General features: G+C 41.8%; 2 protein-coding genes and 2 long non-coding RNA genes across 9 annotated transcripts in view; 3 read left to right on the forward strand and 1 right to left on the reverse strand.

Moving 5' to 3' along the window:
* Positions 1-7,844: 7,844 nt before the first annotated feature.
* Klhl14 (kelch-like family member 14) lies at positions 7,845-114,353 on the reverse strand. 5 transcript variants are annotated; one of them, XM_087593200.1, is made up of 10 exons: positions 113,018-113,046; positions 111,165-112,160; positions 82,670-82,791; positions 32,650-32,739; positions 24,532-24,610; positions 16,426-16,616; positions 16,187-16,345; positions 12,370-12,527; positions 9,359-10,086; positions 7,848-9,254 (listed from the first exon to the last, which is right to left on the reverse strand). In XM_087593200.1, exons 2-9 carry the CDS (start codon positions 112,115-112,117, stop codon positions 9,946-9,948), a joined length of 1,893 nt encoding a protein of 630 aa, XP_087449326.1. In that variant the 5' UTR covers positions 112,118-112,160; positions 113,018-113,046; the 3' UTR covers positions 7,848-9,254; positions 9,359-9,945.
* Positions 111,197-115,848, forward strand: 4930426D05Rikl (RIKEN cDNA 4930426D05 gene like). Of its 2 annotated transcripts, NM_001409016.1 has the most exons (4): positions 111,197-111,688; positions 112,043-112,609; positions 113,558-113,764; positions 114,774-114,963. In NM_001409016.1, the coding sequence occupies exons 2-4, from the start codon at positions 112,522-112,524 to the stop codon at positions 114,791-114,793; spliced, it is 315 nt and encodes a 104-aa protein (NP_001395945.1). In that variant the 5' UTR covers positions 111,197-111,688; positions 112,043-112,521; the 3' UTR covers positions 114,794-114,963. The 2 variants fall into 2 exon arrangements, with proteins under 2 accessions (NP_001395945.1, XP_087448132.1); XM_087592006.1 differs by lacking the exon at positions 111,197-111,688 and having other exon boundaries at positions 112,261-112,617; positions 114,774-115,848.
* Positions 115,849-124,289: 8,441 nt separating this feature from the next.
* LOC147999682 (uncharacterized) lies at positions 124,290-133,092 on the forward strand. The gene is made up of 3 exons (XR_015642487.1): positions 124,290-125,902; positions 130,905-131,015; positions 132,187-133,092. It is a non-coding gene; the product is annotated as an uncharacterized LOC147999682 (long non-coding RNA).
* A 10,363-nt stretch (positions 133,093-143,455) lies between these two features.
* The window catches only part of LOC147999683 (uncharacterized), a 3,803-nt gene continuing 3,079 nt past the window's right edge, over positions 143,456-144,179 (forward strand). The window contains exon 1 of the long non-coding RNA XR_015642488.1: positions 143,456-143,601. This is a non-coding gene — a long non-coding RNA (uncharacterized LOC147999683). The remainder of the gene's footprint in view (positions 143,602-144,179) is intronic.

Here is a 144,179-nt window from a genome sequence, read left to right on the forward strand (position 1 = left end):
CAAAACCATCCAATGGAAAAAAGATAGCATTTTCAGCAAATGGTGCTGGTTCAACTGGAGGTCAACATGTAGAAGAATGCAGATCGATCCATGCTTATCACCCTGTACAAAGCTTAAGTCCAAGTGGATCAAGGACCTCCACATCAAACCAGACACACTCAAACTAATAGAAGAAAAACTAGGGAAGCATCTGGAACACATGGGCACTGGAAAAAATTTCCTAAACAAAACACCAATGGCTTATGCTCTAAGATCAAGAATCGACAAATGGGATCTCATAAAACTGCAAAGCTTCTGTAAGGCAAAGGACACTGTGGTTAGGACAAAACGGCAACCAACAGATTGGGAAAAGATCTTTACCAATCCTACAACAGATAGAGGCCTTATATCCAAAATATACAAAGAACTCAAGAAGTTAGACCGCAGGGAAACAAATAATCCTTTTAAAAAATGGGGTTCAGAGCTAAACAAAGAATTCACAGCTGAGGAATGCCGAATGGCTGAGAAACACCTAAAGAAATGTTCAACATCTTTAGTCATAAGGGAAATGCAAATCAAAACAACCCTGAGATTTCCCCTCACACCAGTGAGAATGGCTAAGATCAAAAACTCAGGGGACAACAGATGCTGGCGAGGATGTGGAGAAAGAGGAACACTCCTCCATTGTTGGTGGGATTGCATACTGGTACAACCATTCTGGAAATCAGTCTGGAGGATCCTCAGAAAATTGGACATTGAACTGCCTGAGGATCCAGCTATACCTCTCTTGGGCATATACCCAAAAGATGCCCCAACATATAAAAAAGACACGTGCTCCACTAGTTCATAACACCCTTATTTATAATAGCCAGAAGCTGGAAAGAACCCAGATGCCCTTCAACAGAGGAATGGATACAGAAAATGTGGTACATCTACACAATGGAATATTACTCAGCTATCAAAAACAACGACTTTATGAAATTCGTAGGCAAATGGTTGGAACTGGAAAATATCATCCTGAGTGAGCTAACCCAATCACAGAAAGACATACATGGTATGCACTCATTGATAAGTGGCTATTAGCCCAAATGCTTGAATTACCCTAGATGCCTAGAACAAATGAAACTCAAGACGGATGATCAAAATGTGAATGCTTCACTCCTTCTCTAAAAGGGGAACAAGAATACCCTTGGCAGGGAAGAGAGAGGCAAAGATTAAAACAGAGACTGAAGGAACACCCATTCAGAGCCTGCCCCACATGTGGCCCATACATATAGCCACCCAATTAGACAAGATGGATGAAGCAAAGAAGTGCAGGCCGACAGGAGCTGGATGTAGATCGCTCCTGAGAGACACAGCCAGAATACAGCAAATACAGAGGCGAATGCCAGCAGCAAACCACTGAACTGAGAATAGGCCCCCCGTTGAAGGAATCAGAGAAAGAACTGGAAGAGCTTGAAGGGGCTCGAGACCCCATATGTACAACAATGCTAAGCAACCAGAGCTTCCAGGGACTAAGCCACTACCTAAAGACTATACATGGACTGACCCTGGACTCTGACCTCATAGGTAGCAATGAATATCCTAGTAAGAGCACCAGTGGAAGGGGAAGCCCTGGGTCCTGCTAAGACTGAACCCCCAGTGAACTAGACTGGTGGGAGGGAGGGCGGCAATGGGGGGAGGTTTGGGAGGGGAACACCCATAAGGAAGGGGAGGGGGGAGGGGGATGTTTGCCCGGATACCAGGAAAGGGAATAACACTCGAAATGTATATAAGAAATACTCAAGTTAATAAAAAAAATATAAAAAAATAAAAAAATAAAAGTAATGTGAATAGTACAGATAGTAAATATTCTAATTATTTGAGAAGATGACCACCGCAGGGGTGGTCTAGCCAGAGGCCTGGATTCAATCGTGTTTTTGGACTTCATGTAGCTCATTTATCCCCCAGGGAATTTTGACTTTAATGTCTTTTCTTTCTGTCCTGTGTGTTTGATTAATATGGCCATTCATACTGAAAGAGACATGGATTAATTTAATAAGGCATCTCAGTCAGATGGCTTTAATAGTCTGAGTAGCTTTTAAGGAAAACTTGTAAGACAAGTAAAGAATTTCCTGTGAACTGTATGAATGCCATCTGGCTTCAAGTGGGGTCCTGGTCTAATTCCATTCACAAGGAAAGAATAGCTTACCACAGCAATTCTGGAAAGGCCTAGAAGCAGGGGAAGGGTGGGAGCATGTCTCACCAGAAATGTTAAATGAGGAAAAGAGTCAGAGATGAGGTGAATGAACCATGTCGTTGGAGAAATAGAACTTCTTACCCTATTCAAGCATAATGCTGTCCCAGTCCTAGTAACTGGTAGGAGTAAACTTGTGGGAATCACAAAGAACATGCCAGAGTGCTGTGACATGACCATATCCTCAGAATTTGCTAGTGTCCATTCATACAGTATGACAGGGAACTGTTAAAAATCACCACACATTCCACCTCATGACGTGGAGTCAGGTGCCAAAATGCCACAAACTTAGGCTATAAAAGTGCATATTCGTAGCTAGTAGGAGAGCTGTTTGTTTTTCTCCTTTAGAAGTTTGCATGGTATCTTCTGGCACTTTAAAAGCTAGCCCTCAGGGAGGAGGTTTTCAGGTCATATCTGGCTCAAGTCCCTGAGTTGTGGGTTAGAAAGGCCTGGTATCTTCAGCAGTAAGACTTATCTCCCCCCCCTCGGCGGAACAGCAGTGGCCTGCAATGATTTGGGGGGGCTGTCTCTCAGAAAACCCTGGCCAACAACTCAAAACAACTCATTTCTGGTGTTAGGACCTAGGAACAACAATCATGACCAGCATGGCTGGTGACAGTAAGGTTGCAGTAGAAGCAGGGCACACCTTGGTGGCAACTGATACCTCTCTAATTGGATTTAAGGCCCATTCACCATAATGGAACTGTACCTGATCTTGGAAATCTAGCCAACTGCTCAGGGATAGCGAAGTCATAGATTCTAGAAGAGAATCTATAGTGTAATTCTTCACTGAATTATAAATATTTACTCTTAATATCCGCAGATAAATGTAGTTTCACCCCTTACCAAAGAAACTTCTCTTTGCATCAGATGGGAGCCATGTCATAGAACTACAACACTTCAAAAAGCAGATAGCAAGAGATCGTGTAGTCCGAACTGATAGACTTACAGCACAACTCCTACACCTAAGGCTCAGGCATCATTGGAAGATTGTAAGAGCTGTGAGATTGTGTCTCCTAGAAATGTCAGAGATGCTACACCTATGGTCTTAGTTTGGGTTTTATTGCTGTGAAAAGAGACCTTGATCACAGGAACTCATAAAGAAAAACATTTGATTGGGCTGGCTTACAGTTCAGAGGTTTAGTCGTTATCATGGCAGGAAGCTGGTAGAATGCAGGAAGTTATGGTGCTGGCGAGGCATCTGGGAGTTTTACATCTGGATGAGCAGGCAATAGGATGAGACAGTGAGCCACTGGGCCTGGCTTGAGCTTCAGAGACGTCAAAGCTTCCCCACTAGTGACACGTCCTTCAGCAGTGCTGCATATACTTCAAGAGAGCTACATTTCCTAGTAGTGCTGTTCCCTATGGACCTATAGGGCCATTTTTCTTCAAACCATCATACCTATGAAGTCTGGTCAACACATCTGCCTAGGCAAAGCCTGAACAAGGATAGCAGCAATGGACATGCTAACACAGAAGAAGAAGAATCATGAGGTCTTAACTTTAAAAACAGAACTATAAACAACTGGGAAATATTGAAAGTGGGAGAAATTGTCTTCTCCAGTGAAAATCCACCCAACTGGTTGTTCAATACCAATTGTTCAGCCCTGAGATCATCTACATATAAGTAACATTATATGAACTGAGAAGGGTGTATTCATTATTTAGCAATATATATTTATATGCATGTATATATGATGTATATAATTAAAGTAAGAGAGGCCATGATTCAGAGAAAGAGAGCAAAAGAGTTTCATCAGAGGAATTTGAGGGAGGAAAGAAAAGAAAAGGGGGTAATGAGGTAATTATAATTTGAAAAAATAAAATTCTTATTAAAAGTATATATTAAGTTGTTAAAGACTGAATAAACATAAAAATAAAAATGGCTGGAGAGAGCTCAGACTCCAAAAGATAGGAGCTATTTTGGATGGTGCATTAAAGGTAATTACGTTTCTTCTCCCTGTTCTTGTCCACATTTGCACGAATAAAGCATATTAGTAATTACTGAGATTTCATTTTTATTTAGCAAATATCTTGTGGCTCAGCGTTATGCTTCATCACTAAATTCAAAGAACCTCATATCTCATATAAGGGTCAGATTATTAGACTTTGCAAATAGCATAAGTTAGAGAAAGTCAGAGAAGCCCTTGGTTAAAAGAAAGTGGGATGAACAGTATTCACGTAAGTGTTGGGATCACAAATTGAAAACAGTAGAATTTGAACTGGACCTCAAAGGACAGGTTTTTTATATGTATATCATATGTATTGGGCCTGAAATGATGTTCTTTGTGGAGAAAATTCATAAGGGAAAAGATGGAGGACCACAGCTGTATTTGGGGAACAGCTAAAATTCATGGTCAATGAATGAAGAAGGGAACAAGGCACCGTGAAAGTGAAGTTAAGGGGCAGACAGGAAGGTATCTGCCATGTTAGGCTAAAAGGTGTGCTTGGTCACTGCATTGGATAGTTGGTATATGCATTTTACAAGGTATGTACATCTGCTTCTCATCTCTGTGTTCAGGAACAGGCTTTTACTCTTATACAAAGACTGTAATATGAGTGAGAGAACTTAATCTTCCAAGTTCACAAAGCCAGTCTCCTCTCTGCCTTGTTATCCTTCTCAGCTTTTCATTCACACCAATATAGCCTTTGCCAAGTAGATCATAAGTGTCCACTTTATTCAATAGCACATACTATTTATGTGGGGAAAACGACAGTCCCCATTAAATTCCATGATAATGAAGGGACCGGTAGAAAACATTTCTTGTAGGCCCCTTTCTGTCTGCCCCTTAACTTCACTTTCACGGTGCCTTCACGGTCTGGCAGTTAGAGAATGACCTTCACTCCTTGATAGGCTTCGCTCTTATCAGGTACTGAACCTTATCACCATGTGTGGGTTTAAGTGTAAGTGTCCTTACTTTCAGCACATAAGATGACAGGACAAGAAGCCTTTTGCCAAATGTCACCTCTTTGATATTAGACGTCTTAACCTCTGGATCTATGGGCTACTGTATTAATTATTTGTCTCACTGCTGTGACAAACTACCTGATAAGTTGACTTCAGGAAAGAAGGGCAATGTTGGGTCATGGTTTCCGTGCATGTATTCCATCACGATGGGACAGACATTGGGGAGGTCAAACAGAGGGACATCAATGCTGGTGCTTATCTGACCTTCTCCGCTTCTTCATTTCTATTCAGTGTGGCCCCAGTCAATGGGACTGTACCACTTACATGTGAAATAGATCCTCTTTCCTCAGATAAACCTCTCTGAAGGCACATTCACAGACATACCCATAAGTGTGTCTTTTAGATGACGCTAAGTGTCAATTTGACGACAAAACACCACGGCCACTTAGTCTGTCCTCTACACTCCGATGCACCTTGTTATAGCAACACCGAATGGACTAAATAGCCACAGAGACATCCCAGGCACTAATCAGTACCTCTTTGTTTTGCTTCAGATCTGCACTCTGTAGCTATGGCGATACAGAACGTGCTACCGAGTTCAGTTTCTTCCCATGCTCACTGGTAACCTTCCCTCACTTTTTATTTCCCACCAAACTTCCAAGGTATAATACCTGGTGCTGGTATGCCATGCTAGTTGTGTGTGTGTGTGGTGTGTGTGTGTGTGTGTGTGTGTGTGTGTGTGTGTGTGTGTGGTGTGTGTGTGTGTGTGTGTGTGTGTGGTGTGTGTGTGTGTGTGTGTGTGTGTGTGTGTGTGTGGTGTGTGTGTGTGTGTGTGTGTGTGTGTGTGTGTGTGTGGTGTGTGTGTGTGTGTGTGTGTGTGTGTGTTTAGTTTGTAAATACAGATGTCCCTGGCTTTTGGTTTGAGATAGTGTAAAGGCAAGATGTGCTCAGAAACAACAACAACAATGCAACAAGTATACTTCAAAGTTTGAGTTTTGATCATTTTTTTCAGATTGGCGATATACAGTATACTTTTTTTTTAAAATGATGCTGGACATTGGTAATGAAGCATGGGTACCAGGAAGTCCATTGGCATTGGGATGTTTTCCTACAGTATTTTTAACCCATAATCCTCTGCCAGGATATATCCAGGCCATCAGCGGAGAAGCACCTACATTTTGATGTAAAGGATCAAGTTTAATTGGAAGGGGGACATTCCTAACAATGCCCTCTGGGATAACAACTAAATACTTATTACTATGTTGACAAGGGTCAAATGGCTGAGTAAAGATCAGCTTGGAGAGAAAAGATACAGAATTTAAGGTGATAGAGAGCTTACTTAGTGAGAAAGATGTTCCTATGCCTATTCCCATATCATTTATCAGTTATGAGACATATTCCTAGAAAGGGTGTATTTTAATCTCCAGAATATTTCCTTTTCTGACCTTAGATTTGATCAAGTATTAGATATCTGTATGCCAGAGTTACTCAGTGGTTCCTTGAGAGTAGGAAGAAGACAAGCATATCCTCACTTGCTTATGGAAGTTGGTCTCAGGGTATTTGGAAGAAGCCCCAGTTTTCTGCTTGACTTACAAGGTGTAAGTGGAGGCTGAGTTTAGAGGAACTTTTTTTTCTTAAAAACAAAAGGATATTATACAGAAGAGGTGCAGTCAGAAAAAGAAAGAAATCCATTGCTCCCACTTTCAGAAACTAGTAAGGAAGGATACTAGTTTCTGATGCTAGGCTTCGGATACTAGGTCCCGTCTTTGCAGTGTTCTTTGCCAGGAAGGTGGCTGTATTGATTGGTTTTGTCAATTTGACACAAACCCAGACATTTCCAGGAAGAAAGTCTCTAAATTAAGAAACTGCAGGTGTAATATTGACCCATAAGCAAGTTTGTAGGGCATTTTTTGATTAATGATTGTGTGGAAGGGACCAATCCACTCTGGATAGGACCACTCCTGATCAGGTGGTTCTGGGGTGTACAAAAAAGCAAAAGTACTGAAGAAGCCGCGAGGAGCCAGCTAGTAAATAGCACTCTTCCGTGGGCTCTGCCTCAGTTCCTGCCTCTAGGTTCCTAATTTGATTTAATGCCCTGACATTCCTGGGGGACAGAATGTGATATGAAATAGTAAGTCAAATAAACCATATCCCCCCCCAAGTTGGTTTGGGCCAGTGTTTTATCATAACAATAGAAACCACACTAAGACAGTGAACCAGCTGTAGGTTTCCCTGGGTCTCAGCCACACACCCTCTAATTATCATGCTCAACTTCTTTGTCAGACTTTCTTTAAAGGAAGATTAACTTAACCACTTCGCATTTAAAACTTGACTTAATTATGTATGGGCTCCCATTATTCCGTAGAAAGCATGCAGCTGTTTTTAATACACATCTACATGTACCTACATGTAAGGTTGGTTGCTAAGGAGTCAATAAAATGCCCACAAACATTTAGTTATTCAATTTTGAATAAATTCTGTCTTATTGTAATGAACTTGTGATAGAAAACTTAAATTCACTCACACAATTTTCAATTCATAGAAGTGTTCTAGAATCATTTCACAGTGTTTCACGTTGTCTATACTATATGCTTTAACATCCGATGAAGAAGTAGACCTGTAAGGCACATCTGTAGAATGAAAATGTTTAGGCATCTATAATTGTAAACCTTGAGACAAGCCAGTCTATACGTTTTATAAGGAGGTCTATGAGAGACAGTCGAATTTGTACATAAAGTTTTATTTAAACTTTTCCCCTTCCAAGCAAGCTTCATTTACATTCTAGTCCTGTACAAAATTTACATCCTCTGTGACTTTTTATTCACTTTTTACTCTAGAAGTTTGCATCTCTCTGAAATACAGAAAGCTTTAGAGTTCTCATAAATGCTTTTATTTAATTTGGTTAGTGATAAAAAATAAAGCAAGGAACAAGTCTAAGGAAAAGCCGATACCCTTGTATAAACAGCGACTTGTAACAGCTGAGAATACAGTTTTGGAAACAGCTCGCTCTCTCTGGGATGCCGGTGGGCGTTTCTCATGTTCTTATTGTCTTTCTTTCTATATATTCGTGTGTTTTCAAGAAAAAGGAAATGGAAGCTGATTGCACTGGTTATGTATATATATTCACATCTATATTTTTACAACGGATCCTTTGGATCTGAACATACAAATAAATACAAAAACAACAAAGATTGCACTTTTCTGTAGAAACGTTGTTGGATTCTGGTACGCCCAGCCACCTTGAGGTGATTGTGGAAGCTTCCCATGAAAGCATTTGTTCTTATCTGTGGCTACCCCTACTTGGTATTTTTAACATCACATTTGTTGAAGGTGGTCAACATTTCTTTGTGATTTAAAAAAATATTTAGGTGCTTGGAAGTGCCTAACGGTGTTGGTCAAACTCAGATGAGCTTGAAAATCTAATTCATGTTTTTCTTAGTTTTGCTTTTCTGATTGGCCACAAAGAGACCGTGTCATGCTCTCCTGATCCTTTTATGTTTTCAGTTCCTCAAAACAAGAATAAGTTACTCTCTTGACCAAGTCCAGGCATCTCCAGTGATAAAAAACAATGGGGTAAGTGGAAGAAGAATGAGAATCGGGAATCTGGTGCCAGACAGACAGAGGTGAGGAAGTGGGCCATTAGGAACTATGAGTTTGCAAGTTCATTTTTTAAAAAATAATTATTTTAAAAGAGTTATTTATTTTTATTTCACGTGTACAAGTGTTTTGTTTACAAGTTTGTAAGTGCACTGCATATGTACGGGTGCCCTGGATCTGGAGTTACGGATGGTGGTAAGTCGCCACATGGGTGCTGAGAGCCAAACCCAGGTCCTCTGCCTGAGAAGCAAGTGCTTTGAACCACTGAGCCATCTCTTCAGCTGGAAGTCATGTGTTTTAAGAATCAGAAAGATAATTGGGTTGTACTTGAGAGAAAGTTTGCCTTGTGTACCTGAATTTCTGAAAGTGATTTGTCAGTTTTTATTATGGATTAGATTGGGAACAAATTTCTATCTAACAGAGTTTCTGAGATAGTTCATGATGGAGTTGTTGGTCTTCTATCTTGAGGCAAATTGTCCTATGTTCACTACTTAAGATGCCCATAAGAAATGAGGAAGCATGAGTTTCTGGGAGCTGAAAAGCAACAGAGCGCACTTAGTTTTAATTTTCAAGGAGTATCAAAGACACACAATTAATTGTTCTCTAGCAGAGAACAATTACCAAAGACACCAACTCACTTTTTCCCGATCCCATGGTAAGCTGTAAGGGATAGAGAATATGACTGTGTGGAAACAAAGATGCCTGTCTTCCTTCTTCTGTGGTTTTCCTTTGCTACCTATGGAGTTGGTGAAGAAGCCAAGCATTTACCAATACAGAATCAAGTGACGCTTTCTGGAATACAGGGTGACCATTTCCGTGGGTTGGACTTTGAATCATTCATGTACAAAATATTTGCCAAATGTCCGAGTCTATCACATGCAGTTAGGAAACAATGCAACAATATGGATCTTAGGTCTCTGGGGCCAGGCTTCCGTGGCTTATCTTTTCCTTTTTGAAAGTTAAGCTCCACGTGAGTTTGCGTAAAGGTGGAACAAGTTCAAACCGGCCTGATATGGAAGAGTCTGTCACCACAAGTTGAGTGTCATCTGGGTTGCAAACAACAGTCTCTGCTCAAGGCCGGGTCTCTTTCTTCTGCAAGTCACTTTTAAGTCATCAGAAACCAAAGGTTAGGGCAGTTGTACCATTGGAATGCATGGTTCACGCAGGACAGCACACCGCCTGTCCCTGCATTCTAGGTGTGGCACTATGCCAGGCTTTCCTGCTGTCATTTGTTGTAGGGCACACAGGCTGGTAGAATGACTGTCGCACAGGCTGGGCCTGCCAGAGGTTCAGCCACATCGCCTTCGAGTTCTGTCCAGGTTCCTTTTTCTGGACAATAGCAGATTGTAGAGGACTTGTAGGCACCCTGGAACAGCAGAGCAGGGAGAACTTAGGGGAGGGTATTCAGAGCAGAACAGCAATGTTACTCTCCAAAGGTACACCGAGGAGACCTCTGCTCAGCAAAACACTTCAGATCAACTCAGTGGGCTTTCAACTGTTACATTCTATGGAAGTATTTGAAATTGACACTTCAAAATCTTGTAGATGTGTGTGTGTGTGTGTGTGTGTGTGTGTGTGTGTGTGTGTGTGAGTGTGCTTGCATATACATATTTGTGGAGGACAGAAGACAACCTCTAGCGTTGCTCCTAACAAATCTCTACCCATTCTTTCTCAAGACAAGATCTCTTCTGGACTTGGAACTTGCCAAGTGGGCTGGTGTTTACCTCATCTACCTTCCTTATGCTTACACTGAAATCACAGGCCAGCACATCTAGCTGATTCATTTTTACAAGAGTTCTGGAGATTAAATTGAAGTCTTCAGGCAGGCAAAATAGGCCCCTGTGGTATATTTTTGATGCTAATGATCAAACTCAGATAAATACCTAATGCTCAGGGTCACTTACAAATAATTGACCCAAAATGGGAATTTTCCAGTTGGTTTAAATTAAAAAAAATTCACATTTCTATTTTAAAAGCTGAAATAAAGTGGATGCTAGATTGCTACATCATTTCTTTGGTTTTATGACTTTTACTGGGGAGAATGGAGCCAAGATAGCAAGGCATTTTAGTTCTGAAAACATCTCCATATATATTGACTTACTTATTTTCAAGAGGCCACACAGCAAATGAACAATGGTTTGAATTTTGGCATCTTTGTCAACTTTAAGGCTAATGTTTGAGTAATATTTTCCTTTCCAAATTCAATCATAGGAAACAAAATCTTCAAAAATTAAACAAACAAACAAACAAACAAACACCTCATGGTATTTCCTGAATGTATATTCTTGATGTCTGCTTGGACGCATCTCTACTCTTGTAGTGAGTGATCTGCTCCAGTCAACAGGCACATGTCTGAAAACTTAGGTTTATCTGTCAACTTACATTTGCCGTTATAGAACTAACTTTTAAAAGTGTCTCAAAACTTACAGCATAATCTTGCTTGGTACAACTAATGTTAAAACTCCAAATTGATCTTCTAGAACTAACAGCGATAAACAAGGCAATATAAAAAGTCATTACTGAGAGAGTAATCAAACTGACCGCTAGGCTGGAGCTATTTCCTGATATTTAATCTGAACACACAGCCTCCTTTTTTCAGATAGTTTTTTCTTCCCTTCCTTCCTTCCTTCCTTCCTTCCTTTCTTCCTTCCTTCTTTCCTTTCTTTTTACAGAAAAATAGCATAAACACAAAATAAAAATTATAAATAAATAATAGGAAGTTAAGGCCTAGTCAACTCCCGACTAGCATCTAGTCTGCAGAACTATTTTAAAGGACAGTACAAGAAGGTTATTACCATTCACACAGTGTGGGGTACTCTGGGTGACAATGAGACTACTTTGTCAACAAGTCAAGAAACTAAAAGTGGGTCAGAGGTAATGTTCTAGACAGTGGGGATCTATGGAAGATGATAATCAAATATTTGCGAGACTTACCGGGTCTTGATTTGAATGTTTTGATTTCGAAAATACAATTTTTAAGACAATAGGAACAATTTAAGTTTGGATTGGGCATAAAGCGACTGTTGTAACTCTTTGGGTATGATAAGTGATTGTATGTTCATATAAGTGAGTAACTTTTCAAAAGATAAATACTGAGACCTGTAAGGTGAAATAGGACATTGTGGATATGATTCACATGTTTTTCAGTCAAAGTTAAAAGAAAGGGCCTGGTGATGGCTGATGTCACTGGGTGATCAGGAAAGGGGAGTCCACTGTCCTTTCATTTTTTATTTATGTTTGGAAACTTTCAAGATGGGAGTGGTGAGAAGCAAATCTCATGCCCTAAATAGCATTCACAGACATTGAAGAAATAATTTCCATGCTTTCCCTGTTCTAGTCAGAAACTTTTCAGACTTCCCTATTCACTTTCTACAGAATACACGGAAAATCATTTCATTTGACTTTGCGTTGGAAAACCAGAATCAAAAACACATGGATGTAGGGGCAAGCTGGAGATGTGATGCTGTCAGGCAGGTGGGGGGCCAGCAACCATGTCTACTGCATCATGCAGTTCTGTCCCCTGATCACAGTTCTGTGCCACTGCACATAAACCCTACATTCTTAAGGGTACGTCCAGCATGATGGTATACCGGGGGAAACAAACAGAAGCGAGCACACACAGGAGGAGGAGGGAGAGAAACAAACATACCATACTCCAGCTGTAGCCTCCAACTAGATAAATGCTGTCATCGAGCACCGCACAGCCAGGCCCACTTCGACCCTCCAGGATGGGTGTTTGGAGTATATTCCACTGGTCACCTTTTGGGTCATAGCACTCCACAAGCATGACGTCTAGGTGGGAGAAGCCTAGGTGACAGGAGGAGGCGTCATGGAAGAAAGAGTGACTTCCACAGTCCATTTGAGGTTATTTCGTTTTAAAACAGTGATGGAGCTAAGAAGTAACTTGGAAGACAATGCAATTGTGATTTTGATGACATAGATGCATAATTTCTTTAGTGAAATTGGGAGACATCAAAAACTTTTAAAAACAAACAACCCACAGTAGTCTTTGGATATTTTGGATTAACTAAGCCTAAGCAGGTGTCCTAAGGTTGATTACACAGGGTAGACCTTATTATAATGATTTATTATATATTATTTTAAAAGGTTTAAAACAACATAACCAGCATGCTTGTGCTTTATAAAGGTGCCATCTGTATACACATGCATGTGCCTCAGAGCTCAGACTTTCACAGACGAAATCTTATTGCTTTTCCTAAGTATTTAGCTCTCTCAAAATAGTTTAATCAATTAAATTCATTGTTCAGAATCTTAAGCCTTTCCTAGAATCTGCCTATGCATATGAATAACTTCAGTGAGTAGAGGAGAATTTTTCAAGGATCAAGGTTTCGGGCTGGGACTCAGAGCTCTGAGGGTCTTCGTCTCTGCTGCCTCCCTACTTGTGTGTGTGTGTGTGTGTGTGTGTGTGTGTGTGTATGCACAAATGTGTGTCCATGTGACTGTGTTTGAGTCTGTGTATGTGAGTGTTTGTGTTTGTGGGAGTGGGTGGGGGGAGGCTAGAGATGAACCTCAGATTTTCTTCAGGTGTGGCCCACTTCAGTTTTTGAGACAGGCTTGTCCAGGTAGACATGAAGGTTCCACTAGGACCCAGAACCTACATTGTCCTTGGTGACCTTGACACTACCCCAGCTACCTCCTATAAGAGGTAGAAAGAAGAGCACAGGGCTGTAATCTCATCACTCTGGAGACCGAGACAGGGTGATCATGGTTTCAAGGCCAGCCTGGGCTACACAGTAAGAAAGAGGGACAGTAAAGATGAAATTTTGTCTACTTAAATGCATGTTATGGAATTTTAGTTGACAATCTATCTATAGGTGTACATTAATGGATACCATGAGTCTTCAAACATAGTTGAAAAGACAAATTCAAAGATATAATTTTCATTCTTGAGAAAGCAAACATGTTATTTCAGGCCACTAGCTTCGTATACAAAATAAACCACACAAGCGGTGTTACAATAAAACAATATGCCTACTGCAAATTTTATATCTACTAAAAATGAGCATATGGGAAAAATTCTATACCCTGAGACTCTCAGGTGTTGTTCAGGGGCATATGCACCTTCTCTAGGCCTCATTTCATACCGGGGATGTTTGAGTACAAGGCTCAAAAAAGGATAGAGTTATTATCCCTCTTTTACAGACATGCTGAAATAAACGTCTTGAATGAGATGACACAACATTTAATTTATTTCAAACTTAGATTCTTTTCATTATGTCTCTTGAAATTATTCACACACATACACACACACTACATACACATATATGAGAGAGAGAGAGACAGAGAGACAGAGAGACAGAGAGACAGAGAGACAGAGAGGGAGAGACAGAGAGAGAGAGAGAGAGGGAGAGAGAGAGAGAGAGAGAGAGAGAGAGAGAGAGAGAGAGAGAGAGAGAGAGAGAGAGAGACTCTCTCAGGTAGCCCAGGCTGGCGACCAATGTGGTATGTAGCCAGGGATGACCCTTTGATTTGCTTCTACCTCCTCAGTGCTGGGATTATGGGTGTGCGTCATCGTGTCTGCTTTCTTTGCTGCTGGGTTTTTAGTCCCGAGCTTTATGCATCATAGCTAGGCAAGCAGCACTAACGAACTACATCCTCTACCCTCCACACTTTTGATGCATGCATGCCCATGCTCATGTGTGAGCTTTCCCATGTTTCCTGACTCAGCGTGTTAATCTGCAGTCTCTCTGTCCAAGCATAATCTTGAGTATAAAAGGCACTAAGACATAATAATATCTTATGAAAATCAAAGGAGAAAAAAAATCGAACTTTATTTCAAAAGATGGATCTAAAACATTGAGGTAGGGAATAGAGCATGCATTGAAATTGAAGGACCAAACAGAAAAGCTGTGGTAGGTGGAGAGAGTCCTCTCCCACTGTGGGGACACGGAGGTGAATGGCATGTACACAAGCACACATAGGATATCAACTTTTCTGGGTGAACATGAACTCAAATTATAGACTTAACAGTTAGGCTGTCCATAGATATAGAGCCACCAAAACTAGATAATATTGATGAAGCTGCATGCTGACAGGAACCGGATATAGCTGTCTTCTGAGAGGCACAGCCAGAGCATGTCAAATGTAGTGGCGAATGCTAGCAGCAAACCATTGAACTGAGAACAGGACCCCCTTTGGAGGAATTAGAGAGAGGATTGAAGGAGCTGAAGGGGCTTGCAACCCTATAAGAACAACAATGCCAACCAACCAGAGCTCCCAGGGACTAAACCAATACCCAAAGACTAAACATGGACAGATCCATGGCTCCAACTGCATATGTAGCAGAAGATGTGTTTGTTGGGCACCAGTGGAAGGAGAAGCCCTTGGTCCTGTCAAGGCTGGAACCCCCAGTGTAGGGGAATGTCAATATCGGGGGGTGGCTGGGGAGGGGGAACACCGTTATAGAAGAGGAGGCGGATGGGATAGGGGGCTTATGGCCTGGAAACTGGGAAAGGGAATAACATTTGAAATGTAAAAGAAAAATACCCAATAAAAAAAGAAAAAAGAAAAAGAAAAAAAGTTAGGCTGTGCGATTTTTATTAAATTTATGGGTAAATATGAATTAGAAAAGCTTCCCACGTCTAACCTTCCTCTAGACTCCTGCTCTGGTAGGAAAAGTGAACACGTTGGCTTTACCACTGCCAACACAGCTATTTCTGCTGCACTCAGGAGCTGGCAGTGACTTTAGAGGTCAATTAGAGCAGTTTTATAAGTGTTGATTTGAGCAAACTTAGATCCAAGGTAGGTCAGGTAAATTTCAGCATCATGAATCTGTCCCCACCCAATGTGGTGTTATACACACTGCAATTCTATAAAGTGACATAAACTGTGAAACATTGTAGTTACCAACTTATCCAGGGAAGGAACGCAGCCAAGCAATGGCTTTACAAATACTGTGCTTTGAAGTCCAAAAAAGCAATTCAATGTGAGAATCATAGATCATTTGATATTCAATACTTAAATCATTCTAAATTTAGACAGCAAGTTTTCTCTTTGAGAAAAAAATCCATACATTAGTTCTGTAAACCTGTGAGCACAGTTCTTTATGGTTGCAGCAAAAAACAATTTTCTGGAGGACAATTCATTACTACAATTTTGGAGATAAAGAGTAATTTATTTCACCGGCTTCACTGTTCTGACAAATTGTGCTTTTTAGTTATTAATGCTTCTGTTTCTCCCTAGACATTCATTTCTTTAATGTGCACAGTAACTTAAACATAATCCTATCTGCAGAATTAAAACACAGTGAGTGCAGGCTCCATGGAAGTGTTAATTTACACACAGTAGATTATAGTTGGTCAACATGCTTTTTACATACTTAACTGTGACTATCTAATAAGAAAGCTCTACCAAAGAGCATGTGATGCAAATGCTACTTGGACATAGAAACACAAAACAAAATGACAAAAACAAACAAACAAGAAAACAAACAAACAAGAAAACACCTTTCAAATGATTCCCTCCAATTGCATACAAGCGATCGTTCATCACAGCCAGAGTGTGGATGGCACGCTTCGTGTTCATGTCTTGTTTGCGGGCCCAGACATCCATGACCGGGTCATAACAATACAACCACGGGACATACTCTCCGTTGTGCACTCCCCCTGTGAAGGACAGACACATCTGGGTCAAGTAAGTGCCTTGGACGGGGGACTTTGCAAAGAGAGATGGAAGAATGGCTTGCCTGAAATGTATATTTTCCCATTGTGCACTGCTCCTGCGTGGGCTGCCAGCGGCTGAGGCAGAGACGACACATAGCGCCACTCGTTTGTGTCCAGGTTGTAGCACTCCACACTGGACAGGTAGCCAGTTTCGTTCCTCCCGCCGATCACATATAAATGCTTGTCCAAGCGACATGCGTAGAAACTGGCTCTTCTAAAATGAAAACAACAGCTCTCATTATGTCTCCGGAATATCATTTGAAATGCGGTAAGGGTTAATCTGCTGGGGAAAGGGGGTTAAGTCTTCAGAGAGGACTGTGAACCTTTGACCACTACTCATTTGCCTTCTAAATCCACGGCTATGCACAGCAATCCTATGCACCACTCACTCCAGTTAACGATTTTGCTGTTGAAATGCAAAGAAACGAGAAAGTCGGTAACGCTTTGGGTCTGCCCTGGCTTTTTAATGCGCTGCTCAAACGTTCATTAATGTTAGGGATGTTTGGTGCTTTCTTAGGATATCATAGTTCAGTTAGACAAAGTGAAAAATGAGGTAGATAATGTAACAATAATAAATTATCTTGACATTCACTTTCTTTATGGTCCTTCAAGGGTCATTGTTCCCAATTTATTAGAAAACTGCATCATCAAAATTTCTCTTCAATTATCATTTTCCCCTCCTAGTACGACTGCAAATAGCATAACTTTTGTGAACTTTGTATAGTCTTTCTATATATTTGCCTTCTAACATATATATATTTGCCTTCTAATACCAATTATAGGAATTTCATCTACAGAGCTTTGGCTATCCTAACAAGGCTTCCAAGCGATTTTAGTTCTCTGATCAAGAGAGGCTACTGACAGCATGTGTCTGCTTTACTTTCAAAGGCAAAATGTACGAGATTCATTGAAAGAATAGGTGCGCAGTTGAGAGGTAAGCTCTGGCTTAGGAAGGAGATACTGAGCAGCGGATTCAGGCTCTCAGTAGAAGAAATGGAAAGAAGGAATATGAAAACTGTGCTGCGAGTTAGACATGAGGAGCAGGAAAGATGAGAGGCTCCGTGGTCTAAGACATATGGCTATGACACGCAGACCTATGATGACCAGGACGGCAGACCTGTGGTCCAGTACTGAATAAAGATTATTGCTAAGTGCCAAGACCCTGAAGGGCATGATTGACACTGGATTAGTTAATAGACTATAAAAGTTGCTGCTAAGAATCTTGGGCAGCATCACTAGCAATGTGGAGGGAGCTGGGGATTATTTCTATCATGTCATCTATGTTATTTGCAGTTTTCTAAATTGTGCATATGAAATACGGAAACACCTGGGAGCAAGTGCCTGCATCCTGGTGAGCACTGTGTGACTTACAAAACGGGACTGTCTAGTATGTTTTACAACTTGTGGGACTTTGGGTGTAGTACACAACTGCTGTCAGCATCAGATCGCTCTCCAATGCCGTGGGGACAGTCAGGACCCTCCCCCCAGGGTATGCGCAGTTATGCACCCACATTTGTTTCTTTCCAGAAACCGTCAGGTCATCTTTACCTGGATAAGTTTTTAAAAGTTGGTTCTCATGAACTCTTCCTAACAGAGTCCAAGGCTCTTACACTTGTGCTTAGGACCAGAAATGTTCTGTGTTGCAGGAATCTTTATATTTAGAAATATTTGTATAGAGAAGATGGGGAAGGGACCCCAATCTAAACATAAAATACATTTCAGTTTTATTACTCTTCATTCCATCTTTAGACAAGTAGTTCCATGCACAAAATATTCTACTGTATAGTATCCACTGAATCCAATTAGCACTGCCCCTACGTCCTCAAATTCAGGCCACATGCATGAAAAATGTGACAGCTACCAATGGCGCTTTAGCTAGGGATGGGGCTTCCCATCCATGCTTCAATTGTAACTGGCTTGATCTTGTTCAGCTCTCGGGGAGATAACCACAGCTACAGTGAGTGCATGGCCACAGCTCCACCATGTTCAGATGACAGCATTTCCCAGTCTTCCTTCCCGTCCTCAGGTTCCTATAATCTTCTGCCCCACCTCTAGCCCACACCTTTAGTAACATTCCCTCAGCTTCCATGGAAGGGAGGCTGATGTAGATGCCATTCATATGGCTGAGTGCTCACAATTGCTTATTCTCAGTGCTTTTTGCCAGTTCTGAGTGATTTTACACAATAACTTTCAGTGTGCTTGTGTTTTACTGTGTGTATGTGGGCTGAAGTCACATGTAAATCACATTGGCTGAATTTCAGATTACAGATGCTCAGCTTGTGATAATGAAATGGTGGCCAGAATGCCTTGTTCGCACACATGATTAATCACTGTTTAAGTGTAATGCTGTTTGGAGACAATGCTGTGTTCAGCTTTTATCATAGTCTTACATTGTTCTGATAGTCATTATTGATCATCTTAGGCTGATATTTTAAAAAGTTCTCTTTTCTATATTCTATCCATATTTCTTACAGAAATGTCTGATGTGGACTGTTTGGAAGGCCATAGAGAACAGGAACAATGGAAGGAGAAAAGTGAGACAGAAAATAAAAGATTAGACTACGTAAAGTGAAGGCTATCTTTTGGGTCCAGAAACTTCAATACTGGTGTGTATGTGTGTGTGTGTGGGAGAGAGAGAGAGAGAGAGAGAGAGAGAGAGAGAGAGAGAGAGAGAGAGAGAGAGAGAGAGAGAGAGAGAGTTGCAAAATAGGGTTCAAAGAGCTGGTCCACTGAATTCTTTCAGTTGGATAGACAGATTCCAATTGCTTTCTAATGAACATGATCTGTCAAAAATTATTTAATGCTATTTTCTTTTCAAGTTTAAAAGTTTCATTGAAAATAATGGCTCTTTAGAAGACACACATCTCATTACATCATGGAGACAAGGCAGGTCAGTGTACATCTTCCAGATGACTCTGTGATAGGCTTGGGGGTCTCTGAAAGGATACATTTACTGACTGCACTAGACAGTCACCATTGTATAATTGCCCTACTGACTGTAGGTTGGGAATGGTGAGTTCTTTTCAGTACTGATCCAGAAGATGATAGGTAATCCTGATAGATGTTGGGGTTGTGAGGAACAGTGGGGAGATGCCCTATGGCAGTCTGAACTCCCCCTTTCTGCTCTACACTTCAGTTTTCTCATTTTGTTCTGAACTGGTTTCTTGACCTCTGACACCAAACCAGCCTATCAGGACTGGTTTGATAATCCTCCTGTACTCCTGGCCCTGTACACACAGTGGATTTGGGATCCAACATCAGCAGATATCACTTCCTGCACAAAGTGCAGTCTGTGCACTGTAGAAATCCCTATAGTGAGGCTGGTGACTCTCCCAGAATCTCTCTCATAGCTAGCTTGTGCATTCCTGAAATACATTACAGAAACAAGGGCTTGATGGTCTGTTAACACTGAGTTCCAGGCTCAGATATTACCAGACTAGTTTTTCTCTCCTCTCTGTAGAAAAAAAACACACTTGGCTTATGCTTTTTTTGAAGGGTTAGTTAAATATTAAATATTCCTTAATGGAATTACATGGTCACGGCGTCACATTGTTCATTTCTTCTTCTCACGTCTCACTCTCACCTCCAGAAGCAATATATAGCACTTCTGAGATAAGATCATAAAGGCTAACAACTTACAAGTATTCTTTAAACTCTGCTTATTTTAAGATCTTTAAAAGTCCTGCTAGGGGCTGGGGATTTAGCTCAGTGGTAGAGCGCTTACCTAGGAAGCGCAAGGCCCTGGGTTCGGTCCCCAGCTCCGAAAAAAAGAACCAAAAAAAAAAAAAAAAAAAAAAGTCCTGCTAATCCTCATGATGATCTATCAATATGCCACTCCTATTTATCCATCTATCTTCTTTTTTTAAATATATTTTATTCTTTTTATTGACCCACTGTTGGAAAGTTTTCCCCTTACTGTTTTTAAGTATTCTATTCTAATTTTGATGTTTGCTCGTTTTCTATATCCAGGCAAGTTTTCTAGCAGCAATTCAGTCACGAAAGTTTTAATTTACAGTCTGTTCTGCTTCCAATGGTGATGCACAATTTGTGAAAGTGACAAACCAACGAACGACCCAACTTGAGGCTCATGCCCTGAGAGTAAGACTGTGCCTAAAACAGCCTAGATTACCAGGAACCAGAGGCTGGTCAGGGTAGAACTACCCACAGTGCAGTGCCTAACCCAATTTCATCAAAGAAGAGTTATTGAGCAAATGATGGGAGCAGTTGCAGAGTTCCACAGCCAAACACTAAACAGAGCCAGTAGAACTCTGCAGAAGAGGATTGCAGGTGCCAGGGGGTAAAGCACGCCATGAGAACAGAACTCAAGAATCAACTATCCATCTATCTTCTCTCTCTTCTCTCTCTCTCTCTCTCTCTCTCTCTCTCTCTCTCTCTCTCTCTCTTTCTCTCTCTCTCTCTCTCTCATCTATCTATCTATCTCTCTCATCTATCTATCTCTCTATCATCTATCTATCTCTCTATCTCTATCTATCTATCTATCTATCTATCTATCTATCTATCTATCTATCTATCTATCTTCAGCATCATCTATGTATTTGCCATCTATCACTTATATATCCATCTGTCATCCTCAATTTTCTATCATTTATCTGTCCATTTATCATCTATGTATATGTCTATGTAATATCATCTGGCTGTATGAAAGGATAGTTATCCAGTTTGCATTGTTGACTTGCATCATCAAGTTAATAACAAGAGATTTTTGAAGCTGAATATTGTCTCCCATAGTTTCCCCAATAATATTTAAGTTTGGAAGTGTCAAGGGAATGCTAGCTTCTAGTTTTTCACTCAGTGAAATGGAGAGCTGTTGTTGTTCCGAAAGTGCACTTTTTCCCACGTCTTATAAATTAGCTAGGGAGTAAACATTTCTGCTTTATTACTCTAGATATAAAATGTCTATTTTACTTTAAAAAAATAGAAGCTTCCAAGGCATTTCTCTTATTCTAAGTTTTCAAGTTTTTCTCTCTCTTGAGGCAGAATCAAGTCCTAAATCTAAGACCCAGATAGTTCATCAGTCCTCATTTTTTTATTATTATAATTTTATTAAATGTATCCATTGATAATTTCATGCATGTACATAATGCACTGTGGCTACTCTTACCTTCACCTAGTCCATCTTCCCTCCACAACCCCCTCCTTCTTATACATTTCTTTCCCAAGTGCATGTCTTTTTGTTTCATTTTGTGACCCATTGAGTATATCCAGGGCCCTCCGCTGAGTTTGGAACTGCCCATTGGGTCCCGGTGGGTTCACATGTAAGTACGTCACTGGGCCTGTCATCAGCCAATCACAGTCGGGGCTTACGGGGGTATTACCCTTCCTTGCTGAACTATTGGCTATTGGAGGATTCTCGGGGGAAGTAGTCATTGCTTTCCACTGTGTGCATTTAAAATTGTATTTCATTCAATCTTGTTTGTAAATTCATAGCTGGAAAGCATGGAGTTTGTGAGGTCATCCATGGCTGAGTAAGCCAAGTGGGCACATGTCTAACTCCCTGCTGAACAGGAAGGATATTCGGCAGCCTTATTAGACCGCACTGGAAGAGCTGACGAGGTCAAAGGGCCTAGGAGTCAGTTCCTGCTCTGTAAGGGCGATTTACCCGAGATGACTTACAACACACTTCTCTTATTTCTCAACCAATCTGATAACTTCTCAGCCTAAGAATGTCTCAGCCCTTTGGCGGGAGAATAATAGAAACAGGTAGATGAAGAATTTCTGGTTTGATTCATGATCTATGTCCTGTAAAATTAACTTAAATGTTTCAGTAAGTATCTCTGATGTCGGATTGCTCATCTGTCTTGGATTTTTTCCTCCTGTGTTTAACGACCATGTACAGCACCAGTGGCCATTGCTATTTCGAATGGAAGCTTGGCAATGGCAGGAGACACATTTCACTCGAAGTGATGGATTGCTGCGTGGGCCAACCAGCCTACAGGAGAGATGGCACTAGAAGAGGACTGGGCATTTCTGAGCCTACAGGAGAGATGGCACTAGAAAGGACTGGGTATTTCTGAGGTCTGTATTTTCCTATTCAGCTCTGGAAGGAGTTATGCACTCTATCCGGTTGATTGTTCTAAGTCTTAAAACAAACAACGAAAGAAAGAAAGAAGACTTCTTTTACTGAGGACCTGACATGATATACCATAATGACTTCGAGAGAAACGCTAAACAGTCCATCCTGTCAACGGTGGCTGCCGAGCGCTGACAGACCATGGCAGTTCTTTTCGTCAGGTCAATGAGCTGCTAAAAATTGTCTAAGTAGGACCTTGCCATGATAGGCCACCCTGCCTCAGAGGAAGTCATTATAGACCATCAAGTAAACAATACACATTCTAAAAAAAATTACTAATTAGGTTTGTAGCAATACTTTCCATCCTTAGGGGCTCTATAGTGAGATAATTGACCGCGACGTGAGTTATGCCTCCCAAGCTGAAGGCGTGAAGGTTAATTATCATGGCGTACAGCCCCCAGCAAAGGGGATGGTGGTGATGAGACAATGACATTTCAAACATGTGTTGATGCTTCTTTTGCAAATAGAACTTTCTAGAATGGTTTTGATTAAAGGGCAAAGTGAGACAGTTACGATAACAGTTACTAGGAGCTCGAACCCAAAAGGAAGTTCTGGAGTGCACTAGAGAATGACAGCATGAATGGCTCCTGTGGTTTGTCAGGATACTGATTGACTTGGCAGTATTCTTGAGGTACAGTGGAGAGAATGAGAGACGTTTTCTTAAACAAGCTCGCTGGGCTGAACACAGTGTCTGGATCTTTCCAGCATATGCTGTGGAGTCCCTCAAAGAGTCTCACTTTTTATCTTATCATTTCAGAGGATTATTTATACATGTGAAGCAGGGTCTGGCCTCCAAGTCATAATCTCTCTGAATCAGGCTTCTGAGCCTGAGATTGTCCACATGTACTGCTGTGGCCATCTAAGAGGGCTTTAATTCATTCATACCGGGTGGGAGATACTGAGTTTCTTAATACATTTACATAGATTCCCACTGTCCTGCTGCACAGATGCCCATTTTGGAATAAATGCTATAATCATGAAGATTACCTTTAGCATGAAATCTATGCTAAAGATCTACTTTGATCTCAGTGCAATCTACTTGAATGATGAAATGTGAAGGGAGTTCATTCTTTTGAACAAGAAAGAAAACGAACACAGCCTACTGCTTTTTAAATTCCTGATGATGAGGAGAAAAGAAATTGGGGTTTATTGTCATCTTATTGGACGATTTGCTTAAAAGGACGTCAAAAGAATTCAGTGATTAACATCTAACATGCATTTACATTACCATGTGCATACAAAGGCATGGCATCATGATCGAATACAGAAATAAAATATTCATACATACATACATTACCCATGCTGTTCTTTGGTATCTAAGAGACGAGAGATAAATATTCTGTGTTTGAAAATATGGGATGACCGTTTTTTGTTTTGTTTTGGGGAATAGGGTCTCATATACTTCACTGGCCTTGAAATTACTGTGTACTTGAGCCTAGCCTTTTAAGTTTTAGCTCATCTTACCTCTATCTCCCAGGTGCTGGGATTACAGGAGTGTGCCAGCATGTCTGGCTAGGATTAATATTTTAAAGCTAGTAAGTGACCTATGCTTGATTTGCACACATAAATGATCCAAGTTCTTGAAATATTAAACTTAAATACAAATTTAAATGTCAAATCTTCAAGTTTTAATGTTAAATATTAAATCTAATATTGAATTCTTTAATATTTAATATAAAAGCTTTTATGTTGCCATGTAGACTGCTATGAAGATGGCAGACTAAGTTTTGAGGTCCTAGATACATTACCATTGATAAAACCATATAACCATATAACTAGTGGCTACACAGTCATTTCCAACATGTTATTACTATGGTCAATGATACATTGCATACATCTTTATCCTCGTGTTAGGACAAATAATTCATTTATTAGTTTCTTCTGCATGAGCAACGTGACTTGGGTAAGCCGTGGTGAGCACGTTTTCTCCTATGACTTTCATGGACTCTGCTTAGCATTCCTCATCATGCTTCATCCATGTTTCTGTATATGTAGATAGCAGTCCTACATGTCTCAGACAAAAGAAACAAACACTTACCTTTCTTGCATGGGTGGAAGTTGAATCCAACTATTAAATCGGGGATCATATCGGCTGACAAAATTTGTACTATGTTTTCCTGTAAAAATACATTTTGAGATATTTAAAATTTAGATTTCTTTCTTGATTTGCACATTTATCAGTTAAAAAAAACTCTGTTCTCAAGTTTAGGAAGCATGAATTAAATTCAAGGGCCTGGTAGCAAAGTATGAGAGGCAGGAAGTCCTTTCCTCAAATATTTCTTCTTTTCTCATTCTCTTAATTGTTGTAGACTGACTCATCCTGATCAAACACGCCAAAAGCATGTTTGCTTAACTCTCAGCATAGCAGGATAAATTTTTCTATGTTATGATATTTTTATGTTTTAAAAACCAGACGTTACTGTCCCCATTTTAGAGAATTCCTTGTATGATCTCTCTGGCTACAATTTTTGTCCTAAAAATATTAAAATGTATTTTCTAGAGAAATAATAAGAGAAAAGTAAAATATTTTCCATATACTTAAGCCCCCCACTTGCCCAACTCCTCACTATTAGCATTTAATTTTACTGACTCAAAACCTGATTGTGGTCTCCCCACAGAAATAATAGCAGAGGTGATAATGGGCTGCACTTATTGCAGAGGCTCTGTGTGTGCATCTGAGAGAGGCGCCACTGTTGTGACGTAAGCATGAGTGCTGAACCGGGAGGCAAGCCTGAGTCTTTTGAGCTGCTTAGCCAGCTTATCCCCTCTGTTGAGCTTAAAAAGCATATTAGCACTTCCAAGATATTAAAATGAATCTTATTTTGCAAACATATTGCCATCAAAACGAGAAATGCAAGCGAACAAGCACACAATGCTTTGTGTGTAGCACTAGAGGTGGAAACCGACTCACACCCAAGGCCTCAGCACTAAACACTGCCTTTGTTCATGAGTTGTAATTAGGCAATGGTACCAGATTTCTCCCCATGAAGAGATAGAATGCACACACATGTATGTTCAAATGGCGGAGACACGGTCAAGTTTGAAATCTACTGTACAGCATAGCATCTCTTTTTGTACAAGAGAAAGTGCATCATTAAGCATGGCTGTCTGATTTTTAGCCTGAGTGAATGGCTTGAAGGTTGCACACTCTTTGGATTGACAAAGACTAAGGAGGAAGTGAGCAGAAACTAAGGAGTAAGTTATGAACTCAGTTTTGTTCTTTTGCTTTTTTTTTTTTTTTCCAGTGAGACAGAGCAGACAGCTCTATCTTATTGTTTCAAGGGTAGGGTAAATAAAGGGTCATAGGGGCACAGGTGGAATGGGCTGAATGGTCATAACACGGTACTTAATTATCATATGGGCAGGAGAAAGAAAGCAGGACTTAGGTACTGACTTATGCAGTGCTTACAGTGAGCTTCGTGCAGGGTCATTCTCTGAAGAAGGTCAGGCATTTGGGCTCAGATTATAGTAATTTCCCTAATACGATCAGTTTTGTTTTTAACCCAGAGAAACCTACAGGCTGTCAAAAGAGGATAACTGCTGACCTGGTGGCTGGATAATGTTTCCACTGCAAGTTTAGGAGGCCAAGGTGCAGAGTTACTATTTCAGTGTACCAGACTGGAGGAAACCACTTAAGAAAAGAGGTTGGAAAAGTAATGTGAGGTTGGAGAGTTATAATAAATTTCCCATAAAGCAAAAAAAAAATAGAGGTTGGAATTGAAAGATTTAGAAGTGACCTCTGGGATAAGAAAAAATAAAACAACAAAGGAAAGAATGATATTTTGAAAGCCAACCTAAATAGTGCTTGTGAGAGAAGGGAACAATCAGCTGAGACTATGAAGGGTGGCTCTGACAAGTGTTCCTACAGTTGAAATGTTGAAGAAAGCCAAGAGAGACAACTCAGGAGAGACTAAAATATAGACAATGAGGTAAGAGTCTACACAATGCTTCCCAGCACTTCTTAAACCAACAGAAGACTAAACTAGAAGGCACTGATCAAGGAAGTGTCCGGTGGTCATTTTTAACTTTTTAAGCTCAAGAATATGAAAAGTTCTTGGACTTAGGCAATAGGGACCAAGAATCAGATCTTAGATCCATATAGAAAGAGCTACAAGAAGAAAATACGTAGTTTATGCTGGGAAGTCCGAAGTATCCTTAGAAGTCTATGTGTTGAAAGCTTGGTCTCTAGTGTTGTTGGGAGAAGAGTGGACCTTGAGTGTGTTAATGTCATCAATGGACTAATCTATTGACAAGTTTATCATCATGTGGACTAGAAGTACATGGAAGAGAGAAGCCAGGTCCTTGCTGGAAAGGGTGACGGGGAATGATCTTCTCAAAGATATCCTGGTTTTGAGTATATAGAAAATTAATGAAACCAGTCAAAAGAGATGTCAAGGGATTCTAGAGATTGTGTGATTTGAAATCAGAGTTCCTTCCCACATGTAAGTGTTGACAAGTGATGACAAATTAGTTTTATCTGGTGACCCACAGAAAGATAATAATGGTAAATAAGAGTGGCCCAGAAACTTCAAATAGGGAGGTTCCAACTCAAGTAAGGACTATGTTCAGAGCTGGTGCTCAAGTTTCTTGTTAATTTTGACAGCATCTGAAAACTACAAATGTTCACAAGAGTCAGAACCCTTCCCACCATGCATAAGACTGTTTCTCTGTGAAGTTTGGGTCAGAGTTTCTGCTTGGAGGAAGGAATCTGCCATTTCTGGTAATGGGGTGGGGAGGGGCTTTATGGCTGAGTAGCAGTGTTACAAACCAGAAATCTCCATTTCTTGTAGAAAGGAACTGGAACTGATTCAGAAGAAAGGCTCAGTAGAGCCTAGTTTGAGATTAGAGAGTATCTTCAGAAGCAGGGATGGTGGTGTGCAAGAGGGACAGGTTGGGGACTGGAACTATAAAAAGTTCTGAGAGTGGCAGAAGAGAAGCAGAAGAGGAGATAATGAGCCTCATGAGGAATGAAAGTGTGTTAAAGTAGACTTTATTTGCTGTCATGGGGCTTACTGTTGAGACTCTTCTAGAGGCTTCAGAGTGTTGGCTACATATGATGGAATTTCGGAAAATAATTTTTTCTTCCCCGCTTCTCTACCCTCTACCCATCTTTCTCCTCTTTTCTTCTATCGTTTCCTGTAATTATTCTTCTCTCACCCCACTCAATTCTGCCTCCCATCTACTTCCCTCCCCTCCCCTCTTCTCTCCTATCCTTGCTTTCCTTCCTCTATTATTTTTTTCTTCCATTTCCAGTCCCTTTCCTTCCCCACTTCTTTCTATCATCTCTATGTCTTTCCACTCCTTTTTCTTTCCTCACTCTTTTCCATTTTCCTTCCTTTCACTTGTCTCAGATTTTCCTTCACCATCTGTTCCAGTAGTGTTTCAGGAGCTGTCTGGACTGGCTTCAAACCTTGGATCCTTCTATCCCCTATCTCTTAGCACTGAGATTACAGCCCCCCAACTCCCATGTCTGGGTCTTCACTTTGTTTCTGATTTTTCTTTTACTTCTTTTCTTGCGATGATGGCCTACCACCAGACACCATTGATGAGTATTAGTGTATGAAGAGAAAAATGAGTAAATGGGGGCAGTGTCCAGCCAATGGTGGGGACAGAATAGGGAATATAAACCCTCTCTTAGTTGTTTGAGGAGTTAGTTCAAGTGGTAAATGTATACCAAGTTTCTATGTATTATGAAAACATCTATGGATATATTCCTATTACTACGGCATGGGACAAGTTGACAGAAGGTAATATTTACACTATAGCTGAGTAGATATGATGTATATTGGTTATTGGTACAGTAATTAATATTAGTTTTTTGATATCCATTTTTGGTCATGTAATCAAGACCATCAATAAATGAAATGATATTTCTGCTTGATGAAGTGCATCCTTATGTTTTATGAGCATGATCTGAAATTCACAGTTTTGTATTTTGCTCAGGATGTACTTCTCATAAGCTAGTTTCATATGAATTAACATTGAACTTGAGTTCTCATCTTTAGAACAGTTATGTGTGTGCGTAACAATTGAAGCATCTGTTTAATTGTTCTCTTGTATAGCTATTACATAAAAGTATTTTATATTAGTATAATATATTTATCCTTTGTGTCAGTATTATTTGCACAGGGCATGATAATACGAAAACTCCACATTTATGAGTGGTTCTAGTCTTTTTAATGTTTTTACTGGTTGTGGAGTTATTAGAATTCTTTGTGAGCAAGTGGAAGCTACTTCCCATTGAGCAGCACTTTTTAAGACCAAAGGCAAAAGCCACAATTATTTTTTAAACCATGATTGACCAGATCAATGAGAAGTACTTAGGTGAAAGATGATGTAATAGTCGTTTTGAACCAAGACCATAACATCAGACAAACCTATGATGGAATCAGTTCTTTTCCTCTTGTGAACAGTGTATTCCTAACAAGATACTCTTCAGGGCTACTTTCTTTACATAGAAAAACTGGAGCTATCATAGATTATGTCTCACGAGGTGTTCCTGAGGATAAATTGAAATTTCAACAAACATCGTCTGGCTGAAATATTGAGTGCTCACCTATTGTCAATACTATCAGAGCCTACTGTGGTTGACCAGATGGACGGAATTTGTAGCCACATGCAAAGTATTTGTGGAACTGTGATAGTTATGGTATGTAGTCAGTTCTCTCAGAAATAGATGCAGCCCATTTCTTAGCTGTAATGTTGGCTGATCATGGCCACAGATACCTTGCCTTCTGTTTTTAATCTTCCACCTGAAGAAGATGCCAGTCAACAAATTGTTAGATCACTTTTATTTAAAATAAATTTTAATTGACACAAGGAACCAAAGGCTACCTTACTTGCCTCTGATATAACCAGTTCCCCTCTGTTTAAAGAAACCACATTTCCATTTGGAAATTTCCAAGATTCTAAAAAGGAGCTTTATAGAAAGAGAGAGCTTCCAGGCCTGTGACCATGAGTAATGGTAAAGTTAACATACTAAAACTTCACTCTAAGCTTCCTAGCAGCTAAAACAGAGAGGAGACAGTTATTGGCTTGACCAGTGATGCTGATCTTGCACACACAAGCACACCATGACTTGGCGCTCTGGCGTGACAAGAAACTGTCATGTAAGCATCCACATGATGCACCTTGAGTTTCCAGTGAGTGACTCTAGCAGTAAGTATGGTTTGGGGTTGATAGCCTTTTTGCCAGTGTGTTCATGCAGGGCTTTAATCCTGGATGCTGTTTGCTTCAGATGTAAGTAGAGTGAAGTCAGTACAGTCAATTAATTCAAAGAAAAAAGCCTCAATCCTCTTGACTAGAGATTAGAATAGCCTCAAAATTATCCCCAACTTCCCATCTAGTTCTCTGGGATACATTTTTGATTTGATGTTAAAAAGCAAGCAGATAACAGTTATATGTTCTGGCCTATGCTATTGAAGCGTGTGTGTGCATATGCCTATACATGTGTGTGTGTGCGTGTGTGTGTGTGTGTGTGTGTGTGTGTGTGTATGCAGGTGCCTACAAGTGTGCAGGTGTGTGAATGTTTGCAGAATGGAGAATCCAGAGGTCACACTTAGGTGTTGTTCTCCAGGTGCCTTCACCTTGCTGTGACAGGTTTGCTTGCTAACCTGGGCTTGAACAGGCCAGGCTGGCTGCCTAGTGAGGCCCAGAGATCCACCTGTTTTCAAACCAACCCCAGCACTAGAATTAAAAGCTTTTACCGCCAGACCTAGCCTTTTCTATGTGCCCTGAAGGTCAAAGTCAGGTTTCTCCTGCTAGTGCAGCAAGCACATTACCATCTGAGGCCCCGCCTAGGCCCCAGGAGCTGTTTGATCAGTTGTTGATTAGGATTATTCTTGGACTCTGATTTTTAGCACTGTGCTAAAGTAAACAAGTCAGGTATCATGGCCCATACCTGTAATCCTAGCTCTTGAGAAACTGAGGCAGGACAAACCTGAGTTTGGGGATACCCTGGACTGTAAAGTGAGACTGTATTTTTTTCTTTTTTAAAGGGAAGGGACATTTGTTTGCAAAGTTTTCTGTTTTGTTTTGTTTTTGAAAGCTGAGTTGTGGTAGGGAGGATTATTATTTTAACAGAAGCCTGTAGAGGAATGTTGGGAAGTGCTTTGAGGTCTGAAATAGGACTTCCTAAATTCTTTTCATGGTTAGTTTTTTTAAAAAAACTATTTATTTATGTGTCTGTATGTGTGTGCTTGTGCATATATTGTCTAGTGTGTGTGTGTGTGTGTGTGTGTATGTGTGTTAGGAGGTGTTTCGAGCATGCGTGTCATGTTAAATTTGTAGAAGTTAGGACAATCTGTGGGAATCTGTTCTCACATTCTACCATGGTGGGTCTAGGGATTGAACTCAGATCATCATACTTGGCAAAAAGTGCCTTTCCTAGCTAAGCCATCTTACGGGCTCAGTGTTTTAGCTTTAATTGGCCCTCCCAAGAACGTTCTGCAGACTCTGTGCTTAACTAAATCCAGTGGCTGTGCGAGAGTGATTACTTATGGACTTCACAAAGGTCTGATCCCTTCCCTTTTAATGCTGAGGTACAACAAAAATGTAGGGCCGCAAAACATCTCCTTGGTGTGTGTGATCTTGTGCCTGTGTATCAGGGTGGGTGGGGGGCATACATATGTGAGCACTTGTATGTGGATATCAAAGGACAAGCTCAACTGTTATTCCTCTGGAATTGTCCACTGTACCCTTTCAGGTAGAGTCTTTCACTGGTCTAGGACTTACCAAGTAGGCTAGGTTGAGAATCTAGGCATCCCTAGGGATCCCTTTCTCCTTATCCCTGGTGTTTGGGTTGCAGGAATATCCCACCATCCCTACCTTAATTTCTTTTTTAACTCTGGCTTTGCTCTGGGGATTGAATCAAGTTCTTGTGCTTGCAAGGCAAGCAATTTATTGACTGAGCTGTCTCCCCAGCCCTCTCCCCTTCTTGTGAGTGGGCAGCCTGGCTTGTTTTCATTTACAGTTTTCTAGAAGGAGCAGATGCTGCGATTTTTACACAATTTACCTTGGTGCAGATGCCGAAAGAGAGCATTCACAATAAAATATATACAGTATATGTAATTTCAGTGGGATATTCTGGGGTTTTAAAGTAGAGCTGTGTACCTGCAAGCTGTTTTATGGCTCCTCAGTTATAATTATCTCTGTAACACAGAAGGCTACAACTGTGGCTCTGCCCTCACTTGCAAGCTTTCCAGAAAATATTCTGCGAGACACAGTGTTCTTATGGTTTTTTTGAAATGTGTATGAAAATGTCTCATTTCATTAGGAAGGAATCACAGTTACGGGAAAGATGGTGGACAACCTATGGAGGCCATGCTTGTGAAAGCTTCAGTGAGGACAGTGGGTGCTCTGGGTTTGAGGTCCTACCTGCTGCAAAGGAACTTGAATTAGAGTTCCATGTTGCATGAGCAAGAGAGTGGTTGTTGCAACCTTGTTCTTATATAGACAGAATGGGAGGAGAGTGGTGGTTGAAGATCTGAACAGCTGCAGCTGACTCAACCTTCCCCTGGGGAGTCCTTGCTTCTGCTTGTGGCATTCCTCAGGGGATGGATAAGGACAAGGGGTGGGCATCACTGTGAAGCTAAGTCCCCAGAGAATTGGCACTTGAATGCTCTGTTACATATGTCCTCAGCTAGCTCCATGAGTATCCTCCCTCCCTCCAGCAGCTAACCTCATGCCCTCTCCATTTGCCCATGTTACACAGAACTGTATTTTCAATATTAAGTATAAAAGGGATGGATAGTAGTCCTTCTTACAGTGTATGTACTTGTTCAGTATTGCTGTGGTAAATGGGCGAACCACTGTCCACCCAAAGCTCATCGGCATGGTAACGCTTTGGTTCACAAGATGATAGTATTAGCAGATGGGACGTTTAGGAGGTAGACCTAGGGAAGGTCCTAAGTTCATCAGAGCCAGGCCCTCAGAAGGTATTGTGGGAGCCCGGCCATGTTCTCTCTTTTTTTATGGCTCCATTGATGGCATCACTGAATCACTCCTTCTATGTTGGGTCACCAAAACTGAACTACACGTTGTGTACCTCCAAAAACTCTGAGCTGGATGAATCTTTTCCCTTTACAGTTAGTCGCCTCCGACACATCGTTGTCGTTACACAAAGCTGAGCTGTTCAAAGCAACTGTTCAATAGTTACCATTTGGGTTCCACTGGTCCTCTCCACCCAACACGAACAGGAAGTTTTCTACCTCTACAACGCAGTGGTGGGCACTGTTGTAAGGCATAACTGGAATCAAGAGAAAAGGACATATAAAAATTTCCAATACCTCAGCTTACCAGCTCTGCATGTCACCAAACATGAGACTCCATCAACCGGCGGCAACCACGTGGCTACCCACAACTCCTGTGATCCACGCGCCCTGACTCAGTGGTGTGTTGCCAGCAGTTTCAAGCCCAACCCCTTTTGACTAATTTTGCATAATGTTATTCCACGGATTAGTCAAGAACGACCTGCATGCTGCTCGTCCTCCAGCTCGGCCCAATGGTGGGGGATGGAGTTTCTATGGCAATGACTGACACTCCCAAATGGTCAGGGCTGGTAGCTACTTCCTGAGAGAACTAGCTCTGAATAATGTGGAGCAAATGCTGGCAATCTTTCCACGCAGAGCCTGGGCTGCTGTGTGGCTCTCTACTCCACAGCATTGAGCAGGCTGGATTTCCATACAGTTTTAAGTTTTTAAATTAAGGTCCTGCTGATTTAATGCCTCCTCCAAATGTATACGCTTAATTTCCTGTACAATGTCATTAGCAGCACAATCACACATTTTCCCTCTTTGTGCATCGGAGCTCTTCTGTAGCAGAGATGAGAACTGTCAGGAGTGCCATGCGTGGCCATTTTCCCGCACTCTCCTTCTGCATCCAGCCGCAGAGGCTGTGTGGAGGGCGTTATTCATAAACCCACCAACGCCAGGTTTCTCTGACATTTGCATCTCCTTCGGAAAGTCATGACGTACCGAGCAGGGTGCTGCTGTCACCTTTGGTGTTGTGCAGTGTTGGTCCCTGCTGGTATAATCACAGGGTGACTGTGGCTGTGTGCAGCATTAGTTATCATATGACATGCAGTGGTCTGGGCCCAGTGACACCAGTAGGAAAAATGATGCCCTTGTTCAGCTCATCATATGGGCACCTTAAATCTAGGTGAGGACAAATGGGGAGGTGATGTGCCTGTTCAGGCAGGGACCTTATTGCTTGACACGGATCAACAGAGCACTTAAGAAACCAGTGCGGTGGGAAATCAATATGAATCCCAGCCAATTCTTACTCTGCGCTCCTTTGCCAATGCAGAGAGAGAGAGAGAGAGAGAGAGAGAGAGAGAGAGAGAGAGAGAGAGAGAGAGAGAGAGAATGCCTATTGCATACCTGCAGAATAACCTATCTTATATCTGACTTATTTTGAGGGTTTTGGTTTAATTATCTCCTAGCTTTCTCAAGGTATGACTCATACTGGCATATATATATATGGCTTTTAGAAAGAGAACTCAGTAAATAGCTCTATAAGTACATTCTTTAAGCTTCTTACTAAAGTGCCCAAAGGTTGTAAGAATTCTGATCCATTAATTAATATTTATTGTGACTATTCATTTTCTGAAGTTAATAGCTACCAGAAAGCATTCATATGTATATGTTTAATTTAGGGAGTTGAAGAAAGGGGGCCTAAAGTGGCTTGTGCGAGCTACATCGGGGGACTTCTTCATCTTAAGAATGTTCCTAGAGCCCCAATGCTCACTTTAGTCTTCAGAGAATGCCCTCGACAGATAGTTCTTGTTGACTCAGAATTCCTTGCTGTAGGTTGGTTCACTGAGCAATTAAGTTTGACTATCCTTTGAGGCTGTATTTTTAAAATCAAGTCAATTAAGTCACTGCAGTTTAAATGACAATACTTCTTCTAAACCACTAGAAGGAAAACCAGGCTACCCCATCACTTGCTGTGACTGGATGTTTCAGACTCAGCTGACTTAATGACCTCTGACCTGTGAACTTAGGCGGCATTAGCTGCCATTGTATGCATCTCACTGCGTGTGACATTGTGCAGAAATAGAAGCCAGTAGATCAGTTTACTTACGCCATGGCCAGCCATCATGCTACATAAACTTACTTTAAATTTTCGATTTGCTAGGTGTCCAAATCTTTTTTTCAAATGGTATTTTATTCTCTTTAGCCATGAGCCCAACCTCATAATAAAACAAAAATCTCTGAAAATGTATCAACACTTGTGTTTGTTCCCGCTGTGCTTTGTTCCCATTCGGGCAAAAATTAAGTGAAGGAAATAATACCTGATTTATTCCTAAGCCTCTTTCTCATTTGATTACCCCTATTGTTATGCTTGTGCAAACAAAGGAAGCTATTTGCTCTAAGCTAACTACAGAACTCTCCAAAATCAGGGCCAAGACATTCCTTAAAGTCCTGCTGGAATGGGCTCCTGGTGGTAGTCCTACTCCTCTGCATGTTCTCATTTTTGTTTGATGATCCTGTTATACTTCTTGGTTGGGCATGCAGTATTCAGATTTGTGAATGATTATCCTTTGTGGATTCTCATTGTGAGGCGGGAGGCTAGAAACAGACACAAATGACTCTTTGAGATTATGGCTGAATGTAAATCGCTCCCAAATTTACTACAAATAAAACATTTGATCAATGTTTGAATTTTGAAAGAGCTCTAACTCCTTTGACTTCTGATTAAACCTGAAGGAAAGGAAAAGTAAACAGGGCAAGCAACGATGGCCAGCAGTCCACTGAGAAGGTCACTGCATTCTGCACACACCCATTCTCTTTGAAGTCACCCCAAGGCCACCCCTTGTCCTTTCCAGACTTCTCTAGTGCTGGACACCTGTGTGTGTGTGCACAAGCAGGTGGTGGAGGAGGTTGGCCCTTCACGTTCATGCACAGTCCGCTCTGAGTTTTAAGCGTGTCAGTCAGTGAGTTAGAGGGAAAGGGGACAGAGAAGCTAATCAGGATGAAATGAGATTAAAGGCTGTCTAATTTTACAGCAACTGTGATCCATCAGCCACTGTGAAAGTGACAGTGGAAATGAGTGATGGAGACAGACAGGTGGGGCTGTACATTTCACTGATTTATCCTCAAATGCACTGGGCCTTATTTTATTGAGTGAACACGACCGCATTTATCAAGTCTGTCATCTAAAGCCACTTTCCCTCCATTTAAAAAGGTCACTTTACTCTCAGGGAGCAGGAGAGAGGCACTTTCAAATCAGATTTAAAATCGAATAACACATGTTTATAAGGGCCCTTTGTGAAGAGTCTCAACTTTATCTCACACAAACGAGTTATGCTAGAAGGATAAAAAATGGGGCAGAAGCCAGAAGAATCACAGAAGGAAATGCCCTGGTCACCCAAGAGAGCACTTCAATGGGTCTCTAAATCTGATGCGGATTTTTGTTTGTTTGTTTGTTTTCTTTCTTTCCTTTTTTTTTGTTATCATGCTTTTCCCATCCCAATCACTTGAAGTTTTATTCTAATCTGAGCAATTCAATCAAACATTTGATAACGTTTAATATTCTAAATTAAGCCAGTAGAAAGCAGTAGGGAGATGCTATGGATGAGCCAACTTGGAAGACCCAGTCACAGTATTGACCCTGCAGAATGACGAATCGTCACACGTAAAACAGATGTCAGCAATTGCTACAAGCCTGCTCGCTGCTACAGTGAACTCCTATACCTGTTAATTGTTTTCCCACGATTTTAAAGCCATATAAATCTCACACGCACAGTCTTTCACCCCTCCCCGTGTCACTGCAATAAAATGCTTCAGGACGCTGTGCGCAAAACTGTACCTAGTTGAGAAATGAGCATGGAGTCCTCATTGTGCAATGTGTTGCTTTTTGTGATAATAACCACCATTTACCACTGACCATACGCCATATGTTAAATTGAGTACATGATTATGTTTGTATGTTTATGGAAATTACATCTCTGAAAATACACATGTTTAGCCCTAGCTATTAATATGTTCCCATTTAGGAATATATATGTATATGTATATATGTATATATATATGCACACATATATATGTATATATGTATGTATATGTCAGATGAATCGACTCATTTGTGATATTGAAATTACAATGTATGGTAAGAATATATGGTAAAACAGAAAATGTCTCTACACATATTTACTTATATGTTTCAATTTATATATGTAACTGTGGATCAGACATAACTCAACCACTGAATTTCTAGGAGAAATACTGAGGCCCTGGGAGGATAAGTCACTTGTTGAAGGTCATACTCAGCTAATGAATACCCCAGCTTTACTTCAAACATGGGAAGTCTGGACCCCAACCCACGGTCTTATGCATTCCACTCTACTGACTTTCAATAGGTGTGTTCAGCCAACCAGAAAATAATTACTGAGTTCTTGAGTGTTCAATGATAGTGTCCCTGAGATTCATATATAATTTTATACTGCTTCATACTTTAAATGTTCTAACTATTACTTAGATATTTAAAATGCAAGGGCTACTTGAATTTTTTCTGTACATATAAATATTAAAGTGGCTGGTTTTCTTAAAGCAAGATGTGTTTTTGGTAGTATGTGGTAATTGTACAAAGTAAAGGGTTTCGTTTTGGTGTTTCATACATGCACATGGTATGTTTTGATCTGTTCATGCCCTGTGTTGTTTTCATTTCTATGCTCTCTCTGACTCCCATTTCATTTATATCCTAAATAGTCCTTTTGCTTTAATGTCAATTCTTCCCTACCTTCCTGGATTCCATGTCTGACAGAAAACATCTGAGTCTAAACTCTTTCCCTTAATATGGTGATTCCCAATTCTTTGGGTTTTTTTCCTTCAGGTAACAGGATTTCTTCTTTTTGAATGACTTAAACTCCACTATATGCATGTACACTACATTTTCTTTATCTGTTGTCTGCTGTTGGGTGCATGGGACATTCCATGACTTGGCTGTCATTGCTTCAGTGAATATGGCTGTTCCGTATCTCAAGTCCTTGCTGCCTTTGGTTATGTGAGGGTAAATATCTGTAAGTAGCTGGATCTTGCAAACATCTTATTTTGTGGATGGAAACCATCTACACTGAGTTCCATAGAGGCCAGACAAAGTCACATCCTTATCAATGGTGTATACTTTTCCTCCCACATCCCCATCCCTTACCCGTCGCACTCTCCCTGACACTCGTAGCTTCTTGTTTACTTGATGCCAGCCACTTTGAATGGAGGGAGATAGAATCCCAATTTAACTCTGAATTTCATTTCTCTGATGGCCAAAGTTTGAACATTTGTTAATGTGTTTATTTGACACTCTATTTCTTTTTTCAAAAGGAGGCTATTCAATTCATTTGCCTACTAAGATGAGTACACTTGCTTTATGGAGTCACTTCTTCCTACAAAGGCCTTATACTCCCAGAGATGCAAATCAACCTGTCTCCTTCTGTGTTGTGCCTCCAGAAAAATATAACTATCTTCTAGTAGAAAGCATATAAATCTCAGAACTCACAACATTTATGAACTTCATGTGAGACGTTGCTTGCGCCAAGCCCAGAATCTAGGAGGAGTGTCCAATTCAGGAGGAACTGAAGGTTTGTTGTTTAGATACAACAGATATGGGGGCCTTGACATTTTTGTGACTTCAGAAAACTAAGCTTACAAACCCATCCACATTTTAAGTTTTTAGAAAATCAATTATGTTCATAAGTATATACATGGTTATATATTAAATATGTTTATTATGTATAATATATACATATTAAACATATATGTGTTCCTGAACCCTTAGCCAGTCAGTTTTCTGTCTTGGAGAGCATTACCAGAACTGTGTGCTTGGCTTTTCCTTTCAGAAAGATTGCACACATTAAACTTTTCCTCCCTCCCTCCCTCCCTCCCTCCCTCCCTCCCTCCCTCCCCCCTCCCTCCCTCCCTCCCTCCCTCTCTCTCTCTCTTCCTCTCTCTCTCTCTCTTTCTTTCTTTCTTTCTTTCTTTCTTTCTTTCTTTCTTTCTTTCTTTCTTTCTTTCGTGGTATTTATCATTGAACTTAGGACATCTTGCATGCTAAGCAAGTATTCAATCACTAGGCTATGTCCAGGCCATTTTCTAGTTCTTACGTTTTGGTTTTAGGCACGGTCTCACTAAGTTTCCCAAACTGGCCTCAAACTTTTTAACTTCCCACTGCAGTCTTGATAGTAGCTGGGATCACATGTCTTTGTATGGGAGCATTTTCTCTACCACAGACAGAAGCATTATCCTAACCTGTACTCTTTAGCATACTGATGTTCTGTACTAACTAGTGTGTGCATTCAACCCTCATTTGCTGTGTGTCTATTCCACATCAGATAAAGCTGTTCAGAATGCAACTCCCGGGACCAGTGTCTAGAAGATGTCTACTCAAAGAACACACATTACAGGCAACAAAGCAGGCTTTTCGTCTCAAAAGTAATATGCAGTGAAGATATAGAAATCAAGGCTGGTGTGAGGGAACTATGGAGAGTTCTGACAGAGGCTGGGAGATGACCTGAATGGCCAAGTGGATGACCTCCCAGGTGAGCAGGCACCAGGTGCAGTGTGGACACCATGTAGGGAGTAACAGCAGGAATAGCAAGTGCAGAAGTCTCAGAGCGCTGGATGGTGCTGTCTTCAGAACAATAGGATGTCAGGTATAGGAAGGGCAGACCTCTGGATGCTGGAGGAAACTGTCAGGAGATGATACTATGCCTGTCTTCCCTTCAGCACACAGATGCAAGCTCTATTATTGATTTTGCTCATTATTGGTGGCTGTTTGTCAATGTCTTTAACAAGCATTTACTAAATATTCTTTATGTGCAGATACTTTTCTACTGACAATGTGAGAATGAATGAAGCCCCAAATACCCCTGCTCTCAGGGTTCATCCTGCCTTAAAGGGAGAAAAGACACAAACAAATATAGACAATCAAGATGAGTAGGCCAGAGGATGGCTCTAGTGATGGCCTTAATTGGAGTTGTCAGGGATAGTCGTTCTAGGGGAGTGATATTTGAAGTTGAATCTAAAGAGTGGGAAGAAGCTATCTGCTTAAAGGCAAGAGGAGATGACCTACAGAGGTTTGGACACAGGGTGAGATGAGTAGTGTGAGAAGAGAGAGAAATCTGTGTGGGGAGTACCTAGAAGATGGGATGATGTCAGTAGTCAGCTAGAGACTGGCATGGAGGTCACGACGAGTTAGGAAAAACTTTGTGTATCTTGTTCTAAGCTTGACAGAAAGACGTTTGGGGAATGCAGAGAAAGGGTGGCAATCATTTAGCTAATAAAATGTCACTTAGGCTATTTCTGATTGGAAAGACGAGAAGAGGAAAATCGTCCTTGACTCAGCCAAGTGATGATGGAGATGGGTTCATGGATGGAGAGAAGGGATGTGTGTTGATAATTGCTGAACACTGATGAAGGGACAAGAATGACCAGAACCATGACTTTCTAGGGACCTGGGACACAGGCCGAAAGCCAGCACAAAAGTGTTAATCACACTGCAATCATCTGCTAGCATGTTTAATCACTGCAAGCTGCAAGGTCCATGAAGGCACAGACTTCAGTGCTTTCTAAGAAGATAAAGTAGTTGATTCTCAGTGAGAAAATCAGAACAATGCTACTGTGCATGCTTCAGAATGAAAATATGTTCCAGAGTGGCTAAGAAAGGTGCAGGGCCCTTTTCTGGAGGGAAATGGAGAAGTAGATTGGAGGGGTACATAGGGGAGGTGGAGGGAGGAACTGGGAAGAGAGGAGAAAAGGGAAAACTGTGGTTAGCATGTAATATGTCAGAGAATTAAAAAAAAAGGTTCAAGAGACCCCATCTAAGAAAGAGTTAATCTGTGAGCCCCATGCCTTGATCTCTTTTCCTGTTATTACACCATGTTGGCTGGGGGACAGCAGCAATATATATATATATATACATATATATATGTATATATACATCTCATTTATAATATATAAACAGATAATATATAAGTATATAAAGTTTATATTATTTTATATAAATACATAATTTTATATTAATATTACAATTAATGTATCATTAAAATGTTTGCTACTATATCATATTATGAACTGTGTGTATATAGTATTGTGTTGAGGACTTTGCACCACATGTGCATATGGCACACATACACACACACACATACACACACACACACACACACACACACACACACACACAGAGAAAAATTTATGTGTAGGGTTGAACCCCTCTTCATGGATCTGTTGAGTCAAACAATGGGTTTCCTTTCTATGTTGACAAGCCTCTCACACTGCACTACAGTGTACATGGCCAGTTGGATGGTTGTGAGCAGTTGGTATCTAGTTAAAATTCAAATCTACATTCATTTATTAAGGCATAAAAAGAGAATATTGTCACCCATTTAAAATCCATTTGTATTCTATACATTCTTCTGTTGGGTGTAGATTTCCTGATACAATTTGTTTTATATAAAATAGATAATTTTTGTTTCTAAGGTGTTTTTTCCCCTGGGGAGTTATCTAAGCAGGAGAAAAAAATAAATGATATTTTGGAAGCACAGCATTGCCAAAATATGTATTGTAAAATATTTACTCATTGAAGCAAACTCAAATAGCAATTACATGCTGGTGAAAAGAAATGTAACTTGGAAGGGAGGAAGCTCACTTTCCCAATAGCAAGTGAAGAATACTTGTCATCAGCTCTGGATGGCTGTAAAAAAAGAACTCATCTCTTCAACTTTATGGTAAACGTATTTGAAAAGTAAGTGTTTTAAAATTTACTAGTTAGTTTCATAATACTATTTAATCTATCTGAAAAGGTTGAGCAACTTAGCCAGTGTTTCTGGAAGTAGAATGTATATGCAGCAAAGCATGTTGTACTATAGCAGTGTGGATATATTAATTTTTTTTTTTTTTGGTTCTTTTTTTCGGAGCTGGGGACCAAACCCAGGGCCTTGCGCTTCCTAGGCAAGCGCTCTACCACTGAGCTAAATCCCCAACCCCGATATTAATTTTTAAGAGTGTTGTATGTGTCGTGTTTATGTGTGTGTGGGGGGGTCAGAGGTGGAAGTTGGGTGTGTTCCTCGAACATTGTCTGTTCTGTTCTTAGAACCTGGCACTCAATGGCTAGACTGGCTGTCTGGGAAAACCCCTCCATCCTGCAATCCATGCTTCCTAACTCTAGGATTACAGGCACTTACCAATTCCACCATTTCTGCCATGGTTGTTGGGGATGTGAACTTGGGTATGTAAATACTGAACACCCTCTATCCCCGGCCACAATTCTACTTTTTCTTTTTATGTTTAGGTCATATTACATATGGAAACTACCAATAAGTGGAGGAATTTTGTGTACACGGAGGTACTTTTTATTATTATGGACAGTTTGGAAAACCAACTTTCTAGAGGATCCACATGGTCTGAATCTGGTAAGTACTCGGGAGGGTCTTGAATTGGCCCAATATCTTCCCACACCTTCCCTCTCAACCACAATTTGTCTTGCATACATAGTGAGCTAGCATCTTACTTACTATACAGTTTTATTTAAGTGGCTTCAAGATGCATAAATCCAAAAGATCACATTAGATAGGGGGCATGTAAGACTCAAGAGAGCTTTGTTCTCTCTAGCAGTTCAAGGTTATGTCTAAAGGCATCTTCCTGACTACAGAGATTGCTTTATAGCTCCGTCCTCTGCACGTATCAGCATAGATGCATGCCATTACTGTAACATTTTCTATATGATAATATCGTATGTGAAATGTAGCTGTCTTTTGCTTGTCAAAGGATCTCTGAGCTCCTTGAAACCAGACTATGTCGTCTTAGTAACTTCATGATTAACACAGAAGCATAGGACATGGAACTTTAAATCTCTGGAATTCCTCTAGCTGCTACACCTGACAAAATATTCAGAATATTAATGAATCAATAAATATCAGTGGCATGAATGAGTGAATGTTTGTGATAGAGAAACACTATGTGATTTACTTCTTTGGAAATTATAGTAAGCATGTGCTGGAGATGGCTCAGGAGTTAAGAATGCTTGCTGATCCTCCATAGACCTGGGACCTGTGTCTCGTGACTTGTAAGTGCAGCTCTGAGGCATCCATTGCTCTCTCACTCGGTCTCTATTGGCACCTGTCCTCACACATACAAACCCACACACTGACACGTGGGCATAATTAAAAATAAGATAAGCAAAAAGGTGAGGTATCTCAGAGGTCTTGAAGGAAGAGAAGAATGAGAAGTGTCTTAGACCAGAATCCTGTGATAAGCATGACCTTACGGAACACAAATGTCTGCTTAAAGCAAAGGGGGCTCATAAATTATTCAAGGATTCATCATAGATTTCTTCCAAGAACTATCATAATACCTACTTGTGCGAAGGTTAGAGGTTTTCAATCTATCCTTAGTGATATAGTTTCTCTCTGATTATTCAGCTTGGGCAAGTGCTAATAACCACAAGAGTAAGTAACTTCAAATAGGACAATAGGGCTTTTTGTTTAGTTTTGTCACTACTGGGGACTGAACTTAGGATCTCCCATGTGCAGGGCAACTGCTCTATCAGTGAGCCACAGTCGCCAGTACTTTAAAGTAGGATTTTGTTAGTAATTTAAGTGAGGCTGGCTCCCAGTGTCTTACATTGGCTTTAGAACACTTACATTAACATGCTCCCAGACTTTAGTTGCATCGTTATGACATCAGCAGCTTCACTTTGGACACATCTGCTGTGCTGGCTATGACAAATACATAATTAATAATTTAGTTTATTTTGTTTTATGTGCATGTCTGAGGAGGTCAAGGGAGGGCGTGAGATCCTCTGGAACTGGAGTTTCAGATGGTAGTGAGCTGCCATGGGGAATCAAACCTGGGTCCTCTGGAAGAGAATCTAGTCCCCTCTTTACTGTTGAACCAGCTCTCCAGCCTCACAGTTTTATTTTTATGCTTAGAGAGTTAAAACAAATCTCTGATAAGGACACTAGCAATCATTTTCAAAGATAAGTCTTATTCTTGTTTTCACGTGTATCTGTCTCATTGCATTTCTCAGACATGTCGAGGAAGCGTGTTAGTGCTTGGATGTCTGCACTTCCTCCAGCATGATGGCTTGCTGACCGCGTCTTCATGGAGGAGTTAGAAATGGCAGCTTTATTTTCTCTATTTAAATAAACTTTGTAAAACGTCTCAACGAATCAAGCAACAAGACACTGTTTAAATGTTTGAAGCTAAAGAGCCTTACAAAAATTTTTCACTATGTATAGCATAGAAAGACGATGGCAAAATGGCTTTCAGGTAGTTTAAATTCTCTTACTGAGATCCGAGGAAAGGAAGGGGGTAGTCCATTCAACAAGGGTTATGACAGACATCTTCTGATGACCATAGGATCTCAGTGTTGGAAAGTGAGCACTGGTGGGTCTCATGGAAACTCATGAGGTATCAGATGGTCCTTCATTAATTTCATTGGAATTAATCATTAATTCCTTGTTAACTATTCCTGTGCTACATTCTGAATGTACAGTAATTGGACATAATACTGTATTTCAAAGCTTATGGAGAGAGAGAGACAGACAGAGATAGAGAGACAGAGAGAGACAGACACAGAGACACAGAGAAACATACAGAGACACAGAGAGTGTGAGAGACACAGAGAGAATATGAATGAGAACACAAGATAAGAGAAGGGCAATATATGCTCAGGGAGAGAAAGGAAATGTCCAGGGAGAAAGTGGCTTTAAGCCAAGTCATAGATATTTTGTAAGACAGCCATAGAAGAAAGCATTCATTGTTAGTAAAGGTAACACTGTCTCAACAAATATGAATTTTTTGAGCTCCTACAATGTATGAGGCTTGGGCTAAGCTATATCATATCACATTGACTTTAACTGGCTCACTTCCAAAAATACTCACAATTAAAGTGAAATTCATCAAAGCATCATATGGTAATCATAGATTTTTTCCTTCCATTGTAGTAATATAATTATAATATTAATTTTTGTGGACAGTTGAGAAAATGCCTTTGGAGAGAGGATCAAATTAAAAGAATGGACTTTGTGCTGTCTTTGGAAACAGTGGTCTTCTTCCTACTAAATCTTTTCTGGAACAATCTGGTAGTCATGGATTCTGCACATGTCTGTCGACATGTGGAGCCATCATGCTCTTCTAGAAGCCGTTGGAGCCATAACAGAAACTGTGAGTAATGCTTTTTATTCCTTTAGGTTGTGCATCACTACTTCTCCTCCTGATTTGGTGTGCTAATGGTGGCTTTTCATTTATTTGATTTTCAAGGAACTTCCCTGCAAGGCGTCAGAAGGATTGGTTCCACGGTCCTCTGTTGGTAATCTCATGGTGTGCACATGTGCATGTGAATATCAGTGCAACTGGCCTGGGAGATCAAGGTTACATTGACTCAACAGCTTTGTCCCCACAAGGTAGATGAGCTCTAGGTCATGGTAAGTGGCATAGAACTGCCTTTTGAGACTATTCTCTGGTCCCTATGGCTGTGTGTGGATCATAGGAGAGAAATATGAGGGCGAAATGATGAATTCATGTTCTTAATTTTAGCATTTATTTTTAGTGGCAAAACTAGATATCTACTGCATATTAAGTGATTCTTGTTTCTGAATGTAGTCCTGAAGGTGTAAAGTTTGTAAATTTTCAGCCTTAGAACATAGGCAGAAACCCTAATTCTCAAGGTATGAACCAAACTCTCTGTCTTACTCCTCCAAACTGATTCTGCCTGGCGCTGTTGTATGAGTGTGCGTGCATACACACTAAGCCTCTATATACAATAATAAGAAAGAAGATTATTTCTTATTTACATGAGTGGCTGTGTGAAGTAAGGACACAGCCGCCCCGTTCACCCAAAGATGAAGCCTATAAGTCTTGTGCCAGATGTTCTAACCCTTCCTGGAATGTGGGAGACAGGTATGAGATCGGGAGGAAAGAGTGGTGGCAACTGACTGTGACCAGAGTGTAGAGGGAGAGCTGGGGCAGACGTCACCTTCATGCCTACATACAAAGAGTGATGGTACCTGGGAACTTCCGGTAGGCTAGGATTTACATGGCACCTGGGGTTGTCTAAGAGGTTCCTGGTTTGGTAAGATTTGTCAGAGTAAGTGACACCACAGCCCATTTTATTTCCTTGGGACACTTACTTCTCTACTCAAAACACTGCATAAGGCAGAACATTTGAATGTAGCATTACAATGATATAGGGGTTTTATGTCAAAGAAATCTAGAGAAAGAAAGAGCACTGGAGCCTGGCTTAGGTCACGGTGTGACATCTTCCACCTGTCCCCAGCCATCCCTCACAGCCTCCTTTGCTTCATTTTTAAGAACAGAACAAAAAATAAAAACTTCATTCCTGCTGTCCTTTCTGTCAGCCACAAGAGTGTCCTGTTTCCTGGGACCCCAAACCAGACCCACATACACAGCAGTAGACAAGGTGAGCACGGAGTTTAGAGATGGGCCCATTATCTGTCAGAGCTTTCCGTGGGGTTGTCATGCCAGGCATGAAGGCTTTCCTTTCTTTTCACATGTCCTGAAAACATTTTGACAATGACCAGGACAAAGAAGGAGCTCATGGTGAGAGGAACAGTGGGACCCATAGAGAGAGAAAGTCCTGCTGGGAGCTTCAAATGTTTTTGTCATAAAGGCCAGCCCAGCCTCCTGGTTGTCTTTTACGCTTCCCCTGACCTAGACTGTGGCCCTCTCTGGGTTTCCTGCTTTCATGTTTGTTTGGGATTATTCTTCACAAACTACTCAGAATGGTTCTTCTTTCCCCCTTTTTATTTATATACATTCATTGCACATTGTACTGGGAACATGCAGACATTTTAATACTAGAATATCACATGCTTTGATTTCCCTCATATTGCCTTCCTTTCCTCCTCCCCTTCACTCTCCTGTCAGTCCTCTGTGTTATCTTTAGGTTAAAAAATTCCATGTGTGTATAACCTGCATTTTCTTGTGCTCACTGGTGGACAACGTAGATGGGTTCTTTAATTTACCTACGGTGGGTAGTGGTGTTGATGTAGATGTTGATCTGTTTCCTTCTTGGTAATGTGTTGATGAGGAATCTCTCAGGTAAATAATCAAGACTGACACACCTGTGTCATACGGTAGATTTATTCTTAAATTTTGAGTCTGTAGTTTCTGGGCTCATTTACATTTCTACCAGCAATGTGTGAGGGTTCCCTTTCCTCTGCATCCTCAATAGCATTTGCTGTTATTTGATTTATTAATGTCTGGAGTTGGCATGAGATTGGCAGTGTAGTCTCACTTTATATTATGATGGCTAGTGAAATTGGACAATTTTACATATGCTCATTGACTCTTCATACTTTGTGTTTTGAGGAAATTTTGTTCATTTCATTATCCCATTGACTTAATGGATTATTTGATTTTTCATTCTTTATTTTTTTGGGGGGGTTTCTTTGTATACTTAACTTGAGTTGGTTGGTGACAATCAATTGTATTCACAGCATTCTTTACTCCTTGCACCTCTGGCATATACTTTAAAGTTTTAAGATGTCCTGTGTGGATCATAATGCTCATCTTCCCAACCTCCTGTGTACCACTCCCTTGGCTGATAGAACTCCAGCCATTCAGGTTGTTACCAACATCCAGACACCTTCCCACTTCAGAGACATGGTACTTATTTTCCTTCTGTATACCAGCGGTTTGCTCTGTTCCTTAATTCAGGATTCTGCTAGAGAAAGACTGGCCCCAACAACTCCATCTGGATCTCCTGCAACACTATCACACTTTCACTTGCTTTATGGTTTCTAAATAGCGCTTGATGATACCCATAATTATACAGGTGATTATCGACTTCTATATTATCAACTTGTATAGTCGCCTATGCATTAACTGCTTTTCTATTGCTCTGATAAAACACCATGACCAAACATGACCTTCCTTATAGAAGGAAGAGTTTATTTGAACCTGTGGTTTCAGGGGGTTAGAATCCTTGGCTAAAGGCATGGTGGTATGAGCAGGAAGCTGAAGGCTCACGTCTTGAATTGTGAGCACCAAGGAGCAAACTGTAATTAGTGTGTGGTTTTGAAACATCAAAGAGCATCTCAAGTGACATATTTCCTTGAGCAAGACCTCATGTCCTAAAAATATCTAAACTGTGCAATCAACTGGGAAATGAGTGTTTCAACATTGGTCCTTATGGGGGTATCTCCCTCAAACCACCATGGCTTATTAACAGTGATGGTATAATGGGCTTGTCTTGCTCACTGCTCAATCTCTGGAGCTTAGAAAACTACTTAGCCATTGGTGAACACCCAGTGAACACTTGATAGTCCAGTGACACAATAATTTTAGTATACTGATTATAGTCTTCTTATGTAGAACCAATAAGTTAAAATTCAAATAGAAAAAGTAAGTGGTTTGGTTAAGATGAAACACTAATTTGATAACTCACAGTTTTAGTATTTGTGGTCCAATAGTAGAGTTATGTGTATATCTTTTGTTTAGTAATGAAAGTGTGTGTGTGTGTGTGTGTGTGTGTGTGTGTGTGTGTGTACATTAAACTCAGAGCCTTGAACATGTTAATCATATACCAAGGTACACCTCATACACAGATCATGTTTGATGTAATTTACCTATGAGTTTAAGAGTCTTTAGTTCATTAATAAAATGTTGATTATAATAGCCACCTCATGAAGTTATTGTGAGAATTCAATTAAATTGGGCAACTTATATAAAGCACCAGGCTCATTACAGACAGATATAAAATGCTGACCCTTTGGTTCTCTTCCATTTCTAGCTCCTCCACCAAATATTCTTACCTTGTTTACTTTCATAAAGGAGAACATTTCCAAACCAACGAGAATATTTTATGTAAGGTATCAAATACATACTAAAAATACACAATTGCTCAGTGGGTTTGATAGTTAACCATGGATTTAGAGTGGAATTGAAAAAAAATGTGAGTTTCCAGAAAGAGATCACATCTGGATATATGGGGAGGAGGAAGGGACACAGATTCACAAATCTTCAAGAGTTATATTGACAATGTCAAGGTGGTTTAAATTCACCTCTTGCATTACAAGAGAAGGAAGGGCATTTCATTTGGCTAAAATACATGAAGACATTGACTAGGTGCTGTATGTGAAACACAAAAGAGTCTATGTGTGGAACATGACTACTGCAATCTCCCATCTGGTGGCAGAACCCTGTACATGACACTAATGTTGCTGTCAAAGTCTAATGTACAGAGAAAGATGAGGGACAAGACTAAATTTTTAGTTATTATAGTGGCTCAGACTAGATATCCCCATATTCTCTGGTCCCTAGTTGGTGGTACTGTTTGCAGAGTCTCTGAAAGTATGACGTTGTTGAAGGAAATATTTCATTTGAGGTTTCAGTTCATGCTATTTTCGGTGGAGCTCTTCCTGCTTCCTGCTTGATGTTTAAGGTCTGAGCTCTCAGCTTGCTGCTCCAGTCACCATGTCTGCCTACTGCCTTGCTCCCCAGTCATGAGAGTGATGAACTCTTGTCGCTCTGGAGCAGAAGCCCACACAAACCCTTCCTTCTATAGCTGCCTTGGTCATGGTGTCCTATCATAGTAATGGATAAGTAGTCATCTTGGAAAACTATGGCTAAGGTGGACTTGTGTTGGGTCTTTGAAGGGAGATCAGCATATGACAGAATCCTGAGACATCTGGTTGCTATCAGTGGTCATGGAGAAGTGTCTGTGGAAGTGTTCAGTAGCTTTTCAGGGTCAGAGTGAAAATGAAGAGCAATGGAATGTAAGGAAAAAAGCATCAAGAGACAAGTGGTGGAGGCTGCTGAGGACACCTGCTGCTCTCAGTGGCTTGGTCTGGAAAGGGTAGGGAAGCCGGAGGTGAGTAAAACACAGCCATGCAGATGGGGGAGGCACTTTTCTTAGACCTTGTTACAGTCTTCTATTACTCGAGCATGCCTCTGCTAAAATAAAAGAGTCATCATTTCAGAGTTTAGACAGCAAACAGAGAAAGGCATCGACGAGGAAAAACATGATGAATATGAAAAACAAAGCAAAACAAAATTTTAGATGTTTCAAAGAGAAACATAGCTACCTGCAAAGGCTAAGAGGTGAAGAAATGTGGGCGGGGGATAGATGATAAATGATAGATGATAGATAGATAGATAGATAGATAGATAGATAGGTAGATAGATAGATAGATAGATAGATAGATGATAGATGATAGATAGACAGACAGATGATAGATGATTGATAGCTGACAGCAGATAGAGAGATAGATAGATAGATGATAGATAGGTGATAGGTAGACAGATGATAGATAAATAGACAGATGATAGATGGTAGCCACATAGATAGATAAATGAGGACAGATGATGATGATAGATAGATAGATTCATAGATACATAGATAAATACATAGACAGATAAGTAACATTAACATATAGCAATGGGTATATGTGGTAGTTGAGGAGAAATACCAAGCAAAAAATTTTTATGCAATAAAAAGGAAAAAAGAGTATTGTTGATAACTAATGGACAGACATTATGGTAAATAATGCCATTCGTGTATCACTTCTAACTCCATTCAGAGCTTCTACTGACAAATGAGGAGTTCGAGAGGTAGCTCTGCTACAGGCATTGCTACCGGACAATGTATGAATTACTACTTAGTACTTAAATCTTTAATGAAACCGCTAACGAACTGTCCTTTTCCTAGTGAGAAGTAGCTAAGTATTAAGCTGGCAGCGACGCTCACATCTGCAAGGTCTGGCTCCTTTGCACTGTCGCTCACAGTTGATAACCCCTCATGCCCTTGTTTTCCTCATACCTCAGCTTAGATTCCATAGATTTCTTGGTTCTTTTTTTTTTTTTCCCGGAGCTGGGGACCGAACCCAGGGCCTTAGGCTTCCTAGGCAAGCGCTCTACCGCTGAGCTAAATCCCCAACCCTAGATTCCATAGATTTCTTAAAGTAATTTTCTGGCGCACACACTCCACCCTCACTTCCTGCTCTCACACAGCTGGAAGTGGCCAGAGAAGGCTGGACTGCTGGGGTTGTTAATCCCGATGGTCAGTTTGATTTGGTTGAGAGGCTTCTAGGATCTTAACCAAGCCTGGTGCTTGGTATGTGTGTGAGGGTGTTTCCAGAAGGGATTAACTGAGAGGATAAAGCCCACCAGGAATGTGGACTGCACCACATCCCGTTGGCTGGAGATTCTGGAATAAAGAAGGGAATGAGAGAAAGTCATTCCGAGCATGTACTCTGCCTCCGCTTCCTGGGTGCCCGAAGGTCTTTGCTCACTCACACCCTTGTGTGCCAGTCTGAGACTTCTGAACCTGTGAGCCTAAATAAACCGTTTCTAGCCTAAGCTGTCAAGTTCTCCATCACAGCAATGATAAAGGAACATAGTGTGAATGAACAGCAACTCTGCTGACCCAGGGCCTGTTTTGTTTTTATAAATAGTTTTCTTTGCTAATGGCCACACTCAATAGCTGTTACAGTCAATGTCTGCTTTTGTGCTACCACGGAAGAACTGAATAATTTCCACACAGACCCAGTGTCTCGCAAAGTCTAAAATATTTATAGAAAGAAGTTTGCTCACTAATTCCCCTTTCACACATCTTGTCTTTCCTCAGCTCTAACCTGACATCCTTCTGTTTGAAAGCCACGTGTTCTGGTTCTCTGTGGAGAGAGACACATTTGGAAGCATACTCCCACAGGTTTCCAACCTTACACTAACAAGATTACCATCACACACCGTCTTGTCTTTTGTTACTGTGGATGGGCTGTCTATGTTTACCCCCAAAGCCAAGCCTTCCACTGTGCACCCAGCCCCATTTCTTCAGGCACTCAAGGGTATTTTTCCCACCGATTTTTATCACGTCTTGCATCGTTAACTTTCCCCTCCTTGTCAGCTCTCTTCTAGCAGCACAGAGGTGCGCTGTTACATCTCACCTCAAAGAAGGATGCTTCTTCAATCAATACTCTCTTCTTCCTACGAATTTCATTTCCCTTCGTTTTGTTACATAAATTACAAAAAGTCTTTATTCAAAGCATTCAATCTTCTCCTTTCAGCCCTTTTTAATTATTATTGTTGTTGTTATTATTATTACTGCTATCAATTTACTTATTTGTTCACTTTACAACCCAATACCAGAACTTCTCCTCCTCCTGTAACCCCTCATGTGATCTTACCCCATTTCTAATTAGATATATAACTCCACTATTCTTTGGAAACAATTGCTGTTACATTAATCCCCAGGTTTCTAAATCCAGTGCATCTTCTGTGGTCACCTCACGTGATGGCGATCTGAAGGACCAGACACTAGAGACTTGAACTTTGAACTTTGTCTGGATCTGTCTACCTGATCGGCATTTTGTCTTTACATTACAACTGTTTATTTGGTTTTTATTTATTGTATGAGTGTGTGGATGTGTGTGTACATATGTGGGTAAGCATGCCACGGTACATGTGTGGAGGTCAGAGGACAACCTGGGAGAGTTGGCTCTCTCCTTTCACCATGGGGATCACAGGGATCAAACTCAGGCCGTCAAGCTTGGCTACAAGCACCTTTAACCATGGAGGCATCTTGCTGGCTCTCTGTCTGCACTCTTCATTTCACTGAGTGCTCTTTGTGTCCTCAAATAGTGGACTCTGCCTTGCCCTTAGGACTTTGTCTTCATTCATAAGCTGAGGACTTCAGTGATCTTCCAGACACACACACACACACACACACGCACACACGCACACACGCACACAGGCAGTACAGTTACAGTTACTCTTGTCTAACAGCTAATGTAGAGTTCCCCAGGACACCATACTGTCAAGCATACCCTGGCTTTCTCATTCAGATGCTCTTCTTGTAAAACAAATCACTGTTGACTTTTTGTGTTTATTCACAAATACCTAAAGTGGACCATGATATCTATGCTTTTGTTTTCTGTCACCATGGATACATGGTGAACTTTCATTTTAATAAATGTAGACCTTCATTAGCATTGAACAGTGCGATGCTACCTTTTGTCTGGCTAAACTTATTCAGCAATCTCATGGTAGTCAAACAAATGAGGACTGAAATCTTGCTGTTACAAACAATATGGAGAGATTATCCTGTAATATGTGGATACTTGTTTCCTGAGTAATACCTCAAAGCGAACTCAAGACCATCAAGACTATTGCATGCCTTAAAACACAGTTTTGTCTTCACATATATGTTTAAATAGGTACATTTTTTTTCACGTCCTGGATGAACGGTAATTATACAATGAATAAATTGTAGGTGGTCTAGAACTACTTTCTTGCTAGTTACAGCTAAAAACAGCTGTCAGGAGTCCTCGTAGTGTAGAGACATTATATAGTCAGTCTAAGCAGCATGTATCCCGGCCTGTGGAGCTAAGGAAAGCTGCAGTATTTACTCTGTAGCCCTTTAGAAGCCTACAGACACAGCCACTGCTTTGGTGGTAAAGATTCATAGAAGGAAGGGACCCATTTAGCGAGCAATCACAAAAGAAAAACACCTTTTCTCTTTCACCCAAGCCCCTCACTGAATACTCTTCCTGTAGTATTAATTTTGGTTCTAGCAGACTCCTAAAGGCTCTCGTTAAAGCAGAGCCATCACAGATCTTTGTGGAACAAAGTGGGATTTCAACTTCATTTCCTAGAGTTCGTCCTTCCGATGGAAGTCATGGCATCCACGTGAGCTTTTCTCAGATCCCAGAACTACGCGTGTTAACTGCAGGGCTGCAGACAGCCTTTTCTGTTTCCCATTCTAACGCACTTTGCTGGTGCAGTTCTCACCGGAGCCACTAGATGGTGGACGCTCTTCTTCACTCCCCCCCAGGAAGCAGCAGCAAGAACTAAGCTCAGACACTCAGCACTAAGATCACAACCAACAACAGTAAAAGGGTGAACTTTTCCAGTAAGGCAGAACTTAGGGGTGCATTGGAAAGTCTTGTGCTTACCTATTTTTATGTGTATTATGCTGATTTGGACAATACTGTTAAATCTTTTTTCTTTTTTCTTTTCTTTTCTTTTTTTTTTTTTTTTGGTTCTTTTTTTCCGGAGCTGGGGATCGAACCCAGGGCCTTGCGCTTCCTAGGCAAGTGCTCTACCACTGAGCTAAATCCCCAGCCAATACTGTTAAATCTTATTTTATCTTCCTAAATAAATTCCAAATATTGGAGTAGGACCAACATCTAACTCTGATTCTTCAGATAGTCACAACAGCCTGCCTTTTTAATGTCATAGTTCTGAAGCAAGACAAGATAATAACTTTTAGCTTGTATGGACAGATCCTAAGCGTGGGTGCCCTATGTTAAATGGATTTTTATGAAAAGTAAACTGCACAATATCTTGGAAGATTTTAAGATTAAGCCCTGTGATATGTACATTGCAAAGATGAGATAGGGTAGAATTTAATGCTAACATCCAGCCCATAGGCAATATATCTATGTTTCAATATAAATCTGTTTTTCTATATTGGTAAATGATTCTTTAGTTGAATCAGGGTTTTGTTTAGTTTTTACTGACTTTGCCATCAGTTTTCTTGCTTTGAAAGTGGTCATTTTTCCTTCTTCATCTAATGGTACCCTCTTCCAATTTTCTGCCAATTTACATATGCTCAACCAGTACATATTTTAAGATCTCTTCCCTCTCTCTCTCTCTCTCTCTCTCTCTCTCTCTCTCTCTCTCTCTCCCCTTCCTCCCTCCTCCCTCCCTCCCCTTCTCTCTCAGGGTGGGAGCTGTACTCTAGCCCTCTGAAAGAGCAACAAATGCCCTTAATCACCGATCAATCTCTGTTACCCCAACGTTTTGGGAATTAATTAATTTAACTCTGCATGTTCTTCTCCCTCACCATGTTAGCCGAGATCCTCTGTGGATTATACTTCTCATCCAAGCCACAAGTAATGTTTTGAATCTTTTAACAGTTAGAGATGAGGACGGCAAGTCTGCGTGTTCACTCTTCCTGTAGAAAATCCCTCTCAAGCCAATCAGAGCATGTGGGCTGGCAAGGGATGCTCCAAGCCCATCGCCAGTGCACATCGATGAGATGAGATGTGCCGCCTGTAGGTGGGTGGACCTTCAACTGCAAGGATCCGAAAAGTCAGCAAGACTACTAAGAAGAGCACAGTGGTGCTTCTGATAGCACGCACTAATTTTATGCTTTATCCTCTGAAGTCTGTTCATCTGACATTTAGACAGCATCTTCAGGGGAACATTTTTATTAACTGGGAAACAGGACTTCTTATGGATAATGATGAATGATGACTGTGTTTTAAAGATACAGTCAACTTATGACGACTCAATGGCTGACCAGTGGTCTGCTGCATCTCCTGCTTATTTGTTAGTGTTCCTTTCGCTGCCTCCTTCTGCCATGCTCTTTGGTAACCTAATTCCTCAGAGAGTGGAAAAAAGCAAAGGGCGTGGTTAATGTGAATAACGCGGTCAGATATCAGCTATGATTTTTTTTAAATTTTATTTTGTGTGCAGAAAGAATGTAATGGTTAAGGTTAAAATCATAGAAATTATGTTCTCTTACACTTCGGTTCACTTCATCTCTTTATCTATCTTTGAAAAACCAGTATTCATTCATTCATTCTTTCATTCTTGTATTCACAGAATTTATGGATTCACTCTTTGTGAGAGACAATGAACTAACATAATCCTGTGTGCTTAGACGTGAGTTATTAGCTTTCCTCTTTCCCTCAGATCTCAATGATGTTGCCCACTTACATGCTGACTTCTGAATTTGTGTTTGTAACCCTTTTTACTTTGTTGAATAAATACATTTTTCTAGACCTATTTGAAAAAAGAAATCCTGAAAATATCTTAGTCAATATTTCTGTTTCTTTATTGATACCTGAATGGCTCCAAAAATTCCATGTATAAAGCTGATTATCACACACATGTGTGCATGCGCACGCGCGCGTGCGTGCGCGCGCGCGCACACACACACACACACACACACACACACACACACACAAGCAAGTTCAATACCAAATCCATTCCTTCTACCTCTGAACATGCCACATCTTTGGCTTTGGCTCAATGGTATCAGCTCCATCTGGTCAACCAAAGCTTCTCACCTTGTACTCCTTAGCAGTTAGCAAATGATGTTAAATCCACTTATGAAATTACCTTCAAATTGGCTAGTCTTAGCTTCTGTAACTATTACTGTAAATCAGGCCCTTATTAGCCTCTGCCTGGGTTGCATAATAAATGGTTATCCTGGCTCCAATCTCTCCTCTTCCAATTCATCCAAAATTAGCTTCTTAAACACAAACTTAATTATGTTATTTTCCTGCTCAAAGATATTTGGCGGCTCCCTACTGACTGCAGTATAAGATCCAAATGTGTTTCATATAATCCATTACACCTGATCTTAACCCACCTTTTAACAGTTCCCAATTCTGCCATTTCCTAAATTGAAAATGCAATGTCACAGTCTGCCTCAGTTCAGGCTGTCCTCTCTTTGCTGGATACAGTAAGGATGTATCACACTTGTGGGACACTTTTTAGTACAGAAAGGACTTCCTCTGAATTTAAGATAAGTTTCTAAATATGCAGATGACTTAACTAGCAAGCTAATCGCAGGAAATCCCAGAGATTAAACACCAGTGGGCAGCAGAAAACAAAACAACCAAACTAAACTATTACCACTATTACCACTCCCACAACCACCAGATGGGGACGAAGAAAATGGACTAAGGACACAGGTTTCCATCAACATGTAATATTAGATATTCTAGTCTAAGAAGTTCTTTTATATAGACAACCAACTTATAAATAATATCCTTTTGGTTTATAACAAGAGTTTGAAACATATCAATGTTTCATTCATAGCCTCTGTGATAATTTCTATCTTATTGAATAGTGATTACTGAAAAGAAGGGCCCAATCCAAAACAGGTTATAAAAACAGTATTTTCTAATATCAAAATGCACCATACATAAAGCACCATAACTTGGTTGAAGCTTGGACTTTCAACATCTGCTTAGTCCCTGCTCTGCAAAATGAAGGGTCCACAGGGATATTTCAAAGTTTACCCACAAGTTTCAAACTTGAACAGTATCTCCATATCTCATGAATCCCCCGCCCCCAAAGAGCCAAGTTCAGGATGAACTTCTGATATTTTGCTTGCTGCTAACAATATTTTGAGCCTCCCAGTATAACATTTTATAAAGATGAGACAATTCACTGTATAAATAATATGTTGGGGTGAGATGACATTCATGTCAGTTTATTGATTCCAGCTTAAGCTGGTCTTACTGTTTAGGAACTGGTTGCTTATTTTTTTCAATAATTACTACATGGGCTTGACACATAGTGGCTATAGCAACAACAACAACAACAACAACAACAACAACAACAACACATCAACAAGGTTCAATAGCCTTGCTTCCAGTTTAGGAAGGGAAGCAGACATTTGAGTGACTGTGGCAGCAATCGTCTTTCCAAGGTAAGTATAGGCAGGGTATATAACAAGACAGAAGAGGTGGGCAGCATGTAATTAGAGGTATGTTTGGGGTTTCCTCAGTTCTAGATAGAATGAAATGTAATGCACATACTTTTCTAACATTCTATATCTACTTTATCTTGGTGTTCTAGAAAGCAAGTTGTGAGCTAGAGAGATGGCTCAGTGGTTGAGAGCACTGGCTGCTCTTCCAGAGGTCCCGAGTTCAATTCTTGGCAACCACATGGTGGCTCACAACCATCTATAATAGGATCCGATGCCCTCTTCTGGTGTGTCTGAGGACAGCTACAGTGTACTTACACATAAATAAAACAAATAAATCTCAAAATGTTCACTCTGAAGCTGCTTATCATGTTTATATGATTCTAATGAAAGCAAGTTGTTTGTGAAAATTGTAGAGATCTTAATCTGAAATTAAAAAGATATTCTACACAAAGAAGAAGGTGTAAACAGTGGCCCAGAATATCGAGAGGGCTCTCTTTCAGGCATATGTAGGAATCAGATTTAAAATATTGAAGGAAAATATGTGAAAGAGCAGAAATAGCAGAAAATGAATCTGAGGAAGTTGAGATGCCCTAAGGTGGGTTTCATCTCAAGTGTCTTTCGGATTCACTGATAGATTCTACCCTTGGGCTTGCCAGTGTGAATGGAGCTGAGACAGTGGATCAGAATGGATATGGAAGGTAACAGAGACAGCATTTGTTGATGGGCTGTGGAAGGAATTGGAGAAGAGGCTTTGGGAATGATGCAAGTTTTCAGGATGGGGAGAAGAGGATTCCATTTTCTTAATAGGTGACCAACAAAGATAGGGTGGATCTGAAGGCCTGGTATCAAGGTCGAATGGAAATGGTCAAGAACAATGCAGCAGTGTGTCTCAAGAGAGAGGGATTTGACAGAAAAATTATCACCAGCTATTATAGATTCCACAGCACTGGCAAGTATGTAGAAGGAAGAGTGCTAGGGATGACTAAACACTGGAACTTTAAGTTGGAAAGATATCCGAAAGACACTCAAGGCAGCATGGCTTTCCCAAAGCTGTCTTCTCATTAATGACTGTCATCAAGATGCAGGACATGCAGATAGTCCTAGAATGTGAAGAATAGGTTCTCTCTGGACCAGAAGTCACGGCCACCCGACCGACACCTTGCTTTGCTCTGCCTGGCTTTCATGCCATGCCCAGCATGTTTTCTCAAATTTGTTCAAAATGACTGTTATTCTCCTTTTCCTCAAGTTCTTCATCTTCTGGAAGCACGTAGAATTTAAGACTGGACATATGGGTCCCTGACAAGATGGAGGACAGACAGGAGGGGAAGGAGCTGTGTAAGCAAAGGAGTTTCTGGGTAGTGAGGTTCTTCTGCCCTGTGAGGATGCAGTGGTGTGATAAGGTTGGCTGCTTTTGACCTTCCTTAACCACGGTGTGATTGTTCCCAAAACTATGGGCACTTAAAGTATACAAGCAGGTAGAGGATAACAAAGTAACAAGATCCACCATTGAAATCCTGCCCAGAGCAATCCTGGAAATATATGGTTGACTGTAAAGCAGCATTTACCTGTGGACAGTGTGTGATCAGCTGCTGGCACATGGAAGGGTTTCCATGATGTCCTAATACTTGGCATCAGAAGAAAGCATAACTGGTGAGGGTAAATATGTCTGATAGGAGCCATGTATTTAATGTGGAACAGAATGACTTCCATAAGCATGTGTGGTGTTGTATGTCTATGATCTCAACATGAGAGATGCCGAGCCAGGAAAATGATGTTTTTGAGATGAGCCTGGGCTACAAAGCAAGTTCCATGCAATTCCTGGGCTATATAGTGAGACAATGGATGGTATCTGATGTTTGATTTTATTAAAGGTAACACATCAAAGTAATTCCTGTGGGGATTGATACCCCTGAACACCTGGTCACTTATTTTCTGTTCCCTAAAGGGAAGTAACCCTCTTCATAACCTTGACACATTTCTTCTTGAAAGTCAAGCAAGGCCAATATCCATTCATAGCAAAAGTAATGAGAAAAGAAGCAGATTCCTCAGAAAGGAGTTGAGAGGATACAGACCTGGAGTCCCATTTAGGGTACCACCAGATGATACCAGAAAAATAAAAGAACTTAAAAGTGGACTGAAACAGAAGTTGGAGGGCAATTTCATTAGAGCTTAAAAGAAAAACTCTGGGGCAGGCAAACTATAAATCGCAGCAGTTGCTGGAGGAGGAGAACAGAGGAGAGAAGGAAAACAAAACAGCTATAGGTTTGAGGTAAAGCACCATGGAGGTCAGCCACATGTAGGACAACCAGCCAATGGTGGAAAGCCAGGTGGGAAGACAACCAGCATGTGGTGGTTTGAATAAAGATGTCCCCAAAAGATCATATATTTGAATCCATAGTCATCAGGGAGTGGGAGTATGTGAGAAGGATTAGGGGGATTAGGAGGTGTGAGGTTGTGGGAGGGAGCTGTGTCACTGAGGGTGGGATTTGGGTTTCAAATTACCCAGCCAGGTCCAGTGTCTTTTTCTCTGCCTGTGGATCAGGATGTAAAGCTCTTGGCCAGGTTTCCAGCTCTGTTCCTATCTACTTCCTGCTATGGTGATAATGGACTAAGCCTCTAAAACTGTAATGAAGCCCCCTATAAATACTTAAAAAAAGTTGCCTTAGTCATGGTGTCTTCTGTAGGGGAATTTTAATCCAGCAACATGATTCCTCTGGCAAGGGAATCATATCCAAAGATAAGATCCAGTCAGAATGCAGACATGCCATGGATTACAGAACAATATTGCCAATCTAGACATGCCCTTAGTACATCTTTAATCCCTAACAAGGTAAAGTTAGTTTGTATAAGGAAGTAGCCATGTTTGAATGTGCCATAGAGTTGAGGGGCAGACAAAGTGATGAATCAGAGAAAGATTTGACAAAGTGAGATAAGACACATCCAAGTCTCAAGAGAATGGACAGGAAAGAGAGGCTACTTAAGAAAGCAGTGCAGAAAGAGAGGGGGAATGAAAGGGAGAGAGAGCGGGGAGAGAGATGGAGGGGGTAAAAAGAGGAAGCGGTTTTGCTGGGACAGTTGCAGGTGAAGACAGAATGAGTTAGAGAATGAGAATGAGCAAGAAGACTTAGCTGAGGCCAATTAGAGAAATTCAGTCAGAAGGTGAAAGAAGCCAGTTTGAATCAGGCAACTTTGGAGAAGAGTTTTTAAGCCAGAGTAGCTGAGTGGGACCAGCCAGAGTTCAGAAAGAGCTAGAAAGCATGAGTTTACTCAGCAGTAAGCCTCTATCCGAGACGACAATTACATCTGGTGAATAAAATTTACTTTTACAGTCTTTTCACAGCAATAGAAATAACTAAGACAGAGAAAGAGAAAGGAAACCCAGAGTACCAGACAAGCATACTCATGTTCTGTCCAAATCAGAAAGAAAATGAGAACAAAGGGAAAGGAAAAGTTGTGTCTGTCTGAGTTAGAAAAATGAGCAGACTGACCCTGCAAACCTCTAAGTGGCTTATAGGGACTGTACTAGGGGCAAGGAATTCTGGACAGAAAAGAACATTATGTAAATAAAGTCATAATTATTGTGTCTATCTTTTTATCCTTGACTTTATATAAGCCTTCCTTTCTACCAGTGTACCCTTTTTTTCTGAAGGGTGGTCTTCCAGGCAGGTGAGATTGGCTCTGCTGGACTCACACTTATGGGTTGGACAGATTAGAATGCTAGGTTTCCATCCAGGACAGAGGTTACATTTCCTTGTCCGTAACTAAGTAGTTTCCCTTTAGTGGGCCTTTACTGATGCTGTTGACACATTTCTTTTTAATGGCTAATTAATCAAGTTTTTCTTCAAAGTCTTCTTTTTCACATGACTGAGTTTCCTCAGTTACCAATTGGAAAGATCTCTATGTGGAAAAGGAAGTTTTCAATCCTCTAGCTAAACAGGTTTGGGGCAATCTCGCTCCAAACCTCCATACCTCCAGATGACAACCAGAGACCTGATTACCTGTGGATATCCACAAATATTCGTGTGACCAAAAGTGGAGGCTCTGTGCCTCTCTCAGGGCGTGACCTGATCCCCTGGTTTTTCCTTCAGTATTTGATAGTTCTCACAAGCTTCCTGTTCAAGCCTGTAGCATCCCTCAGATATTCTGCTTTTTTTTGGTCAGAAACAACCTGGAGTCATATAAATATGAACAACAGTGAGGAGAGTACTTGGACCAATGGAGCTGTGCACTGGGCAGGCTGCACTCTGCAAAATAAAGGAGACGAGGGAGAGCAGCAGCCATTTGCCACTGCCGTTGACGCAGCAGAGGCATCGGGCTCACTGCCGATGCCATGACACAGTCTGTAAGTGAATGATATGTGTGCATTCTGTAAGGCTGAAGGGAACCACAGTTTTCAATCCACAGTCAATGTGCACAGAGTACATGCTATACTTTGGGCAGTACCTTCGTTTTTTGTGGGTGGGGGTGGAGAACATGGTAGAAGGGCATAAAAGTCTCTTGTGCTGTCCTGGCCTGTCCCTAGTTGGTCTCTCTCCTTCCATTCCAATTTCCTTACTTGCATTTGGGCCTATTGACCCCAAATATAAAATATAAAGCTGGTAAGACTTTAGGGAAGCTTAGGCGAGCCAAACCAGATAACACAGTTCCCAAGAACTGAGAATATGTCCGTGCTTTGACACGCTCAGTTGTTGGTTTGGGCCTCTGACATAGGGTAGCAGTCCCAAAGAACATGCTGGAAATCATCTGACTGTCTCCACAGGGCCACACTCTCTTCTGTGACCTGACTGTGCTCTTGTGGCCGCTAGCTTTCAACGAGGTGCACTCCCGACTGATGGAGGGAAGGGGGAAAGCCAGAGGTTTTGTTCTTCTTGGGCCGTTCTGTCGTCTGTCCTAATTTGTGTGAATGGGCCCTATCCGCACATGTCTGTCTGTGTCCATTCTGGAAGCTCCCCCCTTCACTTGCCTTTCAGATTGATGGTGGTAACAGTGCCCAGAGGTTACTAGCCCTGGGTGGGGGAGGGGCAGCGTGCCTTCCTCTTGCCTCAGCTCTCTGAGGAGCTCTTTTTCTACTACAGGATATTGTCTGTTTCCTGCTAGAATTTGAGTTACTAACCACTGGGGTGCCTGAATTTTAATAGAACATTGTGTGTCCTCACCTCTGTACTTGTAAGCTAGGAATCATTCTCCATTCACGATAGCTATGGTGACAATTTTATTTTATGGCGGTTTGGAGACACAGTCCTATTGTGTAGCTGTGGCTGGACTGGAACTCACTACCTAAGTAAACCAGTCTGGTCTTGTACTTGTAACTATCCTTCTGCCTCTGCCTCTCCAGTGCTGGGTTTACCAGTGTGTACCACAGAACCTGGCTTAGCTATGGTGATTTAAAAATTTCCGATATAAAAATAGTTATCTAAATAATCTGGTTGGAAGAAAAAAATCGTGTTAGAAAGAGATCAAATGATGTCAGTTACAGGTCAAAGAAATCCTAATAAGGTTTTACAGAGCTTGGCTTAATAGGAAGAACACTGAACCAAATTAGGTCAGAAGCCAAGGGCTTGAGCCACAAATTCATCAATTATTGTGTGACCTTGACAAGTCACTTAACCACTCTGAACTTCAGCTTCCAGAAATGTCAAATATGTGTAATAAAAGGTGACCTGTTTATCTCATGGGATATTAGGGGGTACCCATTGACCAATAGCCCTGAAAGTGCCTTGGAACTGAGAAGACATACACGTTACCTAGAACTGTTATAAAGATTAACTTCATTCAATAAATAAACACGCACACTTCCAGAGGGTCCTTAATACATGCCCACCGTTAAAATCACAAGCAGGAATTAGTGATAAGACTCCTTGGATAAAGCAGTTAGTGGCCAAATCGGATGGTCTGAGGTCGGTCTGATCCTCAGGACCTACCTGGTAGAGGGAGAGAACAGACGCCCTTAAGTTGTCCTCTGACCTCCACCCAGTCACTGTGGCCTGATAGTGAACGAGCATGTGCATGTGTGCCCACACATACGAATGTGAAATAAACAATGAATATGATTTTTAAGTCTTTAAGAACCATAAATTCAGTGTAAAAGTGAAGGAACATGGAGTTGAGGCAGGCTCTGGACCCAGCTGCCTGAGCTTCTCTGCTACTTCACCAGGAAACAGTGATGCCCACATTCCCGACTTCCTCATCAGTAAGACCGGAGAGTAGCCACACCGACTCCATGTTAACTGTTCAATTAAGCGTTCATTACCCAGTTTGGTGTGGCTAAAATAAAAATTCTTCTCCCTCAATTTTCCCTCCCCTGTTTGCATATGTAATCCTCAAATAGGTCTGGGTTATGTAATAGATATTTGCAAACGCAAATGCATAATGTATGTAAGCATGAACTAACTACATCTACTGAGCTGCTGGACATTCTGTTGGAAGGTTGGAATCTCATCACAATCTTATTTGCCCGTTTGGAGACTCCATGTCTTCTGAAGCCATGTTTGTCTGCTTCAGGCACTTCAGCATGAGATGTAATCCTCTGACTCAACTGTTGTTCAACTATGAACAAGGCATGGGGAAGCCAGTGATAGACACAGTATCTGTCCTTATGTTCCTGGAAGGAAATCGTTTTGTCTGTATTCAGAACAGGGTCTGCCTATGAAGTTGAAGATCAAGGTCAACCAATTCCCTGGGAGTCACTTGCCTGTGTGGTATAGGATTGAACTCTGGAAGATGCTCTGAGATCAAAATATGACTGTGCTTTTGACTTGTGGGGTTTGACAAGCTCTCTGATTGTTCTTTGGCCTCGAGTCCTCCTCTCAATGATCGGAGTCATTGAACTGACATCAGAGTATGGTGGGAGCACTAAATGAATTAATACATGCCAAGGACTTGGGCATTATAATAAATATTAATATATTATGATAACCATTGTTTCCTAACCAAATGGTATAATTTGTGAAGAGATTAATAGACGCTTTGTCGGGAGCAGTGGTTCTCGACCTTCCTAATGCTAAGACCCTTTAATACAGTTCCTCTTTTTGGGATGACCCCCAACCATAAAATCATTTTTGTTGCTACTTCAGAACTGCAATTTTGCTACTGTGATGAATCCTAATGTGAAGATCTGCATTTTTCAGTGTCTTGGGTGAGCCCTGAGAAAGGTTTGCTCCACCCCTAAGGGAGTCGACCCAGAGGTTGAGAACTGCTCCTCTAGAGAGTAAGGCAAACTACAGCCAAGCCCCGCCCTCGCTCTGTTTTGCTGATGAAGTTCTACTCGAATACAGCTGTGCTTATTCTTTGACTGTTCATGGCTGCTTTTGTGCTACAAGGACAAAGTTGAGTAGTTGCAACAGGGACCTTGTGGCTGCAAAGCCCCAAATATTTACTAGCTGGCTCTTTACAGGAAATCTTTGCTGACAACTGAATCAACAACGACTGCTAACACATTTTCTCAGAAGAAAAAAGTTGGCGGTGGAATTATTTATCTTGGGAAATATGTTTGTATGCATGCACTTGCTATTTGCATCCCTTCAAGTGACATGTTGTATTCTGCAAACAAGGAAAACAGATGCCCTCGCAGGGCCCTGGACTCTGTCTGTCCCCATCAGTTCTGCTTAATGAATTAGCATGCATGAGGGCGATGCTAGGGAACCACTGTCAGTAGAAGAGATGTCCTGCTATTTTCCAGTCGTATTAATGGGTTTGCGCTGTTCTTCCTGTGTTTTGTAGACTGTCGTGTTCAACGGCCACATCTACTTATAAGGAGCTGATTGGGGTGCACACAGCCTATAGCTTTTCCTGTGTAGGAAGCCAGCTGAGCTGAGAAAGGCATTGAACTCTAATTGTTGGCTTTATGCAGCCACCAGCTATCATATTTATAAATGATTAACACAGTCTGTACTAGCAACTTCTTTAAAAATACGCATTGTGTTTTTGTTTTTAAAATTTATATTTCATTGACTTTTATACATTGATTTTCATGAAGATATACAATGTTCTTTGAACATATTCCCTCCCTAACCCTTTATCCCTCTCATCTCAACCCTGCCCCACAGATGATAGACAACACATAATATTTCTCTTTGTGGGACTGATTTCATTTAATTTAATTTCATCATCCCTGTTTTAGCTTCTTTCTTTTTTCTAACAGAATATGGGAAACCTAACTATTTCTAAAGGTCAACAAAAGCGATTCAGCGTAGCAAAGGAGTTTGGTAGCCCTGGCCTCCTATCTTTGCCTTGTGTCTGTGCTTACTGATATCTCTCGGTTTGGCGCTGCAATTAACCTAAGGAAGCAGGGAACACGGAGCTGCAAGGCGGATTCACAACTGAGCTGGACATTAGAGATTCAAGTCAATTATGAGAGCCAGCCTGGATTGTTGCCTGCAGTATATTTAGAAACCTATTTGCATGTATTTGTGACAGTCACAAAGTGGCATATCAAACTTGTGTAAATTTCATGATAGAATTGAAAGCAAGCCGCCATTGTGTGTCTCCCTAATTCACTGAGCCTATCATTTGATTGCTGCTCAGTTGAGGTGAATCCAAACCCTGAAGACCCTAAAGTAGAAGAAGGGGTTTTGTCCCATGAAATATTTATGTGCACATAATAACAGGTCCTGATAGCTGATAACGTTATGGTTACAGTATTGAAAAACTTCAGACTTGTGAATGAATTCTGGTGTTGTCTTAAGGGATCCAGTGCACAGTCATGACAGCCCTTGACCATGAATATATCAGGTGATGCACACACTAGGGTTCATGGAACTAGCATGAGAGGGCAGGAGGTGAAGAAGTCCTAGTACAGGACCGTGGATCCCAAGCACGAGAAGCTCCCTGGGATGGTAAAGCTCACACTGTCAGCGTTCCACACCTCACAATCTCCTGTGAAGAGAATGCCTACTGTCTGAAAGATCTGAAGTCTAACATTTCACAGACAAAGAGCACCTTTGTATCATTAGTACATCCTGAGATAGAATATCTTTTTCCTTTCTTTTTATAACACAGGACATAACTGTGTAACCCTGGCTGGTTACAACTCCGCTGTGTGCTTCTGTTCCCCAGTTGCTTAGATTAAAGGTGTGCACCGCCATACTAGGCTGAGGCACATCCTCCTTAGAGGTCTTGGCATACATACCTTACGTTTGGCATTTCTGAAAGAGAGGGAGTCCATTAAAAAAAGGGACAGTGGAAATTTTTAGTGTTCTGGGAATAAAGAACATTTTACGTAAGATAACGTTTACCTGAAAATAACACAAAGTCCCCCTTTTCCTCCCTTCCTTCTTTTTTTAAAAAGGTATTTTGTAATTTAATTTATTCTAGGGGAGCAAGGGAATTATATGCAAACAAGCTGAAGTAAATCATCATATTAGCAGGATAATTCAGCAAATTATGCAATAGATGTCCTCTAATAGGTGACGGAATCAAAGGATATGGAGAAGACATGGGCTAGAAGTCATTGCTATATTCTTTCTTCAGACTTCGATTAAAAGCAAAGTGAGCAGGGGGGGATCAGTAGGTATGCATGCCTGTGATGTAACGCACTCCATTTGTGCAGGGCGTGCTCCCTTTTATTCTGAGGGAACTCGCCGACCGTTGCTCTAGCTCTAACTCTTTTGCAGCACGTACTCTGCTATTACCAGAGTAATGAGAAGCAGCAAGAGTGCGGGCTCTGGGGCTTTATTTGGTATACATTCTGGCTTTGCCATTTACCATCTGTGTGACCTTGAGCAAATCCCTGCATGTCTCTGTGCCTCCGTGTAGACATCCAAAGCATAAATAAAAGTGATGCCTAGCGCTGCAGAGAGCTACTGTGAGAAGTAAATGGATAAGTATGAGGGAACTGACTAGAATTTGGTTTTTCCCTTGTAAGTGTCCTTATTTCTGTGCAGGAAGTTGATTGTATCTCCAAGAAAATAAAGGTCAAATTCTGAGTCCTAGGACCAATATGTGTGACCTGATTTGGAAACAGCTTCTTTAGAGATAAAAATGAAGGGAAGAGGAGGATGTTCTATGTCAGGCAGACCCTAAACACAAAGGCACTTAGGCTTGTAAGAGAGCTGAGGAAAACATCACTTGTGGAGAAGCGACACAGGGAAGAATGCCATGCAAGAAGCAGACACACACTGGATAGCGAGGCTGCAAGCTACAGAGCACCGAGGGTTACCCAGAATCACCAGAAGCTAAGCTCTGTACCAGAGGTAAAGTGGGAATTGATTCTGCCTTAGAAATTTGGATCCCTGCATGGTTCTGCAGAAACTGAACTTCCTACCTTCCGAAGCCAGGAGAAAATACTTTCTTGTTGTTGTTTTAGGTGTTTAGGATATTATCATGTCAGCTTTTGGAAATGCATACATGAGGCAGCTTCCCGGTTCCCATGCTGGTATCCAGAGGTTCTAAGGCAGTGGTTTTACCCTCTTGAGGGGGAAGTAGAATGACACTTTTACAGGGGTCACATATTAGATATCCTGCATATCAGATATTTGCTTTATGAATCAAACAGTAGCAAATTACAGTTATGAAGTAGCAACAAAAATAATTTTATGGTTGGGGGACACCACAACATGAGCATGGTGTATTAAAGCATTGCCATCATTAGGAAGGTTGAGAATGACTGACAGAAGGCAAAACCAGGTTCTTCCTTACCACTCGCCTTCTCAGTCTTCTGTGTGAACGTCCGTGTATTTCCCTACAGCCTGTTGGTGCTGTCTTAAGGGATCCAGTGCATAATCCTGATAGCTCTTGACCATGAATATATCAGGTAATGCGCACACAGGGCTCATGAAACTTGCATGAGAAGGCAGAAGGCGAAGAAATCCTAGTACAGGATTGTGGATCCCAAGGGTGTATCCATGCCTTTTGGATTACTTGGAGCTCTCTGATAGGGTAAGGCTTACACTGTCAGTGTTCCACAAAACCCACAAAAAAAATCACCTATGAAGAAAACATTGACAAATTGTCTAGATCAGGTTGGTCTATGGAATGCCTGGGAGGCAATCTTGATTGTTAATTAATTGACCCAGCCCAGCATGGGGACTACCATCTTCTGAACTGTGTCTGAGTAAGGAAAGCTGTGGGAGAGCAAGCAAGCAAGCAAGAATGCGTTTGCTTTCTCTTTGCCTTTGACTATGGATATGATGTTCCTACATTGGCTTCCTCCAAACAACCTGTAACTTGGAACTAGTTTAGGCCAGGTAAACCCTTTTCTTCCCTATATTGTTTTCTGTCAGAACACTCCTTCATAGCACCAGAAATAAAAGGACAAAAGTCACTTTTTTTTTTTTTTTTTGCTTTCAGGGGCATAGATTGGGTTGAAATGGTGGACAGTACCACCCCTCAGGTTTAACTACTCAAGGATGTGCTATCGATACAGAAGCCACTTGGTATAAGAGGGTGGCTTAAACCTAAATTCATCATGGTAAAATAAAGAGGAAAATCCGTGTTCCAGTCAGTCCTATTAGCTTCATTTAAGTGGCTAGAAGCCCCTGGTGGCTAGTAGTTACCATGTAGGATCGCACAGATAGAGGGTATCTCCACGACTGTATCAAGTACTCTTGAATGGTGCTGGGTGCCATTCTTATTGGAGCAAGATTTACTTGGACTACAAGTAAAACACGCAGACAGGCTGTGGGGAAGGAAGGAGGTGCCATGCTCTTAAATCACAGACACATCTTCATCATTTATCAGGGAAAGAGGAAAACATGCCTGTGATGGAACCAGTCCTTCAATGGCTGCTCACCAAGAGGGGCTTACTTGTTGAATGACCTATAGTTTCCTATTTCAAATGATCTATTCTTGCCTTATGCAAATTGAATGAATCATATATATTTTACACTATTACTTTAAGTTGCAAATCAATATGAGCGAAAATTAGCCTATATCTGAGTCCAAGCATCCACTGGAGATGCTGTCACCTGCTTGCTGTCCTTTGACCTGGTGCATATTTATCTACTCCTGGGATAGAACTGGTTAATGTTTCAGTCACTTTGCAATGTGAAGGAGGTGAGTGTTGCAGAGCAACAAATGCGATCAAGAAATCCATGCACTCCAGTCTCTCTCCTCCTCCTCCTCACATCTCATCATACAGATGAATAAATTGCTATAAAAATACCCAAAATAAAACTTAAAACAATGACTGAATCTTTTTTTTTTTAATCTCATGCACTGTGTGTTCAGGTAGCAAGAAATTTAATTCCAGTCGGACCAGTCTCCTGTGATTTTTTTTCCCTTTCATCTAAGATATTTTTAATGCTCAGAGGCATTATAATGGAAAAAGCGTGTATTTGTGCCTGGTTTATACCCATCATCCTTACCATTACAACAAGACAAAAGCATTAAAGTGAAATTAATCATGTCAGGAGACTTTAGCAAAAACAAGTGAGCCCATGCATAAAGCGTCGCTTTGTCTAGTGTGAAGTCACGCTCTGATTAAAAACATATAATGGAAGGAAAAGTGATACATCATTGCCTTAGCAGTAGGCTTTCTGAAAGTGCTTTAGCGGTTCTCGACATAGAAATGTGGCAACATTTCAATCTTTGAAGCTCACAATGATTCTCATTCTACTTAAATAACCGGAGTTCAATCTTAATTTTCTTCCTTAATAAATTAGGACTTTAATGACTCGACAAGGATTAAGAATTAGGATGTCTGGCGAGGAATGTCCCCCTTGTTTGCTAGGCGTCGATCTAAGGACGTGTCTGCCCCTCCTTTCAGGAAAGCAACCTTCATGCCAGCTGAGTCCAGTCTTCGAACATCTGTTCCATATGCAAACAGTATGCATTACCGTAGATGCAGATTGCATAGACACCCTTGTTTTGCACGGCTCTTACGGTAGCACGGCAGTTCATAGCAGTTAAAACAGTTAATGAGAATGGAGGTATGGTGGCAGAATGGCCATGCATTCCCCAGAGTGGGAGTCAGTTTGCTGTGGTACAGCCAACCTCGAATTCATAAGAGATACATTTGATAAGTGACATCACCATAGGGCCATCTCATGGATTAGAAAAGCGACGGTATCCTTTGATGCACTTTGCTTTCATTATTGCTCACTATGTAACCCAGGCTGTCCTAGAACTCAGGCACTCCTCCTGCCTCAGCCTGCCAAGTGAATTACAGACATGATACTATGGTCCTTCTACTTTAAAAAAAATGCAGATTTTCACATATAATAGTCACTTCTCATCAAAACCGTCTTTTTATTACTCTTGGTGGTTATTGTTAAAGTTATTTTCACTCTCATTTTATTTGGGGGATACAGTATCTTACTTCGTAGTCCAAACTTGTTTCAAGCTCACCCTGTTCCCTAGGCCACAAACTCTTAATCTTCGTGCCTCAGCCTATTGAGTGCTGGGGTTAGCGGTGTATACCACCATGCCTGGCTCCTCTTTTGTTTAAGTAAAAACTCCCTGGTCGAATGAATATATCTGTGTGATTTTTATCTACAGCAGTATGGATTTGTGTGCCTACAGTATAGATGCACATTTGACATAACAAATAGTAAAGATAGGGACACTGTATTAACTCAACCACATATAAATTATTTGAAGGATTTGAATATTCCTTCTAAACATTTTCTTTACTCAAGAGGCATCTAATTTGGGGGCAGTTAGCACCAACCCTGACAGAAGTTGTTCTGAGTCAGAAGATGCCGAAGGAGCATGAGAGAGCTATTTATCTTTACTAAAACGTTCTCACTGGATGCATGAGAATATTTTGCATGTTGCAAGAGTGAGCCCAACATATGCAGAATGAGATGCTGTGCTGTATTGATTTGGGTTTGAAGACTTCCTCCAAGGTTCATATTCAAAGTTAATCCTTGCTGTGGAATGTAATGGGGCTGGGATAAGGCTATCAAAGTGGAAACTCCATGGTACTCTACTGGGGATGAAGGCGCCGGAGCACATTTGTGATACTCTGTGTTACTTTGGGACTCTGCCAGGAAGAAGTCTCCTGGCACGATCGATCTTTTGACCTTGGACAATAACTGTGAGCTATGATCAACCTCTTTAAAACTTACCCTGTTTCTAGTATTGAGTTATTAGCAGTAAAAAAAAAATAGAATAAGACAGGGTATTAAATATTACGGGGTTGGTTGCAGATATAGCCCGGGGGGTCACTTGCATAACGTATGCAAAGCACTGTGTTTGTTCTCTGAACAAGTGAAAACAAAAAACAAAACAACAACAACAAAACCCAACAATCAATTAGATAATAGTTACGTGGTGGGAGGTTGTGAACAATGAGACTGATAGTCAATTTGACAAGCTCTAGAACCTCCTAGGAGGAAAGCCTAGGGAGCACCTGTGAGAGACTGTCCTGATTACATCAACTGAGCTGGACAGACCACCCCACACATGCTCAGTGCCGTCCTTGGGCTTTGAACTTGGACTGCATAAAAAGGAGTCTATCCCAGGAGCATTTTCTTCACTTTTGGTTTCCCCAGTGTGGATTCAGTGGAAACTAGAGTGGTTAGAACAGGATATAGAAGAAATAAAATTAACGAATATTTTGATCCTTCTCCTGATACCTTGGCAAGACAGACCTTGATGTACATTGGAGTTAGGTGTGGCCTTATAATTTGGGGTGGAACATGATGCTTTAATGAGAAGCCTTAAGAATCAATTTCTAGTAATGCAAGCACAAGAACAGGATGTAGAACACATCCCACTTAACCTGCCATACGCATGTACATATCTTGGTACAGTTCTGAGGTGATTGTGAATGTTTAATTGACAGATGCAGGTGTGAATCCCAAAAGGGACCCCTGGCCAGTGATGAGGGAGTTCCTATGGGGTGCAGGAAAGAAGGAGGGTATTGCCGGGATATAGAAAGACTACTTGATGACATCTGTTCCTTGTTGGAAGGCTAATGGGTTGTTTAGTGAGCCTCCAGCTTTAAGGCAGAGCTTGGAAAACACACTGTTGGTCACATGCATTGGTGGTTGTCAGTTGCACTTGATAAGCTTGTTTTAAGAAAGGATCTCAGGAAATAATTTGCTCATTTCTAAATGGAACTGAAAGGAAACAGAACCCAGAAATCTTTGTCTGTCTGTCTCTGTCCCAACCCTGTCCGTGTGTGTGTGTGTGTGTGTGTGTGTGTGTGTGTGTGTGTGCGTGTGTGTGTATGAACACAGCTTTGAATGTCCCCTATCTGGCAAAAGATGAAATTTAGAATTTTAACCAAATGTGTAAACCAAAGCTTGATTCACGACAAACACAAATTAAAGCTATATTTTTCCACAGTAGTTTCATTGAGTTTGGTTGTCAGGGAAGAAAATTTCAGTTAAGGGGGTTGGTGAGATGACTCGGGAGGTTCAGGTGCTTGCTATGACCTGAGTTTGATCACTGGAACCCATGGTGGAAGGACAGAACTAAGTCCCAGGGTTGTCCTCTGAACACACATTTTCTGTACCATAAATACACTATACTCTCACTCCCAACACATGCAAACACACAAATACAACAGTAATAAATAAATTTTTGAAAAGAAAAATTCAATTAAGAATGAGTAAACTGTACTCAAGAAACAGTGAAAAAGAAAAAATTTACCAAGAGAGCATTAGAAGGATGTGTGCATGCACTCATGAATGTCTGTGAAAAGGTAGGAAACAGAGGCAAACAAAACAAACAAAATAAATAAACTTAAAATATATCAGAAAATAAATGTGGACATGATTGTAAGTCACGCAATGGATAGAAACATATGACAGCAACTGTCATTTTCTAAAGCCTTAAATTCCAAAAAATCCACCAACATAATTCAAAGAAGCTGCTAAGAATTACATACTCAAACCCAAATATTCCCATTTATTTGTCTATTTTAAAGAAAGGGTCTCTGTACATAGTTCTGGCTGCCCTGGAACTCACGATGTAGACCTGCCTGGCTTTGAACTCATAGATATTTGTTGAGGTTTGATCTATTGCTATGTATTGTAATGCTAAATTCTAGGCCTATAAAGGAATTCTCTTGGTTCCCAGCTTTTGTTGTGCTAACCTTGTTCCTTAATTTTAAACTATTGGTTAAATAAACAGGCGTACAGCCAATTACTGGAGGAACCAGAAGCAGGTGGTTTTGTTTCGTTTTGTTTGTTTGTTTGTTTGTTTGTTTGCTTGAGTTATCTGAATGAGCACTGGAGAAGGGAGAGAATGAGGAGAGAAGGGAGAGGACGAGGCAGGTGCCAAGAGGGGAGATGGAGCATAAGCACATGGCCAAAAGAAATAGCAAGTATTTGGGGAACAGTGCTGAGGAGATAAGGGGTTGTCAAGGCCAAATAAAATAACCACAGTTGGAGTCTCATCTTTTTGTAAGTTCATCGGGGATAAGCTTAACCTGGATGTACTACAGGATTCACCTGCCTCTGCCTCCCAAGGGCTGGGATTGAAAGTGTGCACCACGGTGCCTCATCCCCTAATTATTTATTAATGTTAAATGTAGCTAGGAAAATATTTTTCTCCCTCAAAACGCACATCCTAAAAGTACACATGCCTTAGCCTCACTTCAGGTATGGCCAATGAGGGGAATGGAAAATTGTCTCCATGGAGTTAAGCCTATGGTTGCAAAGAACAAAGGGTTGGAAGCTAAGCTGAAGGGGACCCAGCAGTAGGACAGAGCCATCCCTCGACAGATTCCCCTCACAATCTCTATTTGTCTTTTATTTTGGGTCCAGATCAAGAAAAATCTCAAATAAGCTGGATGGTGAGATGATACACTATCGGCTAGAGCTCTGCACCTGAGACTGGAGGCCATCTTCCAGAACTCTCCGCATAAGGAGACTGGAGGCCATTGCCCAGAGCTGTCCACAAGAGGAGACTGGAGGATGCTGGGAAGGGACTTGGCTATTCTGAGCATAACATGAGGAGCATGAGGACTCATGGGAAAGAAAGATACAGAAGGAGCAATGCTTGATCCGTCTAATGCTCTGGTTCTTTCCCTGAACCCTATGAGGCTGACAGAGACTTCACAGGAACTATAGTCATGTCCAACCGACAACTCCATCTCTGCTCCAGCACAGGTCTGGGTGCCATATTCCCTCTGTGTTCATCTGGAGTCCATGTGCTTGGACCCCTAAATGACCCCGTGGAGCAGAGGCTAAGAGCCAACATGTGTTCAATGTGTAGATGGAGTGAGGAACTGATTGTTTTGTTATTTATACTCTCTAAAATATTACTCCTTTATTACCAGAGCATAGCCAAGCCCACAAGAGCGATACACAGATGCTTCATGGGATTGGTTATGGTGTGTCTTATTTCCCAAACCTTTGTGAACATGAGTCAAATTTTTTATTTATTCTTTTTAACTTGGTTATGAAAGAATATAAGTTGGACGGGAGGGATGGCCCAGTGGTTAAGAGCACTGGCTGCTCTTCCAAAATACCTGGGTTTGGTTCCTAAAACACATGCGCATTCTCACAATTGTATCTCCACCCCCAGGGGATCCAATGACCTCTTCTGATATCCATGGACACTGGGTACACACACAGTATAGAGATAAACAACAGGCAAAACAGTCATATACATAAAATATTGTGTTTTAATTTAAAGAACATAAATTAAACTAAAGTAGAATAAAATTGACTGAGAAGAACTACGGTCTATGTATTGAACTTGGAGATTTATTTGAATAGTATGATTCCAGGAAGAATCCTATGAAGTGAGTATAATTAGCTTAATTTGCAAATGAGGAAACAGGATCAGAAAGTAAGAAACCCATGATCTGGGCAACAAATGCCTGAAGATATGTTTCACCTTAGATCTACCTGTTTCTAGAAGTGCTAACTTGTGTGTATGTGTGTGTGTGCAAATGTATGAGTAGTCACGTGTGTGTATATAGCTTCCAAGATACAGATAAATTGCATTGAATTATAACTTGCCAGAAATCATGTATGTAAACCCTGTGGCTCACACATCAGAATGTGCAGTTTATTCTTTAAACCTAGATTATATTCTTGACCCCTAAGCATCAATTGCTTTGGTTCATTTAACCTGTATTAGTTCTATTTTATAAAGTTGCTACTATGTCGGGGACACTGGATTCGTGTAGATTTTCATGGCTACAGTGGGTCAGCCCAGATTAAATCGCATGTGCTTGGACTTGGGTGACTAATAGCATTTTGTGGTCAGATGGACTGACATACCATGGTTTGATGGAGACCCAGAGGCTATTGCTCTCATTTCTGCTCTGCAGTGGCTCTGTACATGGCACCTCCTCTCCACACGTGACGTGGAGTCTGAAACTGTGAGCCTTTCATAGAAGTTGCTGTGTGGCTGTATTCTGCTGAGCACTTTAGCCAGGTTGTTCCTAGCCCGGTGTGTGTGTGTGTGTGTGTGTGTGTGTGTGTGTGTGTGTGTGTTTGTGTAGGTGCAGATGTGTGTTTGTGCTGGTACACATCTGTGTGCGTTGGTAAGTGTTCACATGTATGTTCACATGTGGCAGCCAGAGATTAGCCTCCTAACCACCTTTCTTTGGGAAGCAGGATATCTCACAGGGGTTTGGGCCTTGTCCATGGTTAGGCTGACTGTCCGTGAGTTGCAGGCAATCCCCTCTCTTCATGCTGACATAAGTGTGTGTATCACTTGTGCATCTTTTCACGCATGTGTTCAGACAGAACTCTGGTCTTCCTGGCTACACAGCAAGCACTGTACTGACACAGCCATCTTCCCAGCCCCAGACTTGTTTTCTTGAAGTATCATGTATTCAGTTTTAACTATTTGAGAAGTCTCCCTTCTCATCTCTACCTGGACCTCTGCCTGCCTTTAATTCTCAGCTAAATTGCCTGTTCCTTGGTGATGCTTACCATAACTCCTACAGTGCACCATGTCCCTCCGTTCTGAGACTTTTCTATATTATCACTCTTCTAGGACACTGTCATGCTTTGGCATAATACACTGATACTTTGGTTAATGCTGCTTTTGTCCACAAAAGTCTAAACTTGGTAAGGGCGTGGTAATCTCTGTTTCAGCTCATGTAACAGAGGAGACATCAGTTATATTTGGTAAGGAAATAAAGTTGCTTGGGTGAGGGCTTATATTTAAGAGTTTCCCATGCCCCATTTATAGTTTACCTACAAATGATACAGGACGTCTAAGGAGCCTTAATGAATTATACCTCCAAGCCACACTCAATAGCAAACCCCACAGCCTGTGTGTGAAGAAGGCGTTGGAATTATTTGTACACAAGCTGCTCGCTGGAGAAAAAGCAATTACTATATTTAAGGGAAGTATAAGCTGGAAATAATCAAGAGAAGTCAAAGCAAGCCTACTGGCTTTTTCAGGCATCCAGCTCCCTTGAAACACAGGATTGGGAGTGGCCACCACACATACATTTAAAAAAAAATCTATGAAAAATCCACTAAAGCATTGGTGCGTGAATCTTCAGCAGCAAATAATTCAAGATATATAGCAATGCACAGCCATGTATTTCAAATTAGAGTGAGCTCATTGAAGGTAAAATTAGGTGGTAACATATTTAAAAAAGTCAAGGCACAATTCTTTCTATTTTTGTTTTTTGCCAAAAGCCATGGGAACAATTGCTTCCTGATCTCAAATTCCAAGCTGTGAGACAATTGTCACACCATGATATAAATGACTTAGATCATCATGTTTTTGCTAACCCCTAAATCAGGTAAACCCCAAGTAACTAGTTTGTCTTCATTTCTCCCTGTGTAGCTGGAGAGCCAATGGCCTTCCACATGCTAGGCAAACACCCTTCCAGTGAAGTAATTAATTCCAAATGCTTAATTCTTGAACCAGTCTGGACAATTTCTTGATGTGACATGCTTCTTGGTTAAGTTTTCAGGTCTGTCACATACTACCTGTACCAAGCTTAGATGTTCCTAGAGCTTTCAGTTCCCATCGGTGTCAAAATGTTCTCTGGTATTCTGAGGTATTCCTCTTACCAAAATGCTTTTCCTTTTACCTAGCTAACTCTTACCCATTTTCTCCAAATTAAGGGTCACTTTAAGAGAGCTCCCCTAACACCCTGGTTTAGGTGAGGGCCCACCCACTTTGTATTCCCACAGATAGCTGGTGTTTTCTAGTCTCCTCTGTAGCTTACTGTATGTTGTAGTGATCCCCTTGGGTTACTGAGAGGAGAGATCGATGTCATGGTTCACCTGGTCAGTCACAAGACTGACTCTTTGCTTTGTGGATGGGTAAGGGCTGCTAGTAGGTCTAAAGTCCTCCTGGGCATTTTCTCAAATGATTTGGAAGCATCCCAATGTTTTTCTTGGTTTCTCCTGAAATGCAGGATTCATTTTCTATGGATTATCGTCCTGTCAAGTGGTCTGATTATTTTAAATAATTTGTAGCTTGGAATTTCTGGTAAAAAAGATACTATAAATAAAAGGAAACACACACACACACACACACACACACACACACACACACACACCCCAAAACAACCGAACTTACTTATTTTCTTGAATAGGTTAATCATAAACAATTATTAGGGCTTTTGCGAAGGCTGAGCAGGTAAAGGAGCTTGCTGCCGAAACTGACAGCCTGAGTTAGGTCCGTGGGACCCACACAGTACAAGAGAACTGATTCTCGCAAGCTGTATTCTGACCACACATGCACTGTGTACTATCCACAGTTACACACACACACACACACACACACACACACACACACACACACACACACACTTATTAGCCTTTTGACTAACTTTATCCGTTTTCTCAAAGGACAGAAGCTGACTGAACTTAAACAGAAGAATCGAGGGAAGAAGCCCCACTGGTTGTATTAGCACACGGAGTTAGTGCTCCACCAAAAAGCAGCACGTACACTACTCTATGTCTTATTAGAGAATGTGATCAAACCTGCATTTATCTGTGGGAATCAAAGGTCAGTGTCATATGTAGCTATTTAGTTACTTTCTTATTGCCTCTTATTTGCTACTTACAGAAAAATAGATGTATGTGTGTGTGTGTGTGTGTGTGTGTGTGTGTGTGTGTGTGTGTGTGATGAAAATGGAGAGAGGACTGTTTCATAGAGAAGATGGGATGGGGAGGAGGGACGGGTCCAGCAAGAGAAGAGGGGGGACACAGGAGAGCAGAGGGGGAGGGCGGAGAACAGAAGCAAAGCAAACTGGGATATATGTATGAAAGTGCCGTAATAAAATCCATTCCTTCGGGCTGGAGAGAAGGCTCAATGGTTAAGAACACTGGTTGCTCTTTCAGAGATCTTGAATTCAATTCCCAGCAACCACATGCTGCCTCACAACCAGATCTGAGGCCCTCTTCTGGCATGCAGGTGTTCATGCAGACAGAGCACTCATATACATTAAATAAAAAAACAAACAAATAAATGTAAAAATCCATTCCTTTGAATGCTAAGTTAAGTAAAACTTAACTTAAAAATGTAAACATTAGAAAAAGAAAGAACGAGCTCAGCTCATTTATTTTCACCCTAAGGTTACCAAAGGGGACCCATGAGCACACATCTACGTTCTGACACTAACTTCTCTGTAATTACTCAGAGAAGGAAGAACACACGCACGCACGGCACGCACGGCATGCACGGCACGCACGGCATGCACGGCACGCACGGCATGCACGGCACGCACGGCACGCACGGCACGCACGGCACGCACGGCACGCACGGCACGCACGGCACGCACGGCACGCATGCACGTGCGCATGCGCTAAGTAGAAGCCTTATCTGAAATGTAGGAGGAAGGGAGTTTGCTCACGGGAAGTGCCTTGACCTGTCAGCAAAGGAACGTGCCTGTTCAGAACAGGAGTGACAAACCTCAGGTTTTCAACACTGTCCCCTGGAAAATGGTTCAGGACCTTCTACATGTGAGTTTTGTGAAAACTTGAGTGTGTACCAAGAACTCAGTTACAAAAAGTACACAGAGGCCGAGGGAGTTGACTGGTTTGAATTTTGTGCCAAAGACTGAGGGCTTGCAGGGTAGGAGATCTGCTTTTCTACCTCAGCCATTATGGCATTCATGCCCCCCTACTGCTTTCTAAGAAATTAAGAATAACATGGGGGTGGGGAGAGACAACTCAGCAGTTAAGAGCACTGACTGCTCTTCCAGAGGTACTGAGTTCAAATCCCAGCAACCACATGGTGGCTCACAACCATCTGTAATGGAATCTGATGTCCTCTTCTGGTGTGTCTGAAGAGAGCGGCAGTGCACTCCCATACGTAAAATAATTCTTTAAAGAAAGACTAAAATGGGAAATTTTGCTAAAGATTAAGAAAGAACTCTGCAAAATAAAAATGAATAAAAGTGCATCTCAATTTCCCCTTTCTTCTAAAAAAGATTGACTTACTCTATGTGTATGCTTTGCCTGCGTGTGTGTCTGCTGCCCATGGAGGTCAAGTGAATGTGCCAGATTCTCTGTAACTAGAACAATAACAATGTGAACCCCGATGTGGGCACTGGGAATCAATGCTAGGTCCTCTGGAAGAGTAGCTGTTTGGGTGGATCAAGCCCCTACTCCTCTATTTATTGATCGATTTTGTAATGGCGGTATTTGAACTTGGGTACTTATGTATTCTAGGCAAGTGCTCTATCACTGGGATACATCTACGATGCTTGAAGTTTTATTCCAGCGTTACACGGATATTCTTTCCCTCCTGTAGCTCACCTGTACTCTTCAGTTTATTTTTTCTTAAGTAATGATCCCTAAGTCCTTTTGCTTCCTCCTTGTTGTATAATGTATGCACATGAAGTAGCTCCCATAAGGCAATGGGTGTGACTGGTTAGGTAGCAGTCTCTTTGGGAGGGACACATGTCTGCAAGACAGTGAGAAATTCTTGCTCCAGCTAAGTGAGAAAAATACTCCAAGGCTTAGAGACTAACTAACTCCAGGAGCTTGATGGCTGATTCGTTAGTCTGCATGAGGACAGTCTTTGCATGAACAAGCAGACCCTAAGCTAGAAGACTGAGGAAATAGATGGTTACTCACCTTGAACTGCAATCCTTCCCCCCTCTGAGAACTAGCTTAGCATTACTGTCAAAAGAATGGCAGCAGAACATTCTACAATCCCTAATATTTGGGGAGACTTTGGATATTCTTATTTCCTAAAGAGAGACTTTTGTTTCTCATTTATAATTTCCTGTCTCAAATAACATGGAACCCCGCAATGGCTATGACACCCCCACCCCCACCCCAGATTTGGATAAATTTCTAATTCAGTCTAACAAATACAAACCAACAAAAATGATCCATGTCAAATTAGCATCATTTCTTTAACAAATGTGGAAATGCTGCTGTCACTTGGGGCCACAGGGTCCCAGCCTTGCAGGAAGTAAAGCATGTTTTTAATGCACAAATCCCAGAAAAATGAAGAGTATTAGGAAAGCACATTCTCACTTCAGAGCTGTTTCAGAGCTCTGAGTGAGCCTCGGGATATCGGGATATGAGGAAGGTTCGAGGTCCGTAAGAACGTTCTCACTGTAGGAACTCATTTACGTCACTACGTGTGTATCTTTATCTCATTCCACATGAGTTGTGTTGATAGGTGACCGCCCAGTAGTTTTACTCAGTCTGTAAATTATTCCATCTGAAATAAATTATTCCATATGAAAACTATGGAAAATGAATTTTCTACTCTGGAGGAACAAGCTGAAGTATTATTTTCTACTTGGCATGGAGACATTGTAGGGATTGACTTACACCCAGTATAAAAACAGCACCCGTGCTAACACTGGTAGTAGCAGTGAAAATAGTGATGGCATTTGCAATGTATTGAGTACGTGCTGCATGCTGGATGAGGTGTAAGTGCAATGTTATTTCCCAACACTCAAGTGATTGACAAGTAAGAGAGTGACCCAGAACATCTGTATGGCATGCTCGAAGTAAGAGATCTGTGTTCGAGTCCAGATTTGAGAGCTTGCGCTTTATAGCCACGAAAGCAGATACTTTCAAGCAATATAGAAGTTCTAGATCAGTTGACTCATGCTGCAGCCTATGATATAATTTACATGTCCCCTTTCATGACCAAAACTGTCTCACTTTGGGCGACGAACCTGATAATGTATCTCTGAGCGCGGCTTAGCATGAAGGGGCTGATGAAGTGGGTCAGTGGATAAAGGCTCTGGCTGCCAAGTCTGATGATCTGTTTGATCCCCAGCTCCCACTTGACCACGGGAGAAGATGGATTCCTCCAGGCTGCCTACTGACCTCCCGTTCACATGGTGGTGCCCCTCTCCACACACCACAAACAAATAAACCAATAAGTAAATGTAAAAATAATCAAACATATGGCCTTGGGGATGCTATTTGTGATCCTTCTTTCTGGCCTGGAGGGTCTCAAGTAAATCTCAAGTTGGATGTAGTGTGGAGTATCTAGGAAAGCAGATGGGTTTGTCAATAATTATCTTTTATTAGTGGAGTTGAAAATCATGGTATCCCTTGTGTTCTTTCTATGTTCTTTCTCTCTGGAAATCTCTTTGTCCTTTTCCCAACGTCATCTGTTCAGGAGTTCACTGTCAATCAGATGCTCTCTGTTCTTATTTTGGCTTTAGTTTCTGACACACCTTCAGAATGCAGCTGGTTTAAAAGACATTCTTACTAAGATATCTAAACAATGGTAGATGTTATTTTCACTCCAAAGAGAATCTAAAGCATTTGAAAGACATCATTAACTTATTTTTCTTCCTCCTCTCCCCGCTTAATCTTGCTGTTTCTTGCCAGGCACCCCCTTACTGCAACCACACTATACTGGCATCCAGGGAGCCTTCTTGAGCAGTGCCTGGACCATGCTACTGCTGGTTTTGCTGGGTGTAGGCCAGCTCCTGAGTGTATTGTTTCAGCCCCACCTTACAGTTCTTCTCTCCTCTTCTGCTCTTAAGGGAGAACTTCCACTGCTCCTGTTAGTTTAAGGGGCTTTCGGGAAGAGCCAAGGAAATGCTTTTACAAGAACGATCTGCTAAAATACACAAATGCTTTAAGGACATACACGCAAGGAAGTTAACTTTCACTTTTGTTGGGTTTAAATGTATGGCTTTGATTCATGGATCAAAATTGTTCATTTATTATTTTATCTATACAGCTCCAGGCAATTTTGACAGTTAAAATTTAGTTTTATTGACCAGTGCAGCCACTGTGCCCACAAGGGGACTAGTGTGAGCAGCCTACTGCACTCAAAAAACGATGATTTTTGATTCCGTGACTGCATCAGATCAGGAATCATAACCGATACAACAATACGCTCCAAATCTCAGTGCCCAAGGCAAGAGTTCTGCTGTAAAACACAATCACCCTTCAAGAGGAGAAGAGAGCCTTGGCTGGACATTTGCAAGCACAGTTTAAGGGAGCTGAGGGAAGCCATGAACTTATCTGTCCATCAAGCAGTCTAAGGAGGCCATTTCTGGAAATACCTGGTCTTCTAGACTAAAGGTGGGCAAGGATGCTTAAAGGGCAAATTGATTTTGGTAACAGATAATGAGCTAAGCTACCTACCATTTTGATGGGAGAAAACTCACTAGTGTTACTAAACAACCTTTCAGGTTTGTATCAGTGACGACAAAGCTCTCCAACTGAAGCACTTCTAGGGGACAATTTCTGCTCCCTGCACTGCCCCCATCCATTCTGACAGTCACAGAAACACAAACCAGACCAGCTTTAATTTAGGCTCGTTCGTCTACCAAATTGGCTACCTCGGCAATGTTAATTTAGTCTTTTACTCTAAATCTCCCATGATACGTAAACAAACCTCCAAAGGGTAGCAGATCGATACAGTGTCTGATTTGATTTAACTGTGTTTTTTTAATTCATCAAGACAGCTCCAACCTGAAACACACAGGCAAGGAAATAAGTAAGCGCACTCACTTGTGAGTATTTTCCATGTCTTCTTTTCGTCGTCATAATACTGAACCAGATTGCTGGGGAGCCGGTCTGGTCCGGGAGGCAACCCTCCAACCAACAGCAGCATTTTCTTGTTAGAGCGAATTCTTCACCCAAAACAAAAGAGGAGAGGAATAACCGTATTAGCGCAGAGTCCTTTAGATGGCAACGAAATCATAACCATCAAATACTGTTTCTTGCTTGCACATTTCTGTTTCCTTCATTCCCTTCCTTTCCCAGTCATATCTCAGCCATTTTTTTGAACCAAGGAGAAAAATGATCGGAAGAGCTTCATATCCCTATACTCATGGAATAATAAGCTTCCTTTATGCAATTTGTTAGAGGTTCATTCTAGAACGACCTTTCCCTTATATTAGCCCTTTAAATCATCACTCTTTACAGCTCAGTACACATGAAATGCTCTAAAGTTGTACTCAGCCTAAGCATTCAAGTTGCATGTCAAAAAATGTATTAGTCAAAATCATTATTATAAGCCATTCTCCACTCAAAGAACCTTGAAAAAAATAAGGTTATGCAGAGAGTTTGGGAGTCTACACTTTAATCACCCAGGGAACTTCAAATACAGTTTGGTACAATTAGCACGGGTCTATCTGGGTGTGTGTGTGTGTGTGTGTGTGTGTGTGTGTGTGTGTGTGTGTGAGAACCTGTCTGAGCATGCATTTTTGTTTTTGTTTGTTTAATTTAGCTTCAACGTCTGCCTCCATCCCCACCCCACCCCCACTTTGGCTAGCCCTCCCCTCTGCTCTCCCCCTGTGCTCCACTGGTAATACAGCAGCACCAATTGGTAAAAATGAGACTGTGATGTCGTTGGGAGCCTCCCCAGAGTGGAGCCCTGCCAATGCTTGCCACTGATCCAGCGGCATGAACTTGTTCAACTGTGCAAAGCCACTCTAATTCCCTCCCTCTGTTTTTCTACCTTCTCCCCCAGGGGGCAACCACTGAAAGGAGTGACTACCCACCCATCAAGAGCTGGCAATTCGCTGCTATTAACCGTGACTGTGAATCCCAGTCTGCCTGGCAGTTCCTGAGAACAGGCCTGCAATGTCTCAGATGCAGTAAAAGCTATAAGATGCACCCTGGCCAGCCCACATGACCTGATGGATGTACAATCCTCAGGAACAGTAATGGATCGAGCACACTTGCCACTGAAGCAGGGAGAGAAAGCCCAGACCCCCACAAGGGGCCTGCTGATTTAACACTCACTTTACATATAATTGAACTTTTCATTTACCTGAAAGACTCAAGGTGGTTGGCAGGGAGAGAAATGGAACAACCATGATTGAAGGAAAAAAGTCAATAGATACAAAAGGGTTCCTCTTAAATCTAATCGCAGCCCCACAGTGTGACACTGGATCCACGATGACATATCCAGTCCGTTCGGACTCAAGGATGCCTGCTGAAATAGGCATATAGAAGCTTCCTGCATTTGTTAGGAACCTAAGGCTCAGAGTTAACTGAATCCCGCTAATGGCATTTCCATATGAAGGAAGGGAACAAGAGAATTCCTTTAATGAAACTCTGGTGCCTTTGAATGCATGGAGGGCATTGAGCATGCCTGGGTAGGAAAAGTACCTTCTGGAAAAATGACACTCCTAGGCATCAATAGAGGGAGCTGTACCAATAGATAAATGACCCACACAATTAGCAGCTTGAAACACTCATTTTTCTGTCCTTTCGATATAAATGAACAAAAGTGAAGACACATTGGCCCAACTGCTTCAAAGTGAGCCCACACTTAAACGGCACCCTGACGTACAGACAGAAGATGCAACAAAGATTACCACATGGTACGAATTTCAGTCTTCAGTGACTTGCAAGCAAATGAATACCGGGGTCTAGCTTTTCTTCTTTTCTATTTGGAAGGCACAGGTAATTCATGGGTCATGCAATATTGTAAATGCATGTTCTCAGAACTGATTATATGGGGTTTTCGATCTTAAAACTATTATTTTGGGGCTCAAACAATCAAGCATTCTATTTGTGTAAGAGAAGTCATGATGGATGCAGTTGATGTATGTAAGTTAGTGACGGTAATTAGTGCTCAATGGAAGTAACAATAAGTTTGTGGCTGTCCTAACATTGTAGGTATGTATACATGCTGTCAGAGCCCAGGTGGGGGCAGTCTCCACATAACTGATATGGAGGAAAGGGCTCTAAGAAGTGGTTTGCTTAACAACAGCAACAACAAAAAAGTAAAAAGGCTATCTTATATTTATTTTTTTAAGGACTGTTTAATACATGACCAAATGAAACATGTGTTTGGCTCATGTGTATTGTCAAAATCATCTTATTCCCTGGTAAACCTAGTTTCCCTGGACCGATCATGCTAATGTGTTTCTACAGGGGTGTTGATGTCCATCATTAAGGATGAAAAGAAGGCACAGAGTCTTTGTGGCATCTGCTCAACATGTCTGTGTGTTCTCAAGAAGTAGACTTTCTTTCAACACAGGGTTCCTGAACAGTTTGTAAATGGTCAAAGCTTCCAACCTGGTCAACAATAACACACCCAGAGGGGTTGCTAGCCAGTAACATTGAAAGTCTCTACCTAAGTGAGACAAATCCCCAGCCCATCAAAATCTCCATGGGCAATGCAATGGGAGGAAAAGAAACCCCATCTCCTTCGTTGGTTTGATGTTTTCCATCAGAGGATAGACTTGTAGCTGACATATAGAGCTGCATTGCAGGACAAGGATACGTTTCAACCCTTTGGGACCATTGTAAACCTCTTGGTACTATTGCACTATTGTAATAGTTTACCAAAATATGGTTGTTTATTCAATTCAGTTCTAAAGCTTGTAACTCCATTGCCCTAACCCGTAGCAACAAGTTTTAAAACTAAACAAAACCTAAAACTCTGCTTTGCCAACATACGTGACATACTTGAAAGAATTTGTCTGGATGAAACTTAACACTTCAAACAATGAATATACAGTTGTGTACAGAATACATATCTTGTTAATTGCAAAACTAAAATTCGAGGAATCTATACTAATGAGCTGAAGGAAGGTTTAATGATTTATTTTCCTAAATAACTCCAGCAGAGCTTTCAAGTTCAAATTTAGGCAAAATCTACAAGTGTTGTTTTGTTGCAAGAATTTGAACTCCTTATTAGAGCAAGATGGTCCACATTTTAGAAGCTCTTTCCATAGCGTAGTCTTTATTAACACATTCATTTGTTTACGACATTTATTATTTAAAAATATCCCTTTCATTACCCTCTCCGACATCATCACCAGGACCAAAAAATACCAGTATTTAAAAAAAGAAGAAATGAGAGAAATGTAAGTAAAGAGCTGGAGCAGTCCTGCCAACAGTTTGGATGCTTTGATTTGAGTTCCTAGATTCTTACATCCAAAAAATAAGGAGAGGAAAGTGATGGGTTTGAAGGTCTCCTTCGTTACGGCTCAGTGGCCACCCAACATTTACCATGTGTCACATTTGTGTGTGTGTGTGTGTGTGTGTGTGTGTGTGTGTGTGTGTGTGCACTCTCCTGCATACCTACTTTGGTTCAGGGGATGAATGATTGAAAGATGATCTAAAACCTCTTGGTGTAAACAAATTTTTCATCATACTGGTGCTCCGAGTGTAGTAAAGTCTCATTTATTTATATCTCAGTGATTTGAAACTTTCATAATTGGGACACAGGCCAGATAAAGCGATCTGTTCTGTGATACATGAAAAAGACCCCATTCCTGAGATTCTGAGAAGCCTTGTGGTCACTGCAGATGGGCTTTGAGGTCTCAAAATCCCAAACCCTTCCACTTGGTTTTCTGTCTGCTGGCGTTTGTAGTCTCATCATGAAACTCTCACCTGCTACTCCAGCGCCATGCCTGCCTGCTTGCTCTCATGTTCCCCATCATGATGGTCATGGGCTCATGCTCTGAAACTGTACGTGTGCCCCCAAACAATTTTTATAAATTGCCTTGACCATGTTGTCTCTTCACAATAGAAAAGTAACCAAGACATTAGCCTTCATAAAGATCTTAAGAGCTGCATACCCCCACTTAAGGCTCCTGACTCGGCTCAGCTCTCAACATGATACAAGAGTATTTTGCTTTTCAACGATTATTTGTTTCTAGTTTATGCGTGTGATCCTTTTGCCTGAATGTCCTCACATGACAGAAGGCAGAAGAGGGTGTCAGATTCATCAAAGCTGTAGTCATTGGCAGTTGTGAGCTGTCCCATGTGGGTGTTGGCGACCAACTCCTGCTCCTCTGTAAGAGCAGTGAGCTCCTCGAGCTGACGAGCCCTCTCCCCAACCGTTATTTTTCATAAGTGATCTCTCTTGGCTTTTAGAAGTTTATGATGAAATAGACCTTACTTTTCAAATTCTTGTTGAAAGTCCTGGGTGTGTTAAATTCATCCACTGCCCTTTTGAATTGAATAACCCTTCTAGAACTTTTAGAGTGCAGCTTCTTAAAAAGAGAATTGACAACAGTAAAAAGGCTTCTGGGCCCACAATGACTGAAAGTCATTTCAATATTGGTAAAGAATCACGGTGATTTGAGCAGCGCTCACCCATGCTACACTGGGCAACTTCACCGCGGCCCTTGTTCTGACATAGGATGTGTGTGCTCTGCACATGCTTGTTCTGTGCACGTGTGTTTGGTCTGCGTACGCACACTGTCGTGCCACGGCACCAGCAGCTCCACCCGTACACCTCAGCTCAGAGTCAAGACACTGAAAGCTAAGAGCTGCAGCGTCCTCTCTACATACATGCTTTATGCTTTTATAGAAACACAACTTCCTTATGGACACAGACTTTGTAAATGCTACACCTTTGCATTGGATTCTGATAGAATGTTTGGTGCTGAAAATTGCTGTTCGAGTTGCTGGCTTAAGTTCGAGATATATATATATATATAATGAATTATATATATATATATATATATATATATATATATATATATATATATATATAATGAATTCTGACTTAGAATTAGGGCAGAATTTTTAACAATTTATGAAATGGCCCCAAACTTGATTCTATTATTTGTACTAAATATTTTATTTATTTATTTATTTATTTTATTTATTTATTTAGGATGTTCAAGACAGGGTCTCTTTACATATCCCTGGTTGTCCTGAAACTCATGTAGACCAGGCTGGCTTCAAACACACAGAGATCTGCCTGCCTCTGCTGGGATTCAAGGTGGGTGCCAGGACAGCCAGTTGTAATAAATATTTATGCAAAGCAGAGTTTTGTGTCATTGTCGTCACCCATATGAAGCATTCCTCTGTGTCTTTCCCATGTCTGGCATCTCCAACCAAATCAGACTGACTAGAAATGATAAGGCTTGCACTGCCCTGAGGTCTGCATCTGTTAACGTTAACCCTCACCTTCTACCTTGTTTGAGGAGGGTTTCCGGTCTCTGCCTTCACTGCTGACCTTCGAGCTTCTGGGAATTCTACCCTCTGCTTCCAGTTTTACCACAGAACCACTGGGATCCCACACACACACGACTGTACCTGGGCTGATTGTGGCTTCTGGGAATTAGAAGTCAGTCCCTTACTTCTGCTCAGCAAGCTATTTACCCCGAGTCGGCTCCTCGGCTCCATTCAGATTATTTAAGTTATTATTAAATACTACCATACTGTTAACTAATTATTATTAAATTAGTCTGCCTTCTGAAATGATATATATTTTTGAGAAGTTTGCTCTGAAATTCCTTCCATATATTTAGAAGAAAGTGATTTCTCCTTTCTCTCTCTCTCTCTCTCTCTCTCTCTCTCTCTCTGGACAAAAGCTTGATAGAAAAGCAAGACATTTTGAAGACTAGTCTAAGTTAGACGAGATCGTTACTATCCCATCTTTAAAGGGCTGGATTAAGTTTGAGGGAAGGGTCTGTCCAGCTGCATTTAAGTTCCCTTTCTGCCACGTCTGAAGTTTCTATCTCTGAGCTCACCCTTGGCCTCAGCTGCCTGATGGTGGTTAAATGAAGCCATGTAGGCATTGTGAGGTAGTGAATGTTGCTTCTTATAATAAAGCTGGTTCCTTAGAAAATGAATGACAGGCTGGAAAAAAGCCTTTGCCTTGTGGAGGAAGGTAAGAAATTGTTGCCTCCAGCCTTATCCAATAGTGAGAGGTTGGAAAAATAGAAAGAATTTGTGACTTTTTTCTATGAACTTCAAAGTCTTGACCACACCCATTGGTGGTGAGGCTTTTATGAAAGTTGTTTTATATCTGTAACTATAGCAACCATGTATGGGAAGGGCCGGGCAGGGGCAGGAAAACACAAGTGTTACAGGTATAAGGATGGGTATCTGAGTCAGCTCAGGCTGTGTAACAAAATGACCCCGGGATGAACAATGGACCTTTATGTCTCACTTTGGAAACTGAGAAGTTGAAGTAAGAGCAGAGTTAACTCTTCCTAAGGCCAACCATTTGTTTATTCCTCAGGAGGTGAGAGGAATTAGGAGCAGGAGAAGAAAGCAATCTTTTTCCTGTCTCCTATTTAGAGTCCACTAATTCCATAACACACACAAACACACACACACACACACACACACACACACACACACACACACCCTTATGACTCTTCACCAAAACAAAACAAAACAACAACAACAAAATGCAAAGATATCCCCAAACCAACTAACCAAATAAATAAACAAGAAACGGTCCTGATGGGAGATAAAGTTTTCCACAGGGATTTTGAAGGTACAGTGACCCAAACTTTTAATCCACCCAGTACGTTTCCACAAGTCATGGAACTGAACGAGGTTTGTAGGAATCTTACCAGACCTGGAAAGCTGCTTAGCTAACATCCGGATTATATACCAAGAAAATATTCATGTCGTTCCCATAGTGATCAATTGGCAAGTGACAGCAATCGTTATTAGGCATCATTTTTAGGCATCATTTTTTGTTTTTTATTAACTTGAGTATTTCTTATTTACATTTCAAATGTTATTCCCTTTCCCGGTTTCCGGGCAAACATCCCCCTAATCCCTCCCCCTCCCCTTTTTATGGGTGTTCCCCTCCCCATCCTCTCCCCATTGCCTCCCTCCCCCCAACAATCACGTTCACTGGGGGTTCAGTCATAGCAGGACCAAGGGCTTCCCCTTCCACTGGTGCCCTTACTAGGATATTCATTGCTACCTATGAGGTCAGAGTCCAGGGTCAGTCCATGTATAGTCTTTAGGTAGTGGCTTAGTCCCTGGAAGCTCTGGTTGCTTGGCATTGTTGTTCATAAGGGGTCTCGAGCCCCTTCAAGCTCTTCCAGTTCTTTCTCTGATTCCTTCAATGGGGTCCTATTCTCAGTTCAGTGGTTTGCTGCTGGCATTCGCCTCTGTATTTGCTGTATTCTGGCTGTGTCTCTCAGGAGCGATCTACATCCGGCTCCTGTCAGCCTGCACTTCTTTGCTTCATCCATCTTGTCTATATGGGTGGCTGTATATGTATGGGCCACATGTGTGGCAGGCTCTGAGTGGGTGTTCCTTCTGTCTCTGTTTTAATCTTTGCCTCTCTATTCCCTCCCAAGGGTATTCTTATTCCCCTTTTAGAGAAGGAGTGAAGCATTCACATTTTGATCATCCGTCTTGAGTTTCATTTGTTCTAGGCATCTAGGGTAATTCAAGCATTTGGGCTAATAGCCACTTATCAGTGAGTGCATACCATGTATGTCTTTCTGTGTTTGGGTTAGCTCACTCAGGGTGATATTTTCCAGTTCCAACCATTTTCCTACGAATTTCATAAAGCCGTTGTTTTTGATAGCTGAGTAATATTCCATTGTGTAGATGTACCATATTTTTTGTATCCATTCCTCTGTTGAAGGGCATCTGGGTTCTTTCCAGCTTCTGGCTATTATAAATAAGGCTGCAATGAACATAGTGGAGCACGTGTCTTTTTTATATGTTGGGGCATCTTTTGGGTATATGCCCAAGAGAGGTATAGCTGGATCCTCAGGCAGTTCAATGTCCAATTTTCTGAGGAACCTCCAGACTGATTTCCAGAATGGTTGTACCAGTCTGCAATCCCACCAACAATGGAGGAGTGTTCCTCTTTCTCCACATCCTCGCCAGCATTTGTTTGTCACCTGAGTTTTTGATCTTAGCCATTCTCACTGGTGTGAGGTGAAATCTCAGGGTTGTTTTGATTTGCATTTCCCTTATGACTAAAGATGTTGAACATTTCTTTAGGTGTTTCTCAGCCATTCGGCATTCCTCAGCTGTGAATTCTTTGTTTAGTTCTGAATCTCATTTTTTAATGGGGTTATTTGTCTCCCTGCGGTCTAACTTCTTGAGTTCTTTGTATATTTTGGATATAAGCCCTCTATCTGTTGTAGGATTGGTAAAGATCTTAGGCATCATTTTTAACCTTACAAAGCACTCTTGTGAAAATGACCTCTGGAATTCTAGAGTTTTTTATTGCTTAGAAGCCTTTCATATACTATATATTGCACTATTTAGAAATTGCCAGAATGGTTAATTCCATAAGCAAGATTAACAAAAATATAAAATCAGTGGGCTTCTGACAGTGATGATGTCCTAGATATTAGTCATATATTCAATGTACCCACTTTCGTGGCTGTAATGTTAGCCCAGGAACCCAGGATATCTGAGTCACTAATTTCAGTTGCCCATGGTTCTTCTACCCACTTGCTGTAGTTTCTTTTACGTTTTTAAAAATTAAACTCATTTATTTATTTCATATACACATATGGAATGTGTGGGGGGGGGGCTGCCTGTGTGTACTTGCAGGTATCTGTTCTTTCCTTCCAACACTGGATCAAGCCCTGAACCTCTTCCTTCCAGCACCCTGCCTTCACCCTGTTTCTACTGGAGTAGATTCTGGCAAGCACATTAGATAGGATCCCTGTTTTCTGCACTCCTGAGCCTATGTATCCATAGTTTGTCAACGAATCTTAGCACAGCTTGACATTGATAATCAATTACTTCAACCCTCTTTTATTAAAAGATGTGTGTGTGTGTGTGTGTGTGATATGTGTGTTTGCATGTTCATGTTTTTGTGTGTGCAGGTGTGAACAACATGTGTGTGAAGCTTAGAGGTCAGTCTGTGCTGGTCCTCTTCCGCCTCATTTAAAACTGGGTTTCTGTTGTTTGTACTGGGTGTGCTCAGCTAGCCACCAGGCAGACTTCCACCTCATCTCTGCCTCCCGCATCACTATAGGAGTGCTAGAATGATCAACAGTGCTGCTGTGCTTGGCTTTACATGGGTGTTTAGGGTTAGAACCCAGATCCTCACTTGAACTGCAAGTGCTTTTCCCAACACCCATTTCCCCTATCCACAATCCTCTTCAAAGCTATCACAGATGCTTTTACTCCCTGCCATCTACGAGGTGCATTTCCCCCTCGTGTTACAGTATCTACGTTCTCTCTTTTCCTGTTCTGTACGTGAAAGCCTTGCTCGCAAGCCATTTTTGGTGCAGGAGACTTGGTGATTCAAAACGTGAAAAACACACAAAAAAAATCAGACACACAAAGGGCTCGAAGTCACTTAGGCTGTAGAGAAAAGGCAGGCAGGGGAAGGTCCTGAGTTCTTGGGCAGGAGGAGGTTTCAAAAGTCAGCTAGTTTTCCAGAAGCCTAAAGCCAAATGCAGCCCAGCACTCTCAGAGAAGAGCTGCTAGCTACCCTTTCTTAAAAATTTCCAGAGAAGTGAACTCCCCCGAGGATCGGCTCCAGCTGATTTGCTGTTGTATTTGGGTTTCTTTATCATAGCTGCTCCTGGTAATTACACAGCAGCTTTCATGGGAAGAGCCTTTAAATAGAGCTGGTAATGTCTCTCCAAGGTAGGTAAACACAGTGTCATTATCCCCATTTAACAGACCAAAGACTAGAGGAAGGGGTGTGGGCCTCTTTGCCAGCTTTTTGGGTGGCTTGGGTTTCTCCATCTCATCCGGGCATTCCCCTGGGGTTTTCTCCCAGTGCTCTCCTGTGACTCTGAGGTGACTGTGTGGTCTTAGCTTCTCACCATGAGTCTAGCCGTACCGTGGCTGGGGAGCATTGGTCCCATGCAAGATATAAACTTCATAAGAAGGAAGTATATGAGTTGGTCAATCCCATCATCGTGACAACTCGGGCTGAGAAAACTGCCAACTACACTCAAAAGCAAAAACACATGCAGTCCATGGAAGGTGTTCAGCGAGTGCTGCTAAGTGATTGGAGATCCGCTGTGATAAAATTTAAGAATGAATGGCACAATTCGACGTCACTCGTACAGTGAGAGTCAGAAACACATTGGATTATTTATATCACTGGTTTCTGACCTGTTGTAGGATCCAGTAAGGGGAGGGGGTCCAAAGAGCAAACGATAGAGAGAAATCAGGGTGCTTTGTGGAAGGAAGAGTGTGTGAAATATCACATGAAGACCTTCATGTGTGTGTGTGTGTGTGTGTGTGTGTGTGTGTTGGCTGGGAACACAGGACTCTGGTTCCTCACTGTTTCAGTAGGCAGGCATTAGCTTTGGACATGTTTTTGATGGGCAGTCTCTCCAAAGAGAACAACAGGTCTATGGAGGACTGAAGCCTGAGGGGACCTCCAATAGCCTTTCTTGTTTTTAAGTTGACTATCTCAGTAGAAAACTAAGTCATATTGACTGATTCCCAAATCCAATCCGACCTTCATAATGTACTGCCCTAAACTGTTCCTGATTTTATTCTCACTGGAGCAGGGTCAAACAATTGCTATTGTTATGACCGTGCCCTTTGGCTGCTGTTGTTGTTGTCATCGCTGTTGTCGTTGCTCTTGCTGTTGTTCTTGTTGTTCGTTAGTTTTGCTTTGCTTTTGTTGTTTTTCTTCAGCAATTGCCCTATTCTTTATATTGGGGTGTTGGTGAGATTTTGGTGAGGGCATTTTGATATTTTTTGATATTCAAAAACATAGCCCATGTTAGCCTAAAACTCATCATTTAGACAGAAGTAGCCTTAAAATTATGATCCTCCTCCCTCCAGCTCCTTGGTGCTGGAATGACAGACATGTGTAGCCCTAAAATGTTACTTGGTTACTTTGGTTCGGTTTTGTCTCACAGAATAGGAGCTACCCACGACTGTGTAAGGCTTTAGCTATCAGCATCATTTGGGACACATGTACTAGATGTAAGAGATATTTATGTCACACACGACACACACACACATATGAACAACTCTAAATACTTATTATCTATGTGTATACACACATACTATATATATATATATGTATATTTTCACTTAAACAATGCTTTAAAACAGTTCTCCTAGCCTACCTTGGTGCTTCCAGTGCATGTTAGAAATGCTAGAGACTGTCTAAGGTAGGGGCTCCTAATCTCTTGTGTAACGATCTAGAGTAGGACCCAATATCATTTTCTTCTTGTTGCTTGTTCGTTTTTATATAAACATATTTCCCTGGGTGATAGTGCTTTGTAGCCAGTACTATGAAGTATGGTTTTGAGCAGCTGTGTTTAAAAGATCATGGGCTTTGTGGCAGTGTTTTCTTTTTAATACTTGCTAAACCTTAGCAATACACAATCTGTTATTTCTAATACTTTCTCACACACCACCTGGAATTATCCCACCTCTTACCAGCAGCAGCTAGAAGCCAGAGCTGAGGATGGATTTGCCTGTCTGATCCCCTGGCCTCCATAACCCTACTGCTGGGATTATGGTTTGCACTATCACACGAAATTTTCTGCAGTGCTGGGGACTGAACCCAGAGCTATGCACCCACGAAACAAGCACTCTGCACACTGAGCCACAACTTTTGCTCTTGGTTTGTTTTTTGAGATAGGAGCTCATAATAGAGTTTAGCCTCACATTCTGATCTGGCCTCAGCTCCCTGAGAGCTGGGATTACAGGTGTGCCTGGCTCAACAATAGCTTTGTATATTACCTGTGTGGTTGACCACTCGTGTGTGTGTGTGTGTGTGTATGTGTGTATGTGCATGTGTGTGTGTGTTTGTGTGTGTGTCTGTACATGTGCGTGTGTGTGTGTGTCACCAAGTCTGCATACCAGCTGATGACAACTGAGGCAGATAGGGCAGGGAAGAGTTAATGTGTTCATCTGAGTCTGTGAAGTGTAGTCCCTGCTCCTGTCTTAAATCATAATCCTCGAGGTCAGGGCAGATCCATCTGAATACCCCATTCTTGCTGCAACTTCCAGCAAACTGCTTTCTTACACGTTTCTACCCTCCTCCTCCCTTTCCCAGAAAAAAGCAACCTTTGGTTCATCTTTACATTTTATTATTTATGGATTGATTTATTTTTAAGTGTGTGTGTGTGTGTGTGTATGTGTGTGTGTGTATGTGTGTGTGCGTACATGTATGCATGTGTGAGCTTCTGACTGTGGAGCCTGAAAGACAACCTTGAGTGTCACCCTCAGAACGATGGTTCACCTTCCTAGAGACAGGGTTTCTCATTGGCTTAAAGCTCACCAATTAAGCTAATTTCCTGGCCAGCGAGCCCCAGGGATCCTCCTGTCTCTCCCTCTCCAGAGCTACATTACAAGTGTGCCACCAACTCTGGTCCTCATGTTTGTAAGGCAAGCTTTTACCAACCCAAGCACACTCTTCAACCTTTTGTGAACCGGAAACAGTTGAACATCATTTCCTTTGCTTGCTTAACTGTATATCCTTAATTCCAGTATCTAGTGCTTGGCACCTCTCTTCTGAAGAGCGTCAGTTGTAACAGAAATAACATCTCATTAATCCTCCCGCATCCCTAGGAGGAAGCTGCGTGGCAAATATTAGCTCTCAGCCTAACCCTCCCATTTACAAGGCGGGGTCTCACCACTCACTGAGCTATTCAGTGCCCGTGCAAGAAGAGAAAGAAAGGTCTTATCCTTGTATCCTGGAGACAAGGAGGCTCTATACAGCTTCCCAAAAAGCCCTTTAGGCTCCGTGTAGCCTATAGAGCAATGCACTCCCAAGTAATGTTGAATTTAATGATTAGACTACGTGCCCTTCCCAAGAACAAGTCTCACTGCTGAGCTTTCTCTCTTGCTCTCTGTCTCCTGTCTGGCTGGATTTCAGAAGAAACATGGATGCCTTCCTGAGCTAAAGAACGCTTGCGAAAGCTACGGAAAGACACGAGATCATGGAATAATGAAGAAAAGTCAAGTTAGATTTTAGCATACCCCACTAACATGGTATCTCGCAGAGTCTGAGTCAAAACAAATGTTTTTTAACAAAATGATATGCTAAAGAAAGAAAGTTCGTTGTTCAAAAGACCTTAAAGGAACAGTGGTCTCGTGCCCCACTGTGTGATCTGGAGCCCGGTTTCCTCCATTACTGTAACTTCGGAGAGAGATTCCTCGTGGGGAAACTCTGAAGCTGGCTCGGAGGCACTGGAGCCAGCCTCCTGCCAAGCAGGCTCTTTCCAGTTGGAGAGTCACTGCAGGAGTGGCCATGCAGGGAGACAACAAGAAAAGTTAGTTAGTAACTGGCTATGTGACTCCAGACGTTCCCTGGAATATTCATGGCAAGGCCGAGGTGTCTGTTTACAAGAAAAGGAGTCGGACAGTAGTCAGAAGAGACCCAGGGTGTGTCTGTAGGATGGGGAGGTGATTCTGTGAAAGCATCCTAGGGCTAAAGTAAAGGAAGCCGATGTTCTTATTTGAGGAAGATCTGTCACCTGGGAGTGAGGGGAGCGCAGGTGGGTGTGCTGCAGAGACAATGAGCTGTGGCCTGTGGGATCCAGCTTAGCGACACCCTGCTGCTGCGAGTGAAATAGGAATCTCTTATCTTCCTCCTCTCTTCCCTTCTCTCCCTATAGGGAGCCGGTTCTGTAGGTTCTTTGCTGCTTCAACAACCCAAGAAGGGTGGGGTAGTGGTGCCACAGAGAACCGTAGCTGGAAGACAATGGGGTCTAGGAGATCTTCCCAGGGCCCTCTGAGGGACATTCACAAGGGCCTCTGAAATCCAGCCGCTCAGTCAGTCCACTCCAGCCATCAGATCTCTGACTCTTGAAACAAATTATTCTGACGAAGTTTACTGCACACCCTAAAACTGAGTTGTGGACCCTCTGCTGTGAGGTTTGAATTATTCCCCAAATGCCTGAGGGTAGCAGGTACCCAAATTTCATCAAGAGGCAGTGAATTCCCTAAGGACTAATAATTTCAAAATGTTCCCTCGGAAATATTCCCCCTTTGCGCATGTTAATAAGCCAGAAATACAAAATTCCAACAGATTTTCCTCATACTTTTCAATGAATTACTATTGTTACTTTTTTCTATCTTCTACAGATAGATGGAAAATAGAAACAGAATATTATTTCAGCCCTGTCGTTTTTCAGTGCAATTCAAAGTCTAGGAGACTTTGTGGGAATTCTTGGTGACGTAGGCTACTTTCTCTTCTGTTTCCTACTATGTCTTATTTTTGATGTTTGCGATAAATTGAATTGTGTTACCTCCAAAGTCAAACAGACACCTAAGTCTTAAACCTTCATGTGACTCACATGTCTATGTACCTTTAAGGAAGCAACCAGGTTAAATAACTCCTACAGGGGAAACTCTAATCGAAAAGGACTGGTTTTTGGTAAGAAGAGAAAGAGACAGGAGATGACATAAAACACAGAGGAAAGAACATATACACAGCATGGAGGAGACCTTCCATTTAGGGAGAGGGGCACGCCTAAAAGTAGCCCTGGTATACTTGGCCTTAAGCATGCAACTTCCAGTCACCCAATCTATAATCCTAAGTTATCACAGACCAAATGGGTCAATACAAGCCTCCCCGGCAGAACTGTTACATACACAAAGGGCTGACAAGGACCGGTGAATGATTTTCATGTTCAGTTTTGGGAACAGCCATGAGAGAAAGGCCATCCTGATGAGACGGGTATGGCTGCTCTTGAGTTCACAAATGATCACTCCTCCACCTTATGGCCCGTGTTATGCCACCTACACTGTGTAGGGAGGGCCTAGACTGTGCGAAGACACCGTCCTTAGTACTTCTTTGGAGGAGAGGAAAGCTTTTGTGGTGGAGTCTAGGAATATAAAATTATGCATTTCTTTGAGCTTTCAGAAATTTTAAATGATTCTCATACTCTGACTGTGGCTGAAATTTCCTTGAAAACAAACAAACAAACAAACAAAAAGTCAAAGCACTCTCTAGGAAGATTCTTTCTATAATATTCTAGTAGATTCTTTGCAGGACACTGTTGTTTTCTGGAGCTTGGACTATAGTTTGGTGCACAGATGCAAGGCTCCAGGGCTCTTCTTAAAATTCTTCTCTCATATTCTACACCTTGACCACAGTTACCCTCCCTCCACTCCTTCCAGAACCACTTTCCTGCACTGACCTCTTCCCCAGACCCACTGTTCCTTCGTTTCCCTTCAGAAAAGAGCAGGCCTCCCTCAGATATTGACTGGATCCAGCATAACATGTTACACTAAGACTAGGCCCGAACCCACATATCAAGGCTTGATTAGACAATTTAGTACAAGGAAAAGGGTCCTAAAAGCATGTGTATGAGTCAGGTGCATCCCAACTCTCATTGTTAGGAGTCCTACAAAAATACCAAGCAGGCAACTGTAACATGTATACGGAGGACCTAGAGCAGGCCCATGCAGGCTCTGTGATTGCCTCTTCAGTCTCTGTCAGCTATGGCAGGCTCTTTTCTGCAGAGGGGATGTCCCCTTCCTAGGGATCTAGTCTTGTTAACTTACCTGCTACCACCTACAGTTGCTGCTCTCTAGTTCTGGAACTTCTTTGAATGCATTAAAAGTGGCACGTATATATTTTAGTTTTGTAGTACCTTCTCTCTCCCTGCCTCTTGCTTCAGTCTGAGAAGGCTGGAGTGGCCATTAAGGTCTTTTATGATTCTAAGGGTTCTAGGTGGAATTGGGAAACCTCTCTATGACTTCTGTCGAGGGTAGATGGTACCCACTACAGACTGAACAAACAACTAATCCAGCCCTTCAAAACAACCACCAACCCATAGCAATAACAAACCCTGACTGAATATACAGGTCATTTGCTTCCTCAGCAAACATAGATAATGCATTTTAAAAACTGTCGTGTCATTTACTTTTAATTAATACCCTATTCCCTTGAACGTCTAGATAAAAAAATTCTGTTTAAATCGTAAGCCCCCAACATTGCAAACTCAGAAGTATGACAGAAGCCTACAGTATTGTTGTTTGTTTGTTTTGGAGATAGGGGTCTCATACATCCCAAACTGACCTTGAATGTGTTATCTTTGTAAGTAATAGAGGATGACCTTGAACTTCTGCTATTTCTACCTCTACTTTCCAAGTTCTGGGATTGTAGATGTGTGGAACCATGTCTGGTTTATGTGGTGCTGGGTGGCCAAACCCATGCATGAGAGGCTGCCATTTTAAAAGCAGGCTGGCTTTTATCTTTGACTGCTGAGACTGTGATGGCTCAAAAGAGTCTCTCCAGGATGAGAAGAACTAATGTCAAAATAAAGCAAGACAAAGCCCAGGACTCTCTGAGTTTAACAGGGATGCAGTGGTTTTTCTGTGTCAGCACAGAAGAGCGGGGAAGAGGGCTACTCTTGCTACCTCAGGCACAGTGGTTAGAGTCTGTGGCTATGTGCGGACACTGCACAGCAAATGATTTTGGAGGTCTAACACTAATATTTTTGGACAGAGCAATTTCTAAATTATCATGAGCAAATAATTTTGTTTTCTGTTAAAAGCTGAAAGGACAGGCGTCGTTCTGTATTAAAGAGACAAATAATAAGCCCTTCCCCCCAAAATGTCCAAACTATTTGGCTAGGCATTTCTCAGAACAAATATGTGATCGATAAGCAGATAAAAGCCAGTCAGGAAATGCAAGCCGCAGTGACACAGCATTTCCTGCTCAGAAGGGGAGCCATAACAAAAGACGATGTAAGTATGAGAAAGCTGGAACCCCACACACTGCTGCTCACAGGCACGATGGTACGCAGTCCCTCCAAAGGCTCTCCTTGTGTTAGGCTAGCTGAGATGCTCTATGAGAGAGCAGCAAACTTACTCATGGGCACTAAAACATGGGCCCAGGGCCTGGAGAGATAGCATAATGGTTTAGAACTCGTGCTTCTCTTTCAGAGGCTTTAGGCTTTAGGCTGCCTCCACATGGCAGCTCAAAGGAGTCTGCTAGCTCCATTTCCACGGGACCCAATGCATCTTCTGACCACACAGTTCCTCAGGCATACACACATACAGAGATAAACATTAAAAGCAAGACCAAAACCCCAACAATGTAGGTGTGTAAATAATTATACATGGGAGCCTATAGCAGTGTAATTCATAAAAGCAAAAAGCAGAAAAGTGCAACTGTCCATCAACTAGCCTAAAGATAAAACCTGGCATATTCATGCAACAGATTACTGCTCAGCTATAAAGAGAACACATAAAAGGAAAAACTTTAGCATTACAAGTACACAGGGAAACAAAGAATCGAAACTATGTATGTTATAATGTGGATGTGTTATAGCACGTAGAAGAAGCCAATCAAAGAGGATTATGTATTTTCCTACTTTTCCTATCTGAAGTCAGAACTGGCAAATCTATGAGAACAAATGTTAGGTTGCTTGTTACCCACTAAGTATTCCCAGCCAGGTTTTATAAGGGACGTTTGTGCAGTATTTGAATACTCGCATTGCTGTGAGTGGGGGAGAAGGAGCCGCTGAGGGAGGAGGATCCAATAGATAGGAAGGGGTGATAAAATGTCCTGTTGTGGTGATGTCTTCACAATTCTAATACAGCACATAAACCTTATACTTCGGATGGGTCAGATGTGCAATGGGTACATTACAACTTAATAAACCTGTTATGTATGAAGCTACCATGGTTTGTCCAGCTTTTCTGATGGCTGATGTAGACCAAGAGGACAGAAGTGACTTGAGGATGAAGCAGAGCACTGCCAGTCACTCAGAAATGGATAAAAGGAGCATAGTATAAACCAAGAGGCAGCAGGTAAAATAGGCAGGGTTCTTTCTGCGCAGGCATCCTGTTACCAGACAGTGACAGGACTGAAGCTATGGGTTCTGTCCTAGATAGGTTATGTGTCCTCCCTAGAAGAAGCACAGATAAATTTGTAAAATGCTCTCTTGAGCTATTTCTGTCAGACTTCCTGGCCAGGTTTCATAGGCCAAGATGCATCTGTTGTGCATTTAGCACCCAAACATTCAAAATCGAAACAAGGTGGATAGTGTTATGTGTGTTACGTAGGTGGGGAATCTGAAAATAGGTTAAGTAAATTACCCAAGGTAGAAACAGCTTATAAAAGACTGAGGTGGGATTTGAACCCATGTCTGTCTGACTTTTAGGTTGCATAAAGTATGCAGCAAAGCCGTTTTGGGTTATTTACATTATAAACTTGACCATTCACGTGTCTCTTCTCTGATGTCCCTCTGCTTCGCCCTTTTGTCATTTTGGAAAGGATGCTTGTGAACGCCTTAAGAGATGGAGATTACAGAAACGGCCACTGACAGTGATGGTACAGTTGCTATAGTAACCAATCCACCAAATTGGTCTGTGCTACTAGGCACACACTTCTGCCTCTGCAGTACTCCCGTGCTGACTAGGACGCTTCCCGGCCCCAGCAAACCCCTGTAAAAGCACAGGAAGTAGAACAAGCTGATGGTCAGCTGTGTGTGTGCAGCATGAAAGTGTTCTTTCCAAAGTTTGCCCTCCAGACTCCCTTATTTTTCCCCTGTCTTAGAATCCTTCCATTTTACACAGTGGTACTTGGTGTTAAGGGATGTCAAACATCAGGGCTAGACTGCATTCTGTTGCTTTGTTCTAAGTGGGATTTTTATAAATAAGACAATTTTCTTTTGGACAACGAATTGACCCAATAATTCCCCAACACCGTGTTAGACTAAGAATGGACCACCACCTCATTTCCAACACATAAACAAAACAAAACATTCATGTACTTTTCTTGAAACCCCACAGAAGTCGCTGTTCAGAAAATCAGAAGCTAATAAAGAAAACTAGTTATGGGCACAGACAGACACATGCGAACATCCTCCAGTTCACATTGCTCTACAGCGATTCTGTGTTTTCAAGGACTCCTTTTTGGATGCTGATGCTTTCTCTCTTCCTCCCCCTCTCCGTTTCACTGGCCTTGCCTGTCTTCAGAGGCACCTGAAGAGACATAAGGCAGGGAAGTGAAACCGACTGTAATTCTTCAGTTCACTTCTCTGCAGCCTCCAGTGAGCCAGGCTCCATACGGTGGCCCAGATGAGCTCTGAGAAGTTCAGAGTCCTTGCACAAGTGCAGTTTACCAGCCCTGCTCACAGGCACTCTGGGAGGAGAGGAGCCGGATGGACATGTGGATGTGGGGGAGGAGGGATTCTGGAGTTGACACGTAGGAGACTAAGGAAGATCACTCCTCCCTATGAACCTGAAATTCTGGTGTCTTAGAGGCCAGCATTCCCCTCTGGTGGATTACAAACAGCTGCCGAAAGCCACTAGGAATTCTAGTTCTCCTGTCAGCCGATGCCCTTGGTTTCACCTTTAGATCCCTTCTTCTCTGTCTGCTGATCTTAACATTTTATGCTGAAGATGAAATTACAAATATCTCCCAGTGTCTTCTTGATAAGTAATGTGTATTCAGGAAAATTTGGGTTCACTGTGGCTTTAAAAACTAATTATAAATACATTTTAGTAGTGTTTTGTGTATAATCTTTTCCCTTCCTTTCCATCTTTCTTTCCCTCTCCCCCTCCTTTTTTTTTCTTTTTTTACATCTTTTGTTGCGCTGCTTATTTTTATTAACTCAGTCGGTCTAAACCAGAACTCTGGGAAATCAAACTACAGTACGAGCCCATTTTACTGATGCAGGGCTCTGCTGAAGAAAGGCAGCGACAGTCATTTAGGTCTATGACTTCAAAGGCAACAGCATTTGCACGATCGTTTTGCCTACTTTCACAGCCCAATTAAAAAATAAGCAGATTTTCCACTGTAGAATGCTCCTCTGTGGTGGGACTTCCTACGCAGGGGCTGCAACTTTCTCTGTGATGAGACAGTCTCTACCGCAGCCTCTAGACAAGAATTCTTTTTTGGTTCCTGGAAGATGCCTAACTCTTTTCTTCCTGGGGGCTTTGCACATGTTCCCTTGCCTTGGCCTCACCCAGTTGCATACCCTGGCTTTCCCCAGACCTATTACCTTGTTACCTTGAATAGCTCATTATCCAAGGCTCGTCTTTAAAGCATCTTTGGCATCTTTGGATAGCTAGATAAGGTCAAGACCCTCTATTCCATGATGTTCTCAAAAGAAGGTATTTGCTGTGTGCTAATCTAGTACTAGTTTCACTAACTTTGGGTTCCCCCACCCCCTACTTCCTTCTCTTATTTCTTTTAACTGTAAGCTGCCAAAATTCAGGAATGTGTCCTTCTTGTCCAGCTCTGTATCTCAGAGTTCAGCCTGGAGTTGGGCCCCTGCACATGTCCACTGCAAATGTGGAGCTATTCCACAGCACATTGTTTTGTTAGTGACAGACTGCAGTGTCTCACCCAAATTTCTCTTTGTGGGTGTGATCTACTCATGCATGGAGATTTAGAGAAGCCACCCAAGGTAGTGAATGTCACCTTGCTTTTCAGCTCAAAGGATGCTGGGAATCGAAACAGTTTTGCATAGAATGCAATTGTATTTTCATCTTCTATATTTGACAAAGCAATCTGTCACCTTTGATCTCTGACACTTCCAAAATGACTGCATTATGAAACACAAGAATAAAGGTTTGCTTTTATTTTAATGATACCTTAGTCACTTAGTCTTTTAATGACATAACATCTAGTAGACAACTATAATTATTGAACTGAATCAAATTGTAGGGCTTAAGATAGCGTGGCAGATTTCTTTGTAAACATTATATTTGTGTTGTTGCTGTTTTAAGAAGTAACAACTATTTGCTTTGCAATGGATTCTGTTGATAACTTTATGGTATGTAAGTGTGAGGGGTTGCAAATGCTTCTTGAGTTGTCTTTACCTGCCCACCAGCAAACCCTTAATTTCTAGAGTTTCCTCACCCATCTTCCCGTATTATTGGTTCTCATGTTTTCCTTGTTTGAATAGTCTGTCACTTAATAACTTCTCTGCTTTCCTGTATTTTGCTGTATTTTTCTTGCTATTTCTTATTTTTTTTCACCTTTTCCTGTGATTTCTCTCCCTCTATCCCCCACTGTCAGCTTTCTACCATGCCTAGCATTTTCCTTCTAACACTACAAACTGTTCTAACTCATTTCCATTCATATTATTTGTGAACAGATAAAACCTTCTGATATTTACAGCAAAAACCTCCATATTCTGTATATCGTATATAGTGAAACTAACAGTTCTTCCCCTTACTTATTTTATATCAAAATATGACTGCTTTCTTTTTTATTAAAGATATTATCACTAGTAATTTAAGTCCCATGAAGTATCTTGGAAGTCAATGCGAAGGATGTAGGAAATAAATGTGTTTCCTGAAACTCTAGAATGACAGACAGCATAAACAGTTGTGCCAAAAACAGTTAATAAATTGATTTTCTTGAAACAAAATATTTTCTTGAAACAAAATTTTCTTGAAAACAAAATATAAAAAGGTATTAAGAGGGTATCCCAAAGAGGGCATCTTGCTTCACATTATAAAAGTATGTGAGAATTTTTATAGTTGTGCCTTATTGTACCTCCTGTTCACAGCTCCTTGAAATATCATTCATATGAATAGAATTCTGTTGTCCCCTTGAACAAAACTGATACTTTAGACCACACAGTCCTGAGAAAGTGATTTTTGGTTCACACTTGAGCTGTGTAGTTTTGTTGTATTTTTGTAATTATTTTTCATAGACTGAAAGTTTTCATATGTGTCTAAAATGTGTTTGTTTTTACTTTCTTAGCATTCTGTAAGCTCCCATACTCTCAGGACTAATAGTTAAAACGTGGTAGACCAGTAGGCTGGAATTCTGGCTTTCTAGTTTAGCTTCTTGTTTTTCTCTTGATTGGATAGCTGTAAGGGTTAAAAGGTTGCAAAACTTCAGTCACTGATGTGGTGTGGTGAAGCCAAAGTGCAAAAGGCATAAATTAGATTAGCATTTGATTTTAGCCGTGGCTACAATACATATCCACCATGACTGGATATTCTGTCCACACTGAATATTCAAAATAAATACTGTTCAAATGATTGACAGATCACACTTCACATTCCCAGTATCTCAAAAGATTGAAAGAATTCTCTAAATGTGAACACTAGAAGTAATAAATGAAGCTCCCAGGGGATGTTCAATTAGTGGTAGTTACTATAAACAACATGTATATGGAGAGGAGAGACAGACAGACATACAGAAAGAGACAGAGAGACAGAGACAGAGATATAGACAGACAGACAGACAAAGAACTGGAGGGAAGGAACAAGGGTCCACTTTTTGCAGGCTCTGGATCTCATGTGCTTGAAAAAGTTGAGTACAGCATTTATTCTTTTTTTTTTTTTTTGGATTGATCATATTATAGTTGTCTAGGATTGCTAATAAGTTCTTAAGTCTTACCATGGAAATGTGAAATTCTAACCTGACCTGGTAGAATTAGTTATGAAAATTCTAAATGGAAGGCAGAGGACTAAAGGGAAGTTTTTCCATTACAATAAGGTCATTTGTTTTTCTGGTTTCCTTTTGTTTCATATGGTAAGACAGGGTTGAACTATGTAGTCCTCCTTAGCCTTGCATTCTACTCTCAGACTGGTCTAGAACTTGCAGCAATCTTCCTGCTTCAGCCTCTGGAATGTGAAGATCTTAGAAGTCTGTTGCCATGTCTGGTTACTTTTGTGCTTTGTTCACTAATACAATAAGGTTGACAAACCATGGCCCAATGAGAAAAGTGAGCCCACTTCCTAGTTTTGCGCAATTCCAAAACTGGTTTGCATGCTTTTAAGTGGTAGAAAATAATGATGTGAAAATTACCTGGAGGTTCATTATCTGCAAAGGCAGCTTCACTAGAGCATTCCTGTGCTTACTCACGGATACACTATATACTCTGTTTGGCTGGGAAAGCAAGATTGTTGCAGTGGAGAGCTTAGGACCCGTAGCTAACCACTATTGTCTGGCTTTTTATACAAAAAGAGTTGCTGACTACAGGAACAATACTTCTCTTTGAGTGTGTGTCTGTGTGTGTGTATGTGTGTGTTCTATGCATGTGTACATATTTGTATGTTTGTGCCAACATGTATGCATGTGCGCTCACACATACACATGCACGGGTCAGATGCCAATCCAGGTTTTTCCTCAGATGTCTTTTACTTTTTAAGGACAGGCTCTCTAGCTGAACTTGGAGCTCACTGGTTCAGCAAGCCTGGCCTAGCAGGAATCTCCAGGGTTATACTGTCTGTCTTTGACTTTTACGTGGGTGCTGGGGGTCAAACTCAGATACTCATGCTTGTGCTGCAAGCTACCTCCCCAAACCCCCCCCCCCAAAGTCAGGTAAATTGATGTTTAACCCATTCCAAAAGGAAAACTTTAAGTCTACATGTGAGTCCAACATCAGTCACAGAATAGCGGCCTAAGGCAGAGGTGATCATAACAGGAAGTACCTAGTGTATCTAAGAGGACAGACTCGGGTACCACACTGCTTGACCTCACCGTGCAAGCCTGACCACCAGGCTCACCATCTCTGTGCATCAACTACTTCATCTACAAGATCAGGCTAATGATCAGAATAAAATTAACGTTTGTAAAGTGTTTACAACAGCAATTGCTATAAGTAGTTTTCTTTCTTTCCTTCTTTCTTTCTTTCCTTCTTTCTTTCCTTTCTTTCTTTCCTTCTTTCCTTTCTCCCTCCCTTCTTTCCTTCCTTCCCTACCTCCCTCTCTTCCTTATTTCCGTTCTTCCTTACTTTCCTTCCATTCTTTCTTTATAAATGAGGCCTTACTGTATAGGACAAATTGGCTTTAAATTCACCATCCCTCTGCCTCTGCCTCCTAGTGATTACAGACATGAACCATCATACTTAACTAGGGCAACACAATTTTAACCATGTTTTTCTGTTAGGAAATTTCAGATACTTGACAAATTAGCCAAGTAAACGAGTGAATCTCAATATGCTTATACATAAGAAGAAATCCAAGGAGGAAAACAATTGAAAATGTCCATTTTTGTCAGCAAGTCATCTATGTGTAGAGAATACGCCAGCATGTTCTCTAATTGCCATTGAATTGTAGAACTGTTGGCCTCCCATATCTGTGATATGATTTTGTAATCAATGGCCTTGTTTCAGATAATAAACAAATTGTATTCTAAATGGTTGAGTAGCTTCTGATACAGAATCTAACTACTAACAACTTCTAATCTGAGGGCATCAAATTGGCATAAAGGGAAGCAGCAGTTCACGGAATGCAGAGTGGTGTGCTGCACACAGGCTGTCACTCAGCTCTTAGGGAGAGAGTCAGTGAGAGCCACTGGCCTGCAGTACAGCTGGCAGACACTAAGGCCAGGAACTGCACTTCCGTGAGAGCAAATGCTATTGCTTTTCAGCAGTGCAAGACATGCTGGGATTAGATAATTAGGACTCCAAATGTGTAAATAGATTTTAATGTTAACATGTATGATCTTTAAATAGGCAGGGAGAATGTAAGAGCTTCGTGCGGCTGCTTTCTGTCTTTTATGTAATATAACTGCTTGAGGATACACTTCAGTATGTGGCCCTATAAAGGACAAGATGTTAGCTACACCGTTATTTTCATAAATGCTTTCTACACATGTGTTTTCTTTGTATGTTAACAGTAAGTATGGCCTGACCAACACATGAATGACGCGTGACACATCTTTCTTGCCTCCTAATCTTAGTTCCCTTAAACGTCAGTAGCACATCTGTTTAGCTTAGACTGTAGACACTGCAATGAAAATATAGGCGAAAGTTATCTATTCCGGTCTAATTTGATATCATTACTAATTGTGCAATAAAAATTAAAAAAAATACAAAGAAAAACGTTTTGGTTACTTTAGGTAATTTAGACTGAGGGCTTCAGTATTGTAAGGGGACTCGTGGCTAAGTTTATTCTCCACTGGTCCACACATCTTCAGCTAGATATTCTCCAGTGCTAATTGTCTTACATGAAATATTCACACTTTAGAAGACTTTTGTAGTGACTTTCCCAGGAACTTTTCCCAGAGCTTAATTCATACCTATCTTCATCTTGAAATAGATGGCCTCATTTTATAATAAACCTAAAGAAAACAGTCAAGAAGTCTGACTTCAAAACGTTTTATGTGTATATGTTCAGACACTCTTTCAAAAAAAGAAAAGAAAACCTTATAAAAGATGTGTCTTTGGGTGCATAATGTGATATTTTGATATATGTATATAATATGCGAAGATTAAGATAAGCTATCTAATATACTTATTATCATCTTCTTGCCTCTCATTTTCTATGAGAATGTTAAGGTCTCCAATTTAGCAATCTGTTATTATTAACTGTATTCACTATTCCATGCAACAAACCACTAGAACTTATTCCTCTTGTCTAAAATGTCATGTCCTTTGTCAAGTCTTGTCATTTTACATTACTAATTACTTGAAGATGGGGCAGCAAGTATCTTATTTAGTCCATTCAACTAATGCTTACTTCATTAAAACAGACCGTGAGCCTGTGTTCAAATGACATGATCAGAAGAACTGAGTAACTACAGAAAAATATGAATCGATTCTACTGCTTCCCTTGAGACTTCCCCCGCTGCTTATTTTTCCAGATAATACAAATTCAGAATTACTTACTCATCTTTATAGTCATATTTTAAATTAATATATTAAAATCTTTATTTTCTGCAGACACAATATATGTTCTTAAACACATGAATTCTTTCATCTACTGTATTTGGTTGTATTTCGTGTTCATGATGACCAACTGGTCAATTTTAATTCCCTTGTCCCCTCTCTAAATTTGAGGCATATATTCATATTTAGGCTCCTAAAGCCTACAGGTAAAGGAAAAGTCTTAAATAGGATGCCCTTCTGTTCAGTTGTCTTTCCTAACAGTGACATAATCTCAACAACAATCGGGTGACATATCTAACCTCATGTTGACCTCCACGCACAGCTGAGAGAAGCGTTTTTCTAGCACACTGGCTATAACCTGGAGCTCACTTAAGACAGAAGGGTTTTAACTTAGAACATTTTTTTTGTCTACACTCAAGTTAAAATTTTGCATTCTTCTGTGATTTAAAATTATAACAATGTGATCGGTTTCTAAAATTGAAAATGCTACAGTTACTAATGATGAAATGGAGTCGACATTACGTTCCTGAGATCCGCAATAGGTTTGATGTACTATTTTCTTTTCTATATCTTCCTCTTCTAAAGGAAAAATAGTTTCCTCTTACTGCAAAAGTATCAGATCCCTGCAGCAGCCATGACACTTGTAAGCATTCAGTGGTCAGACACCACTACATACCCTTCAAATGATGTGGCCCAGTGAAGCTGGGAGTTATTGTCACGGAGCCAGGCAGCCTGGTATCTTAGCGGCCCACCAGGACAGAGGCAGCAGGCCCCAGCTGGTGTGCTGATTCCAGACTAAGGTAGGATTTCTGACTAACATTTTGCATTTTGAAAGTGAAGTCTCTTGACACTGAATCTTAGGACATACCAACATAGAACAGTGTATCGAGCATTCAGAAATTATTTACTAGATCCAATTTACAAAGCTTGTCTGCCCAAATTACTCATAGGGCAATGAGTTCAATCTTAAAATTAATTATTTCCTTTGGGTTTCTGAATTTATTCTAAATTATATATATTTTTTAAATATAAAAGGCAGTCTCAAAAGCCTAACTGTATAGTCTGAATTCTTGACTGTGTAGGATATGTGCTAAATGAATATAGTTATAAGTTGTCAACAATGATAAAATCTAAGGTAGTGGACAGTCACTCACCAATCCCTCTTAGGCATGGCAATATCTGTCCATCACAGTGAGCTCGTCATTTTGATCTTTAGACATGTGAAAAACACATGGGATAACACATTCTGTTCTGACATGGAATCTTGTGCACACTGTTGATGGACTACTTTGTATTACTCTTTCCGGTACAGACATCTCTTGACACCACAATACACAAACTCATCTCCCATAGCCAGACAGAAAAGTCAACCCACAGCATCTGTTACGAGTTCAAGATTTCTTATCCCCCCTGTTGACTTAAACGTAACAGCAGTGTTGCCCAAACAGCTGTGGATAATGTTAAATGCCTTTAAATGTCTGCTACCTCAAATTGGTAGAAGTAGTATGAAGGAACACACACACACACACACACACACACACACACACACACACACACACACACACCCCTACTCTCAGAGGTTGCCTGGAGTGGTCATCATTCTGTATGGGACTTTGCCTTGGCACATGTTCAAGCCATGTCTTTTTGTCATGCAACCCTTGGAGTTCAGGCTGGCCTCAGTAGCTTGGCATCTGAAACCCAGATGCTTAATCACCAAAGGGAACGGATACCATGTCTCTTCTCAAAAAAAAAAACAAACAAACACAAAACACAAACAAACAAACAAACAAACAAAACCAGAAGGAGCCCTTTGCCAGGGCTCATTTAAAAGGGTTTTGAAGTTGGAGCCAATCAAACAGGATTGTCAGCCTCTGCAGTCTTCTCTGAAGCACTTTACAAAAGCATCATTTTCCTCTCTCCCTTTGGATGTGAAACACTGTTTGCAACACAAACAGATACTTTCTAAATCGTAATGGCAGACAGCATCAACAGTTCCCTTACTTCCTTGTGACTCCTGCTAGACACAAAGCAACTGGAGGTGCAAGACTCTGCTCCCTGTCCTCAACTCCCAGCCGCCAATGTCCTAGACTTCTTGGGGACAGAAGTTTGTAGGCAAGATTCACCCCACCACCCTGAAATAGTTGGTTAGCTTTGTTCTCCTTTAAAGAGTGAAAAGTGTTTTCCACAAGGTAGAAAAGTTTACTTGGCCCCAGGATGCCATCCTTAGAACTAACAATAGCAGTAGACAACACCTTTTGGGAGTTCCAATCTAGAAAGGGAGCAGACCTCAGTCACAGCACAAAAACCAAACAAACAATTAAAAACTGGAGTGCATGACAGACTATGAAGTTCTCTTCTGCTGACACTGTCTGAGAGTTTCTCCTAGCTCAAAGCAGGAACAAGAAAAGTCTGTACCACAGAGTCCATCTCCTGGAACAGGTCCACTTTAAGGGGCGGGCAGAGCGAGATCTGACTGACCAAGGTGCCCAGAGCTACCCTTCTAAACTGCATAGGCCTTTGTGCCCTACCTATCTGTTCAGTTTCAACCTGAGTCTGAAATCTTCAATGTTTCTGGCCCTGAAGATTTGGGAACCCGAGCATTCAAGCGCTCAGGAGTGCTGTTAGGCCAGGTCCCCGTTGCCCCTTCTGACACTCTAAAATCAACTTTGCCCACACCAGCTGAAGTGTCTGAAATGGTTTTTCACGTGCAGGAGCCTCCCGCCCAGCCCGCCCAGTTCTCCCCTCCTCCCTGCCCCCTCCCCTCCCTCCGGCCTCTCCAACTCCCCCCAACCCCATCCCACCCCGCCTTCCTCTTTGTTGTCTCCTACCTGCTGGCCAGGCTCTGCCTGCAGTGCTGCCTGAAGGGCATCAGGTGGTAGTTCATGGCGTCCAGCAGCAGCTTCTGGCAGACCGGGTCGGTGCGCATGAAATCCACCGACTGGACCCGCTCCACCAGCTCCGGGGCGGGGATGAGCGCAAAGCGAAGGCGCTTCATGAGGTCGGGCGCGTACTGCATGCGGGTCTCACGGTCGTGCTCCAGCCACAGCACGGACATCTGGAAAAGTGCCAGCTCCGACTCCACGGGGGGCGGCAGCGAGTCCAGCAGGGCACGCATCTCCTCGAAGTTAAGCAACAGCACATCCTCCACCAGGTACTTGTTGGCCAGCTTCTTGGTCTCCTCCAGGCCGTGCAGTGCGGCGATCTTGCACACCTGCTTGTAGTTCTGCACCGAGATCTGGTCGTTGAGGAACTGAACGCAGAGCTTGGTGACCTGAGGAATGTGCAGGATTTTGCTGACCGACAGCACCTCCTCCACGGTGTCCAGGGACAGGGTCACGTTGGCCGTGTAGAGGTATTCAAGCACTAGGCGCAGCCCGATGGACGAGCAGCCCTGCAGCACTAGGTTGTTGATGGCTCGGGGACTGGTCAGCAGCTTGTCGTCGGGGGAGGAGGAAGGAGTCCCGGGCTCCTCCTGTGGTGGCTGCTGCTGCTGCTGTGAAGGCTGCTGCTGCGGCTGCTGCTGCTGCTGCTGGTCCTTGGGGGCCCCCAGGCCGTCCTGGCCGCCGACCCCTCCCCCGAGAGGGGGGTGGCTGGAGAAGAGTGATCGGAAGTACTGCGAGCAGGAGGCCAGCACGGCCTTGTGGCAGTGGAACTGTTGGCCTTGGGCTGTCAGGGTCACGTCGCAAAATAGCTGCTTCCTCCACAGCAGGTTGAGACCGTGCAGCAGGTTGTCACTGTGGCTGGGGTCGAAGGTGGAGGTCCTGTCCCCGGATCTGGACATGGCGAGCTGACTCTGCGCACCTGGCTTTAAACCCTCCTCCAACCTGGCAGACAGGGGTGGGGGATGGGAGGGGGAGCAGGGAGGTGAAGGGGGGTGGGGTGTGGCCGGGGTGGGGAAGGGTGTGGAGGGGAGAGAGGAACAACAGTCAAGGCCCCGCTTGGCTCCCTCCCTGTGCGCTTAGGATGCGAGCCTAAGAGGGAGGTGTGAAGGCGCCCGGTCCTGAGCGCCTCCTGAAGGGTCCTCGTCTGGGGTCGGGACTCCGGTTCTGCTCCTTGCTACCTCTTACACTCTTCGCCCCTCACTTTCCTAAAAGCACCCAGGCTCCTCTCTTGGCAGCGACGGCGGTGACAGCAGCGGCGGCAAAAGTGGAGGCTGAGGCCGTGACACCTCGTGGGCTCGAGTCCATGCCCAGCTGGATGAACGGAAAGGCCGGGAGTGGGGAGTCAGGGGGTGCCCCCAGAGCTCAGAGGCGACCGACGGCGGCGGTTCCAGGTCAACTGGTGCTGGAAGCTTTGCTTTTTCTTAGTTGGCCCAGTTTGGGGGTGGGGTGGGAAAAGGGGGGGTAGGCGTGCGGGTGAGCGATTCTTAGCTCTCTAAAAGCTGGGGACACCTTCGATTATCCGAGCTGCCCCGAAAAAGTCCTAGGCTCCCCGTCTGAGGGAGGAGATAAAGCCCTTTCTTCTCCCGGGGAAGTGCAGCGGAGCGCGATGGGGACCCGCTCAGTGGACTCGGCAGAGGCGGGAGCTGTCCTTATCAATTCTAGCTCATTTCCCTCACCCCGGCCCTGCCCGCTTCCCCGCTTCGCAAACTGTTGGCTTCCCTCGCCGCCACCCCGTTTTGCTAATTTTCCAGAGACGCCTTTAAACCTGGCCAGAGACTCCTTGCACCCACACTACTCACCCCACCTCGGGCCCCCTTCTCCCTGCACCTTTGCTATTTCAGAGCACGGAAGTTCAGTCATCTAGTTCCCCTTCCAGTGCGGGGCGGCCCCGAGGATGACTGGGGGCCAAGTTGGGGTGCTAGGCTGGATTTAGAGCAGGAGACTAGAGGCCAGGGGGGCTTGGTGTGGACTGCTCTCCCTCCCTCTCGAGCACCGGGAGCAGCCGCTTTACCAGGAGGAACTATGAGAAGTTCAAGTTAGAAGGCAGGTGTTGGGGGAGGGGTGGCGGCCCGGGAATGGGGTGGGGGTGGGGACGCGGTCCAGTGCGGAGGGGTCCCTACTCCGCACCCAGAAGGATCTTGGGTCGACAAGCATCCCTTCGATCCCCGGGGTTCAGCTTCCAGAGGTTCCCCCACTCGAGCACCCCCCCACTCCCCCAGCCCTGGAAGTACTTCTGTAAAAAGTCTGAGCCTCCCGTTTCTAGGTGGTAAGAGGCCGGGGAGGGGGAGGCCAGGTGAAATCCACACAGCGAGTCCTTAATCTGTAATTGCACCTTTCAGGGCCGAACAAGAAGGGACCCTCTTGCCCGCGTCCCGCCCGCGCGCCCGCCGGGACCACCGCCGCCGCCGCCCGGCTCCGAGGGACCCGCCGGACCTGCCCCTTCCGCTGCGGCTCACTCTGCCTTGCCGGGCGCCGCTTCTGGATCGCCGGCTTCTCATTCCTACCAGGCTGGGCTCCTCTCCACTCACTTTCCCATCCTGTTCCAGGTGGACCTAACCTCCCTCCCCCAGCAACAACCCCCTCCCCCAAAGCTCAGGCTTGCCGGGAAACATCTAAGTCCTCACTGGAAGTGGCCCCGGTCATACCTCTCTCTTGCTCTCCCAGCTTCGTTGTCTAGCCACCCCCCCCCCATCTTTTCCTAGTCTTTCCTTCTTGTTCTCCCCCCCCTTGCTTCCACCTCCCATCTGCTTATGTCTTGCAATGGGAGTTTTATTCTTTATAAGCGTTTGCCACACGGCCCCCCCATAGGTACCCCCCCCCCGCATCCACAACAACCCCAAAAGACAAGGAAAATACAGGCAAGGCAAACCCAAGGCCAGAAACTTACCTGCTGTCAGCCAGCTGCAAAGTCAGGGCTCACTTAAGCTCCCCCCAAAATCAATTGTCCTTCCTTTTTAAAGGTTTGCTCTCTCCTTGGGAGGGGAACACACCTTCTGGCTCCCAACTCCAGGCAGTCACTCTGTACAATTTATTTTGTCGTACATCATTTGATCACCATGAATTAGCAACAGCAAGAAAATATAGGAGAGGGAGAAAAGAGAGAAAGAGAGAGGAGAGAGAGGGAGAGAGAGGGAGAGAGAGAGAGGGAGCAGAGCTTTCTGCAAGAGAAGAAGAAGAAAAAATGTACGTGTGACAAATTATGCTACCAAGAAACAACACATCATTATCCTTGGGCCTGGGGCTCAGTGAGTCGTAACGAGAGTAATAGGAAATCCACGGTTGGGGAGAGAAATGGTCGTGCTTGGCCAGTAGAGAGAGACCATACAGGGGGATGGATGCTGGAGAGACTCGCAAAATTATGGCTCAAGGCTATTGTAAAAATTGTCGAGCGTAAATGACTGCGATTTCAAACATCTTTGGAAGAAAGAAGGGGAAAAAGCGAGCCCCCCCTCCCTCCCTCTCCCTCTCTCTCCCTCTCTCTTCTCTTCTCTCTATAAAGAACCGTCAAGTTTTAGTGCGCATTGCTAATTAGTCAATTTCTCTCTGCCTTCACAGGCTGGCGACTTCGCTGCTGAGCTGAAACTGCTAATTTCTGTGACCAGCTTTTTTCTTAGCTGTGATCTGGATGAATGAGTAGCTGTCTCACAGAGATGACAAAAATAAACTCTAATCCCCCCCAAAATTTCCACTACATCTTTCTCATGCATAGATTTATGATCTTCAAGCGCTCTGTGCAATATGCAAACTTTTTTTGTGTCTGTGTATATGCTGTTGTTTGCAGCTTCCACAACATCGGTATGCTGGGTTTTCCCTCCCACCCCCAGCCCCTCAGACTCTCAAATGCAGAAGCTGTCTGATCTCAAAGTATGCTAGGATGCCACTTTAGCCTGTCTTGGTATCTAGGGCGTGGGGCTGGCTTGGAAGATACCAGTCCATGCCTAGGAGGGCTGAGGGCACACTCCAGGGGTGGGGGAAGCACAGTTGGTAAAACAGGACAGTTCCTTGTTTTGTTTTGTTTTGTTTTGTTTTTCTCTCTGTACTATTCAAGCTTTATGGTTTTGTTGGGAAACATATTTTTTCTCTTATTATTTTTGTCTGGCTAAACAACCTTTTTTGAAGTTCTCTGTCAGTCTTTGACACTTAAGAGTACAGAAACCACGGTTTTATTAGAACATTATCAAATTGTCAGATTCGTATTTCAATTAAGAGTCTTTGGTTTGCAGGAGCTAGGATTAACTGTTAGGGGACCCAGCTGCCATTTCACAAATGTAACCTTTCAACTTGGGAGTTCACTTGGTAAATAAGGGCCAGCCCATAGGTCTCGCCCTGTTGACTCTGCTTAGCATTCAGAATGGACCTTAGCCTGATTCTAGAACCTTAAAGAAAGACATGTGCATTTCTAGGACCACGAAGACATGTGCATTTTGGTAGAGGACATGTTCTTCAGACTTACAATGTATAGTACCCTCATTTAGGCTGTCAATGGGAGTTGGAGGTGTCCAAGAACCCCCACTCTCTCATGCACACAGAGGGGGCAGAAATGGAAAAAATATGCCTTCAAATATAATTATAAAACATTGCTAGACATGAATTACATTGAGTTTTGCTTGTCAATAAATATAGAATATGATTCACTTTAGTGTGCTCTGATTAGTAAACTTACTAAAAATCACCCAAGGGTTGTCTTTGTACAACCCCTCTTTTTTTGATTCATGAGTGATGGAAAGACACCTGCTTAAGTGTGTGTGTGGGGGGGGGCGCTGAAATTTTCAAGGCATAGAAATGGGGAACTCCCCAGCTAGAATGATACCATTAACATGCATGTGGGATGTTTACTCAAATAAATGAAGGGGAATGAAACCAAAGCCCTTTCACAGGGCTCTTTGCTCTCCAGGTTCCTGCCTTACTGGAGAGTAAGACTCCTCTCTTCTGGTCCAGTTGAGGTCTTGCACTCTCCCCTCACAATTACCAGCAAAACTGAACACATAACAAGACACAGACAAGGTCTATTTGTTGTTGGGGCCAAGGAAAGCAAGAAAACAGAGGAAGTTACCTGGTCCTACTTCTAAAATCCTTCTCATTTTTGAACATCCCCTAATGGGGTTCTTGCATAGGAAGACTGCATGACTGCAACACACTGCCCTTTGGGGGTTCAATATCATTAAAAGTTGAAGGTACTAAGTTTGTGGAGTATTTACCAACTTCTCATGTGTGCGAAGTGCTCACTCACCGTATACTTGCTGTTGGTCGTTCTTGGAATGCAACCCAGCGTTGAATAGTGACACGATCATTTAAACGACAGCCTTCCCCTTGCGTCATGAAGGAATTGAAGCATGCTTTGTAGGGCTTAAATTCTGCTTTGCAATTTTTAACTCTTTTTTTTCCTCTTTACTACTAATATAGATATGCCATTAATTATAAATATTATATATTTATAATTCTTTGACGTGCTTCCCAACAGTACAGAAGACATTTTAAGACTTTTTATCTATTTCTGATTTTGTTATCTAACATGTAGCTGGAAGGGAGAATAAATGGGAGTGAAGTAGGGACTTGTCATGGTGAAGCGGGTCTTGAGACAAAGTGCTTGGCACATTGTCTTCTCCATCTCAAAGCTAAGAGAATATGATAATGTTTGAGCTTTCACAGGGAAAATAATGACAACTACGGGTTATTCTGTAAGCAATCAATACCAAAACCAACCAACAAACAAGCAAAAAAACCCCCCTCGTAATCAGTGCGCAAATGACCTTGTACGTCTTGTAGACCTCAGACCTTTAGCATCTTGCATGGGCTTTGACTGCAATGTCTGCTGGACTCTCAAATGCAATGACACTATTTACAATAAATCCTGTTATGAAAGATTCAATTTGCAGCAATCAGATGGCAGCTACTAAGCGATTGTAAGCATTTGAATTTTATCCCACTTCACTGTTCAACATACAGAAATTGCATCTGTGTGTTTGATCTATCCTGCTGAGCACGATCGGGCGGCTGGCAACTCTGCCACTGTTGTTTTTAAAATGGTAGGAAGGAAGGACGTGACTCTTCAGGGGCACTCAGCAGGATAGATTTCTCATGGCAGAAGAGGATTGTCTTTGAAAAAACTACAACAATAACAGCAGTCATGTAGTCATCTAATCTAAGCGGTCTTTAGACTTTGGCAGAATTATCAAAAGTCTTCATCAGCTAATCTGCATTAAGCTTTGTATGGTGGGAAGACCTTGAAATAACCACACCGATTGTCTAAAAGAGCAGCCTTCAGCTCTAAGTGATCTCGCCAGCCTTTTAGGTGACCGAGATCCAGGCTTAGGGGAGCTGCACAGCCATGGCGTTGGACTGGACAGACTAGGAATATCTGTAGAACAGTTCTAGGCTTGCTTGGGTGCCTAGCATGAGGGACTGCTTTTGCTGAAACTATTTTCCTGCCTAGTAACTTTTCTAATTCAGATTTCTGAGTGATTACCAAATTGTATAAACATCAGAGCCTGGCCTCCTCTGTGTTTCTTTCCTGATCTGTTTCATGAGATCTGATCCTTGAGATTGCTGCCACGTAGAATACAAGCAATAATGGGGAAATGGTGACTCCATGTTATAGTTGGGATAAAATTCAGTAGAGGAAGGGCCACATAGCTCCCTCAAAATGAGAGAACGGAGAAACCAAACACGAACTCATAACTTTCTTAGTTTTTAAAATTTAAATTTCCGTTAGGCATGGTCTGAGATATCCCAAAGTCACCAGCGACATGTGGTTTATTGGGGAGCAAAGTGCTCTGAGATAGTAGTAAAAGCAATTGTGCTGTTGGCTAGAACCCCACACCCGAAGGTTTACTGTTGCTCCAAGGACTTGGCTGTAGACATTCTAGGCTCCAGGTATGTGTGCAGTTCCAGCTTCTCTGGGGACGCTGCTCACTGGTAGCTGCTCTTTGGACACTCTGGACTAATGCATAAAACACTCATGGTTGGGTTTGTTCTTGTAAGAGGGTTTGAGCCCTACAAATAGAACTCTGAAATAGCTCTCTCTTTTGAAGCAGCTTCAAGCAGTAATAATCAGTATTACTCATCGAGTTTGTGATCTGTGTGGTGGACACTGTTATAAATCCTTCCGATGTCTTGGTTTCTTAATCCTCTTGCTAATCATGAGTTTGGTAGACTGCAGAAGCTTCCCTGCCTCTATTAGGACTGGATCTATTTCCCACTCCTTTTCCTCTGTGAGCTGCCATAGCTAATTTCTTAGAACAATGGATCTTTCTAGAAGTGACTTAGCGCTAATTCTGAGCCTAAGCCTTAAGAGACATTATATACTTTTAACTGTCCCTGATTCAACATTTTAGCTCTCAAACCTACTGTGTGAAAGACCCCAGGCTAGTTTGGTTAGGAGGTGAGACTCTACATGGGCCAGATATTCTCCAGCTCACTTGGTAACTGAAAAACAGACAAAAATTTCAGAATCTTCTGTTTTCAAAGGTAGATTTGAAATTCTACCTGATTTGATAGGTTTGCCAATCTATGACACTGGACACTGCCTCCCATGAGCATTCATTATTCTTTCTTTTTAGCTTTCACCCATCAAGTACATCTGGGGAATTATTATATACCAAATAACACACCAAATATTAAGTATAGAATAATGAATAAAATTGATTCTCGTTCTCGAGGGGCTAGTATTCTAATGGAAGAAATGTAGGGAAGTGAGACACAGTAAATGAATAGCTAAAATTAATAGTTAATATATGTTGAAGAAACTGCGGTAGCTGAGAAAAGCAAGTCCCTAACTTCTTCATTCTTATTATCTGCGTATTTTTGCTATTGCTTATCTGTTAGTTCCTTAGTTAGGGAAATCTATTTTACTATTGCAACTAAACTACAATCTTCAAAAAAGTGCTTTGCTGCTGTCAAAAATCTTCCATAGTTCACAACTCTGTATCATATGCAAAAGAGCCACCCAGTAAACATGTTAATGGATTACTAAATGTGAGTTTTCAAGTTTATCAGAAAAAAAATTGGGAATGTGTAACATTTTACAGTTAAGAGATTGGTTAGGGCATCTGACGATAGTGGCATTCATAAAGTTCTTTATTAAATTTTTAAGAAACTATAATTTTCTGAGGCTTTTATCTTCAAGAATGTTTCAATTACTCAGCAAACACTGAGATTTTAGTCAACTGTTAGTTCTATGGAGATGCTAAGACATAGGTCAGTGCTGGGTTCTGAGAAGGGTTCTGGGGAAGAACCCCCGATTTGAGCCTTGGGTCTGCCACTTTGCATTGTTTAAATTTAGCATTAAACTCCCTCAGGAAGAGGACTACTATAGCGCCTACCTCAAAGGATTCTACAATCCCTTGGCAAGGATGTGTTATGGAGAACAGGTACTTGCTTAGAGAGTACCATCTGAATGGTTGTTAACCAAGACAACAACAGCAAGCTAAAAACAACAGCAACAACAGCAACAGCAACAGCAACAGCAACAGCACCAGCAACAGCAACAGCAACAGCAACAGCAACAGCAACAGCAGCAACAGCAACAGCAACAGCAACAGCAACAGCAACAGCAACAACAACAGCAACAGCAACAGCAACAGCAACAGCGGCAACGGCAACGGCAACAGCAACAGCAACAGCAACAGCAACAGCAACAGCAACAGCAACAGCAACAGCAACAGCAGCAACAGCAACAGCAACAGCAACAGCAACAGCAACAACGGGCAGGCACAGCTAGGGCAACCTGTCTTAGTTTTCCTTTTATCTCTTTTTTGCTTTGTGTTCAACAATTACTTGGTGGAAGACAGGATACATCTGCTTCTCCCTGGGAAGCAATAATTTATGACTCTATTCTAAGGGTGACTGGTTACTTTAGCAAAAGTATCACTATTTTTTTTATTTTGCTCTTTAATATTATATGGTCTATACGTTTATTATATGTTTAAAAACCATCACTCCTCTACCCTTAACAACAATGATAGCTCAGATTTGTCTTAGGAAATTAAGCTTTTGAAAAATTTAGGAAATGTATTTTTAATGGTAGGATGCCAAGCCCATTCCTGACTATGAAACGTTCTCTGTTGTCTCTTCACTCCAGTGACCCAGAGGAGCGAGGACGCTTCTGGCTTCTGACTCTCAAACCCTTCCCTTGTGACTCTACACACATCATTTTTCTCTTTCAGGTCTTGCCTCGGTTTCCCTGTATAGGGGTACATAGAACATTCCCTTCCTTTAACTACTTTATCGGGGTGAACTGAAGAGCAGTGGCTAAAACAAATAGTTCCTAATGGAAAGCTGGGAAATTTCCTAGTAAAAAAAAAGCTGAAAGTTTAGGCTGTGGGAGGGGGGGAAATGCATTTATTTTCCTCTGAAATTAGCCTGGAGGCTTGGGGACCAGAGGGATTCACGAGTCACCTCTTTAGAAGTAGGTCATAGCAGATCAAGAATGTGGAAGTATTCTGAGTATATTAACAGGAAGCATGTATTTTCCAAAACCGTTCCACATATTTCAAAAGTTTTGAAAGATAGTAGCATATTTTATTGTAGGCATGATAAATTCTGAATGCTCATTAAAAACTATGGAATACTCCCCTCATAACCAGGACAACATTTTTTATCATAGAGATGTATTATCTGAAGTCGCAAATTATTCTAATCAACTTCTCCACCCTCAAATTTTTCTTTTTATTTGTGACAATATTATTCCCTCTTTTACTCATTCTTAAAAAATGAAGATGTGTATCTCTTTGTCAGAATAGCCACTAATAATTTTTATAGTTAATGGAAAGTAGTCATCTAAGTGTTTTAGTATGATAGTTATGAGGATAATAATCAAATATTGTTACATTGTAGAATTTATCACTTTCATTGAGACACTGGATCGCAGAAGACCTGTTTATATCTTATATTCTTCTCTGTGCTCTTGGCTTTTTTTCATGCAAAGCTCTCTCCCTTTCCATTTTTGTAAAATCTGGTTTCTTTTTTTCTTTTTATTATATCTTTCTTAGTTTTCCATTCCACCTCTACTCTACTGTTGGTTTCCTAGTGGCCTACGCATAAAACTTTACTTATGCTATTTACACTCTATATTTAATAATGACATGTTGTAGAAGCATTATCTGAAACCTTGTATACATTTTAGGTATTAGCAGACTGAGTTAATAAGGAATTCTGTTGAGTAGATTGTAATTTTTAAAAGACAATTCATTAAATGTTGCTTTTTTAAAAAAAAAATCAAAATCCCATAGTAACATTCAGCCATGGCTAATACAACATGACAAATAAGAATTTGAATATTTTCCTTTTGTGTTGATGTTGTATAGAGTTCAATTATAGAGTTGAATATGTTTGAGATGTTAAGGACTGAGTTAAATTCCCTATGGGGATTTAATTCTAGCTGTAAGAATATTTACCTTCCTGTATCTCACTCTATCTGTTAATTTCCTTGGCGTTCCTAACCACCAATGAAACTGGATGACTCCTTGCCTCTCTGTCTTCTTTCTTTACCCTTTCTTCCTCTCCTTTTTCATCCCCTTTGTCTCTCATATAAATGATGTATTCTGACTTCCCACTGTTGGGACTTACTCACTCATACATCATCAAGATAAGAAAGTGCAGGGCAGGCAGCTCGTTGCTCTGACGGGATCAGGTGCAGCTATTGCAAAGTCCTTGAAGAACGTGGAGGCTTTTAAGACGCCTCCTTGCCCACAAAACATTTCAAAGCTCACAGTTCACACAGGAAAAAGTTAAGGAAACTATTTTTAACGTACATTGCTTTACTGATGGGAAGCTGAAAGAAATGCTCTAAACTATTAATAATAAAAAGGAATGCGCCAAAGTGTTAATAGTAAAAGTTGATGAATCATGCTAGAAGAATAAACTTATTTATGTTTTATTTTCTCGTGGGAAATGGCATGACAAGGTTTTAGTAATGAAAGAGGACATAGTCAAAGTGAAAGAAAAGATTATTATTGACCTATATCAGGTAGTTCATTGGTTTACCTTGTGCTATTTTCCTTTTGTGTGTGTGTGTGTGTGTGTGTGTGTGTGTGTGTGTGTGTGTGTGTGTGTGTGATGGATGCCTGCTGTAACACTAGCTTTTTAATATTTTAAAGTAATGGGGGAATATGTATCTGTCCATGTGCACATCCCTCATTCACTTCTTTGAGAAGCCTACTAAGTCTCTAACAAGAACCCATGAAAGTAAATGAATTTTTCTGAGGAATAAAGAAACAGGACCTAATGTAAGTTTCCTTTTGGATTTTAGAGTTGAGGAACATTCTCTTACAAAGTCTGAATTCAGCTCTCTTTTCAGTTCCTTCTGCTTGCACATCTCCAGTGCAGACTGGCCTGGAAAATCTTGTGGTTTGCAAGGGTCCCGTAGACTCACTGGAGCCACTTCGGGTGTGAACCTGTCGCTGCTGGGATGAGGGAACTGCATTTGCGTCTTCCAGTTTCAGACTCTTCAGAGCACCCATTCATCATTTGTCATATATGTTCAATGTATGTGTCATGCACGGAAGTACTGACGATCATAGATCAGGTCTTAGAAGGAGCGCCTTGAGTTTTGTACAGTGGAAGAGCACGTGGTATTACGAGATTAATCATTAAGCATGCCTCAGAGATCTATAGACACCCAGAAATTCTTCCAGCATGGGAACTCCTAACCTGGCTCCCCAAATCCACAGATTTATGACGGCAACCAGCCACCTTCACTCCATATTGCTGTATTCCAATGGCCCCATGACATCAACCCCTAGAGTGTGTGAGCTGATCTTGGTTGTAATATGCATCTCCTGGCTAAAGGAATTTATTAAAATATATGGATATATACATATAGCACAAATATGCATATTTCACCACTTTGTGTGCTTTCTCATATAGGTACTATACACAATTAGTATATATATGAAATTTGAGACATTTAAGTTTTATTTTACCCATCTTCGGTGAATGACATTAGTTAAAATGTCACTTTTCCACTGTTGCAACAGTTTTAGTGAGGTTAAAAATTTATCTCCTGTGATCCGTGCTGATTCTATTTAAGAATATACACCCATGCTTTCTCTGGGACTTTGTAACTTTCCAAGAATTATACCAATGGGCAGAAGATGCCAATACTGACACGAGGCGCCTATCTACTGTGTGCTGTGGTATCCTTTAAACATTTCAAAGAGAGCAGCAGCTATCCCTACAATAGAAGTCCCTGTCCTGTGAGTGGACAGAATATACTGTAGGCTAACGGACTTTGAATATGACTCGAGAGTCAGGCAAATAGTCCCAAACAAAACCTGGCAGTACTGCTGATTAAAGTGATCTGGTAATCTTATGCTCAAATAATTGTGGGAGAGCACAAAGCTCTGATCACAATCACCCAATGAAAACCCCAGCATTCTCCAGTATCTCTACCTCCACCTCTGGGATCCTCTGCTTTCCTGCCCTCTACCTCTGATATACTAGGTTTCTGGTATCTCCAGAGGCTGACGGGTACCCTCACCCTTCTGCACTCTACTGAGAAGAGATGCACATCTACGATGAAGGCCCAAGGGTAGTTGAAATAATTTCTGAAGTTATAGCATACTGTAAGCCTCGTGCACTTTGCTGAGGAAATAAACTTACTACATGGAACCATAGTTTTCTAAAAAAGAAGAAGAAGGAGGAGGAGGAGGAAGAGGAGGAGAAGAAGAAGAAGAAATAGAAGAAATAGAAGAAGAAGAGGAAGAGGAAGAGGAAGAGGAAGAAGAAGAAGAAGAAGAAGAAGAAGAAGAAGAAGAAGAAGAAGAAGAAGAAGAAGAAGAAGAAGAAGAAGAAGAAGAAGAAAATCTCTGAATCTCCCCAACCTGAAGACATGTAGTAAGCAGAAGAGAACTTATCGATGTGGATCTACTCAGCCATTTTCCTAAAATACCTACAGTCTTTTCATATGAAACAGAAAAAGTCATTAAAGCTCTGGTTTGCCAGACAACCACTGTCATATCTCAAGAAACTGCATAATGAATTGCATACATGTATCAAACATGCAGGGTTGAGGGCGATGGCAAGCCGTGTTTCCGGTCCACTTACTCTTCCTTCCAAACAGCAGATTTTGTGCTTCAGAGTAAGTCTCTATCTTTTAAAAAGATATTACTATACATTTATCTATCCAACTAAGTACAAGTAACTGAAACACTTAATATGCATGGTAATAAGGAAATGCATGAATGACTTCATTATTAATGGCTATTGATTATCTACATTTTTGAGTAGACAAGTGTATCTGCTAGGATTCCTATCATGTAAATCCATACGTGTGTGTTTTGCCTCTTACCTTTTGTGGGTGAATTTACAATCTGCATGATGGACATTTTTATTGCTTTTCACACTTATTTGATATGTGCATAACACAGGTCAGCTTACAGAGTGGCTGGTGTTTATTCAATTTGATTACTATGTTACATTTCTGGGCTTATTTTCCCTTTGGAAAATTAAACGTACAAGAAAGCCTAGTAAATCTTTACTTAAAAATTCCAAACTTTAGATTGATTTCAGCACCGAGTTTGTATTGATCTCAAAAGCTTTGCGTTCCTAACTAAAAACTAATCTTTATTTCACCCTTTAGTGACTGCAGCCATAAATATGCCCACACCTACCAGAAGAGAGCGGATTAATGGTTATTGGAGACTAGGGCTTCCAACTGGGCCTGGGAACCCTAACCTTTGGAGGACAACATGAAGGCTTTTACCCCTTGTCAGCTATAATCCCTGGGTGCATTTTTGACATTTACCTGAGTGTTAAAAAGATGCCAGGGCAAGGGCTTGGAGTAAAGTGCCAGCACTCAGTCTTGGCTGTTAATCACTCACTGTTAGATTGACTGTGGTGCCTGACCCTGGCCGTTTCTAGCCATTGGAGGTGCAGAAGGCACAGATCCAACCTGGAGCACAGGTTAACTCCTCCTGGGGAAGCTGTAGGGCCTGCCTTCCAAGAAGGACTTAACGGCATTCCTCAAATCCATCTCTCATTGATCAGCTTTTCTGTATCAATGGAACAAGCATTTGAAGGAGTGAGACTACGCCCATCTGCCAGATATAATTTTTGGAGGATAAAAGAATTAAAGAGGAACAGGCAAGTTGCTGTTGATTATTTACAACATTGCTTTGTTTGTTTGTTTCTTTGTTTTTAAATACAGAGGATCAACAATGTGCCAGGCAGTGGCAGAAAGATGGCTGACGACTGGTAAGGAAGCGGTGGGGCTTTTCAAAGAGGGTTTCCGGGCAAACCTTTCAGGGTAAAGGTATCACACAGTACCTGGGGTGCTAATTGGAGTCTTAGGGCGCCAGGCCTCTGAATTAACCCTATCTAGTTAGCTCTTGTATTCTACCAAAACTGAGACCCTCAAGCAGCGTGATGTGGCTGTGTGAGAAAGCGCCCTTTAACCACTTTCTATGGTGAAAGGTAAGAATTTTAATGTCTTTGTATCTGATGGCACCAACTATGTGACTTCCTTTTTCTAACAGAACCTTTGTTTTTATTTGGGTTCCTTGATAACGAGCTAATATTCCCAACTTCCTGACAGCCAAGTGTAGGAGGAAGTGTACACTTAGGAAGCAGGACTGGGAACTCGGCCTTCTTCCTGCCCTTCAGTGTGCTGTTAGAATGTGCCTCTCATCAGCTTGAAGCCAGCAGCACAACCAGGATCACCAAGACAGGCCTGACGCTTGTGATGAGTAAGTCCAGATGCTGAAAGGGATTTGGCTCCTAATGAATCGGAAACCATTGCACTGGTTCTAGATTGCCTGATTGGACCTCTTTTACATCAGACATAACAAACTGAACTGAAAACATTTTTTCTCTTATCCCAGCTGATTCTGTTTGCTGTAATCCATAGCTGACGAAGATTGCTAAGGGATGCAAAGTTTAGGATGCTGGGGCTGTTGGAGGATGTCACCTACCCCAGGCGTTATGATTGACTGTGGGGTGTCAGAGTTGCTTGTATCCGCACACCAGATTTGATTTTAATTTCTGTGGTTTAATTTCTGTGATTTTAGGAATCAGAGTCATTTCTGGTGTCACCTACAGGTTCAGGAAGAAGTGTGTGCATCTGGCCACTGTCTACAGGCAGCAGATGCGTTTGCATGGCTAGCTGGACAAAGGAATCTGGGAGAGCCACAGCCTGCAAAAGGTGCACAGGAAGGGATCTAGATGATCTATTCTAGCAATTGATCATTTAGTGATGTCTTCATGCTCCATGAAGTTAACCTTTTTCCGACTTAAGCCTAGGACTGTTACATATAGATGAAAAGCGATGTCTTTAAAAAGTTCTTCAAAGCTAATATAAGGAGTTTTCACTTGGAGGAAGAAGAGTCTGTCTCTCTGTGTGTATACATCTCTCTCTCTCTCTCTCTCTCTCTCTCTCTCTCTCTCTCTATGTATACATCTCTTTGTGTGTGTGTATACATCTCTCTCTGTGTAAGTATACATCTCTGTGTGTGTGTATAAATCTCTCATATATATGTGTGTGCATATGTGTGTGTGTACATCTCTTTGTGTCTGTAAATATATATGTATATATACATATATATATACACCTCTCTCTCTCTCTCTCTCTCTCTTTCTCTCTCTCTCTCTCTCTGTGTGTGTGTGTGTGTGCGTGTACACATATATGCATGTGGGCATGCAGGCACATGTGCATACCTGTAAGTGTGGAGGCTAGGATTCAATACCAGGTGTCATCCTCAATAACTCTCCACTTTTTTGAGCAGAGCCTCTCACTAAATCTGAAGCTCATCGACTCAGCTTGACTGTGAATACCACGGGTCTGTTCGTATCAGCTTCATAGGGCCAGGATTAGAGACGCCAGCTATTGCATCCAGTTTTATATGTGGCTTCTTGGGGGACTGAACTCAGACCATCATGTTTGTTGGGCAGGCACTGTCAAACTTAGCTGTATCCTCTGATCCTGTGTTTCTTTTATTCCATTGGGTTTTGTTTTAATTCCCTCTATATTCAATCTGACACTGTGAAGTCATTTGTGGGGGGATGACACTTTTGAAACCTATCGTCATGAACAGAGGAGATGCTGTGCAAATACAATGAGCTGATGAAAATCTTCTTTCCTGACCTTGTTTAGCTGTTTATTAGAGGTTTGTCCCTCTTTTCTTATTTTCCTAATTCTCCGATAGGCTCAACTACAAGCTCCTTCACTGCCATCCTTCCTCATTTTGGGCAAACATTCATTTGACTATGTGAATTCATTATGAAATTTTGCAACCCAACATCTAGTATAATATTGGTTATATTAGGATAGAAATGCCCAAAGTACTTCTGACACGGGTCCATTAGTATCCTCTCAAAACCTATAGAAATGCGGACTCTTAGACTCTCTCCCACATCTACTGAAATAGCCGGGGAATTCCACGGCCTTACAGTCTTCTAGGTGATTGTGATGGCGGCTTACATCTGAGAACCAATGTTCTAGAGGAATCTAGCCATATCTTCATATCGGCACACTGAGAATGCTTTAAAGTTAATATTCCTTAATGCACTCACCCAAGTGAAGTACTAGAGAGATTTCCAGATGTTGGCAATTGAACGGTAAGATGTATTACTTTTATCTCATGCATCTTTAGTCTGCAGATAACAGGGTCAGGTAATATCATGACTCAGTCTTAGCATTAATAATCATACCTGGTCTCACTCTTTGAATTGCTGACACATAAAAACCTGCAATAGAGTCAAGTATCCCACGTGAGTAGATGCAAGCTGACGGCGGGAACCGGGCGGTGCACACAAACACTTGCTAAACCACGCTTGACGGTTTTCTTTGCCTTGCTGTTGATGCTTATCTCACATCAAAAAAATAGAGTTGGCAAGAGAAATAATAAATGAACACTCAACTGAATGATACTTTAAATGTGATTTGTTAATGAACTACGGATAAAAATTAATGGGAGTTTTAAGCCTAATCCATTCTCACCGACACAGAACTTTATTTCTAAAAATTGTTTCAACTTTCTGACTATATATTTGACACAAAGACATTTGACAAAGGGTAGTACTGACTTAGAGATGCAATACAGGAATGACTTGTCCTTGCTTTAGTAAATCACATGAACCCAGAGAGCTAGTGGGTCACAGTTACAAGGCCTATGTGCTTTTTAGGCCACTATTTAATGTCATCAGAATAGTTTTCCAAGAATACATTTGTAAATTGTATCATTTACAAATTTACTTAAAAGGCTCTTGAACACATTTTATTGTGCTTGTAATATGAATCAGGATATTAAATTTCATTAGTTTACTAAGTACAGCTTGAGTAGCATTTTTAATAGAATGTATTAAAATAAAAATATTATTAGGTTATGGGGAAAATAATACAAGGAATCTTTCAGTAGCCTAGCACCTTGCCCAATGCTTGAGTCATTAACCAAGTAGCTTTTCAGCACTGTCACTTGTCACTCTATGCAAATATCTCAGGGTTTGATGATGCTTTCATTTAGCTCTGGGACTCTTAAAAAAATACCATCAATCCTAAGACTCTTAATCTCTTTGTAAGCTTTCCAAAAACAGCAAAGCTCAGACCACAGGGTTTCAAGGCAAACTTTTGATAAAGAATTTGGAGTACTTTCAATGAGAAGAACAAAAATCAAATTTCCAAGTGTGTGCTGTGGTGGAAAAGATTCAAACTTTGGTGTTCGAAAACTATGCTCAAGTCCTTCCTCTGTGGTTTACATGGACAGGTTACTTACATCCCTAAGCGATCTCCCTTCTTGCTTAGGTAAAATTAGGGACTCAAGTATGCTAGGTGAATCCCCTACTACTGAATAATATTCCTAAGCCTCAGTTTTCTCATCTGTAGATGGGGGAGTGATGGTGCTTACTAATGGCTTTATTTTATTTTTTTACATCAAACAGCACTGTGTTGATTTCCTAGCCGAATGAGGGGCAAAGAAGTCCCACAGAGATGATGGTTACTATGACTATAAAAGGGAGTGAAAATATGTACAAAATAATTTACAAAACACAGAGGTATGTAAATATATATATATATATGATATATTAGTTTCCCGCTGAATCAAAGAAAACAAATTTATAGTTGAGGCATCCTGCAAGAAAGGCATCTCTGAAGAAAGAAATTGAAGAAGATCTCAGAACATGGGAAGATCTCCAATGCTCATGGATTGGCAGGATTAATATAGTAAAAATGGCCATTTTACCAAAAGCGATCTACAGATTCAATGCAATCCCCATCAAAATTCCAATCCAATTCTTCAGAGAGTTAGACAGAACAATTTGCAAATTCATCTAGAATAACAAAAAACCCAGGATAGCTAAAACTATCCTCAACAATAAAAGGACTTCAGGGGGAATCACTATCCCTGAACTGAAGCAGTATTACAGAGCAATAGTGATAAAAACTGTATTGTATTGGTACAGAGACAGACAGATAGACCAGTGGGATAGAATCGAAGATCCAGAAATGAACCCACACACCTATGGTCACTTGATTTTTGACAAAGGAGCCAAAACCATCAAATGGAAAAAAGATAGCCTTTTCGGCAAATTGTGCTGGTTCAACTGGAGGTCAACATGCAGAAGAATGCAGATCGATCCATGCTTATCACCCTGTACAAAGCTTAAATCCAAGTAGATCAAGGACCTCCACATCAAACCAGATACGCCCAAACTAATAGAAGAAAAAGTGGGGAAGCATCTGGAACACATGGGCACTGGAGAAAATTTCCTGAACAAAACACCAATGGCTTATGCTCTAAGATCAAGAATCAACAAATGGTATCTCATAAAACTGCAAAGCTTCTGTAAGGCAAAGGACACTGTGGTTAGTACAAAACGGCAACCAAGAGATTGGGAAAAGATCTTTACCAATCCTACAACAGATAGAGGCCTTATATCCAAAATATACAAAGAACTCAAGAAGTTAGACTGCAGGGAGACAAATAACCCTATTAAAAAAAGAGGACTTTACTAATAGATGGATTTTTTTTTAATATTGTATAATGATGTATACCAGTGTTTAGGACCTTTGTACAGATTAGTGAAGAAATCTCCCCTTCTCCTCAGGTAAAACTAGGGACTTAGGCATGTTGGATGAGTGCTCTATGACTGAATAATGTCCCAGCCTTTGAAACAGTCTTTTCCAAAAATGAATATTTGATTTTTACATACAAAGGTGTACATGCGCACATCCCCACATCATGTAAATGACAAAAGGCTCATGAAAAATAAAACAAGTATTAACAGAAGAGTAGAATTAATTCTATGATTTGACATAATGTGGGATGTTGAAATATGATGCATACTGACTTTTGGAGTGGTATTAAAAAGATAACTAACATTTTTTTCATATGGCTATTAAAGAGGCCTTTCCATTTCTATGTATCTAGGTTAATCTGAGCTTTCTTTATATACTTCTAATGTAGCAGCATATTAAAATGAATATGTAAAAGGACATGAAAATCCAGTCTCTTTATATATTTAGTCAGATGAAAAGGAAGGTAGGATTCCGACTAACTGGTTTGGGTAACATTCATTATTTTTCCCACAACTTTAATTTATTTTAACATATAATAGGTTTGCTATCGTTGAATGGATTGATAAGTTATTTTAAAAATATCTTCCCTTTATTTTTAGTAACTATTTAGTAACCATTAGGGATGCAATTAAGTTACTTTGGAACACTTAGTATGGTTATTTTGTTTTATTTTTGAGGCAATCTCACTGCATGGTGCTGGCTTGCCCAGAGCTCGCAGAACTCTGCCTTCCTGAGAGATGATGGGATTAAAGGCTGTGACACCACACCAGACCTTGGTGCTTTTGAATGTAAGTCTCTCAAAGCAAAAGGAAGGAAAGACACTTGTGTGAAATACAAGAAAATGTCTGTTGGTAACATGTTTATCCTTCCCTCTTCGTTTCTCATGCACATGTACCCCAGGCTAACCTCCAGTTCTCGTTGTGTAGCATGGGGAGGATGCTTGACCTCACCCCCACCGCCCAGATGCCTGGATGATACCACCATAGCTGGGGCATGCCAAGGTCGAACCCTGAGCTTCCCTTATTTTAGAAAAAGAAGTCACCAAAGTGAGCCACGCCCACATCTCACATCTAGAGTTCTTAATTCTCTTAACAGAATCTCACCATGTTGAATAAGTGTCATGTAGGCGCCTGACAGGGCTGTATCAAGATCTCTCTGGGGCGGTGATGGAATCACCAATGGGCTTCATGTGGATGCCCAGGAAGTGACTCTCTTGTGCCTCTGGTAAACCCCTAGGGCCGTTTACTCTTTGAAAGCCAAAATAGTTCTTTAACCTGGGGCATGAGGTGCTTTGATTTTGCGATACCTGGGGACGTAAAAATTACCTTCAGGGATGATTATGAAAACCTTACTGTCAAGTAACTTTAATTTACTTTAATTTAAAAATTCAACATTGAACTTATGGTTTCATTTTAAATGTGTACGTGTTTGCGTATGAGTGTGTGTGTGTGTGTGTGTGTGTGTGTGTGTGTGTGCCTACCTATATACGGTGTATAAAATACACTAGCTGTCATAATGTGAACATTATGTCATTGAAAGGTTGTAGGAGCTCTAGTTATGATAGGGGCTAATGACTACTGATGTGCACTTCTTCCAGTTTTCCTTCAACTCCTTATTTTTGTTTTGTTTTCTTTTCTTCTTCTCCTGTAAAGTTCTAGCTCAGTACCTTTATTGTAATGGACTTCCCCAGGCTCGGTCCATTTTTATTAAGCACCAAAATGTCAGCTAGTTAGCCAAAAGATGTTGCTGAACTCTGCATGGTTGCTTGCACACCCATATTTAAAGGTATATATGCACTAGGAATACCTTGTACAGAGTGAGGCATGGGTCAGAGAGCAGGGAAACCTCTCTCCTCCAGAGTTTCCCCTTGCACCCAGGCCCATCAGCTTAAGACTGGACACTGGGAGAAATCTAGATGTCTGCAAAGTGGTAACTAAAGTGTGGTACCTTACTGTGAAGGAATGGATCCAGTATCTGCTCTGGAACGATCTGGAAATCTGGAAGGCAGAACAACCGTCAAGGAGGCTCAGAAGTAGAGGCCCATCTTGTGGTGAAGGAAAGCTCGAAGGATGTGAAGGCCAGAGACAGCTACAGTCGTCTCACCAGGAAACCCAGTGTTGAGACAGTAAGATCATGGCAACTGGACTGAGTTTGAAGCTCCGTTCCCCTTCTCACTTCCCAGCTGAGTGACTTGAGGCGATCTCCTTAATCTCAGTGTGCATCAGCCTCCTCAAGTAGTTAATGAGGACAATCATATCTACCTCAGGGCTGAGTGGAGACTTGGTGAAAGCAGGCGTGTAGCATGGCTAGAACACAGTAGGTGTCCAGTAAATGTCTATTTTCATTTTCTATTTGGAAGGTTTCTACCTTGATATGTGTTATGTTTTGAATGCCCCCCATTTTCTATATTTTCTAACCTCTTCACTACACCTTAAAAATTAACCTGTTTTAAAACTGTGCAATATTTAACGCGTGCTGTCATAAATACTTTCGCACAAGAGATGCATCCGGAGGGTAGAGCGCTCATGGTTTTCTCCTGGTCGCCGCGGTCAGTCCTGTCTCCCAGAAATTCCAAGGAGTTTGTGAGGTGTGACTTTCCCCTTTTTCTTTCCTTCTCTTTTGTGTAAAGCTTCCCAGCAATGTTTGAGCACACTGTCACTTCCTCAGTGTTACCAGGTCAGCTTATGACACAGTAAAGCCAAGTAGCAGACACACGGATGTCTGGTCTGTGTTTGCGGAGGGGTCTCAGAGCTGCTCACAGCCACTGCTTGGCCCCCATGTCTTCTTCCTCTGAGAGTCCTGCGGTCCTTGGGGCAAAAGCATATTGTGGTTTTTAAATAAAAGGTCACACCTAACTACAATGTATTTTGATTTTTCTGACATTTATTGCTTCCTGGAGTAATAGCACGCACAGCTTCTTTTAGTGTGCCTTTGTTTTGGAGGGGCTGGAGAGATGGCTGAGCTGTTAAGAGCACTTGCTGCCATTGCAGAGGACTGGGTTTAGTTCCCAGCATCCATGTTGGGCAGCTCACAACTGTCTGAGATTCCAGCTCCAGGGGTCTCTACATTACCCTCCATTGGCCTTTGCAGGTATCTACACACATGTGGGCACACATATCCACACATAAATGTAGAATAAAATGTTTATTAAGAGAAAAGTAGAATTGTACCAAGCAGTAGATTAGCTGCTTTACAGAGCATCTAGTTTCTACCTGACTAAAACTAGTTTGACTAACAATTTGCTATTTGAAATGAGATGCTTTGGAAGGGAAGAAGACCAGTGAAAGAGAAAATATGATAAAAATTTGTTAAGATTGACAATACAGGGTGCTATCAGTATTAATAATGGCCACACTGTAGACCTATGATCTTTCTAGTGTTGTAAAGTACTCATCTGGTCTCTGTAATGGAGAGAAGTACATTAAGAGAGTTAAGCTTGAGACAAACATGAACAGACATCTGACAGCCAACAGCACGAGTTCAGAGGAGCAAGTGCCACAGAAATAAGAGTGAGTGTGCCTTAGGAAAGCACAGACTGCATCACACATCAGGCGTATCACAGCGAGCATGGCACAGCTCAGGTGTATTACGGTGAGCATGTCATAGCCGACCCTTCTTTGATGTGATTGTGATGGTACCTGGGTAATGTTGAGAGAAGACAAGACATAGTTGAAAAGGACAAGTTTTGACAGTCATGTAGGAGAGCTAACATAATAAATACAACAATCTTAGAAACGAATAGGAAGCAAGAATCAGCAAAATGTCACTCACGAGTTACCTGTTTGAATTGCAATTTTTCCATTGTTGGTGAACAATTCAGTATCTTTTATTTAGTGGAGTTGTTTCCGTGTGTGTGTGTGTGTGTGTGTGTGTGTGTGTGTGTGTGTGTGTATGTGTGTGTGTATACATGTGTGTCTCTTTCTCCCTCTTTCTCTTTCCCTCTTTCTCTCTCCCTCTCTCTCTCTCTCTCTCTCTCTCTCTCTCTCTCTCTCTCTCTCTCCCTGTGTTTATATGTGTGTGTATCCGTGTGTGGGGGCATTGTGTGTGCAAACACACAACTTTGGGGTCAATGCTTTTTGAGACATGTTTTTTGTTTGTTTGTTTTTTTGCCTGGAACCTGGGGCTCACTGATCAGACTACGAAGCTCTATGTCTTCCTTTCCAGCACTGGCGTTGCAAACACATGCTGTCCAGATTTGTACTTGGGATCTTTTGGTGGAACTCCTGAGCTTGCTCACTGAGCACTTCTCTGATAAGAACAAACCCTTAGTCTCATGTGGTGATGGTGAAGGCCTGATCACTGATGTGGTCAAGCCTTTGGGCTTCCTTTAGCCATAGCATCTGCTTTAGATCTTGCTTAGATCCTGCTTATTTCTCTAGTGCGTGTGGTCAACATTCTCCTGAAGCCTTCCTTGCCCATTTTCTTCCCTTCTGTATAGGTCACATGGTTCCTTTACCCTGTGAAAAATAGTTTGGGACTTCCAAGGAGGGCTACGAAGTACAGTGGGAACTGTGTCAAACTTCACACCCAGGGTCCCCTTTATTTAGCCCCATGTGCTAGAGGTAGTTATCTGCGACTTCACATCATGGCTGCCTTTTGCCATTTCTTTGTTTCCTCTTGTTGAACTGAGTGAGACCATGATCATTTCAGACCAGTTTTTGGCCACCTGCACAGGCCTGCTGCAGACCTTAGCTAGCCACTACTGGCCACATGTCGTATGCAGCGCCCTCCCCCCTCCCAGTACTGAAAAGCTTACTAAGTTGGTATTGTTCAGGGAGTCATTCAAGCGCACAGAGTGGAATTCTACCTGTTCCTCAAGGTAGAGAGTGTCTGCAAAGCTGCTGCTGCAAAGGCTGTCAGGCTCCTGCAGCTCCTTCTTCATGCAAAGAGGTCACGGCCAGGAAACCAAGTTAAAGTCAAAGCCCGTCTGAAAGTGGGCAACTTCCTGTGTTTGTCTGAAACCACGCACAGATCAGGCATGTGTCACAAAGCTCAGCAAATGCATTTCTCTTTTTCTGTTTGCTTGGGGGTGTTTAACCTTTTATTATTTATTTATTAACAAGAGGAGAGATCCCCTGGATACACATCAGGAGGACAAGGAGCTGAAAACTTCACAATGGTCAGGCCACAGGGTTTCGTAAGTGATAGCATAAAGGTTGTTTTAAACATTAGTTGTAATTTCTACCCAGTGTCACAACCCAGTGAACCATTCAGACTGAACCGGTTCAGTGAACTGAAGTAACAGATGGAATTCCACCCCTCCCATGCTTGAAAGGCTCTGTGAACAATATAAGTCTTCTTTTAAGTTCCCCCTCCATGCCCCCTACCTCACTCAGGCACACATCAGGGACTCTCAGAGATTCACGAGCCCCCTTAGATCTTTGGTGGTCAGGCGCCATTGTTCAGTCAGAGGGAAGGCAGGCCTATCTTGAAGTGCTCAGGCAAGACCTCATCCTTTGCAGAGCTCTGTGTTGTTTTCCCTTCACTCCTAAGTGCATATAGGAGCTGAGAGTGCTCTTTGCTCCTTTTCTCTTCCCGTGAACTGTAATCCACTTTTCTCTGCTCGGATAGAGCTGGAAAGTGTCGTAAATTCACCTAAACAACACTGACACCTGCTATCCTCCCTATCTGTCTTTAGGTTATTATTTATTTTCGCTTTGCAGAAGTCTCCATGACTGTCAGAGCCAAAGACCATCATTTTCAGTCTTTACTGGGTTCTGAAACCCAGAAAGCTCAGAGACAGACAGACAATGCTTGCTCAGAACGGGCAACAGGTGCTCATTATTTACCTATTTATGCCAGAAGGAAGAGGACCAGGGGTGAGAAGCCCAATTTGTCAATTGTTCATCAAGCATTAGTCAATTAACTCAGTACATCAGTAAATGATGAGGGTGAATGACCAGGCACTAGGCTGCACATTGTGCAGACTCTAAGATGGGAAGAAGTTCAGATCTCTGCTTTCAAAGAGATTGCAAGTTAGAAGCAGCAGGCCCAACACCGATAGCCATGCTTTTAACAGGGTCTGGCATTCAAGAGGCTCAGGGCTCCCCTTCCACTTCTGGCTCATGACAGGATCTGTGGACATAGAAACAACTTCTTCACTTTGGAGGTTTAGAAAAAGTTTCAAACTGATTTGGGGCCTTTGAAAAATCAGACCAATTCTTCAAAAGCCCGGAGACAATGAACTAGAGAGAGAAAGCCAGAGAGCCCGAGACTGGGGGCTATTGGTTCAGCACAAAAGGTCCTGGCAGGTGTGGATCGCTGATTAATTCCAGCGAGGTCTGCAGAAGCAGAGATTAGCAAGGAAGGAGCCCAGAATCCAGGAAGACAAGCACCAGGGATCAGACACTGTGCCTGGGATTCTGGAGCACACAGGCCCAGGGTAGAAAAGAGTTGTTATGTATTTTATTTTATTTTACTTTATTTGCAATGTGGGGTCACCAGTCCAAGTCAGAATCCTACTCCCACCTCCACCCCAACACATACCAATGCACATGCCCAAACGTTACAAGTCAATAATATCTGAACATAGAATGCAAAAGGAACGCACGAGTTTGATGTCCTGTGGTCTGTGGTCCTCAGCTCTGAACCAAGGCTGGAGTTGAACATAGGAGCTGTCAGAGAACACAAGTAGGCAGGCAGCCTGTGAGAACATCTAATGGAGAACTGGGGGTTGGGGGAGAGAATGAAAACCTCGTATTTGGAAGCAGTCTGCGCATCTAGACTTCTGAGTGTGTACATTGTCTCTTTACGATCAGACAGTAAGTACAGTACAGGAACCCAGTCTTAAAATATATAGATTTGAGCCTGAGTTCTATTGTGTCTTTGCTGCATGCACTTTATCAGGCACATGAACTCTTTTTTTTTCTTTTTTTCAGAGCTGGGGACAGAACCCAGGGCCTTGCGCTTGCTAGGCAAGCGTTCTACCGCTGAGCTAAATCCCCAACCCGGCACATGAACTCTTAAAGACACAGTTCCTTCCTATGGGAAATGAAGACCACACCTATTTCAAAACACACAATAAGGAGTATTTGAAAATAAGAGATGAGAAATTATTAGTTATAGAGTTATTGTCATCCTCATTACAAACCTGTGTGTTTTCTTTTTACTTAGGAGTCTTATCTGTAAACACCATCCCTTGTCCCTTTGAGAATGAAAAGAGTATGTCTTAAAATAGTAACAGCTTGGGTACCCCTTGATGCTTTTTTGTTGTTGTTGTTGTTTTGTTTTTTAGAATAGATGACTTCATCTCTTTTATTTGTTTCACCCATTAGATCTTAATGGCTTCAATAACACAGGCTCATGAGAAAATATCCTTAAACCTCTTCTAGGCAATATTTCTGGATTTGTATTCTGAGGACTCTGCCCATTTAGTGACCTGTGTTGAAGCAGCAGGACACTGGGTATCTAGGGATAGAAAAATCTAGATATTTTTATCCTGTTCAATGCATAACTTACGATGAAATCAAAGTGTTACAATGTGACTTCAAAAGCATAAAAGCATAAAAAAGTAAGTGCCTATCTGAATGCTGAATGTCTGTAAGGAAATCAAGTTAATAACACTTTATTTGGGGTGCGTCCAGATTCAGGTTCAGCAAGAAAGCCTATCTCAAAAGATACAGGTGGGGATTGGCTGAGGAAAGATACTCAACCTCTGGTCTCCACATTCACAAACACACATGTATATTTACCTATAAACACACACTTGTACATGTGCACACTAACAAGTACATATACCACATGCACACATATACATGGGTACATACACCCACATGAACTAGTACATAAATCACACACATGCACACACACAGGACACAGTATATACAACATAATACACAGAGACACACAAAACATTTGACTATGGATTTGTTCTAGATATATTTTAATTTAGTTACTCTTATAATTATTCCCCTGTGATATAATGGGAAATACAGTTATAAATGAAGACTGGGCAGACACTGATGGATGTTATTACAAAATAAAATCTGATTTTTCCCTCTTCACATTGGTCTTCTGCAATACTTTATTAAAAATGTGAAAAAAAACCCATCAACTAAAGAATCAAATCTCAATTTCTAGTGTAGGCCTGAACCCATTATAAACCTCTGAGATGTTTCCCCATCCCAGTCATTGTGCCTGCATTCTGATGCTTCCTCCCCATTCTTCTTGCTTGACCTTCAGCTCTTCAGCTCCATTTCTGAGCCTTAAGTCATTTGTTGCCTATCTGTTGTCATCTGGAGGGTAGGACCATCTGGGATGCTGGGAGACAAAGAATTATCCTAAAAGGTACCATCAGTCTGTGGCTGGTTCTATAAGGAATGAAAATTCTTTCTCATATATATTACGAATGACGTCTTGGGATTTTAAACCTAAGTGGAGGTTGGGGGACAGAGGACTATGGATGTGCAGATCTGGTCACATGAGCATGTTCTTAGAGGCTGATGTGAAATGGACAACGCCCTCGCTGGTGTAGATTCCCCATGGACAAGGGATGGGACCCTCCTGTCTTCACTCAGGTTCTAGGTCACCCCGAGCCTCCTGAGAAAGGAGGAACTGATTGTGCTGCAGAGCAAAGCCCCCTGCACTTGACATCGTCCCTTCTTAACAAGCTTTACAAACCCACAGGCTTCATCTCCATGCTGGGGCCTCTGGATCTCCATTTATGACCTTCCTCTTTCTCCCAAGTCCGTGTCCCGCACCCCAATCTCGGTGACACTTTTTTGCAGACCCATTTGCTGTAGCTCTGCATAAATCTGGCCGTGCATTTCTCTGCACTCCCGTAGCAGTTAGTTATGAATCTTTCTCCTTCATCCATCCGTGAACCTCTTCACGGGAGGTTCTAGCTAATCTTATTCATCTTTGGAAGGCAGAGTAAGTTAGTGGTTAAGAATATGGACTCAGGTTGGAAGATTTGGGTAAGATCTCTGCTTATTTCACCAGTACAAGCTCACTGAAGATTTTTACCCTCTCTAAGCAACTGCTATCTCTGAGAAGTCACTTTGGGAATTAAAAGAAAAATTTACAAGAGCAACCTGGACTTTGCAGACCTCCCATGACTTGGGTATCTTTCCATTTTGTATACCTAATGCCTACATAGTGCCTGGCACCCACCTGGGCCTCAGGACAAGGTTGTTTCCCCACCTCTCTGTACTACCTGAAGCTACACAACAAAATTATTGAATTTTTGTGATTTATATTTTGTAATTCAAAAGGCAGCTTATAGCTAGGAGCACTCCAGAGGGTAATGCAGGAAGACTGTAAGTTTGAGGCTAGCCTGTGAAACACAGAGGAGAGACACTGTGTCTCCCTCCCTCCTTCCCTCCCTCGCCTCTGTCTTTCTGTCCCTCCCTTTGTCTTTCTGTCTCTCCCTTTGTCTTTCTGTCTCTTTGTCTCTTTCTCTCTCTGTGTATATGAGAGTATGTTTGTGTGTTTCTTCAACTGTGGGATGGGAGAAATCAGGACAGAGTTGTCCTGTGAAAGACAGTTCAAGGGGGATGAAATCAGAAACACTGAAACTGAAGTCATATTTAATGCAGTCAGGAGTTACACATGCTTAGCTCCAGCTCTTGGCTGGCTTTGGGTCTCTGACTGAATCCGGAAACATCTATCTCTGTGTCTCTCTATGTCTCCTCTCTGTCCCTCTCTCCTCTCTCTCTATTCTCCTTCCCCCTCTCTCTATGTGTGCTCCTACCTTAACTGAGTTTTCCTATCTACAAAACATATGTCAAGTCTTCTCCAAATGTAAGGCAAACAGAATGACAGTGACACTCACCCATTTTTATAGGAACTCCCCCTGCTTCTATAGCAGGGAAACTGAGATACAAGTGTGGGGACTTGATCAAGGTCACAGTCAGTGACAGAAGCAAATTAAAATTCATGTTCCCAGTGTCCTTTCCATGCCGTTGCCTCACCTACTGACCCGTGCTGCTCTACCAAGGAACACTTCTGAGGAAGTGAACTTTCAGGTTTCAATAACACAGAACCTTGGCAAGGACTTTGCTTCAGTAACAAACTCATATCATCCACTCCAGTTCTTTTTGGCAAGAACTGATTGTCAACATCTCTCTCTCTCTCTCTCTCTCTCTCTCTCTCTCTCTCTCTCTCTCTCCACACACACACACACACACACACACACACACACACACACACCCCTAACTGTTTTGTATATTTGTACAGGCTGCTATGGAAGACAACATTGTATTTTCTATGTTGAACTCCAAACACAAGAACTTAGCAATGTCATTGGTAAAAGAAAACGGGAGCAGATGTCTTCCTTATGGGTGACATGTCAAGTTCTTTATCAGGGCCTATGACTCTGTGTTCACTAGTGTGATCTCAAAGCTAAACATAGTGTTTGCATGTGGTACATAGTCAGTCAACATTCCTGAATGAATGAATTAATTAATGAGTGAGTGAATACATGGAACTCTGAATGTTTCAGAATTACTAAAGTAGTTCCCTCTCTCAACATTCCTCAAACACTGAAATCATAGTTCCTTTTTAGCTCTGGTTTTTCTTTTAGCAGCATGCAATGTAACAGAATGAATGGATACTGGTTTTGAGCAAGGCTGAATGATGAAACGAGCATCATAGCCAATGCAGTCTGGTGCTAAGATACATCTTTCGCAGCAGCCTCTTCTTGTGCCTTTAGGACCTTGTAATAGAACGCTGATGGAAAGGGGGTCTAGAAGCTCCCAAGAAAGGGAAAGGTGTGTAGAGGTGTGTTGGAGAAGCCTGCTTCATTGCTAAGTACAGGCAAGTTGTTGCTGTATTCAGAAATTAATTGCTGTCTCTTGCCACTAGTGGAGATAGGATCGTAAGAGGCTTTGCCTAGAAATGCAAGGCTGAACTTACTCTTTGTCCTGACAAAGAATTTGTCCTGAATGAGTTGGTGGTCCTCCTCCAGCATAAATGATCTGTACAGAATGGATCACTGGAGAAGCAATGGCAAAGTCTGGGGTGGGAGTGGGCTGGGCCTGGGAGTTGGGGTGCATGGAAAGGATCCAGGGCATCCAAGTATAAGTACAAGGCAAAGGCCAGTAGTTACTCTTCAAATGTAGCCACTAAAACCACATGAAATAGCAGCTTAAGCTTCTTCCAAGCTGGGCAACACGGTGTCAGCTTTATAACAACATGAATCGATCAGGAGAGTGGCCCACATACTCTTCTGTCTCTGCCTTACTGTGCTACAACCTGGGGTAGCAATCAGAGCTAGCAAGCAACCGGGAAGGAGTAAGGGGGCAAGGGAAGACAAAAGAGGACAAAGGACCCATTTGGTGGATAGGAGTGAACTGAATTCACTCAAATTCAGTGTTTCTGCTATTAGTAGGGACTGTCTTGAGACGGTGGTCTACAAAGCAGCAAACACAGTGGGAGAGGACTGGGAAAAACTGTTCTTAGTGGGAGAAGAAACTTTCGCTGCCGAGGATGTTCTACATGATGAATGAGGGAGGCAAATATTACATTTTAATTTTATTCTAAGCTTAGTCGAAACAGCAGATACTGGGTTCTGTTGAGTTCACTGTACGTGTCAGCTAAGAAGGGTGTCTTTTTAAAAATTAATTAATTAAAATCAATTAATTAACTAAAATTAATTAATTAATCCTACATCCCAACTGCAGTTTCCCCTCCCTCCTCTCATCCCGCTCCTTCCCCACACCACATCCACTCCTCTTCCCTTTCTCTTCAGAAAAGGGGAGGTCTTCCATGGTTATAAACCAACCTCGACATATCAAGTTGCAGAAAGACTAGGTTTATCTTTTCCTAGTGATGCTAGAAGAGGCAGCCCAGTAGGGAGAAAGGGACCCAAAGGAAGTCAACAGAATCAGAGAAGGACCCTGCTTGTGCTGTAAGGAGTCCTATGTGAAGACCAAGCTGCACAGCTGTTACATATGTGCAGAGGACCTTGGTCAGTCCTATGTTCCATGATTGCTGGTTCAGCCTTTGTAGTCCTCACTGCAGTCGATTAGTTGATTCTGTTTTCTTGCGGTACTCTTGACCCCTCTGGTTCCTACAATCCTTCCTCCCCCTCTTTTGCAGGATTCCCCAGGCTCCGCCTAATGTTTGGCTGTGGGTCTCTGCCTCTGTTTCCGTCAGTTGCTGGGTGAAGCCTCTCTGATGGTGGTTCTGCTAGGCTCCTGTGTGTGAGTGTAGCAGAATATCATTGATAATATCAGGGGTGATCTCCCTCTCACGACGTGTGTCTCAAGCTAGAAAACATATGTCTTGGGGTATCTATGGCTGTGAAGAGACACCGTGGCCATGGCATCTCTTATAAAGGAAAATATTTAATTAGAGCTGGCTTACAAATTCAGAGGTTTAATCCAGTATTGTCATGGCGAGAAATAGGCAGCAAGCAGGCATACATGGTGCTGGAGGAGCTGAGAGTTCTACATCTGGATCAGCAGGAAGCAAGAAAAGAACTTCCTTGAGCTTCTGAGGCCTCAAAGTCTGTCCTCTCAGTGACTCGCTTCTTCCAGCAAGGTCATATCTACTTCAACGAGGCCACACCTCCTAATAATAAAGCCTCCTATGTGCCTTCGACGGCCATTTTTACTCAAAACACCATAAAGTCCAAACAGCGTTTTCACTTTTAAAATATGTGCCTCTGGTAGTACCTCTGTCTGCTGCCGTTGTGCCTGTGCTTTAGACGCCATGACATTGCAGGCTGTGCCTCGGACGCTGGTGAGGAGGAACGTACGGCACATTGCCTGGTTTTCACAAGAATGATGTTGAGAGACACTTAAGAGTCTTCTGGTCTTTTGCTGTCCGCATCATCTCCATTAGACTGAGAAGAATCACCATTAGACTGTGAATTTGCCAGTCTTTTAACTTTTACTTCAAGACAGAATCTTTCTGCTTCTGCTTCCAGAGAACTGAGATTACAGGTGCAGGCCACCATGATGGGTTTTTAAGTCATATTGGGGGTCCAACGCAGGGCTTCGTGTGTAGTAGACAAGCATTCTATACCATAAGCTATGACCGCAGCCCCCATACTTACATCCTGTGTGGTCTAAGTGTTGGTACTACAACTCCACGGTGGCCTGATGTTTTCTCAGCGATTCTAAGAGCTTCTTACTCTGTAGAGTTATTTGCTTGTTTCCTGTTTGTTGTTGTTTGGTTGGTTTTGGGGGAGGAGGTCTCTCAAGGCCTCGTTTTCGTCCCCATCTTCTAGTGGTCACCCTGGACCTGAGCAGTTCACATGACAACCATGATATTACTATTTTAGCAATAGGAGGAAGAAAATGGCAAGAGAGAGCTAATGTCTGGCAGACTGTTGGCCAAGGAAATATAGAGGACAGAGGAATGGAAGCTACATTTACGGATCCCCAGTCCTGTGCCATACGCTCTGTGGATACTTTATCCTGGTGGATGGTAAGGACCACAGCTCTACTAAAGTAGACCCTCATGTACCCTTTGATTAGACAAAGCAGGAGACTTTAGCAGGAGAAATGGAGGCTGAATCTTTTGTCCTTCTGTAATTCTATGTAGATTATTTTGAAGCCACATTTTGAATATATCTTTGAAGTTGCTATAACTATTTTCCTTCATCTTATTTTCCAGAATCCAATTCCACATCAATGCATATAGTATTTTTAAATAAGGAAATTGTTGTTGTATTTTTCTCTCTTGCCGCATTTCTATGAGACGACATTGACTTCTCTTATTAGAATCGAATTTCGGGATGGTGAACATCAAATGTTCTCTCTCAGCACTACATACCTTTCCATTACAGTTTATTCCAATCAACTTAAAAAACAACCTCATTCCACATTTCCAATATTTTTATACTTCTATTGCCATTCACAAATCTTCTCAGAAGTGTGTTCCGACCTGTGATGTTATAACTTTCCCCTGGGGGTTTCTTAGTTTCCACATTACAATACTCATTTTACCTACGTTCATTTCCTTGGCCCAAGTCCAGAATAGCCTCTGGTCCTGTTAATGGTTCC

This window comes from Rattus norvegicus, chromosome 18, assembly GCF_021556685.1.
Source record: "Rattus norvegicus strain SHRSP/BbbUtx chromosome 18, alternate assembly SHRSP_T2T, whole genome shotgun sequence".
In the NCBI taxonomy this organism is placed as follows: Eukaryota; Metazoa; Chordata; class Mammalia; order Rodentia; family Muridae; genus Rattus; species Rattus norvegicus.

Bases quoted from the DNA above. Each gene is read 5' to 3' on its own strand.
- Klhl14 (XM_087593199.1), bottom strand. From the start codon at position 112,117: ATGTCCAGATCCGGGGACAGGACCTCCACCTTCGACCCCAGCCACAGT. The intron at 16,346-16,425 runs GCAAGCCATTCT...TGTCCTTCACAG, and splicing joins TGGGAAAATATACATTTCAG to GGGGAGTGCACAACGGAGAG. The intron at 12,528-16,186 runs GTGTTTTCTTGT...CCTGTCACCTAG, and splicing joins TGGAGGGAATCATTTGAAAG to GCTTCTCCCACCTAGACGTC.
- 4930426D05Rikl (XM_087592006.1), top strand. From the start codon at position 112,522: ATGCCCAGCTGGATGAACGGAAAGGCCGGGAGTGGGGAGTCAGGGGGT. The intron at 112,618-113,557 runs GTGCTGGAAGCT...TGCACCTTTCAG, and splicing joins CGGCGGTTCCAGGTCAACTG to GGCCGAACAAGAAGGGACCC. The intron at 113,765-114,773 runs GTGGACCTAACC...CTGCCTTCACAG, and splicing joins ACTTTCCCATCCTGTTCCAG to GCTGGCGACTTCGCTGCTGA.